Consider the following 133,479-nt stretch of genomic DNA (forward strand, 5'->3'; position numbering starts at 1 on the left):
GTGCTGGTGTGTGCTCATGGTGCTGTGGTTTTACAATGTTTTGCTCGAAGAATATCAAAGTCCCCAAAGTTGTCAGAGCAAACCACACTGGACAGAACTGTCTCACACTTGTTACTGAGTGCTTTATATCACTGCTTTGACTCTAGTTAAAGCCATATTTCATTCATTCATAAGAGCAAGAGAGAAAATAAAACTTTCGAAGGCATCAAAGCTTTACAAATGAGATTATAGAAAAATGAATCTGTATAACTCACACTCGGACAAGTCCGTTGTGTACGAAGCAGTTTTTAATTTATGCACAGTAACACAAGCAAACATGTAAAAAGAGTTAGTTGCAACTGAACCACTGAATAACCTAATATTTGGTTATACACTCTGAACAGAAATATCTCAACTGGATGAATGGATTTCATCTTATAGTATATGGGTAGCACTCCAGTTGGGGTTCAGAATAGTATTTGCTATGCTCCATCTGTACAGTAAATGCCATTAACATCCTGCTGTCACAAATACATATTTAACTCAGAAGCCAAAGGAATAGCGAACACTATCAAAATTCAAAAACATTATTTTTGTTTTTACAAAAAATATAAAAAGTACACTGACAAAGACTGAACTTGATGCAGGCTGATATGAATACTTCCGATTACTTTTCAGAATGCACATAAACTTTTTTCTTCTCAAAAAGAAATGTTTTATTCTTTAAACACTTGAGACATTGAATAAATGTATTTAGAAAAAACCACAGACATAGGCTTCAAACTTAACTTCCTGTACAAAACAGATGTACCTTTAAAAGCAAAAGAAAACAAAAAAAAAATGTTGCACTGAAAGTTCAATCACTGCTAGCTGCTAGAGCCTGTAACAGAAATAAACAAAAACAAAAAAGTAGACAAACTTGACCACAGACTTCAAATATCTATATCCTGATTCTAGGACTGGGGGGGGATTTTGATCCATCTGTAGATTGCTGCAGCAGTAAATTGTAAAAGCCATCAGGCATCACCACAGTCTTTGTTTTTACGACTTCCAAAACCAGTCCTGATCCTAAGACCAGCAAAAATACAAGTTCCCAAACCCTGGAATGCGTTCAACCATGCAAAACGAAACAGAACGGCAGACAAAACACCTCAGATGAAGTCATGCAAAGCGGTTTTGTGGTTATTTCCCATCATAACAAATACAGGTCTTTTTTATTTAGAGGTGTCACAGGAAAGTTAAAAGGGATCACATTTCCCACAGTCTGAGTTTTTATTTTTCCCTTTTTGTCCACATTGGGAAATCCAGTTGTCCGTTTCTCAGTGAGAGTCAAGGCAAGATTTGCCCCCCAAAAATTGGGCTTTCCAAGTGTACCCCAAGGCACCTGAGAGAAAGTGGGCATTTCCATCTGTTGGCAACACTATCTGTGTCTGTGTTTTCATTACATACCAGCTGCCATAGAGACTCAGAGTGGGACTATCCCACGCATGGTGTCACGAATCTCAATACAAAGCACAAAGAAAAGAATACAGTCAAAATGGATGATGGGGTTGGTGTCCTGCTATGGTATGGAGTCTGAACTGCTAGGGCTAATAGTCATCGTAGGTGTTGAGGTCGGTGAAGTATGCGTTGGTGTAGGTCTTCCCGGCAAGCTGTGGGTTGAAGTACTTATTTCTTTCCTCCAGAATCAGATTGTTTTTGTTGAAGGCCTGTAGATAAAAAAACCAAAAAAGATGGAGAGGAGAAAGGGAGAGGAGTCAGTATGGACTTGTTTGCGACACATGGATCAAGTGATTATTCAGCCCAGATGGTAAAAGCAAATCCATCTAGCCCAAAAAGAAAAAAGAAAAGGAACAACACAAATCAATGGGAGGCCGTTTGGTGAATGAAACATACATTTTACAGATCAAGGTCAAAGCATTTGCAAACAGGCTGGAAAAATGATAAGCCACCACAGAGCTAAATAATTTTAATGCACGTCCGTATGTCCACCTCTGTCATCTCTAATACCCAGCATCAGCAGTTTTTATGGCCCTCGGATTGTTGGTCCTCTAGGACAATCTAAGCTATAAAAATCGATCACAAGAGGGTCTCTTTTCTGTTAAACAATCAGGAAGAGCCATGGGGGCATCTTCTCTGTTGCTGCGTGACATAGTAAACATGGAATGAGCTTCTGATGTGGTGCTCAATACAACATCAGCAATTTGGCAAATGGATGTGTTCATATCCAGTCTGCTGTAGACAGTGTGTGCTGGGAGTCCCTTGGGGCAGTGTAATTGAACACTTGATGAAGCTGCATTTGCAGTTGATGGATGTTTCGACTGACACTGATAGGGAACGAGCATGCTGGACAAAAAACTCATAAATTTTGCTTCTTTCCCATTATGTGATTTGCACACAAAGGGAATGAAATCAACACTCCCACAGCACAGGAGATGGTCATGTGTCTCTGCACAGCACAGGAGATGGTCATGTGTGAACCTCTTTAATTGGCTGAAGAATTATTACATTTGACTTTTTGGTGCAGTAAACAAAATTTGCTTAAACTATGAAGTGGCATTAGTGATAGAGGGGCATCAGAAGAGCATAATAAAACAGCATTACAATGTCAACCCATCAAATCAAGTTAAAAAAATAGAGGACAAAACAAGAAAGACAAACATGAAAAAAACATGCAAATGGAGGCACTTGTTAAAAGAAGAAAATAAGGGGGGATACACTGCCTTCTCACACGCCGGGAGGGAGGGGGTCGTGATGGAGGGATGAAGGGATCTGAGCAGAGAAAGAGAAACTAGTCTGTACTCCAACCTGCCACACGCAGGAAGTGCCACAGGAAGTGGAAGGGCGGGGCACGGTGGGGAAGAGGAAGTAGTAGTGGTTGGGGTCAAAGAGTTGTTGGGGGGGTCAAGAGGCGGGATGTTGTAGAGGTCAGAGGTCAGTGGTTAGTAGAAAATCTCCAGGCCACGCATGGACACCCCCATGTTAGCAGAGAGAGGCTGGTGCATGGCAGGGTCGTCCAAGGGCAAGAGTACCGACACATCTGGCTGCAGGGAGGAGAGGAATGGGCAAGAGTCATCCTCAAAGAAACCCTAAGGCCATATTCTTTCTTACAGGAAGCCTGGAAATATGATCAACTGTACATAAAACTACAGCTTAATGGTGACTTAGGCTTGTGATCATAAACTAGACTGCTGGAAATACTCCAGTTGGCCAAGAAGCCAGTATCTATGATACATTGTGCATACTAACAATGACTAATGTGTCATCAACATCAGGATTTGAGCCCAAAACTCTAAAATATGGCATCAGGTGTTCATCATTCCGCCCTATAAACGCTCAAAGGAGGCATATTATGGTTTTGCACACTTAATGGTTGAAAATTCACTGCAACATCCAAACTGTTTAGGTTCAGTGAGTGAGGGTTAGAGGCAGAATGTGCTTTTGGAAAATTAGACAGTGTTCATTTGTCATGCAGCTCCTTTTGTATTTTCACAAGGACTGTCTATATTCATATCTGCCTCTATCTGCAATAGAACAAACTGAATTATGCTCTATGCTCCTGACTCTAATTGCATGACAGATGAACGCTCCTCACACCTTTATTCCACAGTGAAATTACATTTGGAGACGTTTGCTCCGAGCAAAAGGATCTGTTCTCTCTGTGGCAGTTTTACAAAACACTTTCATAACTGTGAAGTAGTTTTGCAAACAGAGATCCAGGTATTCACTTAGTTTATAAAATATAATATATTGAAGACTTCCTCTGACAGAATAGAGCATATCAAAACACAAAAAAGAAAGCTTGCCTTAAAAAATTGCTGATTCATCAGCATTATAGTAAAAGCAAGTTGACTATAATACCAAGCTTAATATGTGTCAGTGTAAAACTTCACCAGCTGACCGTTCGCTCAACCCTTCCCCTGTACAGCGATCATCCAAACATAGCCTTAGCAATGCCTTACGCCCGGCTAGTCTGTCAAGCTTTCAATTCTTTTTACATTTTGAGGTGGTGCGTATGGGGCTGAAGAACATTTAAAACATTAGGAGGGCGGTGTTTTTTTCTAGCCCGTCCAAAACCAAAAACACAAGAGGTGTAAGGAAACACTGTGTTTGTCTGCTCTAACATCAGCTGCAAACGTTAGTATGTTTGGCTATTAGCTTACTACCGAACGTTACTTCGAAGGCCATGAGTAAGCACATCATTTAATAACTACATCAGCTTGTGGGGTAATAGGTTATGTAAAAAAAAGCCCTGTTTACAACTAGCGCCTCCACTGTGTAGTATTTCCCCATTGTATGGAAGCCGTCCTGGATGCTATCAGAATTTAGGCTAACATTAGCGGCTCTGTTGTGGTCTATATTTGGGGAAGATCACACACCACTAACCCCAGTCAACGTTACGTTTGACAAACACAGTGGTTAGTTTATGGACTTACTATCAATGGAACAGGCTGTTCTAATTCTCCAAATCAGTGATAGGCCTGATGGACTTGGTGGACACTGGAAGTTTATTTTATCTTATCTTATCGTGTCTTGAGAAAGCTTGAACAGATTCTGTATTATTGAATCAACGTTGTTATATTCTGTACCTTGTTTTAGCTTTTGTCTTTTTAAAAATGTATTGACTTTTTACATTTCAAATTTTTCTTAAATTAGTGCGGTCTTGTCATACTTAAAATACTCAGACTAACTAGCTGTACACTGCAATAGAAAAACAACGCTGTTTTTTTCTACATGTCTTCTACATGGATCATCAACTGCAGCATGATGCACCAGCTGTGTGTAAGTTCAAACTTAGCCTAGTTATAATGTAATTTTTTACTAAGATGTGACTTATGCATTACTAAAATAAAAGCGATAACACCACGTAGATAAGTTACAACATAACTCTAAGTAACTAAATAATTACACATGCCCCTAGGGTAGGTGTAAATCATAAAATGTCACAGAATTATACTCACTAATGTAAAACAGCAGTTTTCCTGCCACTCAGCATCATTTTTACATTACTTGCATGCCATTTTGCAACACAGTAATCCAGTAGAGACCTAATTTATTGATGTGATACTTCAATATCGATCTAGCTTACTACGATATGCTATGATGCCAAGTGGCTTGAGTTGAAGCTAACATGAAGCTAACATTAGTTTAATAAGCTAGAAATGAGAAGCCTGCTTTTGTCTACATCTGTCTGAAATCAAGGACCCATTGTTTCAAAAATTACTACAAATTTCAAATATCAAATCTGCCACCGTTATTATTGTAAACTGCATATCTGCCCTGCGAGAATTGAAAGCTTGACAGGCGTAGAAACAGTAATTACAGTAAGAGTGGCGGGGCTTAGCAAATGGTCAAGCTTACCTTCTCTACAACTAATGATTTATACCATGCTTATCAGCAGGAAGACCAAAAGGTGCTAAAACTTTTAAGTGGCCAGCTAGTGCTAGTTGTAATTTGTAAGACTTGTGGTAAATTCCTTTATTGGTATAAAATCATGATACCAGATTCAATGCTTCTCAAGCTCCCTTTTAGGTTGAAAGTGGTTAAAGCACCATTAAATACAAAGCACTGGGAATCCTTGAAAAAAGCCCAGCTGGAGCATGGAGTAGCTGTGGACAAGCACTAATCACCAGCTCAGTCTGGCACTAAAGGCTTGATGTATCAGTGGATAAGAGGCTGTTTGTACCATGAGAGTAGCTGGATCTCTGTCACTGACTCTGGTTCATCTGAATGTCTGCAATTTAGGATGCAATAATGACACAAAGAACCTGTCTAAGCAGGGAAATGTGCAGATGCAGAGCGTCGTCGCTGATTACCTACCAATGCACCGATAAGTAATTGCATTAGTATGTTATGAGAAAGCAGTGTATGACCACTGACACAGAACAAAGTCACACACTGAGACACACAGCAGAGGAGCACACAGAGAGAAGATGTACGCACAACTGCCTATCTGTTACACGACTAGAGAGTGTCAGTGCACGACAGGAGGTGGTGTGACAGTGAGAGTCATGCGGTAAGAAGTGTATTTAATCACAACTGACACTGGAGGAAGAGACAAACCGGAGAGGGAGTGTGACATCAATTGATTAAGTCAAACAGTAAGGAAATGTTATAAACTGCTGCTTTGCCTCTACACATCCTGGCATCTGTCAAGCATGACCTGCAGTGAACCCAATGCAAATCTATCCACAGACCTTAATGGCTTCCACCGAGTCGTATTTGTCCAGTTTGTTGATGTGGTTGGTGATGCTGGTGTTGAGCGGTGCGGCTGAAATGGGGTGGATGACAGTGGCGTCGTGTGACTGCTGTTGGTAGCGCTGGCAGTACGAGTAGACCAGCAGGGTAACCAGACAGCCGAGGATGGAGCTGCTGAGCCCCACGGCGATCATGTGGAAGAGGTTGAAGTCTGGAAGAGGGAGGGGGTGGGGAGGAGGATGGGGGTAATTCTCTGTCAGTGGAAGTGGTAATTGAAGCTGCAATTCATATGGTAATGATGGAGTGTTCTGCAATCAAGACAACCCCTGTGGACTGTATGCCTTGTTTATATGTGGCATTAACATGCAACACATTGGCTGTAATTACAGTAAGATTTTTTCCTCAGCTGTCAAATATAAATCTACCTCTTTTTCCTTAAAAAAATGCTCATTTACATTTGAATTCTTCTGTGTGACTTCCTGCTGTGTCATAATTAATTTCTGTATTTTTATACATATTGATAATAGCAGTTAATACATGATTTAATTAGTCATTGTACTTTTAAAAATAATTCTTGCACAATAATGGTAGCCTAACATAATTAATATGTATATGTAACATTGGTTTCAGTATTATTAATGCACTATCCCTAATGAACATCATGTTTCAAGGATAGAAACATACAGTTACAGTTCGAATATGAACTATTTTATCAAGAGCACTGTCCTCTACTGGCTTTTATCTATGTTCAAAACCATGTACAGGAGAGAACTATAGTTTGTTTGGTTTTTTGCCCTGAACATTGTCTGCATGCTGCAGAACTCCCTCTCAGACTGCATACGATGTATGCCACACAGCCTCCAACAAGCTAAATAATGATCATAAGAGCAGCCTGTAACCTGTGTAAGAGGCAGAACTCAGGGCGCAAAACTTAGATGAGTCTATCTGCATTTTTATCAACCCAGAGCATTCTCATATCTGGATTGTTGCAGCTGGGCTGTAAGATGACACTGTTAAAAGTGATTTTTTTGATTCACTCAAACTCTAACTGTAACTGTGGAAATTACAGCGTTTTGGTCACCATGGCAGGTTGTATAGATGAAAGTTCACGATATACCATATGGAGCACTACAAACAGTATATATACACAAGACAGCAACATAAGCAGAGATGTTGTCTACTGCCCTTAAGATGACGTTATTCTTTTTGGGAGGAAGTTATATTTATGGCTTGAGAAGTGCAGTGCATTTATAAAAAACTTGACAAATTTCATACAGTGCATCTTTGACTATCTCCAGATATAATCAGATCACCATTTTTCTTAAATATATCTTGGGTGCGTTTACAGCTGGATTTATATGCCGTTAAGCAGGATTGGAAAGCAAAGATGCTGTACATGTGCAATGCCAGGTGTTATCCTCCCCTCTCTATCTTACACACACACTAAAAATTACCTCCACAGTGCCTCTCCTCCTGGCTGGAGCGTGCAATCGAGACTTCTGACAAAGGAGAAGAAACAGCAGAATTAGGCCCAAAAACCATATACACCCCTGTTAGCATGACAAATTGTACCCTTGAAGGTGAGTGTGGAGATGAAAGCTGTACTCAATATGAAACAGATTATCGTAAAAACTCCACAAGCTAATCACAGCTGTGGCACCTGGAGTGGTTTATGAAAAGTATCAGCTCTCATTAAAGGGAATGAAGTACAAGACATTGCTAATGAACCTTAATGGACTACCTTTCCCATTAAAGGGGATGGATGATAAGGTATAAAGGCAAATGGGTGATTCTGTAAAGACCTGTGAAGGGTTTTCATGACTATTATTTCCCTGCTAATTTATACAGAAAGGTTACAAATTTATGTTTCAATCAAATGTTTATTCAATCTAATAATGAATGATTCCTGAAGTTTAGGAAATCCAGGACTCTGGAATATACAAACATTTTAGTTTGCAGTGATACAATGTGAATAAACATCCTTTCTTAAAAGGAGGAGCTTTAATGATCTCTGTGTAGCAGAGATCAATGCTCTAGGGTGTCTCGCATTACTGGCTGTCAATAGGGAGATGCCTGTCTAAGCAGATATCAATACTAATGGTGCGTGTGTGTGTGTGTGTGTATATATATATATATATATAGGTCTTAGAAAGACTTTCAGAAAGAGTTTAAACAACTCTTCAACTGACCCCTAAACAGTTCTAGTCTTATTGTGGCTTAGCAACCGTAACTAAACATGCCACATGCTAAAGCGATGTGCATGAGACTGTAGTAAGAGCGATTTTTGGCATTTAAAGAGTTTGGAGGGTGTGTTTTTTAATCTTTCCAAAACCAAACATGAGCAAAAGTGTAAGTTATGCAACAGTGTGTTATGATTTTTGCTGAAGGAAGGGTTAGTTACTTTTTTGGGAGAACAGGGGAGGGTCTTTTATTTCCTATTATCTCTTACTCCATAAGTCTTTTTTATTTCAGCCTTCTTTCATGTGCGCCACGGGTTATAAGGGTGAGTTTTACATGCAATCCTGTCTCTGACAGTCAGACATCTGATCTCATTCACATCAGTCTACAACATCATCTGGTCTAATTCATATTTGTTTTTAGGCTATTTGTTGTAATTCAGTGTGGGATGAAAATATTGTGGCGCTTCAGCAGCCACAGAGCTGGAGCCTATTCATGGTTCGAAAATGTGGAGGACGTAAACCCATTTATTTAGCAACTATTTATTCAAAGTTAGAGAATGGCTGTATTTGTACCTCTTCATAAATACATTGTTTTGAGATCTTGGGGGGAGGGGATTGCATGTTTTTTTCAATGTCATGGGGAGGGTCCAACGAAAATATAAATAAGGCTGGGGAGTTTTTTTATAAAATGAAATTTTCATTGAAATGAAATGAAGATTCAGCCCCCCCGTCCCTTATCTGCAACTGTTAGCATGCCTTTACAAGGCCCTCCTTTTAAAACAAGTATGCTTGAAACATTAAAAATTTAAACAACTCATGGAGCTAACATTAGCTTAATTAGGTTGCTAGCTACAGTTGTGTGAAAATGGACAGCTTGAAAGATGTAGAAAAAGCGAGGGGGGCAGGGGTCAGCGAACAGTCAATTTCTCTGTGTGGAATCAATAAAGTTGATCGTATGTTATGTTCCCTTATCTTATCAGTTTTAGTACGTCACATGTAGTTAATTCAGTTGAGTTGACATTTAAGAAGTTGCATTTTTGACAAACAACAGAAAAGCTCCCACACAACTCAACTCAACTTAACACTGCAATTACTTTCATTAAGAAAAATGGAGTAGCTTGAATGACCAGGTACAGAAAACAGCATACAGGGGCCATTTCTCCCTTTCCTTCCAACATTTGAAAAAAAGCGAAACTGCTGGTGTAAGTGCTTTTTGCATGGCCTGACAAGACACCTAGGCTCATAATGAAACTAATATAGCAGCAGGGTTGTTGGAATGAGTAGAGAGACAGCCCTTAAGTGTAGCACCCGGGTTCACGCCCCCATGTAATCACCTGCTGCACTCAGGAGTCCTTGAGCAAGACACTAATCCCAACCATCACCAAAAGTGTTGCCCTGTCGCTGAACCTGACCTCCGACCTGAGACGAGTCCCTTGGAGGGATCAATATCGTATTTCATTATCACAGGATTCTTGGAAATGAACTGAATTACCGCTGTGGGCATATGGTCGTGGGTGGTGCAGAATGAGTGTGTGTGCTCACAGTTGTGTGTTAAGTCATGCATGAGTGCCCAAGACTTTCCTAAAGAGAAGAAGCCTGTGTTGTGTGTGTGTGTGTGTGTGTGTGTGTGTGTGTGTGATCACCTGGTATAAAATTGGAGTCATGAGAGCATGGCCTGGTCTCGCTGTTGTTTCCTGAGCACTGGTTTCCAGTGGGAAACAGGACATCACAGTGACGCACCCGCATCTGGGCCCCATTGGAGTCACAGTGGGACCACTCCGACCAGCTGGACCAGCTCTCTGGAAATGGCAATGACGGTATATCTCACAGCCTGTCCAGTGTGCACCCATATATGAGTTGCGTGTGCCCTCAGCTGGATATTAGTCATGCATGAGTGCCCTCTGAGGGGCCGAGAGAGACTAAAGAAAATAAGCAATGAACCTCTGATGGATTGGTGGCCGAGTCAGAGCCCTAAGCTGCTTATCACGGAGGTGTGTGTGTGTGTGGGTGTACCTGGACAGGGCTGTGTGTTGCACAGTGCCTCCTCAGTGTGCAGGCCCAGGCAGATGTCCCCTCCGTAAGCTGGCGGGGGGTTGCTGCAGGTACGCGTCCTCATGTAGTGTCCCCCTCCACACGTCACAGAGCACTTGGACCATGAAGACCAGCATGACCAGCTGCCGTCCACTAAACCGAGGATGTCAGCATCACATTGTTTATGTTATTGCTAAAGAACTGCATGATTTATATTAGTATGAACATTTTGTACTTCTGTAATTGTAAGGAGAGCAGGAAATAGTCACTACATTTCACAGTTTCTCGTTTTCTAGGAGAATATTCCATAAAAGTTGTATTTTCATGTTTGCTAGGATTTAGGTTCCAGGTCATTTAAAAAGACAATTTCCTCTGAACATCAAGTGATTGGAAGTCATTCCAAGCCATTTCAAACAGCGATGCGTAACACACATATATGAAGCAATTTGAATATGTTTGTATGTGTAAGTGTTTTGAAGTGACAGGGAGTATGCTTCAGCCAGTTGTTACAGCATGACCCCCCCCCAAACTCAACAATGTCTCCTCTGACTAATAAGGATAAATGAAGCATTGCAATGCACTGTTGTTGTCCTCCCTTCATGTGGTGCCAAGTGGCAAACAACAGACGGTTAAAAACACGTGAAAATTCACGCCAGTATCAGCACACAAAGAAGACAAACAGATGAATAGAGGGAGAGAAGGAAATCTGGGAGGAATGAAAAGAGAGGAGGAAAAAGAACAATACAATGGGGCAATCTTTGGCCATGAATCACAGGGAGGCAAATATCCTTCTGGTCAATCATTTGGATAAAACCTTCATTGTGGCAGAGAGATATTCCCCTTTCGGAACCACTTGTGAATTGCTTTTAAAGACCTGATGATTGCTGGCAGCACAGTGCAGGTAATTGAAGTTGCCGATGCTTCTTGTCATCTCAGTGTAATTTCTCTATCACAAAGTGACACATAAGTCGATTCCTGGCCCTCGATGACGGATCGTCTCATCTCAGGCGCAAGCGCATGAAAAACACGGATTCATTTGTTTCCAAACCAGATGGATGGTAGGCATAACACCCTTTCTCTCTCCTTCACAGTGCACTAATGCATTTAAAAAGCACTGGATTATCCATAGGAGGATTACAATTGGTCTACTGGCACGGTCTGCCTGCCTCAAAATAATATCTCACTTTCAGAGGGGTGCTAATTGAGTATGCATTAGTATTCATTGCTACTCAGGCTGGGTTAAGTCCGTTCCTTTGGGGGACAGGGGTGCGGAGTTGTTAATCAACATACTGTAGCTATGGTATTATTACAGTCAACAAAATAGGTGTACTACATGTATTAGCATAGTGATGCGGCGCTGGAAAATCAAAGTGCATTCAACATTTTACTCGGGGGGAACACTTGTTGCAATCATACAGGCAGAGCCCTCCTGAATGAAGCAAATCTGATGCTCTTAGATCCATACAAGTCTTCATCTGAGCTCGCAGCTGATAAAAGCTTACCTTATTAGCGACTGCGCTCAAGCTGTTGGGAGCTGAATGCATTTGCACTGAATGAATTAACAGGCTGTAAAAATTGTATTGATGGCTGTTCACTCTCTTGTCTCTTTTGCTTGCTTACAGCGTGGCAGCAACTATGACGACAATCCATGCTTTTAGTGGGATACCTAAGCCCCACTCCAGGGGGCTTGATTAATAATCATCTGAGACAACGTCCTGCTTGTCGGCTTGGCATCTGTGCTGGATACCAGGTGTGCTTTATGCCAAACTAAGCACTGGATTTCCATTTAGACAGCTTACTTCCTTTGTCAGACAGAGTATTCTTTTAATTAGAAAGCTTCCTCTCGCCATCTTCCTCTAGAGGAGTGTTGAAAATGCATTGTCTCAGGGCTTTTCACAACAGAATAAGGCCTCCCATAGCTGGCAGCATAATTACTCAGCAATCTAATTACATACTGGAGCGCCACAGGGATTGTCTCTTTGCTTTCTGGTGTAAATTGGGGTCTTCGTCACACCTCTTATCTGCAACTGATTTCGTTTGTGGTTCCTGATGATTTGGTAAGGCATTTTGTCACTGTAATTTTTTATCTATTAATCAAGGAAAAACATAGCTTGAGTATGGTCTGGAGTAGTGTGTATTTATTTGAGTGAAAATGAGAGCTGGCAAAGTAATTAACTTCTAGTCTTGTAAATGTTCTTATCTCTGTGTGTCCTGTGTGTTTATTGTGCCAATGGTGTTTGTGTACAGTTTGTGTGTCTTTGCAACTAAAACTGGCTTATAACGTGTACAATATATGTGTGCATTTCTTACCTGGACAAGGGGTGATGTTACACTCCTGATACTCCTGTGCTGGCCCCAGGCAGGTCTGACCTCCGTACTTGGGCTCTGGGTTACTGCAGGCCCTCTTCCGGCTGCGGATTCCCCGGCTGCAGTCTCTACTGCACTGGGACCAGGAACTCCAGGACGACCAGCCACCGTTCACCGTGTGGCCTGAGATCCTCCCAAGACGAAGCACCTCTCCTGTTAGGAATAGAGTGGGCACAACATAAATAATGAGACTATTGTCAAAACAACTTTTACTGTACGCCAGGCCTGTGGTATTGTTAGCTTTTCTCAGCATTTCCTATAAAACCCTGCTGTTTTCTGGAAGAAACCGGATGATATTTGTCCTTCCTTCCTGGCATCACTGTGTGCATTTGTTCTGAAGAAGAGGGCAGAGAGTCAACAGCAGCCCTTGATAACAGTGCCTTTACTCTAAAGCTTTTAGAGATACTCTAAAAGCTTTATCGTGATTTGTGCTGTAAAGCAATTCAACAGACTTCATTGAAAATAAACTATTTGAACACCATGTGCATACAGTGTAAAGGCTTGTAGGTGCTGTAAATCTGTTCTATCTGTTTACTAAATTATACATGAAATTATACTGATGTCTTAGGCAGATAGAAACACAGAAGCCAGTTCATTCATTCAAGATCATGTTAGCCATGGTAGTAGCATGGCTCTAACAATGGCAATCTCAGTCTGTCTGTCCACCACTTTGATCCAGACTGAAATATTTCAGAAAGTAATGATCTTGAATTTTGTACAGATATTCATGGTCCCAAGAGGATGAAGCCTTATAACTTTTCTTCTAGCGCCACCACAAGGTTGACATTTGTGGTTTTGAGTGAAATGTCTCAACAACAATTGGATGAATTGCCATGAAATCTGGTAAAGACATTCAAGTCTCCCTTAGGATGAATTGTAATAATTTGAACCATTTTTTTTCATTAGCAACATCATCAGGTCAAACTTTCAATTTGTCCAATACTTTATGACCAAATATCTGCAGAACTAATGACATTCCCACCAGCCTCAGGTGGACAAATGTTAGCATGCTAACACACTAAAATAAACATTATACTTGATAAACATCAGCATATTTAGCATTGTCACTGTGAGCATGTTAGCATTTAGCCCAAAGCACAAAATACAGCCTCACAGAGCCGCTAGCATGGCTGTAGACTCTTAATCTTGTTTGTGTACTAGTACTTTTTCAAGTAAGTGAAGTAAAAGGACTGAATGAAAAAAAAGTAATTATATTTGTACTTCAGTATTTTCTATTTCAAATATTGTACTAGTGGTACTATTGCCACAGAGCAAAAAAGTCAGAGTAAAAATTTACACAAAACAGAATGGAGCAGCAGATGGATAAATCCCGTACATAGATAGATACCACATTGATGGTGTCAGAAATCAGCTGCACAAATGTAATCCATCATTTAATTCTTCACAGACCTCTTGTCATTCTCTAAAGATGGATTCAGTGACAGCTGAGTGTGTCCTGTCAACACGCGAACGCGCCCCCTCATCAAACAACATCAGCTGATTAATCTGTGTACTCTCATCTGGAATGAGTCGAATAGAGGATTCCTAATGAAATATGAAACCATAATTTCTATTAAACTATAATTACTGCATGCATTAATCAGTGCCGTGGAAATGAGCAGAATGAGCAGAGAGAGAAAGCTTCTGGCCTTTTTGAATGAAAAGAGTGAACTCATCTGTTTGAGTGAATGATAATCACCTCCAATGAAATTACAGTCACTGTCCAAGCACTTCTCTGATGATTCACTCATTCGACAAACTGGGTTATTATCTACTTTTTCAGATAACAATGGAAGACTTCATTTTGTGTCTGTGCTGCTTCGCGTCATTCTGCTCTTTCTTGGTATTTCATTTTCTATCTCTTTGCCTTTAAAGGAAAGAGGGAAGAGCATTTTTGTGTTGTTGAAACAGACACATTTGGATCCTAAACCATGCCACACATGGTCATGCCCCAGCAACCGTCCTTTTTTTGTCTGATTCTCCTTATAATCTCTTGATTTATCCTTTTTTTTCTGATCACTATCTCATCTATTTGCTCACTGCCTCTCTCTATCCTTCTCTTCCTCTCTGTCTATCTTTCCTATTAACCTTCTCTTGCTTTTTGTCTTGCTTCCCCTCTCTCTGTCCTCCAACCTGGCCTCGCTGTTTTGTCAGCGTGCTCTTTTCACTGACAGTTAGTGTGGCGCGGCTGCTTTGTATTCTCAGGGAGAGGACAGTGTGTTTACCTAGCCCAAATCCTCGACCTCTTCATAACTATGGCCGACCTTGGCAGTGCGCAGGCCGACTCACCCCGGCATCAAGCTGGCGTGAGTGTTGACAGGCCCGTCGAGGCTCCCGCTCTTTATCGATTCTGAACAGGCAGTGGCACGGACAGTCCTGCCTGCCACTGTGACCCATAGTCTTTATCAAGCCCTCTGTAGCCCAAGAGACTGGACTGCTACTCTAAAGGCAATGGAGTTCTTTATAATCATCCCTCTCATGCATGCAAACATGTGCATACACATTACAAGAGCCTAATTTGGACACACACATGTGCGCAAACGTCCAAGCACACACTAATACAGATATGCACAAATAAAAATATGGATACTTAATTACGCTAGTGCCCACTATACACACACAGCACTCAGCGTACTCAAGCTTTGGCCTGAGACTGCTCTGATGCACTGTGTATTGTTAATGCAACTTCACAGGGCCTGCCCTCCCGTCGCCAAAAACAAACAGCGTGGTGCCCTCCCTCTCAAATAGGTAGCGACTGGATCTATCGATCTGCACAAGAACCACACACAGCCGGAGAGAATTAATCCTCGCTCTCCTGACGAGCTGCGCTGAGCCAAAACTAAAAAGGACACAGTGCAACATCCAATATTCCCCACTGCAAAGAAAATAGGACATGAAAAAAGGTTCCCTCCTCCCTCCCATTGCTCAACCTTACACCCTGCTCAAAGGCAAAATACACTGTAAACAAACTTATGAACTTCTGTGTGTGTGAGGGAGAATATAGAAGTATGCATGTGTGGGGAAAAAGAGGCCACATAGACACGCAATGTCATGCAATATAATGTACTGTATAGGCAACTGTAAAGGCATTCAAAGGAAAAGAGAGATAGAGGCAGAGATGGAGACAAGATGACATCTGCAAACTGGAGAGACAACTCTGCTTTGAGACAGACAGATGTGAGAGACGGAGATGTGGAAAAATCGTTAACCTTCAGCAGTGAAGTGAAGAGATGCACTGGCATGTGTGAACAAAGTTTTATCGACATCAGAGCAACACTGGACCACACTGACAGAAAAAAAGTGGAGAAGTGCTTCTTCCAGACTGTCCTAGATTCAGAACTGCACATTTACTCCCCATTACTCTTCCTCCCTCGTCTTTTACTTTCCCTATCAAATTGGCAATGTCTCCCTGTGGAGGAACCGATTTCGTTGAGTGTGTGTGTTTAAACATACACTCCAAATTTATACCAAAAACTGTATGGCTGTTTTTGCATATATCAAGCTATATAAAACCATAAAATGAGGGCCTCTGGTCGCTTACAGTGGCACAGCATGACAGTATTCCCTGAGCTGTCCTGAGGTCTGCCAAGAGATAGTCGACCCAGAAACCCTCCAGAGGGATATCCTCAAGGAAGAGCTAATTAAAATGTGTGAGTACACAATTAAAACCCCAATTCTGAAGAGCATGAGGGATCAGTGCACATGTACAGAAACACAGACGCACAAATAGCCAAGAACAATAGCCTGATATGAGCACAGGGAGTTACTGAATGTTATGGGATGTTTCATGAATTCACTTGAGGCGTGGCTTGTTTTAAAAGGAGGATTAACCTGCACCTTCAGACTGTGGTGTCCTCTGTTGAAACACTCCCCACTTACAGGTTCGATTGCAGAAGTTTATTGTACTGAGGGGGTTTTATTCAGTGTCAGTCTGTAATGTTTGGGCTTATAAGGATAAAAGGACTGAAAGCACAATATTAGACCTACTACTAGCACGAGCCATATTTGTTTACTTTGTGGCGTTTGCAGGGTTCAACGTTAAAAGGGATTTGCAGTAGGTTAAACTCCAGTTTATGGTTGCATTTCTAGACCATTAACTTCAAATCACGTACTGTTTCCATCACTGCCAACATCTCACATCAGTCAGCTGCGAAACAGAAACCTTTCAATGCAACAACACAACCAAACTCATGTTATTGTTTTCATAACATCAGTGTTTGCTTATTGTTTATCTGGTGAGTTTGATTTTCTGACAACATAACACAGCAAGATCTGATTTTCAGCTTCTGGCTGACAATTTGCCCTTGAATACACCATCAAGGAGGGCGTTGAAAATAGTCCCTGCTGCTCCAAACTGCAGCAATAACACAACTTTGACAAGAAAATTAAGGCAACTAAATAAGTTTACTGGGATGCATTACCGTCCACATGCAGGTTTTTAAGTCACCATACATTGATATTTATGCTGTGGTGAAATGAACTGAAACCCGCAACTGGTTGGAAGGTGGAAAATCAGTCTAAAACTATGGTATGTTCTAGAAAGTTGTTGTAATTTAAAACCAATTAAAAATACAAAGCACTGGTGTGTTAAGTGATTTCAAGATAAATGTGTAACTTTTTGAAGTATGTATTTATGTATATGTAAAATTCCAAATGTATGACCTTGGCACATGAGCTCTCATGACCAGCTTTTTCTTGTTTTTTGTTTAAGTGAACACACTCAAGACCAGTTTCTCTCCATTTATCCCTCTTGCCAATACAATCACAGATAACACAGAATACCAGCTGGTACTGCTGGCTGCAGTGGTGGGCTTCAAGTGTGTGTTTGTCATAATTGTAGGTGCTTTTCAAAAGAATGAACCAACTCCAACAACCTGAAATTGCCAACAAACAGTACAAACACGATTGATTTTTTTCCACCTAAGGAAACTTGCTTCCATCAAAGAAACAGCCATTTCCTTCTCTCTGGTAGTTTGAAGTATGACAGCACTGCTCTCCACTCTGAGTTAGCATCCAGTCTGATTGGTAAAAAAAAAAAGCATCAAAGCAGAAAGTGAACCAATGTCAGAGAAGACAGGCGAAGACACGTTCATGACTAATCAGAATGTGTGAGACCAGAAACCTTTCTTGGGTGTTGTTAATCTTAATTGTTGAAACCTGATTAGAAGGTACTTTTAAAACCTTCTGTTAAGATGTTTTTAAGAGCTCAGAGCCATAATTTCATGCAGGCATGTTGAGCAAGGAGTGGCTTTGTGCTGACAAAGTAGTTTTTTTTTTGACAGGCAGTTGTGTTTTTTCATCCCCTACGCTGGTTTGCTAATTTGTTGACTCTGTGTCACCAAAATCTGTGCCACTCTGTGAGTGCCATATTGGGGGCAAAGGTGAAACAGAGTGTCATTGGCTGTCCAATGGTACCCTGCAAATTTGGTGCAAAGGATAATTGCAATAAGGTTGTGAACTCTATCTTACAGTAATCTGGGAGAGGGCATGGGTTATGCACTTAACTGAAGCATAACAGACAGAGAGAGATATATAGGAAGAGATCTTGTCATCAACAGCTTAGCATGAGCTTATGTATTTATTGCAATATAATAAGTGCAATTGTACATATAGTTTTTGTGTACATCATTATTTTTTCAAAATAAAGCCACACCCTCACAAGTACCCACTATTAATGAAGATTCGGCGGAGGGTCGAAGATAGAGACATTTTCTTATTTTTTTTTCATTGTAGTCTTCAAACTTCATGGGCCTTTATTTTATGAACATACTTCACAGTCATGTCTAATCACCAAAAACCTTCTCTAACTCAATAAATATTGTGATACATTACATTTACAGTCAACCTCTCCTATTGAAATACATGATGTGCGATAATGCAGTTCTCCTAATTCAAAAGTTAGGAGAAAAGTGCACTATCGTGCCCTTCGTGCCCTAACCTTGATTTACCAAAATAAGGAATACATGGAAAATATGTGAATACCCCCAAAATTTATATGCCAAAAACTATTCTGAATTATTTTGGCCATCTAAATTTACATATACATTTATTATTTTACAGAAGTTTCCTGTAGAAACGGGCACCTCAGGAACCAGATGTGTTGTATAACTTAACTGTGTGTTTACATATTAGCTCAACTAGTTCTGTTTCTTTCTTGACAAACAGTGAGATGTTCACAGAAAAAGAGAGTACTGACTGTAGGGAGAGGGAGCTGGACAGGAAAACAGAAAGACAATAAGGATACTGGAATGGTTGTCATTCGTCAGAGGCGTCCCTCAGCACTGTCCTGTGTCTACTCAGTGTCTGCTCATGACATCCGTGCAGGAGAAACTAATCTGTCGCCCATGAGAAGGCCTTGGCCTTGATATCAGATCAGCTGAAGTGAAACACATCAAGCTGCTGACATGCCACCGTTTCTCCCTGGGAAGAAATGAAGCCATCACTCATCGACAAAAGCCAGCAAAATTACAAACTCACAACCTTCTACAGAAATGTCTTTCATTTTTCCCTCAGTGTGTCTTCTTCTGTCTTTGTGAGATGCAAATGGAAAAAAAAAAAACTGTGATGAATGCCTGATTTCAAAGCCTTTTTAAGCTTGATAATACTACTGCTGCAACATAAAACTAGCATGACTGAACTCTTAACTCATTCCCATTATGGAGAGATATTGATTAAATAAGGCAGGCATATCTGTTTCATAGGCATATTGCTTCACAGAAAACATCATTTAAATTGTCGGTATGCGCAGTGGTCTGGCCTATGGCAGCACAGACAAAGTGACTCATAACTGAGAAGTTTTATAGTTGCAGGCTGACTAATGATAGACAGGTAGCTGGTTTGAATCCTGGCAACAGTGGGAGGGTGAATTCCAGCTATATGCAGACTACTACTTAATTTGGAGTAATGTTGGTTTTCACATTATTTTTATCCTTGGTGTTTATTTTATTTTATTTTTATTCTGTGTGTTGACTTTTAACACGTTATTGTTTTGTTGTTGTAAATTTTAGTCTTACAAAATGTTTTTTCTCTTTTTTTCTTTGTTTTTGTTGTTTGTTTTGCATAATTTTACTATGTAAAGCAAGCAAGTTTACGCTCCTGCAACCCCATCCAACATTACTTGAGATAGTACTACATTTACCAAACTCATCTGTTAGTGCGGCCGTTAAAAAGTGAAAACATACTGTTTGAAAAGCTAATCAGCAAACAGGATTAACTAACTCTACACCGCAATACAAGAACAATGCTGCTCCTTTATTTCCATCTATATGCATTATCATCTGGTTAATGACTTTTTGCCTGGGGCATGCAGCTTTAGCCTCAGTCTTTTAGGACAATATCATGTAGCCATCAAGTGCATATTCAACAGCTCTATCGACAGCTTTTACAGGATTCTTGTATTAAAATGAGTTAGCTGGAAACATTAAAAAAATCAGACGGCGGTGTTTTCAACCAATTCATGGAGCTAACATTACCTTGATTAGCTAGAGAAACACATAATGTGATTAGGGCAGTGTGCAGGATGGAGAATATGCAACGGCCTTGTTTAAACCACCTAGTAATATTAATTGTGTATTAATGCATAAGTATTATATGAAGACATAGTGTATTACTGAGTGAAGACAAGAGTCACACAATGGGCAGGAAAAGGAAAGCAATGTTTTATAAATTACCTGTAGGATTTTACTTTATAGATGTTTAAGAAAATATGTATATACAGGCAATTATGCAAATGATCAAATGTTTGGTTTTTCATTCAGGCATGTGAATTGTGATAAAAAGGAAAAATGGCTACAAATGCTACAAGACTAATCACTGGGCGTAGATGACAAGAGAGGGCTTTAAATCACTACATATTTTAAGCAATTAACTTATTGCTATCATTAAGCTATAATCACTGATATGAAACAAGTCAGTATGTTATATAAAAGCTCATTGTAAATGCTTGGTTAAATCATATATTTATAATTTATCTCTCATAATAATAACAGATTGAGATCTTAATATGAGAGACATTGAGACACAAAGAAAAAGATATGCTGGGGGGAGGTCGCTAACATATCTCAAACAGCAATTTATTCTCTCCATTGACAGGGGGATTAGTTCTCCATATCTGTGCGTCACAGAGGAGACTTCCAGGTGTGTCAATAACATGCGCTGCGTCTCTGAATACAATCAAAATCCAAACGTCAAATGTCAGGTATATCTGATAAATGCTCAGAGCTACAAACATGGTGACATTCTGCCTGAGCAGGAGGAGGCGAAGAAGATCTCAGAAAACATGGCAGAGGGGGCTTTTTATTGAGTAGCGGGGAAGCGACATCAGTGTGACAGCGAGACAGCGACAGAGAAAGTATTCTTTCAAAGTTCATGCATCGGTTTCAAATGAGAAAACAAAAAGGACAGTTTGGGCTCTAGGGAGAGTGTAAATTCACTTGAAAGTCTCTAATCTTGATGGCTAAAGATGTTTAGTACATAATCTGTTTAAAAGGAGAATGTTGTTTGTTTGCATACACAATCTCTACACACACTTTACCTCACTGACTTGTATTGAGTCGTTGAGACATATAAAAATGAATGCACAAATGCATACATTCATATGCAGTTTTGGCAGTAACACATTACGTTTTACAATATGTGATTACTTTTTTCAGTGACAAGTAGCGTAAGGGATAATTTGAAATATAAATCCCGGTAATCTTCATCACTTCAACAATTTGGGGGTCGACGTGTTTGCTGTCTTACTGGGAGTTTAATGGGGGGTTGATATCAAGGACAGACTGTTGTGGGATGAGTTATTTTGGCGCAAGTGCAAAAAGGTGTGGGGAGGTGGACAGTCTCTACTAAAATAAGAGAAATGTCACTCTTCTTGTGTTTTTCATATGTTGTGTCTTTTTAGCTCCCTGTTAGCCACCATTATCTTTGCCTACATTCAGTTAGTAAGCCTATAGTTGAGGACGGGACTTCTCTAGAGCGCTCATGCGGTCAGTCACAGGGGCTAAGCTATATCTCCAAACAGTTGGCTGGCTGCTCATTAAACCACAGTGTCTCATTCTTTTTCAAGTAACCTGTCCAACACTGTTCATATGGCAGCCTATTTTGTAACGGCTTATAACGGAAAATCCCAGATTGTGTGTGGAGCTCTAATCGAAACTAAGCCGGCTGATGCAAATAGTAAATCTTTATCGGGTGACACACCATTCCTTTTGGGTGCTCTTCATCTCAGAGGGATCCTTTGCCCCGGTAGTGGACATCAATACACACCACCACTGTGGCGGTAATTATCCTGCAACGGCCTCTTGCTTTAAGCAAACAGGCTCAGGCAACCCATGCATTTATGGGAGGTGGATGACGGGAAGAGGACATATTGGAAAAATGTCAGGTACACACACACATACGCGCATGCACACACAAAAACAGATCCACATAACTACACCCCTCCCCACACAAATACACACACCAGCGCTCTCCAGATGGATGGCAAGTTTGATAATGGTTGAAATGAAGAAGTGGATCGCTAGAGTCCATCCTCTTTTTTGACAGTTATGACCTAAAAATCCGCCAAGAAGTGAATCATATTGAACTCTGGAGATGAACAATCAACGCGAGCGAAAGAGGAGAGTTGCACACAGAGATCACGTACACCTCAATAGGTGATGTTTTCACTCCAGCTGTACACTACAACTGGAGTGAAACAGTTTCTTTTTTTAAGAAAGAAGAAATTGTTTCATATTCTACCTTGAAGTTTTCACCTCAAACGTACACGGTTGCGCTTTTGATAAAAAGAAGAACCACACCTTTGAGTGAACCAGTTTTGATGTTGAAAAGAAATGTTTCACTGACATTCCAAAAAGAAAATACATTTCTGATTTCATATAAAATCACGGTTTTATTCACAAGGCCATGCTTTGTGGCAATGAAGACCAGCAATATTGCCTGCAGTGATGTGAATTACTTATCTAGTTAAAATGCCAATATCGGTGGAATATAAAGTGCAATAGCATAGTGACAAATCACTGCTGTTGATAATCTTTGGCACTGAGTGTATAATGAAGTCTGTCTCTATTAACAAGGAAATTATAACCTCCCCTCCAGAATACAAAAGAGCGTCTAAATGTAACCTGCAGCACTGCTGGTACATAATTTGCACCTTAATAAACTCAGTTAACAGTGTTTCCCATTTTTTTCTGATGGCAGATTTGTGAAAACAACACCCATGTTTGTTAAAGCATCTGCCTGCTGTAGCCTATAGGCTGCTTACATCCTACAACACAGACTGACACATTGCCAAAAATGACTGCTGAACCCTCAGCCTTTGCTTTTCAATTGGCATAATTAACACTGAAGCTAATCTGATGTCAGGCTTCTGTTGACAACCTCTAATGAAACACATAGTATCTGTTACTTCCTCCCACTAATCAAATACAAAACAGACTTTTTAAAGCTCAACACTTTGTTCCCTAATGTATTGAATGTGTGGCTGTCACTCTTAAAGCTTTGAGTCTGCAGTCAGGTTTTCTCTGTGCCTGCCAGCGCTCATTTAAAACCCTTCAGGAACATTTAAGCGTTGGCTTCAAAGTGTGAAGAGAACAACTTGCACCAGCGACAGCACTAGAGGACAGACGGAGATTCATAATCAGAAATGAGGAGGAAAAGAGAGATCAAAAGAGAGAAAAGCCCACTGATAGTGTACATTAGGGCTAACCCAGGTGATTACCGCAATGTGTGGCATGTGAGTGGTGTAACGACAGACCACCCAGAGTCATAGATGAACTCAAAGTGATAGGAGGCAGCCGCAGCTTAGCCAGCCACTAACTCTAAAGCCCTAAAAAAAAAAATCTGCTTTTCCCTCTGAGGCATAGAACAACGCCATAAACAAACTTTAACTGCTGCATCTGTTTCTGAAGCCTCTTTGCTGTGGTGTGCCACCCCGCTTGTCTCCCCTCTAATATGAATCCTTCCACTTGACAACATTAACAACTTGTCAATTAGCAGCCTGTTTGTACAAATGTTTACAGTGTTTAATTCACCAGTGGTGTGGCTGACTGAGACTCTGTGGTGCAGCAGCTCAGGCAAAGGGGGAATAGCTGGGACGATGGATAAAGAGTGTGTGTTTGTGCTTCTTTGCGAGACTATAATTTGAGTTTGTGCATGCATCTGTGTGTGTTTGTGTCTTTTGTGTGTACGATAGCGTGGTAGAGCTAAAATTAGTTGTAAACTGCTGATCGGCTTTGAGGATTGGAAGTTCATTAACATGTCTGATGCTTTGATCCGCTGATAAAGTCGAGGAGGACGGGACCATAAACACGAGAGCTGATTAAGATAAAGCTCCTAACTTTTTGCAGGACAGAGAAAGTTTGAAGAGGCAAGAAAGAAAGATCTAAAGAACAACAGAGGCACAGAAAGAAGGGATGGCTTGAGGCGAGGAGGCCAATAACTAGCTTGCAGAGACGCAGAAAGCCAGTTGGAGTGAGATAACACAGAAACGTCCAGAGGCTGAGATAGCTGGAAAGAGACCATCTGTCTCTTCCACTCTGCACTCACCGTCAGTGGAGCAGCCGGTGGATCCGTCACTGGAGCAGTAACGCATCTCGATCCTCTGCCTGCCTATTTCCAGCAGGCTGGGATCTGGGATGCGAGCTTTGCAAGTGTAGCGGAAACGCTGCTCATAGTGACCGCCGTTGTCGGAGATGTTGACGGGCGTCCAGGGAGTCCAGGGTGTGGTCTTCTTCAGGTCAGGACACGGCAGGGTGTTGCATGACTGGTACTCCTGCAATTGCAGAGACGGAGAGCATAGAGTGTTTTTTCATGGCAAGCACGTTTGCAGGCAGGTGAATTTGCTACGTCTAGCATAGGAAGAGATAATCACAAATCATTAAAGCAATAATTAAACATGACAAGCTCAGACAGGAATTTCTGGTGTATTTCCAAAGCAGAATAATGGACAGGACAATGGCTTTTGAAATTCTCAGCAGTGACTAATATGAAATTAAACAGCTTATTTTATGAGGAAATAAACAACATTTTCTAAGCTTTCATTATCATTCATCCTTGAAAGCCTCTTGATTCCAGTTCTGGCTGGTTTACTGTACTATATGTTGCCAGATCCAGTAGCACTAACTCCCCAAAATACCCCTTACAATCCAACCAAGCCCTGTTTGCCCAGCCACAACATAGCCTGCCATTCTGGCTGCTCGCACTGACTAAGGATACATTCCTAGTAGACCACTTGCCGAACATGGCAAGAGGCAAACAAGCCAGACAGAAGAGATCATTGATCAAGTTTAATTTATAACCAAGGGGAAAGGATGGAGGAGAGGAGGGAGAAAGAGGAGGAGGGGTGATGGAGAAGTTGATAGAGAAAGAGGCGAAGAAGTGGAAGGAGAAAGAAAAAAAGAAGACAATAATGGCAACTCTTTTCTTTGCATCTGGCTTTGAGAGCCGGGCAGTAAAAATGAAAAATGCTGCGCTGAAGCTCTAACAGTATGATATGTGAGTCTCATTCAGATGTGTCATAAGTATATATTTTGCCTCCACTTCTCTCAGCCAACTTCTATTTGGACTGGTGGATGAAAAAACTAGTCTGCTTCTTCTGTGGTGCTATATATGATGATGTGATTCAAGAAGATAATAGGTGGGTAATAGGCAGTCCAGACCCCTTTTGTGCCTGGCTAAATAAATAAGGAGGTGGAAGTAGTGATACGTCTGGAGAAAATGACACCACAGAAGGGAAGGTGAGATGGCTGCCATTTTCCTCACACTTGTTTATTTATGCTGAATAGCCCTTGACTGACTGCCAGACCTTGACAAAATAAGATAAGAGCTCCTTTCTGCACATCCGTCAGCCTGTCACATGGGATAGGCTGACAGGTCAGCTGAGGCGAGGGGCACTATACATTACACAGTATGCGGGTCTATTTTTCACCATCTTACTTCCTCTTTTATGCTCTCTCTTGGTTTCACTTTCCATCCATCTATCTCTATTTCTTTCACCCTCTTTTTCCACACACTGTTCATAACTCGCTTTGTGTTAGCTCTCTTTCTGCTTCTCTTTCTTTTTGCCTCTGTATCTCTGCTTCATCTCTCTCTGTCTCTCCCTATCGCTCCCTCGTTTCTGTCTTTTCCTCCTCTCTCCTCCTCTCTCTCTTCCTCTCTTCCCAGGGGGTGCCAAGGTTAAAAACACAGGGAGGATTTAGATTCTGTTAGGGCCCCGTGATGAATGAGGGTGTCACCTCCACCGCACTTCCTGCCTCTCTCCATCTAGCGCAGTAATCATCTCCAGACATTAATATTTAACATCATCACGCATCACAGACCAGCCCACAATCTGTGATTATCAGCCAATAACAAAAAGGAAGGGGAAAAAAAGTCCACCTCAGCGTCTCGCCGCCGCCTGCAGCGACAAAAAAAAAGCAACACATGGCATGAATGGGGAGGAAAAGGCAAACGATCTGTGGGTGTTTGTTGTGTGAGTTGTTGATGGTGGCCAAACACAGTAAATATTTAATGAGGCTTGTCTGGTAAGCGTTTTTTCCTGTACTCTCTCAGGATTAGTGTTGATGCAGAGGGCTAAGGAGATAATTACTGGGTTTAATGCTGAACCTCATTCAAGGTCTCCGAAGGCATCCACATCAACTACAGCTAAAGTTTATGTAGCAAGCAAGGTGGTCAGTTTATATTTAACAAAGATGCCCCATTGACTGAACAAACATCAAAAGCTCTGTGGTTTGTTGAGAGGACTGATGCCCTTGTATGAAAATCCATGCACTGGAACTTACATAAATATTTTCAAAGTAGACAAAGGGTTTTCAAATGCGGGGTCCATCTCCAGGCCTCTAAAATCCTTCAAATGAAACAATCTAAGAAGGAAAAATGACTCTTTGGTTGAGATGCTCATAAAGGCCATAACCTGTGACATGGGGTGACGAGTAGAGTAGACTTTACTTCATTTTAAGGGGTCACAAGTCAAAAAGGTTGGTAACCTCTGCCCTTAGGGTCTGTGGTGGGAAATCACAAAATAGGAATTAAAGTAAAAACATTTTTAATCCAGTAGTTTGATCAGATTTGATCAGATTAAATTTTGAGACTGCAGTTTATTTGATTAATAAAAAAGTATACTGAAGGACAATAGTGAAGATTTGAGGACTACCTGAAAAACATAATTATTTTGAAAGAGTGCAATGAAGGATGTTAACTATATCCTGTCGCTCTTTCTGCTGTTTTACTTTACAGGTCCATGAGATAGAATGTTAATTGGAAGTTAATTGTTTGCAATTCGAAATGTGCCAGGATTAAACTCTAGATCAAGACAGCAACAGTGAGGCTTAGCTAAAGAGCTTGGCGTTTGGGTTATTTGTGTAACCTATAAAATAAAATTGATAAATAGCTGTTCAGTGAGAACCATGCCATTTTAATATCAAACAATTTTGATATTTGCATGAATCTGGACGGTAGAAGGAGAAAAAGGTGACTGCAGGGGAAAGGGGAGACGAAATGTGGCTAAAACCGCACAGAAATCACCTGACACGAAGTGGAGCTGTCCTCCGCGTCATCCATTACAATCATGGAATGTACAACTTGTCAGGTATTCTTCTTTCCCTATTTATTCATGTGGAAGGGAATACGTATTTATTGAAGACTGTGTGTTTGATGAAAGGATTTGAGAAAAGAAAGTTTGTTGACTTTCATTTAGAAAATTCAATAAAAATAGCTGAATAATAATAATTACGCTTGGAGCAATGCTAAGATATGGTAGTGGTCCCCAGTATCATCCCTGTACCACCTGCGGGTCCATGATATGAAAAAAAGGTTGAAGACCCCTGCTGTTGACTATTACATCTAATAAGAAATGTTTACGGACAGTGGACAGTTTATTGTCTTTTCTTGCTACGCATGAGAATAAAACGTGGCATAATAACAAAAACAGTTCTTCTGGTTTAAGAGTGGCAATTTTTATAACGTTTTGAATAATGCATTAAAAATGATGCAGAGGATGTGAAATAAATATCAGTATAGCTCTGTTCATAAAAACCCTTAACCCAAACACACACACATACACCCATAGGCAAATGGCATAACTCCATTCAAATGACATTTACTGAGCCAGAGCAGTGAATAGGTCATCTTAGGCATACATTAAATCTTGGCCGTGTAAATGTGCCTCTGAACAAAAAGAAGGAGCCACACTGTATTTGAATAAAACTTTGATTCACTGTTAAAACACAAAAGAAGCTGATCGAAATGAGCTATTTAAATGTTTCATCTCATTCTTTCCAGTTGAGCTAATAACACAAAGTAATAAAACTACAAGAAAACAACAAAAACCAGGAAACATTTCCTGCACTCTTCACTCAGCCACGCTCACATCTCAATTTCAGAGAAATTAACTGATAGTGAAAACATGGCGGAAAGCAGTCGAATGTGACAAGTGGCATGTGGAACACAAAATTGGATTCAATTAGTCCGCTGATTTCGACTCATATCTGCGCCCCCCCTGGCGAGAGCAGTGATATGCATTATGGGCAAATGGAGAGCAGCAATTTTATGCTGTGCAACACCTTTAACAGGCAGCTGCTCGGAGACGGGCAGCTCTGTAATGTGTTTCTGGCTGGAGCTCAGGAGAGCCGGGTGGGAGGACGCCTGATAGCATCTTTACTGCCTCACACAAACAAGCTGCCTGGTTGGTCAATATGGAAGTGGTGGTCGGGCTGTTTATGTGCAAGACTGTGTGTATGCATGTGTCAAGTTGACTATGGAGTGAAAGTTTGACTGCCTGGCTGGTTGGCACTTTGGCACTGATTTGTGTGTGTGTGTGTGTGTGTGTGTGTGTGAAGCGTGTGCATGTTTATAAGTTTATGCATGGCTGAGTTATGGATTTAGGCAGCTCCTATCTCATTCCGTCTCCATCCACAGACCTTTCTGCTTATTTTCTAGGTGTTATGGGCTGAGGGGATACAAGTTGAGGAGGAAGCAGGGCAAAGAAAGACAGCGAGAGTGTGTCAGCATAGTGACAGAGTGCTGGGGAAGTATAAGCCCTCAGACTCTCCTTATTTTTACTGAAGAATGTATGAATGTAGAGTGCAGGATGAAATACATTGTATGTCTTTACTTCTGTGTGTGGGTGTGTGTGTGTGTGTTTTGGGGGAAGAGAGTGTGTGTAGGTACAAAAGACTCTCTGTGGTGTCTGACCAGCTGTGGGAGGTGAATAATAAGGAGTCGTGCCTCTCCAGCCTCCTACCATCATTACACTCATTATACTTCTTATTGGACAGGGAGAGCTGTGAGTGTGTATGAGAGGGAGGGGAAAGCATGCGTGTTGGTGTATATAAGGATGCCTACGTATACACACTAATACCCTGACGTTTAAGTGAATGGTTCAGATGTGAGATGTGAGAGTGACTAATCCTCTCCAGTGTCTACATCTTTATCTATTGTGGTCGAGTCCACAGAGATGGAGGCCTAATGTTCCTCAAGTCTCCATAACACATCAGTTCAATTAGCAGCGCCAACCAAAACACACTTTGTCAAACTCTGACTTCTCTCACTCTCTGTCTCCCCACCAGTCTGACTCCATAATGAAGCCTGCTGTCAGTCAGGAGCAGGTCTCCTGGCTACACACCAGTGCACACACATTCACGCACACACACACACACACACACACACATTGACTAAAATACACACACACAAAAAAACAACAACCCACAAGTGTGTTCACACATCAATCTGCCTACACAAACACCGGGTACTTAACTTTCATTTCACAGCCCAGATGCACAACTGAACTCCTCGCAGGTAAATAGAACAGCTCTCTGTGTCATTAAGCAGCTCGGTGCATCGTCAGTTCTGCATGGCCCATATTTGACTTATTTAACTCTGAGAGGGAGAGTCAAGATGTGCAGTTCAGCTGAGAAGAATGGTCCTTTTTGATCCTTGGATGTGAGAGATATTTGATGTACTGTACTTTATAAAGTAGCTAATACCATGGTGAATGATATCCCCTTGAAGAATCTCTGGAGCAAGTCGTCTTTCATCTAATACTAGGAATTAAAAGAGAATACCAGCACGCCATTTACAGTGAAGTTGTAGCTCTTAGCTCAACATTTTGGCTAGATCTAGATTTAAATTTCTATCTTATATATTTTTACAATATATATTGTAATTGTAAGTGTTACCAGTGCCTAAACCGCTATCAAATATGCAAAACATTATGTATATGTTAAATTTCACATATCCAGATATAGACAAATCTGGCGGCTGATTTATGTGTTTATGTATATATTAAATATATTATATTATAGCTATCAAATAGTCAGTGGGGTGGCGGTTTTTAGCGGGCCCTGGTCGGTCCTTTGTCGGCATGCCACTAAGTATGCGACATGAAGATTTAATGGAGATTTATGAAAGTAAAATTGATTTCATGGAGCAGTGGCTTGTGACTTTTTCTTTCTGTTTTTTCCAAAGAGGAAATTTATTATTGGAGCAGCTGATCACAAGACATAAAAGACATCTAGATGACTGTTACTGGACAGTTTAAGTTTTGCAGCTTTTATCCTGTATTTTAATGGCATTTTCAACATATAACCAGTTCTACAGGATTTGCTGGACAGATTTCTAGGCAAAAGCACTTGAAATTCTTTACATACATTACTTAATGTATGTTTCATGAGGTACCACCGCAGTGATGGTGGCATGTCTACTTCTGCCTAATTCATCTATTGTTAAGGGAATTATTTCCTGGAGATGTTCATTTGTTCCTTGAGTGTCAGGTGAGTGACAGTAAGATGAATAAGTAATGAGCACACTAAAACGTCAACTCAAAACACCATAAAGTATCCAGGAAGTAGAGACTCTGACAAAGCCAAGTTAAGACTGCATGTTTGTTGTGATGCATTATGGAGGTTGGACAAGTCTGTGAGTTTTTCTCTGTTTGTTTCTGCTTCTAGAGATCAACCACCTGACTGTAGCACCATTAATAATAAGAGTAAATGGATGTCTTTTTTTCTCTTTTATGCTGATGAACAATGGTTCCTTTCTAATCAACTCGGCATTAACTCCTCAGTCAGCTTTGATAATCAGCATGTGGGTTTCAACGTGATGTGAACTGCATCAAAAGGGTTGATATAGAGAATTATTTTCTACAATTTACCTTCTAAATTTATGTATTACAGAATAGCTAACCTTTAATGAATAATGAGTAATTGCTTCATTGTTTGGAAAAAAGGTGTTTTTCTTCCAGTGTATCCAAGGATGCCTGACTGAGCACACATACTCTTTTTTTAGCAGAGTCTTTGAGTCACAACACAGGAGAAGATGGGGTTAAGTACTGTACTCGTGGTACAGTACATCACTGCCGGGCCACCAGAGCCTTGCTTGTTTATTTCCAGCCCAGATTTCACCAGCTCCTCTGGGGATTCAAACCTGTAATGCAGATACAGTGAAACGAGAGAGATGGAGCAGCGCTGCATGGACCAGGGCTCAGACTGATGAAGTTGCAGTCATGTGGCCTTTTGCATCAGCAAAATGAGGCACAGAGCACCTCAGGACTAAATACTTCCATGATGATAAGACTGCTGAGGCTTAAGGCAAGGACACACAGGGCAACATTAGGGCAGGTTTGATGAAAATAAAGCACCTAGAGAGTTTGCTCTTTTAATCATGCATGTGGCAACATTTTGTTTTTAAGATAGCAGGGTTGCATAGAGAGTAGAGACACTTTAGTTTAAACTGAAGTGCCCTTGACCTGAATCCCTACAAGCTTCACTTGAGCTGATTTGTATCTGACTCTGTGCTGTGAGCTCCCTACGTAGAACATTTTGCTTCAGGGATCAATAAAGAATCACAAAAAAGTAACAAAACATTGAATAGATTTTTTGCTCAGTGATTCACTTCACAGCATGTTGGGAGTGTTGACCTGAGACTGGTATCGCCAACTTCAGTCCATCTTTTTATACTTTTCAAAATAAGTTCCAAAAGTTACTATTTCTTGCAAAGTTTCCACCTTACATCTCTGTAAAACATCAAGCAGATGTTAGCTCATTGCTGTCGATTAATGTCTGGAAAACGCCTGAATCTGACCACAGGTGGCTGCGGCGATATCAGTCCTGACAGGTAAACATGAATGCACACATGTATATACGCACACCAATGTCAAAAACATACACAGTGTTTATCCTTTCAGGTCTCAGCAGGGTCTCTAGTCTAAAAAAGTAGCTGTGATGACAGAAGCTGCAATGTGTGTGTGATTATAGGTGTGTGGTCTCCTTCTGTTTAATTAAACATGGATCTGTCCAGGGGTAGAGAACACAGACAGATGGTACATAAAAACGAACTCCATCACACTTTTCACTTTTCTTCCTTGATGAAACTAAAAGAACCATCATCGATGATCTTCAAGTGTTGAATACAAATGTATATAATTCATTTTACTGGAAAGGTGCATGGTGTTTCAAACACTGTTTCCTGTCTTGAACACTTGAACTTTACTCCTTAGGGGCTTTATCTGCATTGAAGTAATTGTTATACATTAACAGCTGTGTCATTAAACACCCTATCAGAGTTGTAAATGAGAGGCAGCAAATATTTCTTTGATCTGCGTAAATATGCGGCTATAATACAAGTTAACCAAGCTGTCCAAATAAAGTCCTCTCCGGGAAAAATAAGGTGCCCGTGAAATCTGCATGTAATTACAACTCTGGTGGCTGAGATGGCCCCAAATAAGTCCATGTTGCAATGGCAAAGACAAGGAGTCGATGAGGAAACAAAACAAAACAGAAAGGGACAACAAGTGAAAGTCTAAGAGCAGTAGTGAAAAAAGTGACTAAAGGAAGAAGCTCTCTCTAGTATGTCACTTCCTTGTCTGTAATCACTACGAAACTGTCCCCTCCCCTGACACCAATAAAAACTATCTCTAAGATCTCCTGCTCAGTGAGCCTGAGCTTGTCTCCAAACATCAAAAATACCAACAACAGTCAAAGACAGGCTTTCCCTTTTGGAAACAGCGGTGACGAGGTGCTCGGATTCCCTTGTGCTGGTCGTCACTTTATTCTTCTGAACTGAGTTCCTCTAGGAATGCCGTTGCATTCCCAGGATGCTTCAGTGAGGATAATGGTCGCTGCACAGTGACAGAAATAAGACAGCTGCCATCTGATGGGAATGTGTGTGTATGTGTGTGAGAGAGAAAGTAGGTACGTACACGTAGCAGTAGATGATATGGTGTGACTGCTAAATTGCTACTTAATGGGAGGTCAGTCTTTTCATTTAGGTGTTCTGCAGCTACTAATGTGTCATGGGCAATTATCAGATACTATATATGCTCTTGAGGTTGCAAGGTCTTGTGTGGGATGTTTCATAATGCTGGCAGTGTATTATTTAGCTTCACAATGGGCCATTCCACAACTGTGGGATGTGTTTTTTCAGCTAAATGTGATTTGGGGTGTTGAATGCTTTTTCAGCATTTGGCAGAATTTTTTTTAAAACAAATTCCATCCAAAATCCCTTTAATTTTACACAGTGAATGGCTGTGTCCAATTGTTTATTCCACATACATACAGATACTGTGAAAACGCACATATTTACATAAATGCACATATAATATAAAAGATGTGGTATGTGTGTGTAATCCTGATTATAATCTTAATTCTAAACCTGAAATCTAAGCAAGAAATTTAAAGAAGTTAGGTTTAAGAATCAGCTTTTTCCTTAAACCATCCAAAACCCAATTTTTCTACCAAAATAGTAAGGAAAACCCACAAACAAACATAAACGCACATCAAAGATCCCATGCATCCACAAGACCCTGACCCATATTCTTTAATCCATTTCCAAGAAGGACACAAGAAGCTACAGCTATCATGTTCATTGTCTTATTTTTACCAGGACCGTGGATGAGAGTGTGTGTGTGAAAATAGCACCAGAAATAACACGAGCATCACATAATTCTGTCAACAAGGAGAAAGCTCGTATTTCAACACTTCCTTGCATCATCTGTGCTTTGGAGAAAGCTTTGTGGCAGAAAATAAGCCTATTCATATGTGGAGTGATTACTGTATGTGTGTGTGGTATTAAATAGGTCTTGGTAATAAATCTGATGGCTGCTGCCACTGTATAAATATAGCCAGGGGATTTGGTCATGTTAGATGTTCCAGTTTCATCATCATTGACTGTACATCGCATCAAATGGCTTAGGCTAATAAGGATGATGCATGTGAGAGCTATTGTTTTGTGTGACATACCTGACCACACCCAGGACAGTCGTTGCCGTTCTCACAGGTTCTGCGTCGTGACTGGACGCCTCCGCCACAAGGCACGGTGCAGCGTTCCCATGCCGACCAGGCCGACCAGTAGACATGCGGTGGGCAGGGCAGGTGTTCATTACAGTACCTGGGAAGGAAGAGCAAAGACCGCAGGGGATCAGAATGTAACATTATTCAATAAGACGGTGTAGTCCCTAATTTGTCCAGGAGTGTTCCATCGTAGCAAAGGTTTCAGTCATAGTCATCTGGACACTGTTTTCAGAATCAAGACGTTTCGGCTCCCACCCGGAAGTCATTCTCAATTGGGAATGACTTCCGGATGGGAGCCGAAACGTCTTGATTCTGAAAACAGTGTCCAGATGACTACGACTGAAACCTTTGCTACGATTATTCAATAAGAAAAGTCAGTAACTCTTAACTTTAAACCCCCTATTTAGCATTTATAAGCAGTACGTAAACATTAAATAAATAGCCCATATCAAATCCACAAATAAATAGCTCATATTGGATATCTAAGGTTACACCTTCAGGAATAGATTTTTTTGGCCACTTAGACAGCACAACAAGCTGTAGAAAAGTATTGACATATTATCATCTTATGAGGTTTTAAGGATGAAGGTGTAAGCAAACTGGATCCATAACTGGATGTGTAAATCCAGCAACATTAACATTCGGAGTCGTGTTTCTGGCCAACTGGTGAATGTAAGTCTAATATTCACTCTCTTTATAACTGATTTTGTTTCCGCCAAGTGAAGGTGAAATATCTGGCTCTTTAGCTGCTAAACGCTCCCCAGTGTTCACCAGCTAGTTGCTAACTTTGTCTGTCTGTTTGGTGGTGGGCAGGTAGTGTACAGTGTACTGTAGAGCCAGCTGATAATTATCTGTGGATTTGTCACTATGAGTGACCTTTCACATTAAACATATTCACTTGATCCATTGTTATTATTAAATAATATATGAGCAGCTTTAAGTACTGTAATTACTGGATTGTGTACTGTAGTTACAAAATTTAAATGATAGAAGAGATATGAGGTAGTTTGCAAGCTTTGACAATAAGCTTAACTTACACTGGGTACATACAACTGGATCATGTATGACAGTGTCTTTTGATTTGTCTGTGGAAAATTGAATAGCTACTTTATCTGACAGAGCACTAAAATTATATGTGAAGGCCACTGAGGACGTCACCACACTTTTGAAACCTTGCCACTGAACTGAAATAGCTACAAAGAGTTCATACCACAAACTCTTACAACCCCAACATATCTCTTTGATGTGGCCATGGAGTGCAGAGAGAACACAGTGCACTGTGAACCAGAACATGTGATTGAATCATGCCACCAGAGAAAAGGTCTGTGGCATATTTCTGTGCATGGCATAATGGCCAGTGTTGCATAAAACTACATCTAAGAACATTCCATCTCAAATCTTAATGAACGTGCATATGCATTTTGCATATTCATTGACACAGCCTATTAAAAAAGCCACAGAGATGCATGCATCATCTCTAATTACATCGTTTTACAAGACAGGATTACTGCGATGTCTAAAATACTTAATTATGCAGTCCTCATTATACAATAACGTCAGACGATTGCCAGGCTTATTAGATCCATATAATTTATTTTATAACTTTTACACATACTATAAAATTGTTTTTATTGCTATTTTGTTGTGTTTTGGCACATGACTGCCTTTTGAGAAAACTGAGTCTTCTTGTGCTAAAATAGCTTTAACTTTATACCCTTTCTCCAGAGGCTTAGGCTGGGTATTTCTATTGTACTATTCCCAAAAACTCTGCTATTGTTCATGGCAAATCAAAAGCTACATTCTGTATACCCTGGTTGTAAAAATCCTTAGAGCAGTGTGTTCTTTTGCACTTTTGCTAATCTGCACGCTTGTAGTGGGATGATATAGTGGGGAAGAGGAGTGGGGAGTAGTGAGGAAGAGTGTGGAGTACAATCTCGCGAAAGCCTGACAGAAGGAGAAAGACTACACACACACACACACACATTCATGCACACAGGCTTGTGTACAGACACAAAATACCCCTGCTGCACCACAGCACAATGAAAAACTGCTGCGATCAATATGAAGCAGATTTAGAGCTTCAAAATCATCATCATACACACTTTAATCATTTCAGACAAATTGGTGGCTTTAGTCCATCTTATCCTTTTCTCTTCACACACAGAGCTGATTGGACTAAAACGCTGTTAATTACTCGCTATAGGCTGAGTAAGCAGTGTGGACGATGTCAGTATGCTAAGGGAAATACCGACAGAAGGTTCATAAATGCAGGCATTAGCCAGCCAGATTTAAGCCCATAGCGCTGCCGTGCACAGTTGGTTTCAGAACATTTGCTTTATCTTTAAAAGCTCTGCCTGCTGCAAACAATCAGGGCCAAACTTACGGGAAGCCTGTTGGCTAGAAGACACAGAAAAGAGGTGAGAGAAGAGGTTCAGTTTTGGGCTTTTAAGCTAATCTTTTAGTTTTTATAAATATGTATGTCATGTACACACGAAGTCACACTATATGCATGCATTTTTGAACATAAATCTTGTGCATTAATCCCAGCAGGGCCCTCGAGGCAATATGGGAAGAACAAAGTGAGTAGCGAAGCTTATTGCAGACGCCTAACACCTCTGAAAGGAGGCCTGTGCCCCATAAAATAAAAGCCTTTCACAGCATTAAAAGAATTGTTCAGCGAGCAAAAGCTGATAAAGTGCCAGTCCTTTTCATGCTATGCGGATTAAAGCTTGTACAGAAGACTTTACCTATTTCACACATGGGTAACTTATATACAACAGATGTGGTAAAAATTTTTGGACACCATTACATGGGTTGAACATCCAATGAGAAGTTTTCCCCATTTTTTCCAAGAATTGGCGATATACATGCCTGACACACCTGGATATGCTCATATTGAACACACACAGCACAAACATTTTGTAGCATCCATATCCTATCTATTTCTCCCTCAGGCAGACTCAAACTGACACAGCATAATTCATCTGTTAACACTTTTTTTCTTTCTATCTCACTGCCTCACTGTTCATCTGTTCTTCTCTCTCACACACATACATACAAATACTCCTCTCCTCTCACACCACCCTTACAAAGATCCCTTTCCAGCCCTCACAGCTGGCCCCTAACTAGCCTAAGGTGTTTTAAATAGCTGAACAGAGAAAGTACTGAGAGCAGGAAGGGGAGATGAAACAAAGAAGATTAAAGCTCGGAGAAAGAAAGAGAGGGGGTGGCAAAACCTGCTTCTGGCCTCCCGTGGTCTTCTTGGTGTGGTTCGTGAGTAACTGGGCTGTGCCGATCACTCCGTATATTTTCCTCAGAGCTCTTGGTGGAGCAGTCCTTGAGAAAAGGACTGCTCCACCAAGAGCATCAGTGAGTAAGAAAGGGGAAGGTGGGAGGTTAGAAGAGGGAGAGAGGAAATGAAAAAGTGCAGAAAAAGGAGAAAAAAAAGGATGTAATATAAGGTTCATCCTTGAAGGCCATATCCAATTACTTGTCCATCGCAATGCTGTTTCTGTTGCTGTGGTAACGATTGATAACAATTTATTTCTCCATTCTCCTTCCCTGTAGCCTCTGAACTGTATTTATTTGCACTTTTTCTGCCTCTACGTGTGGTTAACGACAGGAGTTGGATGAAAAACATCAGCATGATGCCTCGCTAGGTAACAAAGACACTAAGGACACAGAGAAAAAAGGCCTCCTTCATTAAGAAACAGGACACATGGAAGCCGCCATAGCTTTCCTCATTTTCTGATTTGGCAACTAAACTAAAGTTTGAGATAACCAGAACAAGTTGAGACACGAATAAAACTTTAACTTTAAGAATACTCATCTCATGACCTTTTCTACCTGGGCTACTTTGTGTGTCTCTTTGTGCTTCTTCACATACTTTCTCCTCGCAAAACTGATTTTTTTTTTTAGGCCTTGAAGGTTGCTTAGAAACCACACAAACATCTTTAAAAAGGCAGACTCGGTCTGTGTGTGAAAGCCAGATAATTACCCAAGCACAGGCCTATCCCACTCATTCCTTAATTGGCTGTCACAAAGTTGGACAGAAATGAGGAAGAAAAGAAAAGAAAAAGTCACAGTCAAAGTCATATTTCCTAACTGCAAGTTGCAAATTATGGAACAAAATGCCGCCCCCCCCCCAATATGCACAGAAATCGAAACACGCATGAACAGAATGTATTTGCTTTAATCAGTACATGTGAATGAATGTATAAACATGTAGGTGTGTGTGTATGTTATACCTCTCCTCGCGGTTCTGGCCCACACACACTCGTCCACCGTGACGAGGGGTTGGGTTGCTGCAGGAGCGCTGGCGGACCTGGAAGCCGATGCCGCAGCTGGTGCTGCAGGGAGACCAGGAAGTCCAGGGAGTCCACGCTCCGTTTCTATGGTGACACACAGAGCTACATCAATCTAAGCTACTTTAGCCACTGAGGAACAGATGATGGTAGCTGGAAGAACACAGCATCACAACAAGATAATAGCAAGAAGATATTAACTATTAAGTCACATTGATTTCAGGAGTTGTTCACACCATGAGCCATGTCTCATGTCTTTCAGAATTTGAGGGTATAAATTAATCTAATTAAGAACATATAGTAACACTAAAGAAATACTATATATCTTTTTAGTCATAGAAGATGTTTTTTGACTTTCTTCTGCCAGATTCTGCTCTTTATTGTCCAAGAAGGAATAAGTGCATTATCATTGGTTTCAGAGAAGAAGGGTAAGACCTCTGTATACTGCACTAAGATGATCAATGATGGGAAATACACTTATTTACACAATAAGAATTAAGTCAGAATTGAATTGATGTGGATGAAATTATAAATGGTACAAACAAAGGAAAAAGTCATTCACAAGTTCATGGAAGTATATGTATATACAAACCTACATTGCATAGCATTGTTTATCAGCTAGCACTTTATTATCACTCTGTAGTTACGTCATATGACTTGCTCTGAAAGAGTTAAGCAGGAAGGCCGGGAAATTCTTATGAACCTAGTGCTGAAACATAATCCATTTGTCGATCAATAGAAAATTAATCAGTGTCAATTTTTTATAAACCATTAATAGTTCAAGAGATGAATAAAGTAAATTTACAAAGCATTTCTGTCTTACAGCTTAGCTGCATTTTTCTGTTTCAGTTTGTATATTTAATATCATTGGGTTTTTTACTGTTCGATAAAATAATTAATTTTAATTTGGGCTCTGGTAACTTGTGATAAGCATATATCATTACTTTCAGACATTAATTAGACTAGAATATGAATTGATTGTTGAAAAAACAATAGATAAATTAATTAATAATGAAAATAATCCTTAGTTGCTTCCCCTTATCAACTCACACGTCGTATCTTTCATGCAAGGATATGATCACAAGCCCTGTTTAGCAGGCAGAGGATTGATGCGCAGCAGCAGCATCTCAGTAAATTTATAACTGAGTGTAAAATTTGTAATATGTCAGCCGAGTGAGTAAAAAAACACAACACCCAATCAGCACTTGTCAGCCCCAAATAACTGATGCTGAATATGCAACACGGAACAAATAACTGTATGTGGTGTGAGGATGCAGGGAATTAATTAACACATTTTTATATCCATCCCCTTACCTCTCCATCACACCTTCCCATTGACAAAGACAGAAGAAAGATTTACAGATGTGTGGTGATGCCAAAGAATGTACCTGGAGCAGTTGGCGACCTCCACGCTGATGCCATGGCACTGCTGGCCACCACACTGAGGGGCGGGGTTATCACAGGCTCGTGTCCGACACAGACAGGACCCTGCGCTGCCTCCATCATTGTGACTACATGTGGACCAGCCTGACCAGGCACCAAAGCCTCCATCGACTGTCACATTACGGATCTGTTAGCATTGAAAAGGGCCAAAAATAAATCATTTAAGAGTAATGGCTTTTCTCAGAAACTGGTCATTGCATCAGACTGATGCTCTCAGGGATGTGTTGCTCTGGGAAACGCAGCCCACGGCTACGGTGGATGCAAACAGAAATCAATTTTCCTCAAATAGATGCAAAAATAACTGCATTACATCATCCACGGCACATCTAAAAATTTTGCAGCTATACGGACAAAAATGTGCTGTAAACACGAGGAAGGTATATGAAAATTGTCTCAGGATATGATGAGACTCCAGAATAGCAAAAGAGAGATTCAGAAAGGCAAATCAATGATGTGAATGGACACATTCAAAAGACAGAAATATGAGGAAATAAAAGTGGCAGCATAAATAGATATCTGAAGCAAAACAGAATGAAACAGGAAGTCTCCGTTATTACAGGAGCTATGAATTACAAGTGATGTCCTGGGCATACGAGTTAAATACAAAAAGCATCGGTGTGAGATTCAGAGCTGCAGATGATATGAGCCATGTCGCTGCTACATTTCAGGGTGATTTAAAAAAGCAAAGAGCACTTTCATACGGGGCGAAAAGGGAGAGTGATCATCAGCTGCTTTGGCAGAAGCAGAAATAACGTCTGCCCTCCACTCTTATTGGTAATTGAACTCTGCTGTGTGCCTAAATGGGGGACGCTTGGCAAAGATAGACAACATTTGCATCAATGGGCTGCCTAGAAAGTAAACAACTAGAAAGAGGCAGACAATATCGCATCTCTTCCACCAATCATTTACAGCTGAGAATATAAATGATATGGTGTGTATGACACTATCTATTTCATGCTGTGTATTTGTCCCTAAAAGATAAATATAAAAAATAAAATTTTTTTTTTACTGGTGATAAAAGTACATGTGTAATTTCTTTCATTCAAATAGGAAAACAGAAAGGAAATGACACCAGAAGGATGATAGATCAATTCTGAGGGATCATAAAGCACTTGTGCTTATGTGGATTATAAGAGAAATTATTTCTTTTTCACAGGCTGAAATCACAACAGCTGTCTCTTTTTTATTCTTAAGAATACTGTAACATCATGTTTTTAAAATGACTTTTAGGCAAAGTAGATTTCTTACAAAAACAAAACAAAAACATTTCCAAACTAATTGTTGCTTGTTTCCATATAGACGTGAGACTGTGGTGCCGGATGGCGTTTGTGAATAGGTTGGTAAAGCGTATCTCCTGTCTCTGCCTACACAACGCAACTCAGTGTGCAAACCCTTGACTGATCTCCAGCTCCAGACTTCCAGACATTCTGCCAGTTTAGCCTTTTTCAAAACTGTTAATGGACTCACAGGGAGTGAAACACTAACTGTGATAAAAGACAACTTCTTGATTTTTCATGTCTTGGCATTGAAATGTTGCAAGTGGATAATTTTCCCATTCTGGTCTGGCTTCACGAGCCCTATTGTATAGCAATTTCTCTCTGCCAGCATACAAAGTAATTACTGCCAAAGTTAATTCATGCTCACTCTAAATGGATCGGACCTGGTTAGACCAAGGTTAAGTGAGTAAATACATATTCCATTACTGGTGTGGGCAGTGGTATGTGGCCAAATGAAAATACATCAAAACTAAAGGATTGGTGGCTACACTGCTGCAGGAAATATGGATATTATCTTAGATCAAATCCTGCATTTAAAGTAATAGTTTAGAGACAGTTAGCTTAGTTTAGCATAAAGCCTGGAAAACAGGGTGAAAAACCTACCAGTACCTCTAAAGCTCACTAATTGTACGCATTGTATGCTTAATATATTGTTTGTTTAATCCGTACAAAGTTACAAGTTACGGTTTTACGGGAAATTTTATATGAGCAGTGACTTCCTGGCCACTGCTAAACATGCAAAATGTTAATTAGTGAGCTTTAGAGGTGCTGGTAGAGGTGTTTTCCAGGCTTTACGCTAAGCTAAGCTAAGCGTCTCCTGGCTCCAGCTTCTTATTTACCGTACAGACATGAGAGTGGTATTGATCTTCACATCTAACTTTTGGCAAAATAGCGGATAAGCATATTTCCCAAAATGTTCAACTATTCCTTTAAAATATGTACTGTAAGCAGTACAGCTAAGCTAACTAGTTTCAGACTGAGATAGCTTAAATGAAAGTATGACTATGTTTGATGTAATAATGACTGCAGAAATACGCCAATACTTGAGTTGCAGAATGAAGTGACTAGGCAAAATTATTGTGTGTGCCTGTTTATGCACATATTCATGCATGACTGTGTGTGTCCTTGTATATATCTGAATGTATATGTGGATGCAGTGTTAGCCAAGTTTCTGCCAGAGCTCTGCTGACAGATGCCACTGGGTGCTCAGTGGCTTGAGTGCCAAATATTCCTCTGAACATGAAGCCACATAAAAGGGTACAGAGGCACACAGCACTCTCCGCTGTGACTGGCTTGAAAATGATGTCTGCGAACTGCTGAAAAAAGCAGAGCTATGCTGAAATTGATAGGCTTACCGCCCCCTAATACTGCTCCCATATTTGGTGCACGTTAAAATAAATGGAAGAGCTGATTTTGCTAATGAACAAGCAGTCAAAGGTGAATGATTGAGGCAGCGCTCTAGATCATTCCCAGGGTGTATGTCGCTCCCTTAAAGTCAATTTGTTCAGTCCCGAGATGCCCTTCTTTGGCAAGGATATGGCTGGTTTTAGGGGCTGTTGGTTGTAAGTTGTGAGTGTATGAAGAGAATACAGAGCAGGCTTTCAGAGGAGAGGAGCATAGATGAATGTGAGTATTAAATTCACGAGGAGAGGAGAGCGAGCATGGAGGCCGAGTAAGGATAATTGTGTTTCCAACAACTTTAAAGTTTCAGAGTGGAGACAGCAAAGGAAGCGAGTAATAAGCAAGTGATGTATGTACAGATCAGGCAGCAACTCAGTGATACTCACAGGGCATTTTGTGATGCTCTGCTCCCATTGGCTCATTCTGACACTTTCCTCCAGGGTGGTGCATTTCTTTAACAACAGGTCCCAACCGCAGTATGGGTCCCTGGCCCCCACACACGCTCTGGAAGGACAAAGAGAATAAAGTTCATATTTAATGGATTTTTATTAACCTGTCATATGTGAATACAGATAGCTCTGCATTGTGACAGGACATGAAATCAAACAGCAGGTTTAGACATAAAAAAGAAAGGAGATTATGGAGAACGTTGGAAGATAAGGTGGTGGGGAGAAATGATGGATGAAAAAATTGGAAATGGGAGAGATAAGATGGTGGGTGAGAGGAAGGTAGGGGAGAAGAATGGGAAACAGCAAAAAAGAGATTTGGGGGAAAGCAGAGAGAAGTGTAGATGCTGAAAATTAACATAGAAGAGAGGGAGGAGAGAAGCTACTCAAGTGACAGAGAAGAGGAGAGAGATAAGAAAGGCAGGAGAAAAATGTTAATTTTGTTTATTTATGAATGTAGAGTATTGCAGTGCTTTACAATGCTTACATCGCATCAGCATCCTAAAATTATGTCTTAACACAATGTGCTGACTGATTTCTCAGGTAATCTTCAGCCAAGCACCAGGATTATAGTTTTGTGTCTGCATACACACACACATACATTTCTGACTTAAATAGCTTATCAGCCCAACAAATATTCACTGTGAGGATACTGTAGCAAAGATAGCTGGATCTGTCTCTGCCATATCTTCTTCAGGTGGTTTATTGAGTGCAATAAAAAGCCTGATGTTACTCTTTTCATGCAAATACGAGTCTACGGTGACAGCACAATGACATATCTCGGAGCCACAAGCATCAATGCAGCCTGACATGCCCCTAGTGAAATGTAACCAAAGTTGTCCGTGGGTTTCATAACAATGAACTGAGTGTAGACACAAACACAAATGCACTTACGCAAGGACACAAGATCATATGCATCCATCCATATGAAAATGCAGAAAGGCAAACACTCTGCGCTTGCTTGCACACACTCTAGCGCACACACAAGGTCGCTGACGTAGCGTCTGGGTGGCTAACAAAAAGCACTGGACTATTCGGACAAGGATATCAGGGGTGACGACAGCAGTACAAAATGAAAGGGAGACAGAACAAGCTATAATACCTGTCTTTCAGAGGGCCTTAAGGGCTTTGCAAATTGTACACCACCCATCTGTGAGCCACACGGCACACAGAGCCTTCTAATATTTCACAAAGGTAAACCTCAAAGAAATGTCAGTGATGAACCCAGTAACTCTCCCTGTACTGTAGCTGCTAGTCTGTGTGCATGGTTATATTTCCTTTATTGTTTTGTTTTTTCGGACTCTCTCACACTCTTAAAAAAAAAAGAAAAAGCTGTGAAAGAGGTGATGAAGTACCATAATGGCTGCAACATATATCACAGAGCCACAGCTGTAACATGAAGCCTTAACTCTTCTGTGTTTTCCAATAACAGCTCATTGTGCAAGAGATAAGGAATGCAGGTGTGATTCCTTTGCTGCGTGTGAACATGGATGGGATCCCAATCTTATGATGAGTCTTCACACCCCTTCACACCTCTGTCTCCGGGTTTTCTTCACCAATTTTTATGCCTTGACGGAGCGTCTTCCAGACAGACAGAAACTCAATACAGTATATCTGCTAAACACACACACACGCACAGCTGCAGCAGAACTGCGCGTGAGGCAGAAAACGCATGGTTGAATGACAACGAGAGGAAGACAGTGATACAGACAGACAGAGGGCAGCCGTGGGCACGTCCTATGGCTCAGACAAAAGCTGATTTACAGGGTTTTAAATCTCAGCAAAGGCCCCTGACCAACACCCAGGCCTGGCCCTCTCAGATAAAGAGCATCTTATGAAAGAGGGAGCTTTAAAACTTCGTTGTGTGCATATTTGCTTTTGACAGTTTCCATTGAGATTAATGGTTTGTGCATGTACTCACTCTCTGCTCTTGTGGTAGCTGCATCTCTTTAGTGGGATCTTGATGACCTGGTCTCTTACACCTACATAAAGCTCGCTGCGGCTGTGCAGGATCAGCAGGCTTCGGATCGGCTGCCTCTTCCTGAGAGGGAACAACTCGATCTCCTCCAATAGGCAGCTCCCCGTGGACTGATTGAGAGGGGAAAGCACTTTCCTGATAGTACCGTAATCTGGGAGAGAAAGAGAAGGGAAGAGAGGATTTGGTCACAAAGAGGAAGTTTGGTGTTTATCTGTACGAGAAAGGTAAAGTAATGGAGAGCAAAGGAGAGGAGGGGTATGAATAGCAGGGAATTTGAAGAGGGAAAAACAACAAAAAAATATATCCTGGATGAGCAAAACTGCACACAAGCCAATGTGAACTCAGCATGAACCACACGACAATTACTTCCTACCAGAGCGGCTCTGAAATAAGACTGGTGGTGGCTGGCATACCAAGCTTGGTTGTGCCATCAACATGCTGTGCTATAGATGCAACCAGGGAATTGGTAGGCCTATGGCACCTGAATACATTATTTCTGGCCTACTTTTCTTTGGGGGGATATTCCAGGGAAAAAAAACACTTTGTAGTTCTAAGAGAGAAGAGTGTGGAAATCCATGTCATTGTGAATATCTCCTGACCTTTATTTTATGTAAGGTAGGCCCCGTGAGATGAAGTCAGGGGCAGATTTTCTTTTGGGAGAGCTAAAACAAACATCATCTATTATACATGAAATCCCCTGGGTGAAGAAAAAGTAATTAGGTGCACAGTGATGCCAAAGGAAGAAGGGTGAATTGCTAATAGATAGTTTCAAAGTGAGGAATGTAAAAGTGCAGTATTGCCCCAAGCAGTGTTGGGCAGTAACACATTACTTAGTAACATGTTACAGTTATGTGAATACTATTTCAAGCAATGAGTAGTGTAAGGGTAAGGGATTACAATTTGAGATTCAGAAATTATATTACAGTCACATACTAATCCCAGTAACGATTCATTACGTCTTCAATATGGGGGTTGACTTATTCTTGTTCACCGGTAATTTGATGGAGGGTTGATATCAGTTTGGTCTCTGCGTGTTAGTGAATAGACTGGCCCGGGACGTACTAGCTTCGTGCAGGAACTGGAGGTGTGAGGAGGTAGCTAGCCACTAACAAAATAGGCTCCCGGTAACTCCAAAGTTGTCTTATTTACATGGTGTGTGCTCTTAGTTAGCTTGCGTTAGCCACTGGTAAGCTACATTCAGGAGTCACCTGGTTTTGTACACAATTGGATGGTGTGTGAGTCTCAAGGCTTCACTGTGAGGACGGGACTTCTGGAGAGCTGTGTGCTAACTGTAGCTAACGTTAAGCTAGCTGTTCATGCTTAGTAAATACCTCCCAAATGTAGTCTGGATGCTTGTTAAACCATATAGTAGTTTGTATCATGTTACTCAAATATAAGATAGTATTACATTATACTGTATATACAATATAATACTAATATAATAGATGTAATATATATCTCGTCTTCTATCATAGTATGCTACATATGTTACATTGGTATACTATACTTTACTGACTTGCTGCTACTAATCAAAGCACTATGTCACTTGCTTAGAGACGGCCCTGCACCACTGGTCGTGGGTATATTGCTTGTCTTGAAATTTTGACTTTGCTCTTGTATAGTTTTTATTTAATTTATATTATTTTTATTATTATTTTTTTTTTTTTACTTATTTATTCATTTCTTACTTTTTCTCTATTCATTTGTACCTACTTCTCTGTCTTTGTGCTGCTGAAACACCCAAATTTCGCCCCTGGGGAATCAATAAAGGCTTATCTTATCTTATAATGTCTCTTTTTCTAATTCTACACATGTTGAAATACTTTTGCTTTTGCTGTTGACTAATTACAAAAGTAATGCAATTCAATTAGTGATATATAATGAGTAAGTGATTACACAGTTGTCCAACACTGGCCCAGAGGTATTTTTTTTTTTCTCAAGGCATGTACCTTCCCTAACTCACAGCTCCACAACTGGTTCAAAAATTGGCACTTTGGTGAACCAGGAACTTTGAAAATCTTTTGCATTTAACTGAATTCTGTTCACATTAACTGCAAGAGAAATATGCTGCTGCAAGGCTGAAATTACTAAGGAGTAATGAATAACAAGAGAGGTAAAATCTGCTGCAAGCCACATGTTTGAATAAAAGAACCCTACACCTTGACATATTTGGACCCCCAGTTGGAGCTATCAGGTTTTTCACAACGGCCCCAATCAGCAGAGTGCATTTAAGCGTTAATAAGAGTATGTGATTAGGTACAATATGTGCGCTACCCAATGGCCTTGGCAGTGTTTCAGATGTTTTCATTAGCGTCTGGTTAGTGTCTGGGGAACTTGCAGTGTGGGCAGCTCTGGTCTGACGCTACATTGATCACAGCACCATGCAAACAATGAGAGGGGAGTTTTTGAGGGAGATGCCAAGCACAGAGCCAGTGAACTGGAACAGGTTGTGCGTGTGTGTGTGAGAGTGTGTGCTTGCATGTGTGATATCCTAAAATAACACTGACGCGACAACAGGAAGATCATGTTGACATTTCCCAGTGGGCCTATGGTACATTAGCACAGTGAAGTGGGTCACTACGTTCAAATTCTGTTCAATACACCCGTTCGTAATCCATATTGTCTGTTATATCATAATACAGAACAGACACCAAACGCTGGTGTGTATCAGGGGTCTTGCTGATACTGTTTTTTCAGCACTTTGCCAAGTCTAACACATATTGTCACACCAGTATGATCAAACAGTCTACTGATAAGCAGGCAGTGCCATGCTGTTCAGACAGGGAAAACGTGGAAGGGTTAAATCAGAGCTGTAGGTGTGTGTTATTAATTACCTGTCTGTCTTCTTTTGACACATGGCTGTTGGCTGTTTCAAGGTGTCTCTGATCTCCTAGTGAGGGATTGCATGGGAGTGATATGTGGTGCGATGTGTGTGTGTTCTGTCAGTACATATGGAGGACATATAGGGGTAAAGAATGATCAAACTTGTTTCAGAAGACTAAGCTTTAATGTCTCCTCAGTATTACAGATCTATTGGTTTCAATATTCTTCCTGCAGGCCTTTTTTTCTCACAACTTTCTTTTAAACTTGGTTTAATATTTTAGGCATTCTTCTAAACACTCATGACAATATGAGCATCAATTAAAGCTTAAGTTTGGAAAGTTAGGTTAGGTATTATTTATTAAGAGTTTAACACTCCTAAAACTGTGCTACTCTGCTTCTCCAAGACTGTGTAGGTGTTGGCAACATACACAAACAACCCCACGACTGTCATCACATTTTGAATCCAATATTAGCTAGCTAAATCCTGATTGGCGCATGGAAGCATCAGCTTTTCCCACCCAGCCCCACCACATTAAACCCGACAAAAATACAGAAATCTCTCCTGTGAATTGACCAAAAAAGAAAATGATGTGTTTATGTGAGACCCCATCACTCATATTAAGAAGGTGATTGAGAACATATGTTTCATTAGGGTCATTAAGAAATCACAAAATCATAGCAGACACATGTAAGCACCCACAAAATATGCCAATGAATAAAAAAAGAGACAGTAAAATGTCCAGTATGCAGAGACAAATACTGTACATGTATGAAAACAGAACAAAACATGCACAGAACAACTCTCAAAAGTCAAACACACAGTGCCAAGAACCTACCAGTAGCCAAGTATATGATGTGAAACAGCATGTCTTTCCCCTGCACCACATCCACCGCCACGTGAGTGAAGCGCACATTGTCCTCCATGAAGTAGGGCACAGGAACCACGGGTTGGACCACCTCATGCATCAGCAAAAACTTCTGAGCATCCTGCAGGTTTCTTTCAGTCAGGTTCACATAGGAGCCAGAGTCAATGGTGCCGCACTGTTGAGGTGGGGAAGACAGAAAGGAAAAGTTTGACTGACTACATTAATAAAAGCCAAGCTCATCAGGATAGCAAGTTACGTTAATAAGCAAGTTTTTTGTCCAGAAGTACCGCCAGAGATGGGAAAAGAGAGGGATTGAATGATTAAATGAACAAGGCTTTAAAGTTGATTGCCGCCTCATTGTGATGGTTTACTATCCTCACAACCTTAAGGCTTTGTAGTCAATATACCACAGGTGATGGAAGAAGAGTGAATGAATGTTCGACTGAGCAAGTCGTTATCTCTTTTATTAAATTCTTCCTCATATGCATATATATTGCTGGTGAGTTTTATTGGTACCCAAATATTAATGTTTCTGATTATTAATTTTTTTACCTAAAAAATAAGCTAATATCTTAAAATGGTTTCATCTTCAGAGCTTCATTATTTTTATTAATATTATTACAGATAAAAATGTATTCTCTAAATGCTGCATTATCATGCAAACAAAGGCCTCCCCCAAAAATAAAGTATCACATTGACTTGTACCCAAAATGTTAGGACCTGCTTAGAAAACAGTCCAGTTGCAATAACAGAAGCATCTCACATACATAGGCACAGATTAATTTGGTTTCATCAGGCATTGTTGACTCTAAGTTCTCATTCTGTGTCCCAGAGGAGTTTTCCTACCGAAGCAGAGTCAGAGCCACAGCACTTGGTTATAATATGAAATATATAATATGTAAGATATTTCCCAGAGTTCATTTATTAAAAGGAGTTCAATAAAGTGAAGTAAAGTGTTTCCAAATGGGAGTTAAAAGAGGGAAATATTAAGGAGTCAAAAGTATAGCTTATATTTTGGAGGTTGCAAAAGTGTATATGTGTTTTTAACAATAAAATGTGTTAATTTCTTAAGTTTTAATGACATTATTTTAACTATATTTCTTTTTTTCTGGGAAAAATAATAAATGATTTCTGGCATTTGTAAATATTGCTTTCCAAGCTGAAAGAGGTTCCAACCAGCACTGTATCAGAATCAGAATCAGAAATACTTTATTGATCCCCGAGGGGAAACTCTTTTGCTATAGAATATTATACACTGCTATCAGAGGCAGGCTGTATTATCATGACCCATTGTATCACTAATAGCATACTAAAAACTAACTGCAAGGAATATGCAGTATATCTTTTTGTAGCATGTTGTCACTGTCCAGTGAAAACCATGTAAATTTGGTGATTTAGAGTTTTTAAAAAATAAACTGTGAAGGATTAAGTGTGTGTTTAATGTATCTCCTACTTCTTAGACTAAAGAAACCATTCAAAACCCACTGGATTACCTGAAAAGTGAGCTGTCACAAAGCTGAAAACAGGGCAGTTTTTCTTGAAAATGATGATTGGAGGTACATGGTTTTCACAGGACAGTGACAATTCTCATGCTATTTAATGTAGTGCCTTTTTTCCACCAAGCAGAGCGGGCCAAGGCGAGGCATGAAGCTAGTCCAGCTGAGGCAGAGCTGGATGAGTAAAGCTAACCGTGCATGTCCTTTTCAGTAAAACAGGTCCCAGACTGGGGTCAGGATTGTGGATTGAGCAGCACACACAGAGCATCAAAAACAAACACACTCACCCAAATAACTGGTACTGTTTTTGTTTTGAACATAGTATCAGATGCACTGCAGAGATTTACTCCAGGTTAACCGCACACAGCCTTGTTGTACTTAGCTGAGACTGGACCTTGGGTGGCAATTAGTTCTTGCTGACTAGCTACAGTAGCAACAGCACGGACACTTTATACAGATCAATCCCTGGCCTTCCCTGGGATGACAGATGAGAATCATGGTGGGCTTCCCCGGGATGGGCAACGGATCAGTGCCCTCGCCACATCAGGAGATGGGAATTAAAGCCCTGAAGGACAAAGAAATGCAACACTGTGTGTACGTGCTTGTGTGCCTTGAATGTGTGTGTGGTGTGGGCTATATAATAACATATGTCTTAGGTTTCCTTTTGTGCTTTGTCCTTGCATTGCGTGCATGTGTGTGAATCCCACAGTGTCTCAGTGTCTGAGTGACTGTATTAGTGCCACAGCAAGACAAAGTTAGGCGCTGACCAGTGAGGGTCTATGACATCTGCGAATGAACAGAGAGATGGATGTGGTGATTTCCTCAGTAAAGTCAAGGTGAGAGACAGAACCGTCATTTGGCTGAGGGCCCATCCAACACTCAGCTGTCCCGCTCATCATCAGCGTGCTGTGCTCTGCCAGGATGATAAGTGCCACTAAGAAATATGGTTGTATTACAGCTTGTTTTTGCCAAATGGGCTTTTGTTTAAAATGTGTCCCACATTATTTAAAATGTCAGCATCCCGGTAAGATCTGATTATAATATTTTGTCAGTTTTGGCTCCAAATGATCATACATAATGTCGAAAGGAAAGTGCAGAAAACTGACACCTCTTTTTGTTGCACTTGAAATCTCTAAGATAACAAAACTTTCCATCAGGATTTGGCTCAGAGCCTAACTTAACATATTTTCCTACATATGGAGCTTAATAATGAATGCGTTTTTAAAGTAAGCAATTACAGTGTGGCAGAAAACCTATACAACATAGACACGATATGAGCTCCTAACGCCCAACGAACATGACTCATAGCCTGAATAAACCCAGCAGGATCAATCCGTGTAGTTCAAATAAATGGGGGGATTTTCTCTGCAGACAGACAGGGAATTAAGCTCTCAATCAATGACCAGTGTGCGTGTTGAGTGGTGAGTTCACGGTCCTAATTATCTCTATTTGGCAGCAATCTACACCCCTCTATTTTTGTGGGCGTATTTGTGTACAGTAGATACATACGTGGCCAGTGGCTTTTATTGGTGCTGGTCTCCTGTAGGTGTATGTTTGTGCATGTACATGTGTGTAGGCGGGTGTGTACAAAGGGCTGGGGGGAAAAAGTGTGCAGGCCATAAATCCTGCACTCGTAAATCTAATCCTCCACCATTGACAAATGCTTGATGAAGATGTCACTGAAACCTAGATAAAGTGTGCATCGGTCCAGCGGTGAGGAGCAGCTATTGTGCCTGAGCTTAAGTGGAGGGACGCGGATGGAGAGGAAGAACTGATCCTGGTTTATCCTTCAGGAACACAGCCTTATAAAATTATCATCACCTCTCTGTGATGTACCTTCAGTATGCTGAACAGGATAAATCTGTGCTCAGCACTGACCAAAATGGTTTTCTTGAAGGTAAGTGAATTTCAGACATATAGATATATGAACGCATGACAGCAGTGAGATGCTTTCTATGTTACAGATTCATGTGTATGTGTTTTTCTTAGTAAACTGTCACAGCTAGCACTTTTTCTGCATGAGCATTTCATCCACATTTTTCTGCATGAGCATGCCATTATAGATAATGTGTGTGTAACTTTTTGATAGCAGGCATTGCAAATGCTCATGCATCTGCTGGCTTGACGGAAACATGATCGAGGGCCCCGTGATGGAAAACATGTGTGGAAGTGAGGCGTGTTTCACTCATTGGCAGCCAGATCTCAGAGGGAATTCAATCCCTCATGGAGAGCTGCGTGGATTAACTCCCTCACTATCTGCTAAGTCCCTGCTACAACTGAGAGCCACTCCTGCTAATAAAACATTCCCTCTGTGTCATCAGTATATAGCAGCGCCTTAAAATCAGGATAAGATGCCCCGGCACTGCTCGGTTTGCCCCTCTGGGTTTTAGGACGGAATATAAACATAAAGTGCCACTTGTGCAAAACAAGGACAGTTTATTAGAAAGGGACTACAGTTCACAGAACAAGGCTATGAAACATCTTAAAGGAATGACTGTGCCATTGTAAAAATCACTGGATTTTATAATGAGTGGTCGTAATGTCTGTGTGGATGAGTAGAGAGAGGGATGATTGAAAGAGAGAGGAAATTAATGAGAGTGAAGAACTTGCTGGGACTCTGAGGCAGGCTCATCAGGGTGAACACATTTATTTATCAGGACACACACATACACACCACATGCATAAATTTCCTTAGGCACGCACACAGCCACACATATTGTTTGGCTGATTTGGCAGTGTGTTGGGTCTATAATACCTCAAGCATGCACAAATGACCATTAAGGATTAGTTCTGAACTTTAACTAACACATCATGAACTGCCTTAGTGAACATGTTTTTAGCTATGCTAGCAGTGATAGTTATGTCAATGTTGGTGTGTTGGTCAGTCCAAGATTTTGGTCCAGACTGAAATATCTCATGATGTTTTGTACTGACATTCCTGGATTCATGGAGGATGAATCTGATTGACTTTATTGATCCCCTGACTTTTTCCTCTCTTGCCGTCATCATGTTAAAATTTCTGTTTTGGTTGGACATTCCCATCAGCCTCAGCTGTACTTTGTATTCAGTGCTAATTAGCAAATGTTAGCATGCTAAAACTCTAAACTAAGATGGTGAACACGGCAAACATGCTAACATCAGCATGTTGTAATTTTGAGCATTTTAGCATGTTTACATTAGCATTTTGCTCAAAGCACTGCACCACCTCACATAGCTGCTAGCATGTCTGTAGACTCTTTGTCTTTGTTTCTGTGCTATTCAAATCCCCCAAAATATGTACAGTTTTGTTACCTGAAAGTCTGGGATGGGGTTGGGGTAGGGCAGCCACGCTGACCGTGAGTTCTCCTAATACTTGAAGGGCCCGTTGAAAACCTGTGATATGGCACTGAGATTGAAGGCACACACCGCAGATGCAGCAATGCTGTTTCTGAATGTCAGGAACAGAAAAAAAAGGGAAGAGAGACCCAACAAAGGGGGATGAGAGGATGGAGGGGATGATGGATGAGAGAGGGAGAATCAGGGGGAAGTGTTGGAAGAAAGACATTTTGAAAAGGAAACTGTAGCACTAGCAGAAAACTCTTGTTCTGCTAACAACTTTTGTTGGTAATTGTAAAGTTGACCATTGTATGGTTGTATTGCTCTCAGCCAACAATACAAATCAAACACCAGACAGACAGACGCAGACGCCGGCGTAAGAGATCGTCATTATTGGATTATAAATCCAGCAATAGGACACAATTAAGATGTTCGGCTTGTCTGATTAACTGTAAAGATCTCGGGCCTGAAATACAGCTTTGACTTTTTAAACTGTCAGTTTCAACAAGTACCGGTCTCCTTCCTCCGAAGAGAAAGTAAAGAATGAGAGTATTAACTCTCAACTCAAACTGTGAGACTTGGGCGATGTGAATTATAATCCAATGCGGCTGTTCATTAAACTCTGTGCCTGCAGGGGGAAATGTTTCCAATACCCTTCAAAAGACTTCTTTTTCAGCAATGTGAAGGCATTGACCATAAAGAATAGATTACTCAGCTTTTAATAATGGTCTGTGCATGCGTGTGTGCGTGCATGTGTGTGTGTTTGTGAGAATGAGAAAGTAAAAAAAAAAAAAGATGGAGACAAAAAGAGGAAGGAAAGGGTGTTTAGAAAATAAAAAATAATAGTTTTCATCCATGGATGCATCCCATATCTTATGTCCCCCATTGGCACAATACAGTGTATACTTTTAATAAGTGATGATAAGCTTCTTTCATGGGATTTAAATGTACAATGTTACTGGAAAAAGTGATCCTGTTTGTAGCTGGTTTAAGTGTTTATGGGAGGATTTTATGATTTATGATGCACTTGGCCATGTAAACAGCATTGTCAAATATCACTCATTTTATATACTCAGTGTGCATGGTACAAAAAGGTCACATGCCAAGTTAATACAGATACAGTCGAAGTGTGTTTGTTTACACAAATGACAATGTGATGCCAAAAACACTGAATAATACATGAAGCTATTCTGTGGGTGCATTAAAAACAACAAAGAATAAAAGGAAAATCTGATGAAATTTGTTGGTATTTTTCATCTGATATCAACATGCTATGAGCTGGATCTCACTTTGATTCATCCTTCACAACACAAATTGTACAGACTATCAAATATACAGCACCAATGGAACTGGGGTGATTGTGGGAAATAACTTTAAAAATTTGAACTTGAAAATTGACTTAATCTGATTATTTACAAAGGCTGGATTTCTTTCAAAGAAGTTGTATGCAAATTACAATACAAAATAGAAAATAATAAGGACTTAGGGAAATCAGAACATTTTTGAAAAATGTGCAAATAAATCACTCATGGTGCAAAAGAAAAGCAATTTGTCAACAAATAAATTTTATAAATGCAAAATTGAAATGCGTTTGTTGAGCTTGTATGTAAACAGGTAAACATGTTAGAATGAAATAATGAAAAATCTTAAACTAGATTCTTATCATACTTTAACAATAGGACTAACTAGGTCTACACTGCAATACAAGAACAACGCTGTTTCTTTATTCGCATGTCGTCTACGTGGATCATCAACTAGTGGACTCTTTTTCGATATGCATATCATGTATGTAGCCATCGAGTGCATATTTAAGACACCTTTTACAGGGTTCTTGTTTTAAAAAGTCAGCTAAAACTCAACTGGAGACCGAGCGGTTTCAATCAACTCATGGAGCTAACGTTATCTTAATTTGCTAGCTAGCTACAGCTGATAAAATAGGTACCGTTGTCATAGGCAAAATCGCCGGTCGCTCGAAGTTCCTTTTCCTAGAATCAAGGAGCAATTGTTTCAAAAAACACTAAGAACATTTTCCATCATTATTATCATAAACTTCATATGTGTCCTGTGAGAACAGAAAGCTTGACAGGTGTAGCAACAGTAACTAAGGGGGTCTGGGTTTAGCTAACGGTCAATTCTGTTGGAACAATGCATTTTGTAAGTACAGTATGAAGGAAGTAAGGTATTTGTTGTCATTGCACTTTTGTAAAATCTCATGTTACTCACACATTGGTAGTGAAAATGCCATAGAGTAGCTCCAGCTCAGGCAGGTAAAATGTTCCCTGCAGTTCGTTGTAGTTGAAGGGGATTTCGCCTGGTCGGGAGCAGTTCAGCCTGGCCTTCATGAAGGTGGTCCATGTGTCCTCCAGAAGGAAACGGCCGCCGATGTCATTTTTACAGACACGCCCTGCGCGGGAAAATACTGTCCGGCCACAGTCGTGCTCCACCGCGTTTTCCCGGAAGAAGAAGTAGGTGAAGTTGCCGATATCATATGAGGAGACGAAGTTTGGCTCTGTCAAAGGAGAGGTAACAAGATACATGAGGAAAATGAGTTTGAGAAAGGAGACAGAAAGAAAAATTGAAAAGAGCTAAGAGAAAGATGAAGTGCAGAGAGATGAAGAAGAAATACTGAAAGAACAATATTTAAGGCTGTGGGAGTAAGAGCGAGTGGGAGAGCGAATGGGTATGTGTTATGACTGATTGACTTGCAGTGTGTGTGAGTGTGAGGCCCACACAACAGCAGGTGATCAGGATTAATAACTATAGGCCTTGTTATTAATGGCGTTGTGCTGTAATAAGAAAACTCATTTTTCACTCCCCAAACCGAAAGGTTAGGATGAGAAATGACCAAAACAGGTGTAGCGTAATAGCTCTCACCCTATCTGAAACACGCGACCTCGACGACACTGTCACAGCTAAGGTGTTCATCTTTATGTATGACATTATTTGAACTAAACTGCACACTTTATTCTTGCTGACAGTGATTTAATTCTCGTTTAAATGAAAGTGTTCCCCCCTCCTCATTTCAAACCTCTTCTCCTCTGCACCTTTGGAGGGCAGGGCAGGGGGAGACAGAGGAGAAAAATCAATTCGCCATAAAATTAGTTATTACACCTTTTCCCAGAAGGTTGCTGTAAAGCGATGTATGTGGTGGCTTTTAATTTATTTTTTCAATTTAGCTTAAATGTGAATCAGATAAGAGTCACTTGCTGACAAGATACTGATTGACCTGCTCCTCTGTAGGCTGGACATCTTAAGCTGTCTGAAGTTCTCCAATCTATACTGAAGAGGTTTGTGCTTGAAGTGGGTCTGAGCTTTCAGGGAAAAAGACACTGATTTCCGAAGAATTCAAAATTCTGTGCCTCCTCAATGAAAGGTTGAGATATATATAAAGATTTTGTAGTTGCTTACTAACTAATAATTGTTTTTACTCATAAAAGGCAACAGAACAATTACGAAGAGGATTATCTGTCTCAGCATTACTCAGGTGGTGATTTGAGTGGGAATACAGTCCTTCAACCAAGAGAGACATATTCCAACTCCCATGTTAGATAAGTATCTGCCATGCTTAAGTTTTCTTGGGCAAAACACTAAATCCCCACCAGCTGCAGTGCTGATGTTCAATAGCTGTGACGGGGAAAAGCAAAAAGACTTGTCTCTATCTGGACCCTAAACTTTGGCAGCCCCCTACCGTTCAGCCACTTGGAGTTGTACTGGGCAGTGCGCAGCGGTGGAAGGCCGCCCAGGCTGCGGTAGATGGCGGGATCTCGCCCAGAGAAGTCCATGGCCGTGGCAGCGTACAGCTCCCCGTTAGAAGTGATGAGGGCAGTGGAGTTGTGGAGGGGGTTGTAAGGACATCGAGCCATCCCGCTGATCTGATCATGGATCTCTGTCAGATTTGTCAGCTGCAATATAGAAAAAGAAGAGGATGATGTAGGGGACGAAAGTGGAAGCTTTATAGTGGAAAGAGGAAAAATAGGCATTGACAGGACGTGGACGTTGCCCAGACACTACTTAGAGAAATTAATTTTGATTATTTGTAACAGGAGTATCCATTGAGTTAAGAAACTATACAATGCAATAAGATGCAATATACTTGGGAATAAGATGCATTTTCTTCTTATTTCTAAATAATGGATCATTGTAAAAACCTGCATAAAAATATAGGACAGAGTATCAAAGTGCAACATTAAAATGCAAACCCGAGAAGCCTGGCAATGTTTTGTTTGTTCCTGCCAATATGCAAATGATGCAGACTAAAAAAAATGCTTCATCTCTGTTTTGTTTGGTTTACATCTACTCAAAGATATATATGCGCAAAATCTTCAGGAGCAGGAAACATAATCAGAGAACGTATTAAAGATCATTAGCAGCATAAAATGCACAAACAGAGCAGCTGCCTCAAGTCCAATGTTAAGAAACCACCTGTTAAGAAAGCAATACAATTTAGGCTTCTTAAGTAAAGTTACTCTTGGCTGCAGTGTTTCCTTGTTTCCAGTGTTTCTGATGTCTCTACACAACCAGCTGTTTGTCTGGTTATAACATTATATTACCACATCTTTGAGAAGCTTCTCTGAGTTCAAAAGAGGCTTGATATGTAGTCTTTCCTCACACTCTGCCTTTGAATATGAGGCCCAATCCGACTCCCCGCTTTTTAAAAATACTTTACAGCATGACCCTGGCTTAGCCCTGACACACTGCACTGGTTCCTAGTTAAAAAAAATACAAGCCATAGCTCAGTGACTCAGCCTTGAATACCAAAAAGGAGTAATGCATTTTTTAAATCCAATATGTAATTATATTTTATGGTGTAAAAGTAAACACAGTATATGGGGATTAGCTCATGGTTTGTGCTTCCATCCAAGTTCATCTAAGTTCTGAGGGCAAATGCAAAGTAAAACGATTGCACTAATCTCAGGTTTTGAAATCCACAAATGATAATTAAAATGATTCTATTTGCAATTACTTTTCCATCAATCAGGGTTCCACAGGGTTTTTGACTCCTCACTGGTTGCAGAGAACCTCCAGTGACAGCACACGTCTCAAAAGATTCACAGCTCAATCTCTCCTCTCTCCTCACGCATTTTCACGGACTGAATAATCTGTGGACAGCTCTTCCCCACAGTAGGCCAGACTCTATTCAGCGCATGTGTTGGGGAAACAGGCGACTTCTTTTGCCAATTTCCTGGAGCCGGTCGATTTGGATCAAGGGTTCTGTTAACTCCTGCCACCTCTGCTTCACCCAAACCACAACAAAACAGACAAGCCCTGTCTGAGCTCTGAGATGAAAGCCTGGTATTGACGGGACACATTCTGTGGGCCGGAATAGCCGCTTTTAGGTCAATTGAGTCATTTACAAAAACAAGAGGAGGAGTGATAAATAGATAGATTCCAGTGCATCCGTTACATTTTGATGAAGTGGAGTGAAAGTTGTCTCTATAGTGCACCAAGCAGCTGTGCAAGTAGGACACTGAAGTGACTTTGAATGCCTCTGATAGATACTTTTTAGAAAGAGACAGCACACAGTTTATCTAGCAGCTATCTGTAATGTGAGTGTAAACCGAATGAAAGAGTTGTCACAATAAATTCTGGTGTTCCTTTAAAGCTCACTAATTAACATGTTACATCCTGGAGTCTTGTCAACATGAGGTTGCCAGATAACAAGCGGAGACTCCAGGAAGTCACCAATGGGCAAGAAATAGTCCGGAGACTTGTTGGGGAGACTAAATATTGTTACCTCTGGACAGAGCCAGGCTGTTTCCCCCGTTTCCAGTCTTTATGCTAAACCAAGCTAATCAGCTGCAGCTTCATAATAAGTGTACAGACATGAAAGTAGTATCAATCTTTTCATCTTACTCTTGGCTAACAGGCTGAAGAAAGTGAATAAGCAAATTTCCCAAAATGTCAAACTTTTCCATACCTTATATTTGTGTTTTTATATCTCCCTTTAATATCACCACAGCCACGACTAGATAACGGTTGTAAAATAACAACAGCCTAATACAGTCTCTAATCCAGATGATGTTGTTAATAGGAATAGTTTCTTTAGTCACAGTAGAAAGAATAGAAATCCTTATGGAGTTTTCCATTTAAATATTATTGGACTAATACATTAGGAAATTTTACTTAGATTTTATCCTAAAACCATTTTTAAGTATAGGAATCTGTGATGACTACAGTTTTTTAAAGTCTTTGTTACATGTATTTTAATATTGTCCTTATTCTGACTTATTATTGACATTACAAGTTTCATTTACAGAATATTCAACTTTATCTTGTGTTTGGAGACTTTTGCTCCTGCTTTTACTGCTTTTTCTACAACACGGTCGAAAAAAGCAAAAAGAAATTTAGTGAATGAATTTGGTATTTGAACTGGCAAAATACTAAATCCACAAGTCCAAATACATAAATTCAGTACTCTGTAATGAAACCAAAGAGTACACTGACACAATATTCTTCAAATGATAAGAAAGCTGTTAAATTATTGAAATGTGCTCTTTTTTTTATGTGTTTATGTAAAGACATTGCCCTGGCTTCTATTCTTGTTAAAAATAAGGTGCCTCCCAAAAAACTTATCTCATCGCCATGACCACTCTAATTATCAACATCATCATCGTCATCATCATCAGGGGCAGCATGGCTAAAAGTCAGAGAAATTTACAGCTGTTTAATCTATAACCTCTAAGCACTTATTAAACTAATAGAATATTCTGCTCCTTCTCTGTTCATCCATCACAGCTGATAGTAAATCTGTCTGAGTGTGATTCCACTGCTGTTGCTGTGCCCAACCAGTGTTTCACATTAACGCACGTTCAGTGGGTAAATATGACAGCGCCTGATGAAATACTGCTATAATAATGTCATGACATTTCAACTATATGTATTTTCACAGCGGTAAACAGTCATTATGAGCCCGTGACCTTTCGATGCAGCACTTTTGGACAAAAACAAATGTCATCATAATAGTAAACTCCTGCCCCCTCCTCCTCTGAAATCCCACAGAAGGAGATGCAGATATTTGATATGTTCTAAGGTAAGCACAATGCTCTGACATTTTAAATGTTGGTCTATACTTAACTTCTGTGGGCACTTGTCACAACAATAGTATTTTAAAAAGTTTCTTAGCTGACACTCCAGTTATTGAGAAACATGGTTATTAGCACTGTGCGCTTTTAAAATAAAAATGAAAGGGTAGACACAAGTTACAATGCACAAAAAAAATCTTGTGTTGCCCTCACTTTCCCAAGAGCCTGCTGGCACACAATAGCAACTCAAACTGAAAAGTCTGACTAAACATCGCTTTAAAACACGGGATTAAGAGCTAGAAGAAATTTGTCGAAGCATGAGAGAGGAGTGAAAACATCACGCCGTGCCAGAATTCAATATAGAAGAAGAAAAGACAACATGATTTGATACAAAGAATAGAAGCTAAACAAAATGACTCATGAAAAAGGGCAAAGCGGCACAGATAAGACAAGGATGTGTTTACTGGTAGGGCAACGGCTTGATTATTGGGAGTAATGAGCTTAAGGCAATATTTTGATTGCGACGTTTAACAAGTTTGAGGTAACACCACTTCTTAAATAAGCGAGCTTAATAAGATTCATCTTATAATTGGTCTACATCCCTGACTGCACAACAAAGGAGGTGAGAACAGCCACAAGAGCTCATCAATAAATCCTGTGATATCAAAATCACGACTCAATCACAGCTTGATTAAATGTGTTGATCAACCTTGAGCTTTCCTTCTGACATTGTCACTTCAATCAATAACATTCAATCTTCATATTTATTATTATTATTAGGCTTACCCAGCTTGAAATATCACAGTTTTTCAAGGATAATGAATTATTAAGATGTGTTACTGGGGTAATAGGTGTTATTTTTTAGATTTTTATTTAGCACTGAGAAACAAATGTGACATATATTACAGAAAAGAAAAAAAAAAACTACGCCTGCTGTCAACTTCCATCCTGCACTGCAACATGGATGGGAGACTCTTGAGGGACTGTTACAACCTGTAAGGTGAGGGTTACGAAATGCACTTGCCTATCGTTAGGGTTACTGAAATATATTTTGTGACATAAAAAAACCCCAACATAGTTAAACCCACAGCCAGTGTGGTTAATATAAGATAACATTGAAATAATAGCTTGCTTAGCTGACAGCAAACATGCTAGCAGATTAACTTGCTAGCGGTAGTGCTAGCTCGCCTTTGGTTTGTATGGTTAGTGTTAGGGTCCCTAAAGTGTCTCCCCAACATTAATATACAAAATGACTTGCTGACTTTACTTGGATCAGACAAGGGAGTTTACATGGTACTTTATGTAGAAACAGAAGCCTTAATTGGGTTAACAATAATTAGCATTCTTGAACGTAGTCAAACAAAAGTAGCCTGGTAGAAACAAACAGAAAAAGGAGGCTACAAAGAGAAACTCTGGTGTTGTTCATACCGTTCGGTTGGTGCAGATGGGGGTGAAGGCGTTGGTTCCACAGGTAAACAGCCTGTTCCCATTCACCAGCAGCACCCTGATGTAGTTCTGGCACTCCTCCTGTGGAAACACAACAGCAAACACACATATCACAGTTAGCAGTTAGCAGTGCCATTATCTATCCATTGACAAGCAGCAGCATTAGGCAGAGGGACAAAATTACACTTTATGCCAATAAATGAGACAAACATCTGCAACCGCGGGAGGGATACTTTAAAACGTGGCCAAGCTTGACAGAGTCAAATCAAGGCTAATGCCCACACGGCTTAGCCATGTCACATCTTAATTCAACAGGGACCAGATTTGGAGAGGGATCTGAATGAGGTGAAAAACAGATAAATGCAGCAGGCATGGGAGAGGACCATTCAGGATAAATTTAGAATATTGCCTTGGCTTTGTTGACTAGTCAAAAAGTGAAATGAAAGTGTAGCCTCTTATGCTTCATTCAAGAATGTTTCTTTTTAGCCTGCTCTCTACATTAATCAATTCAAACCACTTTTCTCTAAATTATGCTGAAGTACACGCTCACCACTCTTTTCTTGGCTCGCTCCTCCTCTGAGGTTTTGGCTTGGGTTTCTAGCAAACCACTCAGCATTTGGTTAAAAGCACACGGCAAATAAAGCGAGACAGGCAAAGTGAATGATTGAATGAATGATTGATTGCCGCTGAATGTCCTGAACTCTCAACATTGCCGTCAGGCCTTCATGCAGCTTTGCTGGGGATTTCCATCAACAAAACTCATAGCAAATGGCAACAGCAGTCAGTATTCATGTCAGAGAGCAGCATTTGTTTTTGTCCTAGGACAAAGTAATAAACTCATACAGTCCCCTCCATCTGAAAGGGGCCACGGCTGAGTTGGTGAGGGCCCCTCGTAGAAATTTAAAACCTTGTAAATCTGCTATTGTCTGAGCCACTTGAGGTGCCCAGGGCGACCCTCCCTCACCCTCACCCCCCTCTCAAGGGTCTGATTTAGGAGTGGAGGGCACTGTAGGAGAGATGAAGGGAGGAAGGAGGGGAAGGGCTTTTATTTCCCTCTATCAAGATAGAGGTTGACTCGTAAAACAACTCATTTCCTGGTGCTAAGCACAGCCTAAGTATGTGTGTGTGCGTGCAGTAACACTTGTTATGTATGCCTATATATCTGTGCTGTTTGTACAGCTCGTTGTGTACTGTATGCTTGTGTATATGTGTGCGCATGGGTGCAGGAGTGGGGGTGGGTTGTGAGGGGTCCGTATAATTCAATTCTTCTCTGCAGTTTGTTTCTACGGTAAATAATGCCATATTTAATATTTGCCCAGCCTCACAGTCTTGACTTGTTTATGAAAACTTCCTGACAAATGTTCCACGTCTGTACTGTAATACAGAAGCTGTTATGCTTGGCTCTCGCATTATAAAACAAAACAGAGGCAGCAATCAAGTCCTGTCAAGTCAATTTAACTCTCCTTTCTTCTCCTGGTTGAAATAAATCAAATACACAAGAGAAGAGCGGACGCATGCAAGAAAAAAAAATACAATCACTTGTAAATTCACTCAAAGCACAAGCACGGTATCTGTGTAATAGCTTAAGCGATGGTATATTGCTGTGCGCTGAGCTAGGTAATAAACCATTGAAAGCCCTGTCAACTGCAGGAGAATGAAGTCTTTTAATGCTATTCTTAGTGTACATCACAGGAGCTGATCCTCAGAAAGGAACAGTGAGCAAAACAATTTGACTCTCTCAGACAGCAGTGACTCTCAAGGACTGAGGTAGCTTTGGTCTGTAATTCACAACAGCTATCTTGTGGTGGCCAGCCCGTGCATGCCTATTATGGGCCCCTAACCACCTTTCACAGGAGGATAAATACACAGCGGTGCACACATACACAGGGATCAGGGCTGGGCAGTTCACCTACAAGTCAAGTTCAGCTCTAAAGCAGCTGTTTTGGTAAACAAGTATGGCAGCTAACCACATACATACACTTCTGTACAAAAAGAAACTACAAAAGCAATAAGAACTCCTTTTATATAAGGTCTGTAAATAAGAGTTAAGCTGTGGTTGGGGAAGCTTTTTACTTCACAACAAGTTGATTTATATACTTTTTGAGGACAATCCCACATACAAAGCAGGGATTCCCAGTGAGTTTCTATGTTAAAGCTGAAGAGCTCCATGTTGCTTTCAGGCTTCAATATGTTTCATCATAACTTGACAATTTTTTGATTTTCATGAGCTATTTGATTGTAAAGTGTTCTCTGGAGCTGATTCAGCTCTGCCTGTAAAAATGATGGGAGATCTGCGGTTTCTGTCTTTAGAAAATTGTATTTTCTCTAGCCATTATGTAGCACTGATGCTCCGGTGGGAACGTCTGACATCTGGGGCCTTCAGTCCCACTGGTAAGCAGCATTCATTCATGTATTATTTTTGTAGATAACCAAACCCACAGGAAAATGCTGAAGAATCATTAGCTGTTTTAAAGGCTGCAGCTTTGCAATTTATAAAAGTGTTTTAAAAAGTGTAAGTGCAGTGGTGGAGGATTGCTCTCTAGTTAGTAGTTGTTTGTATTATTCTTGTACTATTAAAGGGGAACTTCATCAGTTTTACACATCAATATGAGTTTATTTCTTCTGGGGCTCTGGAGGCAAGACAAGGCAAGTTTATTTGTATAACACATTTTAACAACAAGGCAATTCAAAGTGCTTTACATAAAACATAAAAACAACATAGGGCAATATAAAAAGACATTTAAAAACACTTAAAAAGAGTTAAATAGAAAATAAAAACAAGATGAAACAGGAGAGTAAAAGTTACAGTGTATTGTTATTTAATTTAATAAAAGGCAGTGGCAAACAGAAAAGAGGAGGGAGCTTTGTCAAGTCTGAGAAAATAACCCTTTTGATGTCATCAAGGTTATCTTGGGTTGGCTGTGACATTAAACTTTTGGATTTGTCAAACCCCTGACTCATTTGAAAATTTTAATTTGTCCAATACTTTGGTTTATGACCAAATATCTGCAAAAGTAATAACATTTCCATCATCCTCAGCTGTACTTTGTGTTTAGTGCTAATTAGCAAATATTGTTACAATTTAAACTAAGATGGTGGACATGGTAAACATTCAACCATGTTAGCATGCTTATATTAACATTTAACACAAATCTCTGCTCTGCCTATGTACAGCCTCACAGAGCTGCTAGCATGGTTGTATATACTCTTGCATTACAAACAAGGTGTTTGAAATATGTTGGCATTTACCAGACATAGAGGGTCTAACAAAGAGACATTATTGAGTTGCATTGTGGGAAGTGTAGGATCTAGGATTTTTGTCTCTCGTATATTCCCAACTAAGTGGACTACTAAATTGCTGGAATACCCCTTTAATTGACCAACGGGTTCAGTCAGTGGCAAAGTAACAACCATGAACCTAATTCATGAAGTACACCTTTTACAGAAGAGAAGATGTTTTTATATTACCAATACTGAAAGTTGTTTTTCTCAACATAGTGACAAGTGTCTGATAAAGCAATATAACAGTGTGACATTTCAAATACTCAGGCATCACTTAAACTCACCTCAGATTTCCCACGGCTGAAGCAGGCTCCCTTGGTGAACTCATCGCAGTGCCACTCAGCCTCCTGCAGCGAGAGAAAAGCAGCATAAGAAACATTTGGCACAATGTCACCATGAACCACTTTGAAGACCACTCAGGGAACCCAAACAAAACAATGCCTGGCTCTCAACTGTGGCAAAATCCCCACCTTTTTGAAGTCAATTTGATGTCTGGTGACTTGATGTCTGAGATAGCCCAGCAATAAAAATGCCATGGAAGACATGAAAACACAGTCACAAATATAATAGAAACCCATACTGTGATGAGTTAGACACGCTGGCTGAAGCACTGATGTCTGGGTGCTGACTATTCTTTGACTTGAGTGGGAGGAATGGATTAAAACAAAAGCGAACGGCAAATGAATTCGACATTAGATCTTTACGGTACTCTCAATCCCACATATGCAAACTCCGAAATACCAATTTACAGTACATAGAAGTTTATAAGCCATGTTAAAAATAGACACGGAATCCAATTAAGGTGCATACCAAGCAGACTTCAAGAAACGATAGGCAAGTGCATGCAGAGCTGAATGCCAGTTTGATTTATGTGTAAGGGAAAAGGAGGGATCTTAAGACATAACACGTGAGTCCCTAGAGTAGGATGTCAACGTGATTTACATGTGAGGAAGAAACAGAGGGACGCCTTTTACATTTTACGACAGGAGGGAGACGAATAAGAAGATAAAACCTCGACTCGTCCCCTCCAAGGGTGAAGACAACAGTGTGCTCCAATTTCTACCGTTTAATTTCAGCGTGACCTCTGGGGGGGCTTTCTCATTGTTAAAAGTTCTCTATTCATGAAATGAGTGTTGGCCTCAGGACAGCAGCGGGCCACTAAGACTCTCACACTTGTGACAGGCAGAATTAGCCATCACTGACACCAGCTCCATATGATTGGCAGAGAGCGGAATACATAACAGAAAACTGGCTGGAGCAATAATACGCTTAACGCCAAGTCACGAAAAGTCTCCAAAAGTAAAACTATTCAACTTCTTTTTTTGGCGACAGAGATACGACTTTCCTGCAGTAATAACCTGGCTAGTGGCCAGAGGCACAAGACTTTACTCTCTGTGGGAATATAGTAAATATCGCTAACTAAAAGAGAATATTAGATTTCACCTTGTATCAGGGCTGTTTTATGCCAGCACAAGAGGGGAAACAAAAGCTGAACCCCCCTCAGCACTTAGGAGAACTTCTTTCATTTCCTCTTTGAGAAGGCTCTGGGAGTTTCCTCTGTGTGTTTTATGACAAGGCCTTTGCTTTCTGCCTCACTGGCCTTTGGGAGGCATAGAAACACTTGCATGTACACACACACACATATACACAAATGCACACATAGGCAGTAACAGGAGGGAGCTTAGAGAGAGGAGAGAGCTTAGGGTGTGTGGGACTATTCAGGGAAGATACAATATGGAGTATTAATGGGAGCTGGTTTCTCTCTTTCTGTGTGTGTGTGTGTATGTGTGTGTGTCACTTCACATTCCAGACCAAAGCAGGCTATTCTGGGGCCATGCAGCTACCACAGACCTAAACCACACACATCAGCACAAGCAGCACAGCCTGCACACACAGCACCACAGCGTGTCCCAGCTGAATTGAATATGGGTGCTGAAAAGTGCTTTCACTAAGCGCTTGGGGGGGGGGACCTGTTACTGGCGAAACCTTACTGCCTCACGTTCAGTGTAAAAATCAATCATAATACAATGCAAAATTACAACTTCAGATCACATTAAAGGGAGCAAAGTGGTTGCTTTTATCATTACAGGGCGATAATGTGATTTATCATCATCTGAAATAGTTCAAAGCAGATTTTCAGAATACTATATATTCCCATCTTTAAGACATCAACTTGAAGGAGGTGATGTCTATAAGCCTGTAAGTGGGGGATGTGCTGGCATCATTGACCACTAAAGCCATCCTATCTGACTGCCCTGACTCAAATGGTCCAGAGTAAAGAACAGAATCACAGCTATGCAAAGGCAAGTGTCAGTGTCATTAAGAAACATTAAAAGCTCATTTAACATGCTTTTGCTCAGTCACTGTGCTCCTAAGATGAATCTGTCTTGAACTGAAATATATCTGGAATGCAAATAATAATTCTTGGCTTTATCAAAAACAGCTGCATTACAAAGACCCTTTTCTGTGCCTTTGTCACTTAGAAGAAACTGAAATAGAGACTTAAGAGGGGAAACAAAGGAGATGAGAGAATAAGAGAGGACCCAGATTAAATTTAGTGAGCTCAGCATGATGGTGAATTGGCCCAAAAGAATACCCCACCATGACAGTGTAATCACTGAAAAGCATTCACTGGATATTGTGGAAAAGGAAGAGATATACAGGACACTTATGGTTTCTTACGGCTATATATTTTCATATTTTTGGTCATCATTTTCATAGGGTATGATAACATTGTACTCACCAAAGTGATGGGAAAGCTCTGGGAACAACTGACATCACTACAACAAAGTCCAACAGGGCAAAAAAACATGGATGGTCAGTTGTAAACGAGCCAAAAGTTTATCCAGATTGTCTAAATCACTTTATTTGAAGGTAAAACTGAAAGTGAGCACACCCAAAATGTTGTCCTCATTGCTCAGGAACAAGTGCAGGTACAACTTACAATAAGTACACCAGATCAAAGCTGAACCAGGAAGCAATTCTGGTGTAGTGGCCACACTCAGTTTTGCAAGATCATGTGACGCACAGGCATTTTCCCATACACAATCATTTCAAAAGGAACAGCTGTAAAATGATTAATTCATTTTTATGAGCATCACAAACATTCCTAAATGACTCTTTGTATTGTCATAATTTTATCTTCAGTCCAAAAAAAATTAGGAAAACCTAGAATCAGTACATTTTAGAAATAAAAGACTTTGTTTAAAACCTGCATGATTGTCTGATTGCTAATTTTTCGTCAAACTTCTTTTTAGCAATACTGCCGCCCTCCCAGAGCAATTACTTGGCGAGTACAGTGTTTTTATTACCAAAAGCTATACTAGCCAAAACTACAAAAACAAGACCCACGTTGTAACAAACCAGAATAATCCTTCAAGCAAGTACGGTCAGTAGCAGTCATTTGTTGTTTCAGGGAAGCTGAAGAAAAAATCTTGAGATGTTATGTTATGTTCTGTGTGTCCGCCCTCTCTGCTGTCCCCTGTAATGAGTGCAATCCTCAGAGATGAACCATTGTGCTCGGGCCACTCGTCAGCCCTCACACTGAGGGGCTATTGTCACCATGAGGTGGGTGCAGGAGAGATACCAACGGAGAGAGTGGGCAGGGAAGGAGATAGACAGAGACAGAGGAAAGGACAGAGAAAGGAAAATAAGGGACAAACAGACAGAAAAAAACAACAAAGAGAAAACAGAGTCCAACTTAGGAGTCAGCCAGAACCAGGGAGACAGTGTGGGCATAGTGAAGTAGTCAGTGAGACGGAGGAGGGAGTGAGGAGCTGAATTCCAAAACAGCACTGTTTCCAGACATGATATTGAATATATTTTGCATAAAGAGGGTCCAGAGAACATGCTCGCTGCTGACAGCTGTCTAGCTTTATGAAACGACTGGCTGTGTGTCTCATTACAAGGGGACAGCAGGTTGAGAGTGAGAGCTGGACAAATCCTGCCGGGGAAATCTAATCTGTCTTATGAGTAGCTGATATTACCTTTTGATGTGCTGGCACAATATTTACTATTCAGACTGATGTCTGCTGATGTAAGCTGCTGAAAGATTTACACATGAAATTGGTCTGGATGTCATGTCTGAGTGAGTGTGTAGGTCTGAGTCACTACACATATAATCATAACACCATGAAAAGATAAGTCAGTGTTGTAGTGACCCCCTGCTACCCCTCTTACTACTTAGACTCACAGCCATCTTGCTTAAACATGGCATCAAACTCCATAACATCACTGAACGTATTGGTATCTCCAGTCCCATTGATGCTTTCTATTCTATGCATTTAAATGGCCAAGTTAGTGGTTTCTAGTAATTGAATTAGTAATGCTTCCAGAGCTATGGAGGACAGTTTCTGTTAGCTACTGATTAGCAGGGCTAATTGTCTATCTGACAAATTGTAATTGCAAGAGACAGGCCCACGAAATACAACATGTGTGCCTGGAGAGAGCCTTTTGTTTTCTTTGGAGTCCCCTTCCATCTTTACGACGCAACAATACGAGGGGAAGGGAAGAAAAATGGAGGCACAATATACATCTCAACACCATACAGTGTCTGTTGCCAAGGGGAGCTGTTATGGATAGTGTTTTCATGTGCCAGTGCAGCAGGAGAGAGAGAGGCTGGAGTGAATATCTACTATTTTTCTCCTCCTCTGGTGCTGTATTGAATGCCGAACAATGCCACTGATCCTCCTCATCCCAGTGCTTATTGACTGATGCTATGCCACAGTGTTTCTGTTTAAACTCAGCCTCAGTGTCTGCATCCTGTTTTTCGATTTAGCAAGGAAAAAGCAAGCTAATATTGGATTCTTAAAGGGGGTGTTTATTTTTCTTTTAATTTCTTTTTACATTAGCACCTTTGCTTATGATATTGGAAATTCAACAAGCTCTTATTGTGCCTGCAAATTAGACACTTTCAGGACCAGCATAAAAGGGTGTAGCCTGTTATTAGACCAGGTGTGCAAAGGTAAAGATGGAGCTAAAATGGGCAGGGGGGTGATCACTGTATTAGGGTATTCAACAACCTCAAAGGACATTATTTGGTGAGCTCACATGCAGACAGAAACACAAGGCTGAGTGGTACATCGAGCTGATTTGGCCATTCATCAGCCCTGGCAACACAATGGGAAATTGAACACAATGCAAATGAAGAAGGGCCAGTTCATCACTGTTTGTCCCCTCTCTGCAGTGGGCCATGGAAGGTGGATAATGGCGATGACAGTGTTGATTCGCCTACCCAAGGTTGGCAGCAGCTGAGGGCAGGGAGCTGAATTAGGGACAGCAGAAGGACAATACCGAACAGATGTGAGATATAAAGTGGGATTCACCTGTAGATGGAGGAAGGATATTGTGCTTTATGGCTGCTGTTTTTATAGCTAATTCTTTGGCTGTGGGAGCTCTAAATGTCTTGTTAGTTGTGCATGCTGCAGAGTCAGGCATCTTTTTTCCACTTCAGCTGCACAAGTTTAAAAGTGGAGCAAGGAGAAAAGTATCAACCTTTTGTTCTTGACAGTGTTTTCCAGATCAGTGAGGATGAGGGTAGAGGTTGACAGGGAGAGGAAGGCCTCTTCAGGCTGTTGAGACACTGCAGAAAAAACTATAAGGACCAGATATTAACTCCAATCAAGGCCATAGGAAGAGCTGAATCATGTTTCAAAGCCTGACTCGACCCACTTCAACCCCCAATTGCCTTTCAATTTGAGTACATGCTTGCAAGTTCATGTAATGTGGAAGATTTTCTACTTATACGATATATATATATATATATATATGATTCTGAAAGTGTAATCTTGTCATGTAAACAGTTCCTCAGATAAACCTTTATGCCTCTGTTAAGTGACTGAACCCTTTCTACTCCCAGGATCTACTGAATACCAGATCCGAGGGGTTGCCTCGAAAGACACACGGGCAATGAAAACGTAGAAGTTCTCAGATAGCTTAACATCATCAACTCTTTAAACAAAAGTCCTCTTTCTCTCCAACTTCTGATTGTTCTTGGCTTTTTTCTATTTTTTATTACCTCCAAGCATGGAGGGAATTTACTGAGGAGATTATGGTTGTTGGGCTCAGACTTTATTGATCTGTGAGTCTCAACTCGATATGTGCAATAGAGCAGGTTGGACCAGCAGTGTTTAGCTACCACCCTAAGTGTCACCACTCTCTAAACCCTACATAATACAATGGTAAGACTACCAAGTATTCAGGGTTCATTTTCTGCCTTGCAGAGTGCTTGAAAACAACTCATCATACTGCAACCAAGGGCAGGAAAAGTGGGTGGGATTAATTTTGCCTTCATGCTGCAGAAGACCTTGGTGGATGCTTTCATAAATGTTTCATGCATGTACATACAAGATGAGATCAGCCCGTCATCAATCATATGGTAATTATATCTACCTCTTTAGAGCATTATAGGCTGTTTGTATTACACCGGCTCTAAGCCTTGTGCTCTGTCAAACCATGAGCCTCCCTCTTAGCGCTGCCAGCCATGCAAGAACAAATCACTGCCATTGGGCATTATCTGACAGGGCTGATGCATGGGGATGGGGTGAAATCACAAAGACAAGCGTAGGTGTAGCTTTTAGCCTGTTTTCCTTCTGCAGGAAAGAAAGAAAATAAAGAACCTCATGCAACTCTTTTGAACGCCGGTGCAACCGAAATAAAACGTGCTGAACTCGTAACAACTGCTTGTGCTCAAACTTTTTCTGTTTGCTCTGGCACTCTTAGCACCATATCCTTCCCTTGTAAATCTATTTGATCAATCAGCAATGCATGTAATGTGAGAGGAGCAATGGTGCCAAAGGGGAAATTCATTCAAGTCATTCATATCCAACAATAGAAATGACAAATATATGTAGAGGCAACCAGATCTCTTTGCAGTTAATCTTCTGTTTTATGCCGAGATGAAAAAGAAGGAAGGAAAGAAAAAGATTTCAGAGGGAGGTGAATGGAAAAAATAGCACTTCAGCTCTTCAAACTTCAGCAGTTGACCTTAGCCTTCCTCTTGACACTATAGCCCTGGTCCAGTCAAATGCAAAGCAGGGACTAGTGCACAGGTCATCTTAAATTGGCTCCAGGCCTTGGCAGGGATTACCAGGTCCTATTCTCTTAAGAGAAGATGTCTTGGAGATGAGGGGTTGATTGGGTCGGTGGAATCTCCTCGCTGATTCTGCAGCACCAGCCGAGCGCAGGATGAAATAAAGAAGGAGGGATGATTGGGTGCACAGAGCATGTTTAAAAAGCATCTGTGTCCCAGTGAGCTACCACAAAAGATCGGCTCTGCATGAATCCTCGTCTCTCTTCGTGGGGGGTTTCTCTGCTTTCTTACCTCTGTCTGTGTGCTGTCTCACTGCTCCCTGATTCCTTTGTATGTGCCACCCTTCCTTTCCAACAAATTTAGTCTTGCTTCTTATTTCGTCTGACTGTTTTTCTCATTTTTCCTTTCCAGACGGATTTATATCAACACCGCTCCCTCCCATCTCTCTTTTGTTCCATCCCTGCATTCTCACTCCACCGTTTTCTCTTTCTCTCCATCCTCATCCTCTCCCCTGGTTTTTCATGGTGTAAATGGTAAACATCAAGAGTTGTCAAACCATCAAAGAAGTCTTGCTGCTAGCACCTAGAAATAAACCCGTCGATGTGTCAATGTTTGTATGGCAACTCAGTGGGTCACAAAATTCATAGCTGTAAAGAGGGGGGGTTGTGGACACATACAAGTGTGAAAAAAGAAAGAAAAATGAGAGAATGCAGAAATAAATTAGAATGACAACACATGGGACAAAGGGGATAAAAGACAGATTGAAAAAAAAGTATAATTGCATACTTCTACTTATGCATGTTTTGTGCAAATTTTTTCAACATGCCATCATAGGCAGAAGCTGAACTCTAGCCCTGAAGTTAGTTCTTTAATTTCTGTGTAGTATTTCAGATGATTTGATTCTCTCTGGATTTTTTGACCTTGCTACCTTGAGAAGAGCGAGAGAGTTTAACCAAAACGGCAGAATCATTTTAAAGAAATTGCACGAGGTGTTAATACCCTAGAAAATGCGGAAAAGTACAGCTGCAGAATATATGTCATATATAGTTTCAAATTGGATTTAAACACGAAGGGTATTTACACTGACTAGACTTTATATCAACACTCTTTACCTCCCTCTATGTATCAACCCACAGCACGTTCGACCAAACCCACTGCCACTCCACCGGATAGGAACTTGTTGTGACATGTGAAATGCTAAACCATTTTACTGTAACAGCTTTAAGTTGTGTGAGCTGGCAGCATGCGACAACTATAGCATGGTGTTTGTTGGAGGCAGGCAGCACAGAAAGACAGAGCAGGAGAGAATTAGCACTCACCTGGATCAGTGTCAGGTCTTCCAGATTGAGTCTGAAGAGGTGATTTCTGTAAAAAGAAGGAAGTATGTGAGTTGATGGAGCCATTTTCTGCAAATAAACCAAGGACAACAAAGATGTGTGGATGTTACAGCATCTCTGTTCAAAGGCCAAAGCTCTTACAGTTTTTATCTGTGTTCTCTCCAGTCCTTTCACCCCCCCACCCCCACCTCACCCCACCCGCCTCCCACCCCCCACCCATAGTGCCACCAATACAAAGGGAGTTCCACCTCCAAAAAGGGAGCATACAGACTTAAAAAGCAAGTTGGCAGTGAAAATTCCTGGCTTAGACATGTTGGGAGCAAAAATGGTTCAGAGGATGTCAACAAACTTAAAAGCATATGCCACCGATTTAGCATTGCACTTCTATAACACTGTCGAACTCATGATGGACAGTTTATTCCACACATTCTTCTTCCTTGTCAAAACCTGGCGCACATTACCCACAATACAACTTGATCGCCGACAGTTCGGTCGGAGACGCGGGTGTGTCATGCTAGTAGTGGCTAATGTAGCCTTGAGTGGCTAGCCTCAAGCGGAAATGAGGGGTGGGCTACAGAGGTCTGTAAGCTCACTTCTTTTTAACTCCACACCCCCAGATTTTTGTCAATTTCAAGCTTGTAGTCTTCAGCCCCAAGTGACTCAAGTGACATAGCTTGAGGCAATTTATCAGATTTCACACAGCTCCCTCTGGAGCCACAAAATGCTACATACAACATTTTTTCACATATGTAGTAATACTCCCAAAGGCCTGGAAACAGACTTTGAAGTGTAAAATCGGTGGAGTTCCCCTTGAAAACTGCTGCATCTGACGCTTCAAAGGTTTTCCCCACTTGAAATTAAAATTAACCTTTTCATTGGTGGAATAAGAAGGAGTTTAGACAGGGTACTCATAGAGACCACATTCAGTGGATGGTTGGATTCAATCACTGCAGCAAATGCTGGACCTCTAGGTTTGACCAACCTAGGAGGCAAAAGTGCTAAAAGCTTGTACAGTATGTTCCTATGTTGCTGGAGTTTTGTGTGCATGAGCAACAGGGAGCGAGAAAGAGTGACAAAGAAAGAAAGAGATTGAAAAATCAAAGCCCGGCGGTGAAACCTCACTCGAAGTGCCTATCCTGCCTTGCCTGAAGCTTTTCAAATTTGCACAGCACAAACAAAACTATTTCAATTGCATTTCCAACTTTTCAAGAAACATTAGGTTCTAATGAACGCCCTCTCAAGAGGAATATTCTGTATATTGACTAACGATGTCTCAGGCTGTCTACTAAAACCATTACACCATCACCAGAATGAGATCAGATGAAACCTGACAATTAGGACTAAAAGCATTATTTATTGTGATTTTATTCCCTTTGAGACTCCTGTATTATCTATATTTTGTAGTTTTTGTTCCATGGCCAATCATGATCCAAGAATATAGTCGGTCCATGCCACCAAAAGAAAATTGTTTTAAACATTTAGTAAGTTTAGTGCAATTTCACAGCAAGAAAGTAGATTGCAGATTGACCTGAAATATTTTTATTGCATTGCTTACAAACTGTTTTGCAGGCAGAGATCATGCAATAGCTTTAACAATAACCCATAATGTGTTTTTCTTTTATATCAGCAATCCTTTTTAAAGAGAAAGCAATGTTTTTTCTTAAAGTAGACATCTAATTTCAGAGTTAAAATCTTCAAGCATGTTCACACACACTCTTGCACACACATACACACCTGAAGAGTGGCTATCAGCCAGGTCTCAGTGTGGTTGCGGCCCCGTTTTACTGTATTGATATTTGCATCGATCCTTCTTTCCTTCCATTATCACTCATACTTCCAACACAGCCTGCGGCCATCCATCCAGCCACATCGCCTTTCATAGTTAGACACTCAACAGCATTGGCACCGAGAATTGAACTAAATCTCTTATTTGATTTTTTGAGTGCTCTAAATTCCTATGTGTTTATAGAATTGGCTGGGTTGTAGATAAAAAATAAAAAATTGCAAGCAAAAACATTGTGTGTCTGTTATATATTATATTATCACAATTTTGCCAGCAGTTTCAGTGGGAATTCATTCACCTCTTTGACCTTTGCTCTTCATCCGTCCACACATACACACTTTCCCTGATTAGCCTTTTCCATCTAAGTAACTGGGGTGCATTAGTAAATTCCCTGGGCTCACCTTGTTTCTATTTGTTTTGCTGCTCTCCTTCCTGCTGGCTCCTCTGTTCTCTCCTGTTTACGTTGTAGTGAGTGTTTCTTTCTACTGACAACTAAGCCATTAAGTGAAGTGCAGAGCACACGTCATCTGGAATCAGCCAGACTCACAAAATGTGAATTTATACACCCAGTCCTTACACACACACACACACACACACACACACACACACACACACACACATACATTAAAGAACACACACACATGCTTTCATTTTTCACACACATGAACAATGCAAAAACACACTGTTGTTTATCACTAAACCTGTACAAACCCTTTCAAATTCAGTGTCTCAATCACTGAGAAACTGCAAACACACAAACACACACACAATTGGCTGGGCTTGATAAAGACAATGGACTTAGAAACAATCTCCAAAGCCATTTTTCTCTGGCTTTAGAAGACATCTATAGAGCGACTGATCATTACTCATGCAATGCACCAACACTGAAAAAATAGGGAATGAAAGAGAAGACAATAAATGGACTGACAACAAAAAGAAAGAGGCAGGAAGGAAGATAGCGAGACAAAATGAGAAAGAGAAAAAACTCTGGCTTGGCTTACCTGGCACCGACGATCAGTTCGTTCTGGCCGGGGTCAAAGGTCAGCTGTGAGTAATCCACCGTGCCCTCTGCCTTGAACCTGAAGATCCACGGCTCCATCTCTGCAAACGACACCACAGGACACAAGAACAGTGAGCCAATCAGAGCGGAGAGTTTATGACTGCAGATGACAGCTGTGCTGATGAATTAGCTGCGTTCAAAGGACTGCTGCAACTTTTCTCAAGACACTCAAAAAGTGGGGTCCTTAAAGGCCAAATTTATAACAACAGCAAGTCTCTCCACTACTGCCTTTGTTCTGATGTTTATCTTTTCCACCAACCTTTTCTTCATATTTAGTGAGCGTAGCATTTGTGACATAAATACTAGAGAAATCACACTTGTATTTTACATTACAGCAAGTTCCACAGTGTCAGAATTTTGGCCTGTAGTTATAAGGCAGTAATGCTGCATTATTGGCATGAGCAAACGGTTGTTGCCACACATCAGTAAAGCCTGCAATAACAGACTGAAGAGGTGGGGTTAATTTAAAATAATGAGCTGCATGGGGTGTCCGTGTACCTGCCATATACTGTAAACCAATGATGTCATGAACCTTAATCACAGTTGAACATAATGTTCAGGAAAGTTTCAGTTTACCATTGAGAACCAGCAGCCTCCTGACAAAACATATTATGCCTGAGCGAATAGCTCCGGGACAGTAATCCGTGGGGGAACACTGGGAACAACAGTGGTGGAAAGTAAAATTCATATGTACTTTAATAGCTTTAGTTACTAGTTACTTTGCAGATTAAGTTTATCAAATACAATGCATTGTTATAGATTAAACTACCCAAAAGTATATGGACTAGCTCAAATTAGGTCCATGTCAACCTGCTACAACTTTAAAATACTGCTTACACATTAATTATTAATTAATCAGTAACAATAATCTAACAATATAATATATAACAGTATCACACTCACAGGGGCCATTGTTCAGCATAAAGAGTATCTTTACTTTTAAGACTTTAAGTACATTTAGCTTCTGTTTAGTTATTCAAGAAAGATTTTGAATGCAGGACTTTTACTTTCAATTGTGGAAATGGATCTAAATACATTTTCCACCAGTGGGAACCAATATCATCTTTAAAGTCAAGTCAAGTTTATTTATATAGCATATTTCTTACATTGTAAGCTCAATGTGCTTCACATACAACAATTGTGAACAAAATAAAATAAGACATGAAAACATATTGAAATACATATTAAAAGAAAAACAAATTCATCCAATAATACATCCCCTGCCCACCCACCAACATAAACATACCCACCCACATATACCCAAAAAGAGTGGAGTGAAAGAACATTTAATTTCCTTCTGCATGTGTTATGGATCATTATATTTCTCTGTTATAACGGCAGCAAGGGAAGCATTTGCCATTGTTGTATAATTATATATGTTTAGCATATTTTGGAATCACAATTCCTTAACCAAACTGTCAGGCAAGTTATGCTATGCTGCTATGATACAAATATGGGCCCTCCTACTGAAGGGAATGAAAAGGAGATTAAATAAAGAACAAAAATGCTCAGCGCTGTCCCCAGCTGATAAGGTCACCCATTCAAAAAATCATTTTCCACGGATCAAAGTACTCTTATATTAGTGCTTCTCAGGCTCTTCGTCTTAAAATCCCCAAAACAAAAGTGAGTCCTGAGACCCCTGTTCATAAGCAAATGTGTACAAAATAGTGAAATGTAGCTTCTTGTGACTCAGTGGGCAAGTCCTTTGATTTCTGTAAACCATCACTACTGATGATTGATCGCTTTCATGCAAATGCATACTGTGGATGAACCATGAAGACAGATGAGATTCTGATGTTTTATAGAAACTGACCTGGTCTCTTCCAGCATGGCATGGAGAATACATACACACATAAAGGGAGAGAGAGAGAGAGGCAGAGATATCCCAGACAGACACTGACATCTTATCCACAACATGCCTGTTCACATGGCGCCCAACCCATTAACCCCTGACCAGTCGAATCACAGGCCCTTGGGTGGTTGCCGAGCGATGAGGACGGTCTGTCTACCGTCTGGTTACCCGATAGGTTTAGTCGAGGGTGGTCAATCAGTCATTATGGCGAAGTGTTTTCTCCATCGCATGCTTGATCTGTAGTCATAATAACTCATCCCAGTACTGTATACACAGGTTGCATTACACTTCCAAAAATCATCACCAAATATAGGAGATTTTCTCCAAATAGCTAGAAATTAGTATTTTTGAGTAAGGTGCCAGAACTCCAGCAAGGCTGAATTTTCTGCAGTGGTTGCTACAAGGATTTAAAATCATACATTTGTGAGCTATTTCCAGACTAAAGATTTCAAAGGGACTTTTTTAATTTACCAGGGAGTTTTCCATTAAGGCCGGAACAGAGGGAGAGGACAGCTTGAATATCCTCCTCAAAACACATTATCTGCTTCTTCAGGCACACCTGTCAGACAGCGTTTCAAATGAAAGCACGCTCTCCCTTCACTGCATCAAAAGCAAGTACTTTGGGTTGCGGGGACAAACGTGGGATTTCTGGGCGTTTCGAAACGAAGACAAACAGAGCAAGAAAAGCGGGAAGCTTCCAAAAAACATCTGTCTCCTCCAGCTCACGTAATGGGACCAAACTCTGGATCTCCATACAAAACAATATAATCTGCTGCGAGACAGCGCCACTGTATGCAAAGATACTTTCCCTTGTTCTCTTTCATGTCTCCCGTGACAAGTACAAGGGAACTGTGAGAGGAAAAAGCATCCCACATCTGGTTGCACAGCGCTAATACATTTTCATTAGCCGATGTGAAATAAATATCTGGGAGATCACGACCAACTTCACCCAAAAGAATTCATTTTGCTTAATGGCTGCTGCTCTGCTTATTCTGGAGGGAGACACAAAGTTTTGGATGTGCCAATCCTGGGCTTGTTTTTCACGCCACTGAGAGGATCCCTGGCATACAAATGTAGCTGTGACACCCCCCGGGGGAAGACAGCGCTTGACGAACCCAGCTTCTTCCCATAAATCTCCCTGACTCACCGGGGGAGGCACGCTAACGGGGGTGATGGAGTGTGTGTGTGAGTGTGTGTGCCTGTGTGTGTGAGACAGAAAAGAGAGAAGAGAGGATCTTTGCTGGAGTGTGCAAAAGGGGCAAAAGGTTTTAATTGAACACAACAACACTCAAAGGATTTATGGCCTTTTGTGACGAGGCCAAGGACCATTCATAAACATTCATAACCGGCGTGGATGGGGCCTCCCAAGGCTGTGGAGCTAAATATACGGAGATTCACAAAGACAAACTCATGGGGGTTCAGCTCACAGTTTGGCTTTACTACAGGGATACAAAACTGTGGCACACTTGGAAAGATTTTTAAAAACAACACCGCAGGATACTGGGTTAGCTCCACCACAGAGACTAATCACACAGATTTGAACTCTGATTTAACTTGTGATATTTATTTTTGGATGGGTTGTAATAGCTACTTTTATGGGCACCCAAGGAGGTTTTTATGATCCCATATATTCAACCTTATCGTTAACCCAGCAGAAAAGGAAACAGTAGGACAACCCCCGGCTAATAAATATCTCTAAAGAAAAAACAAATCCTATCCCCCCATCTCACTTCCTAAATTTCAGGCCTGCTTTGCATGTTACATGGGCTCATATCAGCTGCACTTTAAAAGCATGTGATAATGTAATCACATCACAGCCATGCTTGTACAGCAGTTGCCTGAATCAGGGGATTGGCTGCCGATGAGACGAGGGCGTAATCACACACACAGACACACACGTGCAGACTCACACCCACGGATCCGGATGAAAATGCAGAGAGCAGTCAGGGCTCTGAGCCAACATGAAACCAACGAGCCCCCCCCCCTTTCTCGGTCCCATCTTATCCCCTTAACCCCTGTCTCCCTCCTCCTCAAAATAGAACAGCCCATCACTCACATCCCGTTTGTTATTCCCCGCTCTGACACGGAGTAGTTGACACAAAGACAAAATGACAGGATGTATAAATATTTACACCCAGCATCAGAGGCCACGCCAGTCTTCAGTGTGCCAGCGCTCAAAGTTAGTGTTCTACAGTACTGTCAGGCCGGCAACAATTGCAACATGTGGAACCAATTCTGAAACATGAATGGTTTTTCTGTGAGTGGTGGCAGCAGGCGTTCACATAAATGAAGAGCCAATTCACTCTAAATGCAGCCCTGTGGTACCGGGCAGCAGAAGAATGGCAACTATTTGGTCAAGTTGATGTGAGGAAACGATTTCGCCAAGCGGTCAGAAAACAAACACCTGTTCAGTTTGAAAAAATCCAAAGCAAAAGGCAAGGTCAAATAAGACCTTTGCATGCGGTTCTGTGCTCGAAGGTTTTCTTCCTATTATGTTATTTCGAGCAAGAAAAACAACCACATTTTGCAGCTAAAAGTCCTACAACTCAAATTACCGTGGCTGTGCTGTGGCCCCGGGGCAGCGAGTGAATCATGCAAAACAAACCACCGTGAAGCCTCAAATAAGTGTACAATAAAATATTGAAATCTAATGTGTATTTAAGAGCGGAGTCGTCTGGTTCTAGGGGTGCGGGAGAAGAGACAACCTTTTAACAAGATGACCAAAACTCTTCAGGCCACTTGACAAAAAAGAAGATGGAAATATATATGTAAGAAAATGACATGTGGGACTTATATTGCAGCGGGTGAATGAAAGACATACAAATCCAAAAATATGGACAGGCCCTTCTGCATGCCATTGGCAGCCTGTCATCCATGAAAATAAAACATAGCTAGAACATAGCTGATGGTTCTAGCCATGAATAGAGCAGAGTTAATGTTTTGGAATTGAAGCTCCAAAAACCTTGGTGGACTTTAAATTTGAGGCAATTGCCCTCAAATGACCAATTAAAAGATCTCTGATTCTAGTTGTAGCCTGTTACATTTATGAATGCTATGAGGCCATTTGGTTTTTTTCCTGCTTTCACTCCCCTCTCTCTAACGATGTGTTAGCCGTTCAGGGATGATAAAAGCTGAGCTCAGTCTGTGGCTGTAAAACAAGTCTGCCGGTTCCACTCAGAGACATGGCCCTCAGCTTGGCCTGTGAAGGCATTGTTTACACCACAGTTTATAACCTTTAAAAACCTTCAAGTCTACACCCAGGAACACTTGTTAAATACAACACTTTATTAATACAGTATATCTCAGGGGCTTTGAGCAACAATAACACTACAAATGCTCGGCCAGAAGACCTTCGCCAAATCATATCCTTTACCAAAAATAGGGATAAAATCTTTCAACAACTCTCCTAATATAATTCTATACATTTACATTGGACCTCTGCTGAAGCTATATTCAGACCTGTTTTCGTTGAAAGCGAAGCGAGTGTACCTTTTGAGAAAACATTATGAACGTAGCAGCCGAACTGTAGTGTGTACTTTCTTTCTGAAACCCTACATTTCTAAAACCACCATACAAAGCAGAAAGCGGTCTTTAGACTATAGCGTCCTTGCACCACAGTAGCAGTTCTGTCAGCCAAGTGTTGTGCCAAGTCAGAAAACCACCATCCCCAGTGGGGTCAAACCCATGTGAGACACACCCTTCCACAGTCAGGCCACAATCACACAGAGAGAACGAAATGCTGTCACTGGAACACACTTGACCTTGGCTTCTCATGACAGGTCACAACCACTCTTTGGGCTCTCTATTGTTTAAGTCTTTTTTTATCAGACCAGCTGAGACTGTGAGCTGTTTCAGTGGGCCAAACATCCACAGTAGAATAGCTGCGGATCCAGTGGCACTAGCTACTAAAGGAAATCAGAATATCACTCTTTTGTTTCCAAATACCTTTCACCTACTGTCACCCCCATCCTTGAACAGAATAAGACGCCAGATGCCCAAATAGATTGATCTATCTGCCGCCGATTAATCGTTTACTATTTCTTTCAAGTAATTGTTTAACCTCTAAAATGTCAGAAAATTGTGAAAAATTAACAATTCAATGTCCCATAGTCCAAGGTGATGCAGTCAAATTCCTTGTTTTGTCCCACCAACATTCCAAAATCCTAAAATACTCAATTTAAGATAGAAAACAAAGAAAAGCCAAACAATCCTCACATTTGAGAGTATATTTTTCCTTTAAAGGAATAGTTTGTTTTCTTGCCGAGAATTAGATGCGAAGATCATTATCACTCTCATGTAGCTTCAGCCAGCAGCTGTTTAGCCTAGCCTAGCATAAAACTAGCTCAGTAATTAACACATTACATCTTGTTTGCTAATCTGTGTGTGTAAAGACAACGGTTTTAATGTGTTAATTAGTGAAGTTTAGAGGTGTTGGTAAGCAGATATTGTTACCTTTGGACAGAGCCAGGCTAGCTGTTTCCCCCTTCTTCCAGTCTTTATGCGATGCTAAGCTAATCAGCTGCTGGCAGTAGTTTCATATTTAGTGTACAGACATGAGAGTGGTATCGATCTTCTCATCTAACTCTCAGCAAGAAAGTGAACAAGCGTATTTACCAAAATGTCAAACTATATTTAACCAATTGTACGTTTAGGCCCTAGCTATAAGACTCAAGCCAAATCTCTAAATGTATGCCTGTGTATGCCCAAAAGAATAAGGTTCACCCTAGTGGAGTGTTGTGCTGTTGTGATCCACAGGGGTATATTTAATGTTTGTAGTCCTCCCAGCTTGGCTGAAGAGGAGTCATGGCAGCCTCGCTCTGCACATTCTCAACAACCAGGGATTACAGTACATTACGTGGAGCACAATGACTCACAAAAGAGAATGATAATAGGTTTAACGAGAGGTTTCTCTTCCCTCACACACTGTTTGTGTGTACGTATGCGTGTGTGTGTGTGTATGTGTCGGCATATTCTGTAATGACTCAGCTTTTTTGCGTTCATTGCAAAAAAGCAAGGGCTGTAATTTGGAAGCTCTTAAAAAGCTTTGTATACTGTACAACTCGGAACAATGAGATGTGTTTGAACCGCACAAAGACTATCATCAGGCCATGAAAGCAAAGTTATTAAAAAACTGTGAAAAAAATATAACTGTGAAGGCAAGGCAAGATAAGATAAATGCACATCTTCATGAGACCATGGGAGTTAGCAGCTGCTCTTCAAAGGTGCTGATTATTACACAAGGTGAGAATAAATAAGACTGGGATGTAAGTAAACAAAGCTTAGTGATAAAACTGGTGTTAAAGGGAAAGTTTTTGTGCTTTCTGTCACCACATGACAGCAAAACAAAAAAAAAACCCTCTAGACATGCAAGGTCTGCAGAGCTTCAGAGTTTTATGACCAGGGCAACAAATCTGATTACACTTGCGAGCTTAGAAACTTTGGGTAAACTTTTAGGGGTCAGCGGCCTTAACAAGCCAATGAAATTTATACGCATACATAGTGTGCATGTTTCTGCATCTGTGCAATTTCATTTTACGAACATTAACAGTTTGAATGTAGACGTGGCACTCAGTTGACTGCCTCTGGTTTCCCATGTAACCCAAAAAGAAAGTCAACCAGGAGACAACCAATTGTGCTAATTTTGATTCCCTCAGGAAACAGAAGCACAGTTGTTTTCTTCTCTACTCACCTACGTAAAAGTAGTTAAAAATGGAGGAAATGCTGATCATTGTGTTCAGTGACATCCTGATTCTTTGTGATTTAACTTAACTACTTTGTTGTGCGCTGGTATAATAGCAAGGGGAGAAAATAACTGCCTAATCAGTACATAAATTAATTTGGGTAGCTTTTACCATACAAAATCTACTAATATTTCTCACTGAAGCTACAGAGTCTCTTATCTACCTCCCTGAAGTAGGAAACCACTGAATCATCACAGCTGATCATTCAGACCAAAAACACTGAACCACACACAGTGAAGTCTGTCAGAACAGTGAGTCCCTCTCTCTTTCTTTCCTCTTCTTCTGTACAGTAGGCTTTGTGTTAGTGAACCATGACTGATTGCTAACTGTAATGTCGACCCTTTTTATTAATGCTCCTATATTTCAACCAAAGCATTAAGCCACTGGAGCTTAATGGGCCATTCTGGTACATTAGAGAACACAAACGCATTGACCACAGCTGACCCACTGGCTGGTGTGTGATCCCCCTCATGCAGAAAGCACAAGGCAGGAACGTATCACGTTAGATGGGCAGTTAGTCATCATCATTGCACTCAATTGGTGGAGAGGGAAAAGAGCCACCTCAGCTAACAATGAAGTGATAAAGACTGCGAAGAGAGAGAGAGAGAGAGAGAGAGAGAGAGAGAGAAACTTGCTTTGTAGAGGAAGAGTTCTTGTGTCTGTGCTGGGCGGTTATACTAAATATGAGTCTTTGAATGCATCTGGATCTTTGGACACGCAGTGACCTTGGTCTTCTAGTCAGTTTCGCTGTAGACAGAATCCTATGTGATTATCTGACTGGGACTCTGCTGGACTGAAAACAGCTCAATGACATTTTGCTGTTACACAGTGGGTAGACAGAACTGCATTGATCGCTATTGATACTTTCTTTGGACCAAGTTTCACAGCATTTCATTACAGTTTAGTTGTTCAATAGCAACGTAAGATAAAGGATAAGAACAATGAAATCTGATGCAGAATATTCTGTATCTAAAAACTGCAGAGCCATGTAGTAATTAAAGGCCTACGAGGAAGGTTGTGTCTGCTTTGTGTCTCAAGGGAAAGAACAAAGAAGAAAAAACCTTGGGACCTCAAAAGTAGGGAGGATTTTGCGGAGGGGGGTCCTTGCCCAGAAAAATTTGAGTTTCAGACACTTTTTGGGAACACTTTGTTTCCTGCATTTTTAAAGACACTTTTAAAGAATGAAAATAATGAAATTATAACTGCTCTGCAACAGCATTTTTATGTTAAATACTTTTAATGTTACTTTAAATTCTCAGGAAAGAATACAGAATAATTCGCCCCGCTGGTGTGAATTTGCATGAATCTCTGACTAAATTCATAATTTTTCATTAATTTTTTCCCTGCCCCCTTCTGCAAGAAACTGGAATTCTTCTTTCCAGGACGTCTGAAATTTGCGTATTTGAGTATTTTTTGTCTCTCACTCACTGAGTAGGATGAGGCGCGAGCATGGACGCGAACGCGCTGTACCTACAGTGCCAGAAACAGGTTGTGATAACGAAAAGGAAAAAAAGGTGTGGAAATTTGTCATAAATCAGGAGAGATACGGGAGAATTGTGACCCTGGGAGGAAACCGGAAGATGGCAATGAAAAACGTGAGTCTCCTGGGAAAATCAGGAGGGTTGGCAAGTATGAAAAAGGGTAAGGAAGGGATTAAAGGAGAGGAGGAGAATGTTTTTCTAGACAACCTAAAATCTTTATACAGATTATTTAGTTAATAAATAATAACCAGAAAAGTCCACAATTAACTGTTCACTAAGTCCCCCTTCTCTTAGTTTCTGTTATCTCGAAATTCTTAGTAATCTTTTAAACAATGGGTCCTTGATTCCAATCAGTAACTGCTAATTGTTAACTAGATGCCCAATAAGCTGAGACTGTGAGCTGTTTCAGTGAGGTACTGAAACAGCTACTTATATTCCTGATGAAATGGTCCAGAAACTATCCATACATGGTCTACAAATCTAAACTTTTGAAGAGTGAAGGATGGGAAGGAGATTTCGATGGAGGAAATAATATAATTAAAGTTAGAATGAAGGAATGGAGGATGTAGGTGGATGTAGAGAGACAGGATATAAATAACTACATACAGCATACAGAAAAGTTCACATAATTATGGAGGGAAATAGAAAACTTAATGAGTCGAATCGATGATTTCACCCTGGTGTGTGTTTGTGTGTTTGTTTGAACACTTACCTGAGTGTGGGATGAGCGGGTGCTCTGTCTTGTGACAGGGCGATTCAGGCAGCAGCACCGGCCCTCTCCTACCTGCCACGCCTCCAGGCCGCAGGACCAGCATGCACTGCAGCAGCAGCAGTGCATGCTGGGTAACAGGGCGTCCCATGGGGGCCTGGGCTTGGCTCACTTCTCCTCAGGCCTCAGGGGCCAAGAGCATTGGAGAGACACACCTGAAAGGACAGAAAGAGACAGATTTTGGTTCAAACTAAAAGTTATTTCACATTAGGTTTAATCCAAGTGCTGAAAAGCTTGATACAGTATAGCACCTCGCTACAATCACCAAGGATTCACTCCGGGAGATGAAAAGCAGCAAAAATAAATCCCTACACAAAGGGAATGAGGGAGAGAGGTGCAAAGAAGCGAGAGTGTGACAGATTGGGGGAAAAAAGTGTGGGGAGTTTTGCTGATCAACACCCAGAGACCTCACACCTCTCACCTCTGAATCAGCAGCATTACCTCACACACCTAATGTGTGTGTCTGTGTGTGTCCTCTGATATCTGAAACGATGTGCTCTTCGTGCATGTTGTTATTTCCACTGCAGCTTTGTTGTATGTAATAATGAAGTGCAGCAATAGTTGAATGTGTATGTGCACTCATGTTATTCATTATTAAGAGTCTGTTTGTGTTTGTAAATGTGAGTTCTATATGTATGGAGCTGCATTGCACAGCACTCCTCATGGGTCAATTAAATCCTATAGCTGCTGTAAATTTGATATGTTTTTATTCACAACCAAACCCGCAAATTGCTGGATGTGATTATTATATAATGCTTACGGCAGATTCATGGTTCCCAGAAAAGTCATTCGCCGCAAGAAAAACAAAGCACTTTTCACAACTCAATTGGTTATGATTTCTTTGTGGGGGTGAATTGATGAGCAGTCTAGACCATCTACATCATTACTTTTTAATCATTTATGTGATGCTATTACCAAGAGTGATTCATGCTGTGCGCAACAGAAGAATAAGCCTCCCTGAATGTATACCAGAGTTTGAGCAGCGTGTGTGGTGGAGTGAGTAAAGATACTGAGGATTTTAGCTGTGCTAGTAATGGCAAGCATTTGCTTTGTTGAAGTTTTCATGACAGAAAATGTATTCTGTAGCCGAACCTGCGGAGCATTCTTATTATTTTATTGCATGTGAAATAGGCTTTTCATCTGTTGTCCAGTCAGTGAGGGGAAAAATGGTGCTTTGTAGAGCAAGAACAGAACAACCCTCCCTCCATGACAGAGTTGATTTAGTGTGAATGGTAGGTTGCAAATAAGCAAAAACTATTAATACCGTGTTTGTTGTGGGAAGGCAGCAAAATATGGAAAAATATGTACGCTGCAAAAAAGAAAAAAGACAAACTGAAGTGAGTTAAGAAAGAAAAAAATGGTGAACATTTGCTCTCCTCCAAGACAAACCTCGTCTCCCCTTCTCTCTGAAGTATGAATCCCCCTTAGTGCTGGAAAGCTTGGAGTGGCTCTGGGGTAGAACATAAGGCACCTCTATACTCCTGCTTTCAAATGAAAACCCTAATGCTGTGAGTGTGGTGGTTTTATTTCATTTTCTCCTTCAACGGAAAGTTTACTCTGCCTTTAGTGTGAATAAGCTTCATGACCTTGGGGCCTATATGGAATTCATTCAAAGTCCAGTGTATAAATGCACAGACAGCAGGGATATGTGGTTTGCCTTCAGCCAAAGAGTAATGTAAAACACCTGTCAGCCACAGCAGGGAAAGCAAGTGACAGCTAATGCCAGTTGCCTCTCTCTGTTCCTTTTCCCTTTCATCTTGACGGTTCACACGTCAGCTTCTGTACTCTTTTGCTGTTTCGCTTTAGTCAACCTGTCCTTTTACATGTCACTTTTCTTTGTCTGCTGGTTTCCTTGACAGTCTTAAATGTTTTTTTTCCAACACTAAAAAGTCATTTTACCTGTTGCAGCTGAGAGCGAGCAAGTCATTTTCCCCAGGTAGTCTCTAGCTAGGACATTCTTCTTGTCATAATTCATACAGTCTTATAAACTTTTATGTCTGCATTCACTTAGGGAAAATATTTTACAATCTGGTGAGCACAGAGGTGAACTTGACATGTTCTTACAGTTGTGTGTGTGTGTGTGTGTGTGGTCAGAAAGGCTGTGGTATTGACATGGATTTCTGTGTACATATGTGTCAGTCCCCAACACATACACACACACACACACACACACACACACACACACACACACACACATATACATACCCACGTACACACACTAATGCAGAGGGCTGCCTGACAGGAGCAGGAGCTGAGGCCAGTGATTTGCTCGCTCTTTGTTAACCTCGCTCCTTCTGTAACAGCCCTACACACAACCTCCCATCAGCTCGTACATGCCTGCACACACAAGTACATGCACACACACACACAAACACGTGCATGTTCAGAAAACAAAGTTCCACCGTCTCATATATGTACAATTTGTAATGCTATTTCAAGAACAAGCTATTATGTAACCATTTCTTATCATCAGTTTCTTTATCACTCATGCTTTATCCTTGATTTTCTGAATCACAGAGATTTCAAAACCCTTTCAGTTGTAGTTTAAATTAATATTAGGTATATTATATAAGGTGCCCTGTGGCGTTTTCTAGTTCGTAAACTAGTAAATGTTCTCACCAATGCACATTGTGTGTATCCTTGAGGCCAAACAAATGTTTTTAATATATTTCGCTCCTCATAAAACACTCACAAAGCCAATTTTGAATATTTTAAATTGTGCAGTGTTTAGAAAAAGTTTGCTAGCTTGATATCTTATTTTTCCTTGCCTTTGTTGGCACATTGCTACACCTCTTTGAGCATTACCGCCACCAACTGTTGGTCAGTGGAATTGCATGAAAATGGCTACAGGAATTTGTATTGCATTCTCGTGTGTGATACAAACAAAAGCAGGGACCCAATCATAAAATAATTTCTCCATAGTGCTACTAGTGGTTAAAAACTAAACAAGGTACCTTTAATTTAACCACAGAATAAATACACAAACATTTGTAAAAAAAAATGAAAAAAAAATGACTTTCTCCATCTGGATTTAATGAATTTCAAAATACTTCTATCTTTGTATTTGCATGAAAATGAACCCTAATGAAAACCTGTCATTACATGGTGAAATAATTAAGAACTCAAAAATCTAAGATACTGTAAGCCATCATAACCTGATTTATGCCCACACATGCATTTGCATCATGCCTTTTAAGTAACAGAGCATAGACAGACAGCCATGACTTGATTTAAAACCAAACCATTTGAACAGTTGTTTCATGCCCCTGAAGGGATCTCTGGTGGATCCTAGTTTCTCTTTAACTCACCACAATCCACCGACTGGTCCTGTGGGAGAAAACTGGAAGAGCTTTCTGTGCTGTTTGGTGGTCTAAACTCTAAATCATCTCCAGGGCATTAGTGCAAGCCTCCACCACCACCACCACCACCTCCTCCTCCCCCTCTTCCTGCTCCCACTCCTACTTCTTTCTCTGTCTCTCTTTCACACCTCTACAAATACGGACACACAGAAACACACATACAGTACCAGTGCATTCACAGCACACACACACACACACACACACACTGAAATCACCCTGGGGCCCTGTGATGGATAACACACCGGTGCATTCAGGGCACTTAGCAGAGGGAGCCCGAGCCACACAAAAAACCAAACATGGGTTAAACGACGTTGACATTTGAAATGCATGTACAAGGCAGATAATACAGCATAGTTTTTCAACTTTATATTTCAAAACACAGTATCATAAAAAGCTTTCATCTCTTGACATTTATGATAACTGATGTATGAGTAAATCTACAATCTCAACACATTTCTCCTTGTGTTGAGATTTGTGTGTGTTCCAAGAGCAAATATCATATGTAAGGTAGATGAAATGGTGGTGCGCATTTCTACAATAGTCCCTAAATGGGTGGCTGTGGCTCAGGGGGTAGAGCGGGTCGTTCACTAATCACAGGGTTGGCGAGCTCTGGATCCCTGATGGGCAGGCCAGCGTCTTGCATGGCAGCTCCGCCTCCATCGGTGTGTGAATCAGAGGCAAAATTATAAGCGCTTTGTCTATTTAGCACAATATAATTGCAGTCCATTTACCATAAATGACATGAATTTGTTGTGGAGACATTATAATGTTATGTGATTAGAAGCACAAAGTGCACGCTGCAGTAAGAAACCAGTGAATGTAGATTATTTTGTTGAAATGGGTGTTTATATGACATGCCGTACAGGACATTTGACTTTACAGTAACTGAAATTTATATTATCCCTGCTTTTATGACAAATCTAATCCACTGAAACATTGTGTGGCATGTTTAATTTTGGTGTTGTGATGTCCTCTCAAAACCTACAATTAAAGACAGTATGTTATAAGAATAATAATGCAGACGCAAAGTCCACTTGCACTAAAATGTATTGAGTTGAAAGATGGATTGGCTCAGACAGTCAATAGATGTTTGCTTCACAGTTAAATAATGACACATTCAGCTGCGTAGATAGTATTACACACATACCCCTACAGACTCCTTTGCATCTTTGCATTTTGGGAGTTGAGGTGTCAGCTAACTAATCAATTGAAGTCTTCCTGCAGTAACGAGTGGAGAGAGGATCATATTAACACCACTATTGATTTTGTCTGGGGGGGACTTCATGATGGTTGAATTACACTATACATAATGAACAGACTCCCGAATAAAACGGCGGCTTTGTATTTGTCACACTGGCACACCACACACACACACACACACACACACAGGCTCACATACAAACACGTTTGTCAAATGTGAGTGGTGCAGCGATGATCCATCTGTCCAAACACTATCGGGGGAGTGTGAGTTTGGGGTCACAACACAGTGCTGATAGATGCTTCTCTCTCTCACTTCTCTCTCTCACTCTTTCTGGCCAGACAGGACACACACCAGTAAAATCAACCCAGACTTTGCTTTAGAGCAGAGCACACAAAGACAATACAGAGCTGCTTTATATAGCTATATGTCTGTCAGGCAGAGCACTTGCGTGTGTGTGTGTGTGTGTGTGTGTGTGTGTGTGTTTGGATGCGACTGACTGGGTGTTTGCCTGTTTATCACTGTGTCTATCAGATGGGTTATTGCCAGTTTTTGTTTGTTGTTCTGTGTCTGTCTGCCAATTGGTATCTGTGATTTTGGCGTCTTGTGTTTAGACCAAAGCACACACAGACATGACGGAGATGTTTGCTCTTTACTTTGCTGTCTATCTGTCTCAAAAGGAAAGTTGACTTTGTGAATGTCAGACTGACTGATTAGTTTATTATTGAACAAAATTATTGATTGATAAAAGAGTAAAATGATGACTGACTCGAAAAAAAGACGACTTACCAACTGGCTGACCGAGTGGCCAAATGAGCGAGTGATTCACTGACTGAGGGACCAACTAGATAACCGACTGACAGTCAGGCTGGCAGACTGAATGACAAACGATCTGACACAATAACGAACTAGGTGATTGACTGATGAGGCGCCTGAGTGAGTGACTGCTGCGTAAAACACAACATGAATGACTGACCGAGTGGCCAACTGACCGACCTTTCTTCTTTTCTGGCTGTCATGAGGAGTTTTTTTCTTCGACTTCTATCGTGCCCCTTTCTGTTTCTACCTTTCATTGACCTTTTCCCTCACTGTTTAATGCTTTCAGTCCACCTCAGTCCGCTGGGTGTCTCATGGGGGCTCAGCGGAGGATGACAGAGAGAGTGACGGAGTTATGATAGCGCCATCAAAGGCTCATCGCTGAACAGCAGGGTCTTTTCCACTTGACGACCCCCAGATCAGAGGGCTGATTAATTCCGTGCGAAGAAATGTTTGTCTCTCCGGCTCAGATGGCTTGTTTGTTTCAAAACCTTATCTGCTGTGCACAGAGTGGCTTTTGAAGCACAAATCAAATGTGCACATGTGCAGTGTGTCTTTTTTGCTCTTTCACATTCATTCTCTCTGTCAGACACACACACACACACACACACACACACACACACACACACACACACACACACACACACACACACACACACACACACACACACACACACACACAGTGCTGAATACATTTCACACTCCACTCCACTTCATACTTTCTAACTCTGTACTGATCTTTCTCTGCATTTGGATCGAATATGTCATTCTGCTTGTGTGTGTGTGTGTGTGAAAGAATGAGACACACATTGGGGCCTATGTGAGCATGTTATTTTGTATTATATGCAATATATTATATTACTTTACTACTGTTACAGATTAAAGAGTTTCCCCTCGGGGATCAATAAAGTATTTCTGATTCTGATTTTACTTAGTTCCCGTCAAGTCAAGTGAAATTTATTTCTATAGCACATTTAAAACAACATGAGCTGACCAAAGCGCCTTACAATACATATGCATAAAAAAACCCAGATCAACAGAGCAACAATCAACAGCAAAATAAATCATGCCTCTGCCCAGGCAGAGAGCAAGATAAAAATATAGCAATTTAAGTACAATTAAAAGCCAAAGAAAAGAGGTTGGCCTTGAGCTGTGCTTTAAAAGACACAAGTGAGGGGGCAGATCTGATTTGGTGGGGCAGTTTGTTCCACAGACTGGGGCCCACAACTGCGAAGGTACAGTCACGTCTGAGCTTCCGCCGAGCCCAAGGGACGACCAGAAGTGACTGGTTAGCGGACCTGAGTGACCTAGTTGGGGTATAAGGGGTTAAAAAGTCAGATAGGTAAGGGGGAGCCAATCCATGAGGTGCTTTGTATACAAACAGTAAAGTTTTGAAATTAACTCTAAAACTGACAGGAAGCCAGTGGAGGGAGGCAAGTACAGGGGTAATGTGCTCAATGCTTACCGCAACCAGTTAATTTTTGCTATAAAATGAGTATATACTGTATATCCTTGGTGTTGTTTGTACTTGTGCACTTCTTTGGTCAAAACTGCTATTTACAAATGGAAGAGATTAAAGTTTTGTTTATTTTTCTGCTGTGACAGTGCCCTCTACATAAGGGCTCTCCAAGGGGGTGTGATATTTGTCCTGACTGAATTTGATTGGTGCAATATCTGTGTGAGTGGGCACTCAAATAGTCAGTAATATCAATTTAAATTCCAACATTCACACAGGCAGTTAACCAGCTGGTGGGCAGAGGGGTTTTGATTAAGAAAAAGTAACATCTAGTGAGAATTAGTGCTAATGTTAGCAAGCTTGTTTTATGTTGTTTTTTTTTAATTGTATTTGTTCTTATTTTGTAAATCATAGCACTGAAGAAACACAATTTTGCTCCCCTGTTTACTGAATATTGTACATGGAGAGAATGACAATAACTTCTCCCTTGTACCTTGTACTTGTATCAACATTCATAAGCTATACAGGTCTATGATGGGTTCCAGGCAGTAGTGCACCAGGGAACAGAAGTTGACAGCATGTCTCCTAACAATCGCTGTCATGGAAAACATCCACAAAGAGACTTGAATGCTGTTTCCACAGATATGTCCAAAAACACTTTCATCCTCTTTTGAAGAATATGCACAATAGAAGAATCACTGCACAATCTATATTTCCTTGCACAAAAAGTGAGCAAGTTTCAGTTCAGTTCAACTTCAAAGCCCAGGGGAAAATGTTACAAATACTTTGTCACCAAGAAAGGTTTTGTTTGAAAAAAATCACTCACTCAAACACTGTTTGCTGATTCATATTGCTTTAGCATATAATGCTATATTTTTGCCTGCACATAATCTGACTCTGAGCCTGAATTCTAGTACGTTCCACAAACAGATCTATATTGGAATAAACATTAAATCGAACAAATACTGGATCAGTTTCCCACTGTCGGAATGACGGTGACGAGATTGCAATCTGTTGTTAGGTTTTGCAACCGCTGCATAAGATTTGGAAAACAGAACTGTGATTTGCTGTGTATTTTCTGATCTCAGCATATGGAGGGAAGTGACACAGCTGATGAAACACAGGCGCTGGGGACGAGGAGCAGCAGAGAGATTCTCTGGTGAAACCAACATCGCAGGTTCTCAACTTAGTTCAAAGTTTGTTTCACAAAACTTCCGCTGAAACGTTTTACAGTAAATAATCTTGGGGTCAGTTTAAGAAAATGTCACCCTCCTCTGCTCCTGAGTAATGGTTGTACACACCTCAGCTTCTCTGGTATTCTTTTATTTTTTTGTACATGCTGAAAAACACAATGAATCTTAAACACACCAAAGCCTGTGCACTGTTTTCAGCTGAAAGGCTTTTTTTTGACCAGCCCTGACTCGCCTGACCACAACTAAAGCTTTGGTCCAGTTAAATCTGGGACATACATCACACACATTTGCCACAGAAACACACACTGACTCTCCACTGTCTTGCTCAAAAACACACCCAGCAATTTCATCCGAGTCCCACCCTAACTCTCCAGAGGTTCCCAAATCCTGCTGTTATTTTTACTGAACTTGCTTACCCTCTAGCACTCATGCTGATGCATTACCACGTGACTGAATGCGGTCTGCGTGTGTCTACACAACACAACTCCAGACGAGGAAAGGCTTCAACAACAAGCAATATGTGACAGAGAAAAGTGACATCATGTGAGAAACATCCGTGTGAAAGCTGTCACATGCCACTAGATCACCAGAATGACCTGGCCCTGTCTTGCTGCCTCCATGATTGCTGGAGGTAGTTCAGGATGACCTGTGACTTAAAACAATTACAGAAATCCTGGCAGGGTGGCTCTTTGAATACAGAGCAGGGCTTTTAAAACTGCTCACTTCCAAATTTAGGTCAAGGTAAGGCAGAGTCAGGACTTGTAGCCTACACAGCCGACTTCATAATTACAGAGAATTAATCATTTCTGAGGTTGGTTGGTTCTTCTCAGCTTTTGACAAGGGTATTATGAAAATAGATACACTGAGTAATCTTTTCATTTTTATTCATTTCTTTTAGGAACTGTGTCTAGTTCCTCTTAAAAGAAAAGTCTGACATTTTGGGATATATGTTCATTTGCTTTCTTGCCTAGAGTTAGATGAGGGGATTTCATGTCTGTACCCTAAATGTGAAGCTATCGCCAGCAGCCCGCTAACTTAGCTTAGCACAAAGACATGACACGTGGGGAAACAGCTAGCCTGGCTCTGTCCAAAACATAATCGGTCTACCAGCAAAGATCAGCTCTAAAGATCAGAAACTAACATGTTTTATTTTGTTCATTATAAACAAATTGACGACAAATCGCTCTTTTACAGGGTGTTATGTGTCAGACTATTTCTTGGCTCCGAGCAGTTGCCAGGCAACAATTGCAGACTCCAGGAAGTTACTTGTCCCGACCAAGAATTAGTTCGGCACATAACTGCCCGTAAAATGGCAATTTGTTGTTTTTACACTGTGGTTTTTGTATGGATTAAACTAACAAAATGCAAAGTGCTAATTAGTGAGCTTTAGAGGTGCTGGTAGGCAGATTTTGTTACCTATGGACAGAGCCAGGCTAGCTGTTTTCTTTATGCTAAGCTAAGTTAGCTGGCTGTGGGCTGCTACTTTATATTTAGTGTACAGCAAATCTTCTCATCTAACTCTCGGCAAGAAAGCAATTAAGCATATTTCCCAAAATGTCAAACTTTTCTTTAAAGTTTTTTTTAGAGAAAGAGACCCTGAAGGAGTTCAAAAAATAAACAAAACCACATGCAGTAAGGACAGATGAATGAAACTATCAGCTTCATCAGGATCTGTGGACATCACACACTCTGCCTTTCAGTGCCAATTAATATTATTCCACCAGCCCTATCTCCACCTCAATGGCCAGGCTGCTGCTGCAGCTGCTGAGAGATGTATGTGTCAACTTGTGAAGAAATCTTGTGGCCGACCCAGACACTGATCGGCTGTTGAGACAGCGCCTCTGACACATAGCCCAGACCCTCAGGCTACCGTCTGAGCTGCTCTCAGTGTCAAGAAAGCGCTGTTCACAGGGAGAAAATTGTCACAACAACGTTGCGGCTCTGGAGTGGCTTAAATCTCAGAGAAGAAACCGATTTTGTCACCACTGTCTCAAAACTACATGTCACTGAGAGTTGATATTTCCATAACAACCTCAGCAAGGTACTACAAAGTTACCTCTCTGACAGGAAAGCAAGTGTTAGGTTGCTACCAGCTCATACAAAGTTTCGGAGTACTTCTTAAATGCTAATGTCATCGATGACTTTGACTTAACAGCTAGCACTGAAGATTAACACAGACCCCAATACCCTAAACTGATTTGCAAGCATAAGATCAGATTCCTTTTCACCCTGGAGATGATCAAAACAATCCCTTCATGGATGTTAGAATAATTTTCTGTCATTTTCTCAATGTTTAACTGCTTGGGTAATGCATTGGCATCAAAGATTTCTTGCACTTCAAAGCCTTTGTTGTCATTGCAGTGTATTAGCAAGGCCAATCCAGACGTCAAGAGCGGTGTCATCTGACGCCTGATCAAGGCAGCGGTGCAAAGATGGCCACAACACTTCAAGACTTACAACAAAATAACTCATCACAAATGCAAGAAATACAAACATTAAACCCATGTGCTGTACCGGCACATGCACACTCACCTGGGACTGCAGCGATAAGGGGCATGAAGCCCACCACTGAGGGATGGTGACGTTTTTAAAGCTTTAATTACATGCTTGGCTAACAGGTAGCCGACTGTCTCACTGGGCGCAAAATTACACTATCACAGTCTACAGCTGTGCACAGACGTGAGTCAAAAAATGACTTGCCATTCACACAAACACACCTGCCTTCTGCACCTCTGAGGTTAAAAAGCAAAGTAAGGGCACTCGCTGCTCTGCCAATATCAAGGGTAACTACTAACTAAAGGACCAGCTCATTGATCTGTACTTTCAAAAGGGCACAGATGCACCTCAGAAGAATGAAATGCTACCTTGATGCTAACCAGACTCTAAATTAAAAGAAAATTACAGTCATCCAAGGATAAATTCCTCTCATTCAGCTGAGAATGTGAAATCAGTGAGTGGAGACTTCTTCTTTTTGTGTTCTGCACAGAATACTGCGGTTTTGAATCATCCAATTACTAATATCATAATCAATCACATCAGCTTTAGCGGTGACAGGCTATGACTGGGGGAATGATGGATGAAATCTCTTACAGATAGATTTAACTGCAGGGGAGGTCGAGTCTCTTTTGTTATACTTGCGGTAAATGTACAGAGCTTTCAGCTGTGTGTACTGTTGGATCTTCTACAGCAGAGGTGGAAAGTTAAAAAGGTACTGCACTTCAGCATAATTTTGAAGTACAGTCATTTCCATTTTGTGAGGTTATATTGTACTCGACTATATTCAGAGGTAAGCTAAATATTTTACTTTTTATTCTTGTGTACTTTATATACCCGTTACTTTAAAGTCAGTTATTACAGGACTAAGGGTTTACATGTGGACCATAAGATATGCCAAAGGATGATTAGCTAAAACTTGCTAATGTGACGGATACGATTTTGGATTTTAAGATATTTAATCCATCAATAATCACCTAATTTATAATGCCTTGGACTTCCATAGAAGGAAAACATGCAAATCTTTCACCATTTAGTCTATTTTGACAGTTTCAGCCATGTTTTCCCCTTTTAAAGTGTACTGTATAACACCAGCAGAATATACATTATGGAGAAATTAGATCAGCTACAAAATAAATTTATTTCTTACACATTAGCTTAATGCAGACTACTTTTTATGGAGTGCTATTCAAAGTCTTTTTTTTACTTTACTAAAGGACATGATTACGTTTTCAGCTACTTGGTGAGATCTAGCAAAGTTGGTTAACTATATGGCATAATCTGCATGACAACATGAATAGCTAAAGAAATCGCATTTCTTCACAGTTTTTCTTTCTTTTAAATCTGGCACCTCACTGACAAAAGTCCCAATTGGTCAAACCCAAAGGGAAGCAGGGGGCAGGGAGAAGTCTACTATGATCAATCTTCCCCCATGTTTCTTGCAATCAACATATCCAAGATAACAAGACTAACAGGCTGCCAACTCCTACAGCTCAGTAATTATATGCCTGAAAAACAACAACAACCACCTACTTGGCACAAAAAAATCATACACACATATACTTCAACACACATAAAGGACCCACAGATGGGGAGGGAGCCATAAGGACACTGCCTTGAGATGAGTTGTCTTACTGTATCTGAAGAAATGTGGCAGGAGGGATAGTAAATTAGCTCTTGGCTCCACTGGAACCAATTAATTACCCAGGCGTGTGTATGTGTACGTGTCTGTGTGTGTCTGTTCAGTGCCTGGCCTTTGTAATTTGTCCCGTTAACACCAGAGACAGGCACAATAGCAGAAAGTTATAGCATTAATGAGTGGGAGAGATGGGTTTGGTTAACGGCAGCTGTTTTAACACAGAAAGGGTGCAGCAGAAGTGGTCTTTGTGTGTGCATGCATGTGTGTGCCTGCCTGAGTTTCCGTCTCCCCAAACATGTCTCCCAAGGGTAAACTGGAACAACAGAGGAGTCGGAGCCTGCAGGCATCCGATGTGATCGTGTCTCTGCTAGACCAAGCAAACAGATGTAGGCCAATCTCCCTCTGTCTCGCCTCTATATTTCTCCCTCAGTCTGTCTTCCTCTCTTTCTTTTCCTGCATGCTAGTGAGGAGTCTGAGGGATTGTGTTTCACCGAGCGCCAAATGGACTACTCCACTCTGACAGTTAGCCTCCTCAAAAATAGAGACGCCTGAGACTTGGAGCCACTTTCAGAACCAACCTGTACACCTTAGCCACAGGCAACTCGTGTCTCTGGATCTATTAAGGCCATGTAAAGGCAAAAACTTCAGCCTAACTATGGAATGTACTACGTAATTCTTCTTCTTTTCTGCTCACTTCTACTGGAGCAGGGCCTAAGGGTAAAGGCTCTAATTGGGCATTTGACTACCAGTTGGAGTCCAGAAGAAGACTTTATTAGTCAGTGGTAAAATTAGGAGGCACTGGACTTGAAACGTATTGATTCTGCATTCATATATATTACATGTACTGTACATACTTGCATAGTAACAGATACACAATGCAAGCACCTGCGCATTGAGAAATATGTTGTGTCAACATTAGACCAAAAGTTAACTTTGTTAACTAAAATTGCAGTGCTGGAGGAAGTTTGATATGTTTGTTCAGTTGCAAGCACACAGACATGCACACACAACCAAACTGTCCGGATTTGCTACACCAAAAGAATTTTTCAGGTTTACTAAAAAAGAGTGTTAAATAAACATATTCACTGTAAATATATTCATTTCACTGGTGTATCTTTAGAGACTCTATTTGAATAAAGTCAGTAGCTCTTCTTGAGGTCATGGGATGCTCATGTTGAAAGTGGCCAGTTAATAAGCTTATTTACATCATGTGAAGATGGGAGTGAGTAAATCAAATGATTTGTGCTGTGTCTTTGAAATTCAACACATTAACGAGGCTAACTTTTAACATCAGGGCTCAGTGATTAGGAATCTGCTGGGAGGCGGTAATTGCACTTTCTTCTGTGTAATCCAGTGTATTTCCCCCATGAGAGAGGCCAGGCTGTTTTTGAAGAAGCACAACAACTTACACATCTCGCAACACACTCTCAGAGGGGTAAAACCGCAAAAGCGAGGAAGAGTAGGGGCAACAATCACAAATATTAATAGATGGGAAGATGTCCATCATTACATAACTGCACCATAATGTGTAATGAGTTTTGATAAATGTAGTCTGCTTCAACACTGTCCCTAATAATAGCCCACAAAACTGTAAAAACGCCAATCAGATAAAACATTTTAATCACCATAACCTCTGCAGAATGCCAAACTCTGCCTTATGGCTCCAGCTCACTTCTCTTCTTCTTTATTTATTTATTTTTGTTAAAAATAACTTAAATTAACCTTAATGCCATCCTCCACTGTGCAGCATGAATATTCACAACTCTATTTATAAATTCCTGAAGCTGATAGCTGACGGCTTGAACAACCCATATTTTACCCCTAACACTGACACTCATTTAAGTCAACACAACTGTGCTACTGTAAGGTAAAAAGCTTAAGACCACACCACATATGACCCCATCATTATCTCACCCACATCAATAGATGCCATTATCTACATGCTTAAGTCCAAAGGCTTAATGATCAGGTTGTCCTTCACCATGTGCTCATTAACCACTGTGACAAAGCCTTTTGTGCAGGTAGATTTCCTCTGTAAATGCCAATTGGAAGGTCACGAGAATCAGTGAATTAGAGCACAAGTTGACAAAGTGCCAGGGAAGAAGCAGTGGTTAAATGAGGGTTTTACCCTCGTGGTGATATAGACAATGGTAGCACAAATTAACAAAACGAATTAACTAACTAACATCAGTGTAAAATTGAAATTGAAATTTCTCTTTGTAGCATTTACACAGCAATCTATAATGTTCCTATTATGACACACTTTCATAGCGACATGGAGGTGGGGGGTGATGAATTTGAGAAGCTGCCACACTTTGGAGACAAGGACAGGATGGGAGACATCAAACTTCTAAGGGAAATAGAAAACTGAGTCCCAAGCAGATTTTCTCCGGATGTCATTATTGATGCTGATCCCTCGGCGCGTCACGCTACACTCTTACTAATCAGGTCTCGCTATAATGTTTCCACACTGTCTCTTTCTCTGATCAATGACACTCTGCCCTCCTTTAAAAGCATGAAACTTCAGACAGAAAGCGTGAACTGCACAGTTAATCCACTCCGCCGGTGTACTGCTTAATCATCAACATGACACATTAGATGGACAGAGGGGCAGGAGAAATGTAAAGTAGGCAGAGATTAGATCACAGGTTTTCAGGGCAAATACACACACACACACACACACACACACACACACACGTGGCTTTGAGCAATTGTCTTTAAAAATAGGGATGCACCCATCTGATCCATTGGATCAGTATCTGGGATCCTGACCACGACAGGACATTACAACATTCAAACATTACATGGACAAAGTAATGTTAGATTTTATTACCCATGCTTGATAAAGTAGAGTGGTTCAGCAGACGAAGACTAATGTTACATCATATTAACAACAGATTTTTAGCAATTAAAGTACGAAACAAGACTAAGAGTCTACAACCATACTAGCTGGTCTGTCAGGCTGTACCTGCACAGGGTTGCTTTGAGCTAAATGCTAACATCAACTACTGAGCTACTGTATTTCCTCCTATAGTTATTTACCACTGCAGAAGGTAACATGCCTTTATTTGAAGCAGGCTTGTATTAGAGGCTGAGGTCATCTTTTATTTCTAATTCTATGTATTTGATAAGTAATAAGTAAGTAAAGTAAGACAAAAAGTAATATTTGTATTTTGGAACATAAAACAGCAAACTTAACAAACTACTCAGTCCAGCACTAGGCATGATGGGAAATGTGGGCTGTCACTACAATTTGTGCTTTTGCACAATTGTACGCAAACACATATGCATGCAGTCTTCAAAACAACAATGCTCTTTTCAGCTCATGTCATAACTACCTTGTAGCAACAACACAGCCTTTAAGACTCCATATTACAAACATTTGTGAATTTTTGAGGATGTCACATTCAGACAACTAATTGCAAGTCTTTGGGGTACGGTGCCACTGTGGCCCTGTAACATTGACAACACAAAACTAGTTTCCTCTAATTGACCTACATGAGCCTTGTAACAAATAGAAATTACTTTGATAATGTGTCATCACCTCCCCGCAGAAAAACGGAGAGCGACAGGGATTCGAGGCTACAAAGAGTGAGAAAACAGATCCTGTCTGACTGTGAGCACAAAAAAAAGTGTGTGTGAGTGCATGAGCACTAATGCTGTCTAATATTATCTGTCAGGACAAATCATGTATCAAACAGACTTATAAACATTTTATCATTTGGGTAAAGCTATAAAGATGAAGAATTAGAATTATCAAAAACTCTCCCCTCCATCTTGCTAGGAGGCGGGTGGATGGCCTATAATTGTTATAAAAATGCATGTGTCAGCAGGTATACAGTAGGAGATCAGGTGTGTGTGTGTGTGTGTGTGTCTGTGTGTAAACGCACTGAGCGGCTTCAGGCTTCATGTTGGTGTTTAATGAGTTTTGTGGGGGAAACTCCAAGGTTTCCAGGATAAAAGTAAGACGCTGTAGTCTCTATTTGGGCCAGTATTAACTCTCTGAGCCTTCGTAGCTGCAGGCTCTTCTACTAACTTGATTAAGCAGGAATGGGGTGCCAGGTGTTTCGTGCCCTCTCTTCACTGAAATGAAGCTTGCGCAAGGACAAGCTGACATGAACACACACATTTGTACACAAAGGGACAAACACACGCCGGAAATCTTTGTCTTTCTTTATAACCTTTTTTCTTTCTTTTAATGCATACATGCCACCACAACCCCTCCCAAAATGCCACCCAAGAGCAAAAACAATACCATCTAATCAGCAGCAACAGCTCCATCAACCTCCCCAACAGATGAAGAGACACACAAGCCGGTATGGCATGTTTCTATAGCTGTGACAGGTCTAATTTAAGCTCACAGCTAAATATACAGTACAGTGCAACGCTGCCCCTCTGAACCACACAGTTTCATGACGCCTTTGATGGCTCAACATCAAAGCTGAATATCATCACTTTTAACTCCAATATATTAATTCACTTTCTATGTTTAGGTTCTGCCTCATATTGCTGCGGAGATGAAAAAAAAGTTAACCTGCCCTCACAATGCATATTCATGCAGCGTACATTACATTACAACACGTAAGAGTCTCCAGCCACACAAGACACAAGCTTGTCTGATTTTGGTCGACTGACCTAAATTTCCCAAAACTTATGGAAGGTATTAATTTGGAAATACCTTCCTGTGTCATTATGATAACAATTACATGTTGTGGTCGTGGTTAATACTCCTTCCCGCTCTAAATCCCCAGGAGTCAGTCACAAGAATACTGGGTGTATTTAATGTGTGGTCTCCACTGGTGTTGACGCATCAGCCCTGGGGTCCATGTGGGCTTGATTGTAGGCCAAAAACAGATGTTCTTCCCCGTATAGGTGTGTTTATGTGTGTGTGCATGGTTTCTTCACCACGTTTAAGCATGTGTGTGTAGAATATGTGTGTGCACAGCTGTCTACCTGACCCAAATGTATTTCTTACTGCTGAAATGCCTCTTTGTCAGTTTGAGTGTACCTGACCCACTTGTATCAGTTTATGTTTACTTGCATGTTCCTCTGTGAGTGTGTTAGTATCTGTGCCTCCTTGTATTTATTTTTGTGTTATATTTTAACACTTTTAAGGGTGTTGTGAACAGCTGCTTATCTGATCCTATTTATTGGTATTTATATGTCTCTTCCTCCATCTGTGGACATGGCATGTGCCATGGTATTTGTGTTTTTTTTTATGTTTGCAAAAATTCATCTAAACCCTTAAGAAAGAGCTTGTGGGTGCATTGTAGAGCTGAAACAGTTAGACGATTAATCGGTTAGTCAATCCACAAAAGATGTATCTTTAACTATCCAAAATTAATCTTCAGACATTCTCTGATTCAGCTGTGAGGACTTGCTGCTTCTTCTCTTTTATATCATAGTTGAATATCTTTTGGACTAAGTCAAATAAAATAAGGAATTTGGATTTTTCAACGTAAATGAATGGAACAGTAACAAGATGCGGAATATATTTTCCTATGCTCTGCTAAAAGATCACTTGGGGCAGTTCTGTGCTCAAATGTTTGCCCAAACTCTGAAAGAAAAAATTGAGAAAACTTCCTGACAGAATGTTGGATCAGCTTATCAGCTTGCTTGACACACAGCTCCTCACTGTGTGTTGTTGAGATTTGGGAAGTGTGCACATCGTCTACTCTGCGAGCTTCTGCGACCTACAGTTACCCATAACACCCTTCTCTGTGTAGATCTGCAAAGATGTTTACATGCATCTCCGCAGAAGGATACTTCTAGCTTGAATCTGTAGATCTCTCTGTAGGATCTTGGGATCATTTGAATTTGACTACATTCTCTGTATTATGTTCATCTTAGACAAAATGATATACAAATTTATTTCAAGCTCATTTGATTATATGGTGACAACTTCCCAACTAGAGTCATTATAATCATGTTTTTTGTATCTTGTGAGTCTTATTCATTTTTTTTCTTTTTAGTGCATCTGAATCCCCACAATCCCTCAGATTAGCAGCAATTTAGAAGTATTTAACACAGATCATCTTATTTCTGTGATTACCCTCATTTAATACTGTAATCTCTACCATATTCCCAATTGTAAAAAGTCTAAATAATTTTGTTTTCTGTATTGAAATATTAGCAGACAAGCTGATGGAAATATTTTCAGTCCTGTGTTAGGTGGTTTGTAGTAGTATAATGGTGCAGAAATCGTCAGAAATCCAAAAGTGCATTAGCACATGGTTACACTGACTTGCATTGTTCAGATGCGAGCAGTCGGTGGACAAAGTCGGAAGAAATTTAAGTGTGTACGTGCGTGACGATGCCTTATAACTGTGCTGCGATTTGTGCTCCAGCTGAACACTCCAGCGAGTTCGTCTGGATGCCTGCATAATATTATATTCACCCCGTATATTATTTTGTGAGCACATGTGAAAATGTGGATATACACACACACACGAGACTGAATGTATTTCTGTGTCTGCCAGTGAATTCTTGGAGGCACCGGGCTGCTCGGCTGTCTGTGAAGAGTGAACCACGATGGAGTAATGGCTTTTAAAATCTTCAAAATGTGGAGAGAGGAGCAAAAGACTGGAGAGTGTGAGGAGGTGAGAAAGTTGTTTAGGGTCACTTGAGATGGATTACTGGTGAGAGGCCGGTAACAATGAGAGGAATAGAGGAACAAAGGCTGAAGGAGATGCAGGAGAGGAGGAAGAGTAGAGGTTGGATGAGATGAAATTAAGGGACAGGGCTTGGATGGAGGAGGTTGGAGGGAAGAGGAGAGGGGTGTTAAAGAGGTTAAGCAGGAACAAAAGGAGCGGTGAGTGAGGAGGAGAATGGAGAGGATTAATAGAAGATGAGTTTAGATGAAGAGAAAGAAAAGGACTTAGGAGTTTAGAGGCACTTCAGAGAAAGGAAAGAAGGGTTGGAAAGAGTGCCTGGGATCTCCATAAATAACACACACCACATGCCATAAAACTGCAATTCCTCACATCTCTCCTGTCCAGTGTGTATGTCATGTGTCAGGAGAGTGGCCCCACAGAGGTAATTGAATCAGGACATGAAAACAACAGGGGAACAGATTCATGGTGAGGTGGTCAGGCACAGCTGGAAAAGCAACAGTTGCCCTCTTTTAAACCAAAGGGAAAGGAAACAGTGGTATTTGGAGTATCTGGGACTGCGGTGTCTAGAGAGCTGACTCTACATGGCCTTTCACAGGAGCCACAGTTCCAGGTGCAACACAGTGCAGTCCTGTTTAACATCCAATTCTATTCCAATTCCTCGTGTCTTTTTATTTTTTTAGACCGCCTCTACCCCATATGTCTCTGTTTTCACGAACACAATAGGCTTTTTTTAATTTTAATTAATTTTTTTTTTAAATGAAAACTGCAATCATATCATCACGGTGTGAAAGGATGACAGAACGAGTGAAAACTGAGTCAAACACACCCCCTGACAAGGAAAAGCAGACTGAAATAAACCAGTTCACACAAAAAACACATATAACAACCAGGCCGCTTTTACAGGCTCGAAAACTGAAAGAGGGAGCTTAAAGTGCTCTGTTTGCGCTGCATTTTGATCCGGGCTCATCAAGCAAACTACCACTATTGTAAAGGGGAAATTGCCTGTAAAAACTTCCCCTCTGCTACCTCATCCCTCATCCCTCAAACCGGAGAAAATCTGGAAGTGCAGGTTCATTGTGGGAGCAGTGTGTAAATAAACATAAACAACACTAGGTGTAAACGAGAAAAACGGGGAGAAGTCTCTACAGCTGGCCCAGACTGTTAATGTCTGCACTTTTTCTATTAGACGGGACCCCCTGGCTGCTTCATACAATTATGTTATTCTTCTGGGGCTGTTAGTGTGGGTGTCTGCACTGTGAGACTGTGTCTGGAGGTGATAAAACAGCAGAAAGCACATAAATAATGACTTAATGATCCCCTCCACCCTTTGCTATAATGATGACGATGAAGTTTTCCAAGCTGAGACGCTTGTGGGGCAGGGTAATCCACATGTGGCCTCCAGGTGTGCTCACCTCCATCTATGTTACTTCTTAACCTCCCAACTCGCAAAGGCTATGTCCACTTTTACTTTATCTGTCTTTTATTATCCCACCATCGCTGTACATCCATCTGTAAATGTATTCTTTCCTGTGTGAGCATTCATCTTGTTGCAATTGTAAAAATATGTCTCTAATACGTATGCATATGAAAGTGGGAATGTGGATGTGTTAGAAACAGAAGAGAGAGAGAATAAAGGAACGGAACAGGTAATTTTGAGTGACAGAACATGTGGGACCAGACGCAGAATCAGACATGCGGCTAAATTATAGTCCAGCCGCCGAGGCAGAAATAACAGTTTGATTTGCGTAATTGTTTCTAGGTACGTTCTGCTACCACTGCTTCACAACAATAGCAGTAAATCATGTGACTCTACACTGCAATTAACATCCTTTACCTCCTTCACAGTAATCATGCTCTGCGGCTAAATATGGATGATGATTTGTGTTAGAAATATTTTAGCCTTTTCTGCTAAATGTATTTTTAATCGTTTTAAAAGCAGCAAATTCGAGTCTGGAGTCTGAATGTCATCGATTCACACTGGGAGAGTGGAAAAGCACGACTAAGAAGCACTAAAGAGTGAGAATCAAAGATGAAATAAAGAGTCCGTAACCTGCCAATTACTATAATTGCTAAAAGTGATGAACCCTGAATATCTGAGAGGGTGAGAAATCACACATGGCTGTGTGCATGTGTGCTCATATGCAATTACTAAAAAAGCTCCCATCTTTTTAAGTCAGGCCAAGAAGAAACATATATTTGGAATAAGAAAGTGTTAATTATGATATATGGGGACCGAGGGGGGGTGTTATGACAGGTTACAGTTGGTCTCATTGTGTGCAGAGAGACCTGCCACTGCCTGTGGGTGTTTGGACTGAAACTGAGCTGAAACCACTGTTGTTTCATGCCTATTAACAAACAACACTGGCCATAAAAGTGAACACAAGGATTGTTAGTGTCCTTGAGTAAGTTACCACATCCCTCCCAGATCACCCTGCACTCTGACATTCCCATATCAGAGGGAGGGCGCGCGAAAAGATTATTTCCCTCTGGGGATGAATAAAGTATTGTATTAATATTTTGGTTTTCAGTACCAGAGTGAGAAGGTGGGTGGGAGCTGTAATGGGGTTGAGGGATAGGAGCAAAAACATCCCCTTTTCTCCAAAAACAATTCTGAATGGTTTGTAGATCTCCAGCTACAAATTTCAGGTTTTTGTAACACAAGCAGAGGCATTAAAAAGAAGAAAAAAACTTGACTCGCACAATCACCTCCTGAGTATCAGCTGCTTGATGGTCTCTAGCAACAGTTTCAGTTTCCTCTTCGCATTGTGCGATATAACTCCTTTTTGTGTGCTTTTCTAAAGTCAATAAAAAGACGTCGACCCTGCAGGAAAGAATCCCCCTTTGCCCTTAACTGCTGCAGAGAAGGGAACACTTTTCCACCCAGAAAGCCTTTGGGGAACAGCGTGGAGCACAAAATAGATCAGGATGCTATGGGGCCCTTACTTCAGAAGGGCAGAGGTCTATTTTTAATGACAACAAGAGCACTGCAACAAAGTGTTGTGGTAGGGCAAGTCCAGAGGAAATTTATCCTCTGTGTAGGAGTTCCTCCCTCACTGTGCCTGTCTTAACAGTTCTGCAACAACTTGAGTCAAAAACAACTGCTAAGGTTTCCTGCAACAAAATCCATTTTATCCTTCATTTATAATGATTTGACTGAGCTGATCTCGGCTTATCCTCATTAAGGAAAATCAGACGATTATCTACGCTTCTCTTAGTCTCCTGCTGACAAGATACGCAGTGAAAGAGTGAGTGTTTTCATGCAACTGTGGAAGGGCAACGTGGAAGTCGGGGTCTGGGTTGGGGTCGGGTCTGGTCAAGCTAAGGTCAACCAATGGGGGCATTCCCATCTCTGAGAAAGTGAAACTGGAGCCTTTCCTTTCAGAGTCATTCTGCTGACCTCCAGGGGCCGGACACATGCAACTGAGAGAAGAGCTGCATGTGAAACTAATACTAAAAACTATTAATATTCTTCATATTTGTACACAGGGATATTTTTGTTACTGCCTTGACTTCGCTCTGGTCACCTTTCATCTATCTGACCGCCTGTTTCTCTGTTGAATCTACATTATATGATGCTGCAGGGTTTAAAGCTCCTCTTTTGCTACGTCAACACAACAGCCCACAGTATACAACCTTAATGTGTGTGTACAATGAGTGTTTTAAGGCACTTTTAAGTGTTTATTTGTATTTGAGTCTTCTCTTTTCTATGCCAGACAGAGGAGGGAAAAACAACATCTCATCCCGGAGAATCTTTAAACAATCCACTTCAGTCCCAACAGGGCAGAAGAAGCACAGGCAACGAGTCAGCACAACTCTTGAACGTAACTCACTTCTCAGGGGGTTTCAGTAACACAATAGAGCCAGAGCAGGAGAATAGAAACATTCTCTTGTTTCATGAACAGCATAATCAGACCACTGTATTAGCCAACCAACACTGTGTATGGAAAAAAGGACACTCCTGGCAATACTTCTAGAATGACTCCATTGTCTTTTACAACTGATATCCTTATCACTGAAGCCCAGTGCCTAGACTTTTAATAGACTTAATGTTCCATAACAAAATATCCCTTGAAACCAAACTCCCACTCGTGTACAATAGTATTCAACTCCAAATGACCACTTCCTCTCGTGCAAAGAGCTTAAAAAAATCAAAGTCAAGTCAGCTTAGCGTACTGTAAGTGCGCAATCAACAAAATAAGGTGTTCACGGCTGGCAGACAGCCAGGCAGCCAGGTTTCTAACTGAGGGTTCATTCTTCCTGATGGTTTATTCAAGGAAGAATGAAATGCTATTCAGAAAGAATAATAAGTGGTTTGCTATTCACTGCTGGTGGTTTAGATCAGACCACACATCCTCCTCTCAGAACTGAGGCAGCATTGTGTCTACGCCGGCATAGACTACACATTCACATTCATGCCCTACACAGACCAGTAAAGGGCATGACTCATGAGAGTCTCATGTCTGGAGTGTGTGCAGAGTGTGTGGTGTTTGCAGGCAAGGGTATGGAAAACAATACAGTAGGTGTGAATGAAGAAGGACTCTCCCATCAAGACCATGCAACTGTATTTTCTTACTTGTTTCTCGCTTTTTACTTCCCTTTCAAGGGCAATGGTTTGGTTTCAGGCACACAATGAAGTCAGAGGTCCTTCAATGAAATACTATGTAAATTGCTGCATTATTAATGCAGTAACCCTACTTAAAATCCCATTTAGTTTCCTTATGAATAATAATGTTGTATTTCCACCTTTGCTCTTTTTGATTGATTTTTAATTCTAGCATGTTTTAAGGAGAACATTAACTGTGAATACATTTTCACAGAAAAAACATGCAGAAGAAGTGGAAGTGCTTTTGTTAATACTTCCTATGAAGACCGCATGTATAGTGCATTATGGGGGCATTTATAGTGAATTATAATGCATTTATAATAGTTTATGACTACACTCATAAATACACATAATGCTTTGTGATGCACTATATCAACAGTCATATAACATTATAGATGGGATTTATAATTCATTATAAGTCTTATGGATGCTCTTGACTAGTTATAAACTACAGGTTGACTGATGGGGCTTATAATCCATTATGACTACCTATACTCACCTATAAACACCTCATTAATCAACTGTAATAAGGACTCTGTTGTAGATTGTCAAGCAGGGTAGCAGGGAAAGAACCCAAATACAGGTAGGCAGGGAAGGTGAAGATCAACCATTTAATGATAGACACAAAAAAGGCTTACACAGATTTCAGGCAGTGCATGCTTCATCATAACGTTTCATTGTTGGTAAGTAAAGTGTAATTCATTTTCATGCATTTAAAATAATCTAGAAGTGATTATTATGTAAGACACCAAAATGCAGAGAATTGCAGGCAAAGTGTGTCAGTGTTAAGGAATGCAACCTTAAGGTATAAAACCTATATGATATATTCTAAGTAAGAAAAAGACAAAATACATTTTGTCAAGCTTTATTTTGTGTGTGTGGGTGTGTTGGGTGTAACTATTACAGTGGCTGCATACAGTTGTTGATGGTTTGTTAGAACACCCCAACTCATTGCTTTCATCCCATAGTGAAAATAAAGCTTGGCAAAATGTATGTTGTCTTTTTCTTACTTTGAATACATAATCGTTTTTCAAATTTTGGTGTGTTGACACTGTGAGGACACTGTTTGGAGACAGATTTTAGTGTGTAAACTGAAAAACTGAAACTGTAAAAATGAGGGGATTTTGAGGATTTTGAAAAGTGAGGGAGAAATGTCCCCTTCATCCCCAGTGGAAAGCACACCTGTGCTTCATTTTCTCTTCCTTCAACTTGTTTTTCTCTTTTCTGTCAGTTCTCCCTTCTCCTCTCCTGTCTTCCCTTCTCTTGCCGCCCGTACCTACTTTTCTCTTTCATGTCTTGTCCCGTCCTGTGTGTCTCTCTGTCCGTCCCTCTATAAGAACCTCGAGCACTGACAGATGAATCCAGCAGATGCGTCCAGGGACTGACTAGACCGCAGCCTCTTGAGAGAAACTCCTCCTTGTATATTTAACAATTTCCCTCCAACCCTCTCGACCTGCCTGTCTGCTCGTCAATCCTTCCATCTCTACATAATTCCTCTTCCTTTTTCTTTTCGCCTTGTCTTTCTCCACTCAGAAAGCAGGCGTCTCCCCTCTTTGTCTGGGAAACTTAAGTTCTTATCTTTTCACCTCTATCTGCTCTGTCCAATCTCCCCTTTCTCTCTTTTTATCTCTCCTCTAATCTCTGTATCTCTCTTCTGTTCCCATTTTTTCCTGCGTGGCCGAACTACAAGTAGTGGGCCGCTTTATCTTTTAGATGTTATCACAATCATTCATATAAGGTCGGATAAAAAGAATATAGCACGCTCTGTAATTTCGTTTTCTTATTCATCTGCTGAGGGAAGCATCCTCTTGCAACTTGAATATTTTTTTTCGAGGATATTGCTCTGATTAGCCCTTCGTAATGATTTCAAAGTGGAGATAAATGTTTTCATTTGCTGAAGATTAAAGGATTTTCCGTATTTATATCCTCTCACTGATCAAATTAGAGCTTCTCTGGCTGTTTGCAGTGGTGCGATAGATGAAGCTCAGATAGTTCTAAACACCTCACATCAAAACAGCTTCTTATCGTCTAATGATATGCTCTGTAAAAGATAAGACGCTGCGATGAACATCCCATGAGGGGTAAAAATCTCAAACCCACGAAAGACTTTAGCTGCGTTACGTCTTGCTGATATGAAAAACATATGGCAAACACAACATCACATGACACACAAACAAATACACAGAAAGCACATAACCATGCACCTGCTTTAGTAATAGGTGCAGGCTGCTAATTTAGCTGTGACTATACATAGTGACGAGTGTCAAAGTCTCACAGGAGGCAGTCCAGTTTTGCTCTCACCTCAGAGGTATGAGCTGCTGCCTGAAAGAAGAAGCTCCTATAAAAGAGAAATATACGAGCTGAGTGCTGCTATCAAATGATCCTCTCATTCATGCTTCAAAGTCATTCATCTTCCAGAGAAATACAGCTGGGTGACGGCCCAGAGAGGGGAAAAAAAGAGTGTGTTTCTCTCTGTGTGTGTTTGGTGACAACTCATGACTCATTTCACCCTTCAAATGGCCCTGTGGCACTCAATCAGTCAATAAACAAAGACCAGCTTCACTCTTTCTTCCTCGATCTCTCATTTTCTTTTCACCTCTCTTCTCCTTACTCATTACACCTCGTCACACACACTCCTCATCTCCTCCCCTCAGCTGCTCTCTCTCTCTCTCTCGCTGATACAAGTGCGAAAATAAAGTACAACAAACTCCAAACTTAAATGAGTTTACAATAATCGCTTCTCCTGTTGTCACAGAAGTTTGGATCCATCTCTGTTTAACCTTTCAAACATCCTCTTGGCTTGATCCCCCAGTGAAAAAGAAGCTTTGGGGATTATTTAATCGTGACCCAAATAGAGTCTCCCTCTCCTTCCTGTACTGGCAACGTGGTTAAAAGACAGATTCCTCTGCTGTTTGAGTGGGGTTTGAGGTTGTAGTGGAGAGAGGGACGAGCTAATGTAGTGTAACAGTGCTGGTGAGTGAAGGCTGCTTTAGCTGTGTTTATTCCGTTTGACGTGTGGACATGAAGCTGGATGTTTTACTCAAACCGCAGACATTCATTCTTGCATCCAGGCAGCAGAAATAATAACACATCCAGGATCGCATATCGCTTGCCTGTGCTTCCCTGCCGCACTGTGAACTCAAATTATTTCCTACACCTGCCCCTGTGCTGTTTCTGCTGTTTAGCATGCAGTGTGAAATGATCCCAGCCTCCTCTGCCTGTTTTACAAGGATCTGTCCCATCAGAGAGCCGGTGTGTTTGTGTTTCTACACATGCCCACATCTACTTTTTATCACTTCATTTCCAGCTCTTTTCTCAAATCACTCTTCATTTTGTATGTCTGTGTTTCCACTTCAACTCACTTTACTCCATCTGTGTAGCATTATAGTGTAATATTCTTGGCAGAAAACAAATTCACAATGTGTTTTTTCAAAAAGGGCACCATGCCAGTTTTTTAAGCTACACACCTTTCAGATCTGACCTTGACGGAAAGAGATGTAACTCTGCTCTATCTGTATGGCAGCGACGTAGCCATCATGCAGACTTTTGTGAGGATAAACAACAGATGCTTTGGGGTTGCATTGTGCATCCCGCTTGATAGCATCCTCACGATCTCTATGGCAACCGTCGTGACATTTTAGCCTTTTAAGAACAGAGGTGGCGTGGATGATAAACGTTTTGCCAACATTTTCATTTCCTTCGTGACTGACGGGGCACTCAAATCCCCTGCAGGAAACCTTGGGGCAGCCATGGCAACATCTCACTAAATAACTGAGAGTGGTGGAAAAGAAAGAATTGTTTACTTATACCCTTGCAACTTTCTCTGTTATGTAGAGGCAGGTCAGACATGTATCTGAGTATGTGGCAACTGGCACACATGAACACAAAATCCCACTAAAAATGAACATAAACATTTTGAATCAGTGTCTTCTCACATGTGGGATGATTCTCTGGAGCTACTACAGTCTTGAAAGCCGAAGTGGCAGGAAGAACAAGGGAGGGATGAGATAATGACAAAGTGGTTGTGATGTATAAATAGCCTGTGGTAGTGAGAGGACAAAGCACAGCGGGAAAGAACAGCAAACCACTTTAACTATTGTTTGAGTTTACTTGCATAAGAGCAATAAATCATCCACAGAGGAGAATTTGCACAATCGGGGCTTCCATGCAATTCACAGCCAATAAACCCAGATCTTTTGTGAGGCTGTGTGTACAGGGACAAACTATCTCAAAGCCCCATCTTGCTGGTGTCAGATAAATAAGTAACCAAAGGGCCTTAAAGAGCACCGAGGGGGCCAGAGGGTAATGGCTGTTTAGTCTACACGTGCATGATAATGCCTTTCACTTTCACTCTCAACAGGGCTCGACCCCCAAGGGGATGCCGAATCACAAAGGTCGACAACAATGGGCTTGTCATTCAGTGAGTTTCCATGGCGACCACTCAGCCCGCTGAGGCCACAGGGGTCATTTTCATCATGGAATTCTCCTGGCTGGGACTAATTGCTGTGTTTGTGCCGGTGTTCTGTGTCAGTGCTCAGGCAAATTCCCAACACAGCGCAAATATCAATCATGCTAATCATATGGTGCTCTTCACCAGGGGCTGGAATGTGTGGCTGGTTTCCATACTACATGCTCATCTGTTTCTGTTGCTCATCTCTATTACGGGGCAGGAGTGTAGGCGTTAATGTTGTTTAGGGCTGCAACTAACGATTATTTCCACTACCGATTAATCTGTCAATTATTTTCTCAAATAATCAATTGACTTTTTTGGTCCATAAAGTTCCAGAAAATTCACATCACATTGGCATAGAAAATTTATCCAACCGAAAGTCCAAAACCCAAAGATATTAAATTTACTAGTATAAAAGATCAAGAAAACCAGAAAATATTCACATCTGAGAAGCATGAACCAGTAAATTCTTGGCGTTCTAGCTTAAAAAAATCACTTAAACCATTAAGCAATTCTCAAAAGTGTTGCCAATTAATCAATTAACAGTTTAATTTACAAAATAGTGACAAATGTCCGTCTCAGTTTCCAAGAGCCCAGAGTGACGTCTTCAAATGTCTTGTTTTGCCTGACCAATGGTCCAAATACTAAAGATATTCAGTTTACAATGATTTGAAACAGAGAATAGCAGCAAATCCTCACACTGGAGAAGCTGCAACCAGACAATGTTTGGGGGATTTAGCTTAAAAAATGACAATTAGCAAAATAGTTGCAGATACATTTTCTGTCAAAATCGAGTAATGACCAATCGTTGCAACGCTAATGTTGTTTTTGATCCATGCAGTATTTCTCTAGCACTTCAGCTGCAATATAAACTGCCAATTTCAGCCAAAAGGCCTCATGTCACATGATTTCTTGATACAGCATTTTCACATCATCCCTCTCTCTCTCGTTAGGTATTTCTTTTTCATCCCTTTTCCCCTCTTTTCCCGCGGGGATTTTAGCATCCTGACGTCTAATAAAGGCCTGGACGCTGCGAGTCCAAAGTGATTCTACCATCTGGACGAGGGTCCTTTGGTTTTCCATTGGTAAGCACAGTGTGAAAGGACGGATGAGCCACAGCATCCTCATGGGTCTGTGGCCATAAGATCAGAGGAGGCTGACTGTGTTTATCAGAACTGCAGCTTTCAGGTCCCAAAAGCTAGCACAACCACAACAATCACAGACCCGTATGAATACCAATGCAATGGAAAAGAGTGTCCGCTCTGTGCTTTGTACTCTGGACACAACATCTGAGTCAAAATTTGCATGTTTTCTAAAAAGGTGCTTGCCTCAGGCTTGAAAAAAAAACCCCAATGGTGAATAAGTGACTTAGTAAACAATTATGTCCTGTTAATTGTACACTAATCAGCATGTTCAGGGTTGGAGTTTAGCATTCATCTGAACCTGCTGCAGGGCCGCTAAGAGCCAAGGACAGAGCCGTGGGCTAACTGAGAAGCTGTGAATTCATGCCGCACCTGAACCACATATATTATCTCCTTCACAACACCAATCACATTTTTCACCTACAGCACAAACAGAGCTTTTGCCATTGTTTATTTAACTTGACTAATCTATTTGAACTCGCTCACTGACAAATAGTACATTGGATATGCTTGGTTTCATTTGGAATGTGTTGAGTGTAAGAAAAATGTTCAAATGAAGCTCTTATTCTGCTTGTAAAATTAGTTTTTTGACAAAGCCTTAGGTAGAAACTTTCAAGGACTCAGCCCTGGCTCTGCCAATATGTGGGATGTGCAGAATAAAAGAAACTCGGCACATCCAGTCGCTTTCATTAACTGTAAAATACAAGTAGACCACTGTACCGTACACAATCAGCATGTTTCATAAAGGTCACACATTCTGTTCACCTCCTTTGCGCATTCAAAACAGTGACATAATTTCACCAAAAGAAAATGGGAATGAACATTTTCAGACTGAACTAAACACAGCAGCAAATACACTTTAAAAGTCACATAAGCAGAACCCGCCGAGCTACAGCCACTAATAAAACACTTCTGTTATTAAATTCAGACATCTTGACACATTTAACCAGGAAACAACAGAGTGTGAAAATTTCCCAATTTGCATTTGGGCTTTCAAGGCACTGACATTTTCAGGATGGGTGCACAGCTTTCTTCTAGACTAATTTCCTTTTTTTAAAGCATGAGCAGTAATATTTTTCATGCTTCTCCCAAAATGCTCTTTTCTTTCACTGCAGTGAAACTACTGAAACCATAGTCCATGATGCCAGACCCTAATCATTTGTCATAAGATATTGAAAGAGGAAAGGAATTTGTAGAATATAAAGATCTGATGAAAGCTGCCAGGGACCTGCTGATGGCTGCACTCTGCCAGCACCACCAAGTGGCCGGACATCGCAAAGTAAAATGCAAAACTTCTAAAACTGATTATTTACGTTATGAGGATTTTGGATTTGTGGATTAGTGTATGGTTCCTGTAAGATGCTGGCTTATTCCCATTCTGCAACATATTTTAACCTATTGTAACTTGTGATATGAACGCAAAGTAAATGCTATATGACCAGCAGTAAAAGTCATGGGTTTATTTTCAAGGGAAAACAAATACCTCGCGTTTAGAAACGGAATGGCAGCAGAAGCCTGTAACATATCTAAACAATAAAAGCAGCTGCACAATCCTTAATAAAATATGATTTGGCTTACCAAGTGAGGTGCCCAACTCCCGTTCATCTAGTAGGGAGCGAAGCTGCGTGTCTTGTCCCGGTGAGAAGAGTGGTAGGGAGAAACAAGCAATAAAGATGATGGATATGAAGATGGTATATCCTCAGTTCTGCTGTGTCACTTGTCAGAAATCGACCTCGGTAAAACTCCGTCTCTCTCTGCAGAGATTCCTCCGTGCTCTCTCTCGTCCCTCCGGAGCCCTGCGTGCTATTTCTGCCCAAGAGAGAGGCGCTCTGTGCCGGTGGCTCCTCGGCGCACGGTTTGTAATCGGACACCTCACTGTCGCGCTGCGCCACAGACACTGTGCCTCCGCTCTTGGAGGGGGGGGCGGACGCGGGTGCCAAAAAAGCAACGGCGCCGAAAAAAAACTAACAAAAGAAAACTGTCCTTCAACTAAAACAGTCGGAGCTTGCGCACAAAAAGCCAAGCGGAGTGGAGGTGGGCGATGTGTCCAACGCTGCTCTCAGTCACAGCTGCGCATCTCACGAGCAGGGTTTTGATGGCTGAGGAGTGCGCCCCCACTTTGCGCGTCCGCTCCAGCAGCGAGGAGAAACGTGGCAGCGGCGCACAGCTGTCCTGCAGGTGGAGGAGAGGATTAGAGCCCACTAACCTCTGGAGCCACAAGTGGGCTGACTGAGATTTGGACAGTTTGAGCTATTTTGACATCTTTACCTCAATGCAATATGGCTCTCTATTGATTCCAGCAGTCCAGTTCTCTTGTAATTTGTCTCTTCCAGGGAGGTCAGAGGTCATCGTCAGCCTCAGAAATGCACGCCCCCCTTCAGCATTGTTCATTTGCAAGTGAATCCGTTTTGAAGTATAGCCCATAACCCATTGACATAAAAAAAATCCTTTTACAGTCTTTCCACCTGCAAATCCTCAAAACTGTGCTTTCTGTGACCGAGCTGGTGAGGATTCAGCTTCAAGGACACTTGAGCAGAGAGCTGCTCACTGAAAGGGGGGCTTGAACCCTGTCATGCATATCTGTAACCAGCTCCAATATTGTGGATGAAGTGTTTTGTAACCGCTATACACATCTGAAAAGAGTTTTTAACAGAGAAAATGAGCAGCAATGAAAAGTTCATTCTTCCATTCAGCTCTGTTTTGAACAACTGCAAATTGATCTTTTTAGAAAGTAAATATATGTCATGTCTGATATGAGTGTGTTTGTGTGCAAGAAGAGGGGAGCAAGACAGAAGGTGACAGCGCTGTTTTTCTGTGCCTTTGTGTATTTTAATAGTGACATCCCCAGTTCAATTACCTATTTATCCCCCTGATGAAGAAACGCAGCCTCTATTGAGCTCCAACAGCCCCAAAGAGTGTCGCACACAGCTTTAGGGCTACGTCAGCCAGTGTGTGTCTGTCTTTTTGACAGACACGTAGTCGAGTCAACAACAGCCTGTTAATACACCTCTTCGTGCAACAGGAACGTGGCTCAGTGAATGCCTCGGCTCGTGTATACCCACATCTAAATTCAAATCAGGCAATTTTCATAAAAATGTAGCTACCCACGATGGGGTGGGGGGGTAAAGCTGAGATATACATTTCAAATGGCCCCCGTGCAACTCAGGGAAATGCGTGGGTAGGCCTAACTTTTTCATTTCTCTTTGCTGCGCAGGGAGATGCAAAAGGGAGCAGATCTGCTTTCTTAAAATATCAGAATAGATTGGATGAAGATATGGCATGCCAAAGGCGGTGACAAATATAATGAAGAAACTAAAAAAACAATAAACTGAGTTCTGATAAACTGTCTGAACTGAATCAAACGTAGTTAGAAAATCAGCCATCAAATATAGTTTCATCCACTGAAAGTGCTTTGACCGCCAGAACTTTTCTCAGCGCTTCAGGAATTTCAGACTCTCTTTTACTCTGCATGGTTCGCTTTCCCGTACAATAGATGTTTTACTTCGCTCACGGCCAAAAGCATAACCCACTGAGCTCCAGCTAAACTTCAGAGTGAGGCTTTGGCTGTTTAAGCTGCACAGAGCGAGCAAGTTTCATCAGCAAAAACAATGCAGTGTCTCTGAATGAGCCATCAGACTCAGTGATGGATGATTTTGAGTACATTAGTTCATGATGGGAGGCCTGAGACAGAATGAATCAAACCCACATTGGCATTCAAGTCTCCTCTTGTGTGTGTGTGTGTGTGTGTGTTTGGCCACCTTTATTGTTCAGCATTTCTGTTTTGATGTCAGGTAAACGAACACAAGTTGCCAGGCAACCGCCAAACATTCAGTTTCAGAAGGAGCCTCCTATATTTCACCTGGTCGTATAAGATCTCAGTAGGGTGTATTTGTGTGTGTGTGTGTGTGTGTGTGTGTGTGTGTGTTTGGATAGTGTTTCATCTCTCAGCTTTTTGAAAAAATGGGTTGGTTTTTTTTTGGTCTACTAAGCTACTAAGCGACTAAATAATATTTTCAAAGTAATGTCATAATGAAAGAAACTGAAGGCCAACTTTTATCTGTGCGGGGGGGCATAGCAGAGGGGACAAAATATTAATTTGAGAATATTCCCTGGCATGTCTACTCATTATTGTGTTTCCTTCTTGTGAATCTCTGCATCTGTAATGGCTCGTGTGCAAGTTTGTGTGTCTGTATACAGTGATGGAAGGCGCGGAGTTACTAACAGCAGGCCAACCCCTTGCTTTGGTGCCAAACCTCAGTTGACCGTAGCTGAGCCCCCAAATCCCTCTCTCAAACAGGCCATCTGTCATGCGGTTTCTCTGCCGCTTCAAGCCCCGGGTCAGCTCACACCTTTCCAAACACAGCCAGCCAAACAGCCAGCTACTGGGACATGCAAAACACTCTGGCTCACTGACACATAAATGCAACATTTTCGTATGTGGATACAGGCGCACAGATCCGATGCTCACACACATGCATGATTGTGCATGAATGACTGTACATTTGAGTGACTCAGAGAGGTGAGAGTACAGGTGAGTGAGAGAAAGGAGGGGTCACTTCCCAGAAGAAAAGGAGCTGGGGAATAAGGGGGGGAGTATGAAAAGATAGCTAGGGTGAGAGAGAGAGCGAGAGAGAGAGAGAGAGAGAGAGAGAGAGAGAGAGAAAAGCTGGCCAGCTGTGAAAGACTGCAGTCATTCCTCACTCTCAGCTCCATACCTGCAGACTCAATGAGCCATCCCACGCTGCAGCAGGGCCAAAGCCATGCGATTTCTCAGGCTTACTCAGCCTTACTGCGTCCCTGCAGCAGCAGCAGCATCCAGGGCCTTGTAGTGCCAGGACTCCACAAAGTCTACTTTCACTGCCACACTCCATGGGAGGAAGGATTGGACAATGATGCTGTAACTGTCACAGTGTCAGAGGAAGTATGTGTGTGACAGCAGGGACAGCAGTTTTGGAGGTGACAGACTCAGCAAAATTATTAAGAGAGGTGAAGTTTATCAGCTATAGATCTGAGATAATACGTACTGATACTTATTACATTGATCCCTTACATCTTTTTTGTCATGCTAGCGGCATGGCTCTAGGGATGGCAATGTCGGTCTGACGGTCGGCCCACCACTTTGGTCCAGACTGAAATAGCTCAACAACTGTTTGTTAGCTTTCCATCAAATTTGGCGTAGATATTCGTGGTGCCCAGAGGATAAATCCTAATGACTTTGGTGATCCCCTGACTTCTTCTCTAGCGTCACCAACAGGTTGACATTTTTGTTTTTTAGTGAAATATCTCAACAACTATTGGATGGATTGCCATGAAATTTGGTGCAGACATTCATGTTCCCCTCAGGATGAATTATAACACCTTCGGTGATCCCTTCACTTTTAAACTAACACCATCATCAGGTCAAAACCTTTATTTGTCCAGTACTTTGGTTTTTGACCAATTACTTAAAATAAAACTAATGACATCCCATTAGCCTGTACTGTTTTTGATGCCAATTAGCAAATCCTAGCATGCTAACAAGCTCAAATAAGATGATGAACATGGAAAACATTATGCCTGCTAAACATCTTAGCATCTCATGTTAGCATTGTCATTGTGAGCATGTTAGCATTTAGTCTAAAGCACCGCTATGCCTAAGTACAGCCTCACAGAGCCGTTACTATTCTTGTCGACTCTTAGTCTCGTTTTAACATGTAAAACAAGATCAGACTCTGTCATTAAATAGATTACCCCACTGACTAAAGTTTATACTCCCTGTTCTCACTTATAACATCATTATGAAAGTTTACTCCAGCTTCATCTTATTCTTGTGGGTCTGTCCAGTCCACATCAGGCCGCTACAATGCAGTGTAGAGGTATGATAGAGTGTTTTTGGGGCCCAGTCCGTCCAAAGGTAGTGGATGAATGGACTGAGTGAGATAATGAAATGCAGCACCAGAGTCCAGGGGGGTCATCTTTCTCGCTTTCTGCCCAGATTCTGGCTGGCTGTATTTGTCTTTGTCCTCCCCTCTATGGCCCATGATGGATAGTAAAAAGAATATGGCTGATGGTGAGAGTTTTTTTCTACTCTTCTTCTTTTTTAGTGTCTTCTTTTTTTCTGTTCACCATTAGCGAAGTGGCAAAGTTAAGGGCTGGAGAGATGAACTCAGTAAAATTCAATCATGGGAATTGAAGGTTTGGAGGCGTGAGGTCTTGGCCCCATGGGCAGTTTGGAGATTGCTTCAGATTAATTAATGTCAAAATGGAGAGGGTGAGACTGTGGAGGACAATTATGTATGTGACTGCTGGGCATGGTGTTTGCCATTCACAGTAAAGAGTGCAGTCTGCTGATTTTCCTCTGTGTTAAAAAGATATTTTATTCCCAGTCAGTAATTTTGAGAGGCCCAAAGCAATTTAAGTGAAGATAAATTAGGCAAAAGCTACCCATGGCTAAATGGATAGAAAAATAAAGCCACTTATGTAAGTACTCAAGGCACATATAATCCAGAGAAACCACAGTGGGGAAAACTACCACCATCTCCTGTGCATTGTAATCTTCTGCAGGCAGACCCGGAGTTAGAAGGGGAATGCCACTCAATTAAAGAATTCATATTTCATTTATAAAGCTTGAAATTATTCAGTCAAAATATATGAACCGCCATATGACACGTATTGTGTATTGTGTGTGTGTTTGAGATTTAAAAAAATATTTTAAAGATCTTGTATTACTATGGCAATGCTATGAGCTAAAAATATAACCTTATCTGCAGAAAATCATCCTGCAGTCACAGACACTTTCTCAATTCCACTTCATACTCAGCGGAGGTTTGCATCCCAGATTAAGTAGACAAATAAAGTGTCCGCTGCTCCTCGTGGCCACAGGGGACCGACGTGATTGTTCCCCAACACTGACCGAACTGTCTCAGGAATAAATTCTCCAATCTTTAACTCAGCAAAAGCAATTTGTCTTTTTCAACACCATCTTGTGTTTCAGGGTGACTTCACTGGCCTCACGCCATGACATGCTTTGTGCCTTTGTCTCTCGTCTTTCTCACTCTCACATGCGAACACAAAACAGAGCTACACCCGCAGACCGACCACATGCAGAGGGAGTTTGTATTTGCGTGAACTGTGATGCACTCTAAGCAGGTGTGCACAGGAAATCAAGATTGGCCTTCTCGCTACGCTGCATTTCTATCTCCAGAGTTTTGGAAACCTTGATTTATGTCTGCTTCTCAGGTCTACAGAGGAGACGAAAAATGTAAAAAATACTGAGGGGCTTTCACAGTTTGCTAGTCTAACGGATACACAGACTGAATAAATTTAGCAGCTTTAGAAGAAATGTTTAACTTACATTAAAATATGTATACTCTTGGTAAATGTAGCACATCACTGTCTTTGTATATTACAGAGCTGATTTTTGTATCCTTTAGATAACCCCCACCCCCCCTTTCCCAAAACCTCTCTCTCTTTCTCTCTCTCAAAACCTAACACAGCAGCGGCGGATGGCCACCCACCACTGAGTCTGGTTCTGTCCGAGGTTTCTGCCTCTTAAAGGAAGTTTTTTCTTGCCATTGTCGCCAAGTGCTTGCTCATGGTGGGATTTGTTGGGTCTCTGTAAATAATATTATAGAGTACGGTCTAGACCTGCTCTATAGGAAAAGTCCAATGAGATAACTTCTGTTATGAATTGTCGCTATATAAATAAAATTGAATTGAATTGAACACTGACTTTCATAAACTGCCCCATTAAAGGAAGGGAAATAACCAGCAAGGCTGACAACAGCAAGCAAAACTTGCATTAACTGATATTAATCATACACATTACCAGGATATTATCATTTCTTATTATTTTCAGCAATGCAGATCCTGTCTCTAATGAGTCTGCATTATGGCACAGGAACTCATTAGAAAGAAGGCACCACTGGAAATACAGGCATCCATCATCTCTGCACGTCTGCTGTAACAGCCAACTGCAAAGAACTACAACACGCTACCCATTCTTCTCATGAGAAACGAGCTTTGTTGACATGCAAGGGGGTTCTTGGGTAATTATTTTTGCCTCACTTTGGACAAGTGAATTAATTTCAATTACTGGAAACTCTCCTGCTGGAGGTTAGAAGTCATCGCTGGACCAGGCTGTGTGGAAGAGGTAGAGTCTGATATTTATTTTTCCATTCATCAAAGACGACATAACTGTACATTGGGGTGACAACTTACCTGTGAGTATATTTAGACAGACTTTTCTCTGAAGTTGTCTTAAGAGCTGCACTGCCTACTGATCGAGAGAGTGAGCTCATGAGAGTCTAGCTGTCTTCACACAGTAGAACGGGAACCGTCACAATGGCATTATAAGATGGAAGCACCTGCTTGTTTTCAGGAAATTTAAGCCACTCGGCAAAAAGCAGAAAACTCTTTTGATTTGGCTTTGAACATGCCTTTTTTTCTCCCCACCTCCCGGAGTCACTTTCACCTTTTCCCATCTTTGAGGCATGCCTTTGGACAAGATGAAGGCAAATGTCTGAACGCTTCAGTCAGGGTACGCTAGACAAACTATATGGAGACAGCTCATGTGAAGTGCCTCCAAAAGCAAGAATTCCAAGGAGAACAAGAGACTACTGACAGTTTATAATGGTTTAATGGCCAGGCTGCATACTTTTGCACTAAATTGCAAAAGTATCATCACGTAGTGAAAGAACATTTTATAAGAAATATGCTCTGGAGAGCAGAGGGGTATGACTGTGTTAAGTGCGCAATATGTACTGCATAATAATGAAGTCACCTAATTAATAAGTTCTGGTTATAGACTCAAAGGTGGAAACACCGGTATCTTAAACAACTATTCGGCTTATGTGAGGTAAAAGCCTGACCTACAGCCAGTAAGGCGTTGCATTGGCCAATCACATACACACAAGCACCTATTCCTGGTAGACTACTTGATAAAGTGAACGCTGTATTTCTAGCTTGCGATCGTCGTGACAAAAGATAAAATAATTGCTGTGATAACTTTCCAGAGTTGTAAAATCCTATTCATGATTTCATACATTTTTGTGCAGTGTTTTGGCATCTAATAAGCCTTTAAACGTGGTAATCTGTTACTCCAATTGGATTTCCCAGATCATTGTCTCACCAGTACCTTAAACAACGCAGCATCTTGCACTGTTACAACAAAGGACTGTTTTTGGTCTGAATCCTCGCACAGGCTGTATATAGGCAGCGGTATGTAGGTAGCGATGCTATGAGCTAAATGCTAATGTCAGCATGCTAACTTTTGCTGAAATTTGTACAAGATGACGGCGCTGAGTGAAAAGCAAAGGAATCACAAAACTGATTAGGCCTACAATTCATCCTGAGGGGCGCATGAATGTTTCATAGCAATTCATCCAACAGTTGTTGAGACATTTCACTCAAAACCACAAATGTGAACCTCATGGTGGCGCTAGAGGAAAAGTCAGGGGATCACCAAAGTCATCAGGATTTATCATCTGGGAACCATGAGTGTCTGTATGCCGCTAGCGTAGCTAACAATTCAAACTGCATTCAGAGATCTTGACCTCAACAAGACTTCCTGAATAAATAAAACTTAACCAACTATATCTACAGTGTCATTACAAAATATGATTGGTCAGAGAAGAGGCATTTAAGCCCAGTCTACACTAAGTGGAATCAGTCAGTCAGTGAAGATGTTGATTATGTGAGAAGATATTTGTAGCTTGCAGTGAACAGACCTGCTTTTATGTTGCAATTTTCAATATTAGATCTTGAGCAGGTTTTTTCCAGCAATAACAGCTTCTACAGCAATTAGTCATACACAAGCTTCCTCAGCACTCAGCAGTGTTCAGCACTTAATGGAGACTGTTCCATATGTGAGACATTTTGTTAACTGATGCCAGGAGATGAATGCCGCCCTGGTCTTCATGAGTGGTAGAGGTATATAGCTTCTGGGCTTTTTAAAGGTATTATATTGCTGTGTGAATCATGCAGGAGATAGATCAGTGAATATTACAAGCTGTTTGCAACAGATTTAAAGAATTAAATATTTATTTCCTTCCAATCCATTATTAATTTAGGCGTTCATCAGATGTCTGGGAGAGTCAACAGCAGTAATGGAGGGCTTTTAGAGACATTCATTCTCAAGCCAATCATGTTCAGAAATTTTCAATCGCTTTCATAAGACCTGAATGTGTTCTATTGCCCTCTATGGTGATAGCATCGCAGAACTTATCTGTGCAAGTCTACATTTTAAGCAGCAAAATGCAAATTATTTCTTAATTGTATACTTGAAAGCTTTCCCACAGGAAGGGCGCTGATTTCCCAAGTGTGACCTCGTGGTTGGAATAGGGAACGAAATTAATAAACAGCCTGACTTTGGTGCTTTGTCGAGCCAAGTGCACACTTCTCACTTCAGCAACACATGTATTACCCTAATCGCTACATGGGGCCCAATAAACCCCTTGATTGATTGGTTAATTGCTCAGAATCCTCCAACTGTACCCCAATGACCGACTGGTGTTGCCTTAGGGATTGTTGGATTTGTGTCAACATTTCCCCATGCCATCTCATTCATTCTCTCTTTCTGCTCTTCTACAGAGCGTGAAGCATGAGATTGGATTTACAGTGTAATGGAATAAAGCACATTGTTTCTCATCTGAGAGGGGAGGATAGAGCCGATAAAACCCCCGACTTGCCCAGCTGGAAAGTTGATCAAAAGCTGGGCATACAGGAAGGAAGAATTGTGTTTTTCTTGCCCTCTTGTTAAGTTTACTTCCCGCCAAAACAGTACATCTCTGGGTTTCTTGGTGCTATTGCTATTGATTTGCTCTGCTGTCTTATGCTGGGTTTTGGAAGAAGAGTAGGAGTGAATAAAAGAGGTCATCAAGAGATCAAAGGCTCGGATGTGACAGGTGTAGTGTTTTCTCCAAGAAGCTTGTTGTTCAATTTGTATAGAAATAGACATGATGAAATTCATACTCCTTGGTTTAGGTCATTGTTGTGGCAGCTGTGATGAAGATTACTAGTATTCTTGGCATTCATGCCATCCCAATGAGAAACTTAATCAGGAGGAATAAAATTATCTGCTTTTCTTTGAGATCTACAGAATGTCCATTTTTCTCTTTGACTCCCAACCTTTTATTTCCATTCACTGACTTTCATCTCAGTGAATAGAATGCCATTATCAGTTAATTAACTCTTATCTGCTTCACAATAACACTTTCCTGTGTCACACCGAAGCATAATCTGCTTAAGCTACAATGTCGCTGCTACCATCTCTTACGACAACTTTATTTTCATTTCCATACGCACAAAGTAAAAGCAGAGAGAAGAACATCTATTTGTTCAGGTTGAAGCAATGAGAGTGGAAGGTCAGGCTAGATGTAATTAGTCAGAATCCTAATGACTTCTTTCGGAAACTGGCGCTGTCAGTCTGTCGCTCAATTTATGCTCTTGACTTTTCAGTTGCTCTGTATCAGTGTGAAGACTGCAGAAGTTAATCAATATCTCGTTACAGTGTACAGCAGTTGGATGGAAGCTGCAGGTGCCACAGTTTGGAAACAATGTAATAATAACAATTGAAATTTTAATACATTTTAATTGCATTGTAATGGGTAGGGCGTCTGACCATACCAATGCAAATGAGAAATAGAGTAAATATAGTCATTTACCTGGTTCTTTGTGTAACAAAACCATAGAACAACAGCTTTGAAATAGCACTGGTGCTATACTAATGAGAAAATGGGAAGAGCTGATGTTTTTTCAAACAGAAGACTCTGGCTTGATTCAATCTTAGAAGAGAGAGGGTAAACAGTTTCCAGCTTTATTATTCCAATTATTAACTTATTTCAAGACTGTGAAATCAGTTAGTATTAGGCCTCGCAAGACCAGAGGACGTAAAGAGAGAGAAGAGAGCAGAGAAAGGGTAAGACAAAAACGTTTATTTTTGCAACTGGACATGCGATAAAAGATAAGATAGCCTCAGTAAATCTAGGCGATTAATCAATAAGTTGATCTACAGAAAAATAATTGGAAAAAATGTGTTTAGTTTAAGTAATTTTAAAGCAGCATGGCTTTATGGATGTCGGCCTGTTGGTCGGTCAGAGAGACATTCATGGTGACTTTCCCTCTAGCGCATTGGATTGCCAATGAAATTTGGCACATGCATTCAAGGAAAATGTGTTGCTGGTGATCCCCCGACCTTTCTTCTAGCGCCTTTACTGATTCAAAATACTTTGGTTTATGACCAAATACCTGCAAAACTAAAGACATTCCCATCAGCCTCAGCTGCGTTTAGTGCTAATAAGCACAATATTTGCATGCTAACACACTAAACTAAGATGGCGAACATGATAAACATTGTACCTGCAAACATCAATGCTAGCATTGTCATTGTGAGGATGTTAGCATGCTGAGGTAAGCATTTAGCTCAAAGCACCGCTTTGCCAAAGTACAGCCTCACAGAGCTGCTATAAATCTCTGCAGACTCAGCCGTTTACTGGTTCCAGGTTCTTCAATGTGAAGATCTTTTGTTTTTCTTTGTCACATATGATAGTAAATTGAAGATCTTTGGGTTGAAGATGAATTAATAATGAAAACAATTGTTAGTTGCAGCCCTTTGCATTGAAAAGTTGCAGCTGAAATGTGCATGCTTCATTTTTAAATATGGTAAAGGTGATATTTGTAGATTTAGATGGTATTAAAAGACAAACACATATTAACATTAGACAAACTTGAATGAACTTTACCACCTAAATTAAGTTTTAACTCACCAGATCTCTGTTAATGAAGAACAAGTATAATAATGTAAACACCACTAACCCACCAGGCATTGCAAAATCGAAATGGGCCCCACAGCACGCACCCCCATACTGTCTGATACAATATTCTAAATAGATGTGAAAGGTCGACCAAACAAAGACAGGTGCTGACGAATCATATCTTTTTATCTCATATCTTATTAGACAGAATCTCTCACATCAGCAGAGTTGGCCAACATGCCACATCAAAGAGAGTGTAGGAGTGGATGCGTCCATCCTAATTAGTATGATAGAGCGCTGATCTGTGAGTGATCTGAGAACACACACACACACACACACACCTTGAGCCCAACTCTATTTCCCTGCTGTCTTTACACACACGTTCCAAGTATATCCCTGGCAACAGACGCATGAAAAATCTTGGCCCATTCAAACTCATTAAAATACATAGAAGCTGATGTGTAAATACACACACACAAAGCCCAGCTGTAGTTTTGTGACATACCTACACACACACACACACACACACACACACACACACACACACACACACACACACACACACACAATCGAAGGATATTCCTGATGATGGCAGCATGAACAGTTTTGGCACATGAAGTTGAATTCTGCATACTCAATGTGAATGGGACTGACTGCCTGTCATCTTCAGTGGACTCACACTTCAAGCCTGTAAGTTGTTTCTCTGAAGGGGCTCCAGTTACTCAGCAAGTATAGTTTGGCTCAAACGTCAGGATTCAATTAAAATGTAAATTCTCGCTAAGCTGATAAACGGGAACAACAGTCCTCTCAGATCCTTGGGCACCAGACAGGAGGTGTCTTTTTGCAGACAGACTTGGAAGTTGTTGTGCGGGACAACAGGTGAGCAATGAGGCCCAGCAGGCAAAAGGGGAAATTAACATAAGGTCGGAGGTCGGCAGGATTCAGGATACTCAGAAGGATTTAGACTGGTCTTGTCTCTGCTTTATCCTTCACTGCTTCTCTCGCTTCCTGCACATCGAGTATCTTCTGTGTATTGCAGATCTTTTGTCTGGTGTATTGACAGCTCCCAGAAAAACTCAATGTGGTCTACACCTGCACCTTTGAAGTTTTTCTACAAACTACAAGCGGAGAGACATTGTTTGCAGGGAGCTGACACACTTCTTCGAGTCGTGGTACTCAACAATGCGTGTCACGTCAAAAACCAATACGCTGAAGGGCAAATGCAACACTTTGGAACGCTGAATTCAGATAAGAATTACAACATTTCTGCAAATCTGATAGATATTTCCAAACTGTTCCTGCACCAGCTCTCAGCTGATTTTTGTCAGTGCTGAAGGAGCAGCAGCGGGATAGATGAATGGTTTGCTTCACAGGCCAATGCTGAGGCAGGCTGCGGGCCCTCCAGGAGGAGAGACTTTCTAATTTTCACCTTTCATCACTCAGATTAAGCAAGTGGTGGATATAAGTCACAAACTCGCTTGCCTGGATGACAGGTTTCCATTTGGAGAAATTTTCTGGGATTAAAAATGCAAAACATATTGACTCCAGTGACCAACAAATTACCTTCTTGGAGGAGTGCACTGCTTACACAACACTGTGCCTTGTGATGGGACTACAATAAGTATTGGAGCCATTATAAATAGTCCAGAGGAACATTAAGTATGATTATATCCAGCAGGTAATAACAAATTCTTAAAATTAAACAACGTGATGTCTTGACTGCCACCTCATTATGCTTAAACACATGTCTGTCTGCATCAGGTGCTCATCCTTCCTTCCTGACATTCAGACATCCTCACTTATCCTGTCATCACACAGACACAGGAGCAGGCATGTCCCTGCCCTCTAGATTATATCGACAGTGGCGGGCCAAGGAGAAATGATGAAACTGCTTATCATGCTGTAGACACTTGATGCTGATGTTAGCTAGTATGGACAGCAGTTTTTAAAAACACTGTGTGAAGCAAACCACACACTCAGTCCTGTCAGAGAACCTACTCTGACTCTCAAAACTCCCTTTACACTTTGTGACTTGACCAATCACTGAATACCATCCCTCATTACTATTCAATGTTGTTTTTAATGAATATTATCTAATAATCTAGAAAATTTAGGATGGATCATAAAACAACAAAGACAGACAACTGAGTAGGACAGTATACAGTATACAGTTAGGTAGGTTAGTCTGGTAGTTCCCAACCCAAGGGTTGGGCCCCTTCAAAGGTATAACAAGATAAATCTGAGGGGTTGTGAGATGATTCATGGGAAAGAAGAAAAATAAAGTTCTGCTACACAAATTTGTATAAAATTTTTGGGAATATTCTCTAATCTTTGCTTTTTTGTGAGTTTTACCTCTTTGGGCCTCAAACACTTATATAAATTAAACATCTGAGAAGTTTAGAGGAGTCTTGTAAAGGGTCACAAGCCAAACAAGTTGGGAACCACTGGTTTAATCTTTAACAATACATTGCATTTTGTAAATTTATCATATATATTTTTTAAAGGTAAAATGTTCAACTGTAAAGAAACCACACCTGTCAAATAAATGTAGCGGAGTGAAAAGCACAATATTTCCCTCTGATTTGTGCTTGAGTAAAAGTATAAAGCAGAATAAAACGGAAATCTCAAGTGAAGTATGAATACCACAAAATGGTAAATTTGCTGTTTCATTACTCAAACTTCTCATATTTGATGCAAACAGACGTCAGTGGTAATATTGATTTTGTGTGCCACTGAAATGCCAAAGGAACTGTTTAGCTTTAGTGGCCAGTTAACACTTAAACTGCCCCTGCATAAGAGTGACAGTTGGACACATGCCAAGTATTGCTAAAAACATACTATGTGTACCTTTTGTCTACAGTATGATTTATATGATTTTTGCACCCAATGACAGAGAGAAGTGGTTTTCTCTGTGGTTTGTGATCTTTGACATTATTTGAGCAGATGTTAATGTTTGGACACTTTGCAGTCTGGGACAGATGCATGGCAGGAAATCACCTTCTCTGTAAACAGGCCACAGTAGCTGATAAACGTACTCAACTAGGTTTTTGAAAGAAATATGGTTTGAAAAAGATGGCCACAGGGCTGCTGAAGAACTGAAGCTCATAGGCACTCTCAGTTTACCACATATACTTACAATGGGAGTTGTTCCAATTCCTTGAATGCATATTACAAACTGCAATTAACTGAATATTTGGCTACATCACACTGAACCAAACTAACGAGTAAAGAAAGACATCAGAACAAAAAGTAATGAAGGTGTTCAGACAGAGAAAGGAAGAAATCTGTTAGCAGTTAAATGACCTGCAAAACTCATTAACGTTCCCTCTGTTGTGTGTTGCCATGTTATACTGTCCGTGCACAAGAATGTAATATGAATTTGCAGCAAGATAAAAATGTTAACAGTGTAAAATAACACCTTTGATCAGGCTAGTGATGGGTATCCTCATCTGAAATGACTTTGAGGTGGGAAATCAATAACAGAAACATGTTTGACATCTTATCCGTCCTCACCACCCATGCCTGGAATGTGCTTTCTTGCTGAATTCAAAAGGTGGGGCTTTTTTTCCATGGCCACCGCTTGCATGCCACCCTCAAAATACTTTGTCATCTGATAGGTACTGCACCTATATGCAAGGCTTAGAAGTGCGATACATCTTTGACAAGACAACAGAGGGTAATTGAGCCGTCGCTTGTGTTTCTCAAACGGCCTTGAAGACCTCAATAGCCTGGAGAGGGGTTCAGTGAATATCCTTGAGGAAGTGTTCTGTTTTGTATCTATTATACAGCTGTTTATACCAAGATGCAATCATTAGTAAAGCCATTTACATGATGGATAGTTGCATGTTGTCAAAATGCAAATATTTCCCCTGAAAACATCAATTACTCAAAGCAAGACCAGTGCACTGCATACAGGAGTGACAAACAGACTGCTTATCTAACTGTATTTAACACTGACACAAGATATACTCATACATGAATCAATAAATGGAGGCCTTATTCTTGATGGATTACCTTCATTTAAATGTTTAAAGTGATACCTGAATAACAGCTTCAAAATAACACGAGAAAATTGATAAAGCATGCAGATGTGTACACTGACATTTTAATTCCTAATTATAATATATATTTTTTACCATTAACAGACATGAGGCTTGTTTTTGTAGTTGCCTGTCATGTGATTTATCTCGCATGCATCATTTTGCTCACCAAAAAGGTCTATAATCAGTGTATTCACATTGTGAATTGTTCCAGCTCAGCTAATCTGTATGCAGCTTAGTGATGCAGCAGCTGAGAGCCTAAGATATGGAAAAAAAATGAATGCCCTTGAGTATCTACTCTGCTATACATTCCGCAAGAGGGCTGTACAATTGTTCATGATCGAGACCAATTATTTTTTCCATCTAAAGTATAAAACTTTGGAACAAATGTCAATGCCATTTTCTGTGTAATAAAAGACATCAATCTATACTGAGGTGACACCGACCAACAGCACTGCTTGTGTCACACTCCGCACAAGAGCTCAGCAACAGGTGCAGGCTGCTCAGACACATAGGGTTGAAATCATCATTGGTGCAATACTGCTCTCTAGTGGTATATCATAGGTTCACTTTTTCACCAAGTGTGTCTCAAAACAATACTGACATGCCAAAGTTCAGCCAAAGTTAATCTGAGTTTTCAGCAGTCTGAGTTAGAGAAATCAAGTAAAAATGTTAGAGTCTTTTTAGTATAAACTTCCCTCTTTTCGTACAAAAAAAGACTAACTTTGCACAGAATAAGGACGGGAGGATGGGATTCTGTTTCTTATTTCTTTCATTGGAGTCACATTAGGAAGGCATCTCTTTAGGGACAGAAGGAACAATTACAGCGACTAAAATTGGTTACACGCATTTCTCAATACTGAGCTAATTTTTTCAAATCTCTTCACACAGTCAACACAACAGCAGTCAACTGTGGATCACTTCTCATTGATTTCAAATTTCATGAAATGTTTTCTCATTTAAACTCAACCACCACAAATCCTATTTACAGTCCTCCATTTTGCACGTTTACATACCATTATAAAAACAGTTAAATTAGGTACGTAAATTAGATAGATAGATAGATTTACCTATCTTTGTTCGGTTTGTCTTCAGCAGTATGTCTATTTCTATCTTCCTAAAAATTGCTCTTGGAACTGTGTGCTAGTGTCAGATTCCCTATTTGTGTACACAGGCTACTTGGCCAATAAAGCTGATTCTGATTAGCTTGTTTAAATAACCTCACACTATGCATTTTTAAAGGGTACATGAAGTTCTGTTTATTTGTCACAGGCAACTATACTGAGCCTGAGAAAACAGTTATATACTGTCTAATGTGGCTCTGAAGGGAGCTTTCCAAAGCTCGAGGAAATAACCCTGATGATGTCATCAAGATTGTCTCGGTTTGGGCTTGAGACTTCTAGCAGAAAAACTGAGTTACATACTGAGGGTGTGAGGTTTGAAATAAATGGGTATTTAGGAGGCAGGAAGGGTCTAGTGAAAGACGCAATTGAGTTGCATTATGGGAATTGTAGGATCCAATGTTATAGGAGCTTGGCTAGACAAAAAAATCAGGGTATC

At 40.8% G+C, this 133,479-nt stretch overlaps 1 protein-coding gene across 1 annotated transcript; it reads right to left on the reverse strand.

Annotated features, from left to right (window-relative positions):
- Positions 1–269: 269 nt before the first annotated feature.
- Positions 270–117,357, reverse strand: sema5a (sema domain, seven thrombospondin repeats (type 1 and type 1-like), transmembrane domain (TM) and short cytoplasmic domain, (semaphorin) 5A). Its single transcript, XM_044177004.1, is given in 22 exon segments — positions 270–1,688; positions 6,177–6,388; positions 7,632–7,676; positions 10,001–10,156; positions 10,371–10,541; positions 12,699–12,908; positions 24,297–24,522; positions 33,983–34,130; positions 38,281–38,424; positions 39,726–39,907; positions 42,845–42,962; positions 44,826–45,033; positions 48,542–48,746; positions 53,359–53,494; positions 55,606–55,891; positions 57,071–57,284; positions 61,833–61,931; positions 65,417–65,479; positions 73,482–73,527; positions 76,284–76,383; positions 86,129–86,340; positions 116,727–117,357. Coding segments are annotated over 21 exon segments (3,237 nt in total). The 5' UTR covers positions 86,277–86,340; positions 116,727–117,357; the 3' UTR covers positions 270–1,568.
- Between the last annotated feature and the right edge of the window lie 16,122 nt (positions 117,358–133,479).

The sequence above is a fragment of the Siniperca chuatsi genome, linkage group LG19 (genome assembly GCF_020085105.1).
Source record: "Siniperca chuatsi isolate FFG_IHB_CAS linkage group LG19, ASM2008510v1, whole genome shotgun sequence".
Taxonomy (NCBI): Eukaryota; Metazoa; Chordata; class Actinopteri; order Centrarchiformes; family Sinipercidae; genus Siniperca; species Siniperca chuatsi.